Below are 144,179 nucleotides of genomic sequence, written 5' to 3'. Positions count from 1 at the left end.
TATTTGCCAAGACCAAGGATTATAAAAGAGGGGGTAGAGGTGTCTTCATGGCTAACGACTCTATTCTTTTTCTTCCTCTCTTTTCTTCCTAGGTGTGGCCGGCCCCTAGAGTTTCCCCTTCCCCTTCTCTCTTCTCCTTCTTGTGGCCGAGACTTCATCACCTCTTGGAGACATAGAAGTGGCCGGATCTAGCTTGGAGAAAAGAAGAGAAAGGAGGCTTGTTTCTTGCATCCATTGGAGCTTGGTTGGTGGAAAAAGTTCTTCCTCCTTTGGAAGTTTTTGCTTGGCCGAAACTTGAAGGAAGGAAGAAGAAGGTGCCTTGGTGGTTCTCATCTCGAAAGATCATTGCCCACACAATGACCGAGGTTAGAAGAGGAATACGGTAGAAGATCAAGAGGTCATTGAAAGTTCACAAGAAATGAATAACTAGTAATTATTTTCCGCATCATACTAGTTTTATTTCTTTGTAAAAATACCAAATACAAGAGGCATGTGATTCTAGATTTCGAATTAGTTTTCGATGTTGTTTTCTTTTCGAACTTGTGCTTCAATTATTCTTTTTGGTTAACCTAGAGTCATTTAAGGAAATTAAATATTAACTTTCCTTAAAAGGTTTTGTTCAGGAGGTGATGGTTGCTCCCATATCCAAGAAGGTCATGTGCCTCGCCATGCAGTCCTGGAAACCAAATTTGGAAATTAATATTTAATTAACTTTGTGACCTAGGTGATTTGGATTGAACGTGTTAAGTTCCGCAGGAGATCCAAATCTAAACCTAAAAGAATATATAAGTTAAACTTGGGATCAAACGTGTTAAGTTCCGCAGACGATCCAAGTTTAATTTAAAAGAACACATGGTAGCTAGGAAAATGTTCAGACCTTTGTACAAAATTTTGTACAGTGGAACCGTTAGATTTTTCGAGTAGCAACCAACAATTGGTATCAGAGCTAGGGTTTTGCCTCTGTGTATTTGGTATTAGTTTAATTATGCACATGTCATACATAATTTTGGCAGGATAATAGTAGGATGTGCTAACTTTGTGGATGTAGGATCCAACTATTATGACTTATAGATATTGTGTGTGTGATTGGACCCTTGGACATGTCAAGGGCATTTTATTGTGTGTGCATGATTGTATTATAAAATACAGCAGGAGTTGTATTTAGTTTTATTAGAATTTTATTTTTTGATCTAATTACATGTACATTCCTTTTATGGAATATAGGATCGATGGATGTAAATTTTATTTTATGTTCGATCTAATTAACATGTACATTCCTTCGAGGAATATAGGATCGAAAAATATAAAATTCTATTTATGTCGCAGATCGAATCTTGCAAGGCGTGGAACCTTTTGAGGATCAGAGGCGCAGCAGAACAAGGAGCAAGATGGATGCGACAACTAGACCCGGTGGCGGTGGCCAAAGATGGCAGCAGCTAGGGTTGGTGACACACGGAGGACAGTAATAGATAAAAGCCATAATAGTTGAAAATTAGTTTTTCTATTTATTACTTTTTATGTTGTGCTGTATATGCTTGTTAGTATGCATGTTAAGTAGGCTAGCATAGTCAAAATTCCTCACTTTAAATAACTAAGTGGGAGAGGGATTTATTTTTAATAAATTCCACGGTCTCCATTACTGGTTTATAAGTGATGCAACAAGCTTGCGCGTTGGCTCTGAGTGCCTTCCTCCATATCGGATGAGCTTGTTTGCGGATCACTAGATTAAACTTCCATTTTGGATGACTATAGGAAGTTAATTAAGAGCGTGTGATCTTCCCCATCGGAAGGGACACAATCTTATTAATGGACTTAGTGTCAAGTAATGGTATACACTTAGGCACGCCTAATAGTATCCTCCCCATCGGAGTCATTTCTATTATTTGTGTGACCGAAGAAAACCAACTATTAATTTGTCAAATAAATAGGTTGACAAGATAATAAAATTAAAAACTCCTCTTACAAATGTTTGATTTTGTATACGTCCACACTATCGTGGCATACAAAATTCACGGTGTTTGAGGTAATTTTATTTTGTCATAAAGATTTATTGACAAGATAATTAATGGGTAAAATCCTCCTCTTACAAATGTTTAAATTTTGTATATGTCCACACTATCGTGGCATGCAAAATTCACGGTGTTTGAGGTGTTGGTGAATTTAAATAATATTGTTTGAGGAATCAATATTATTTTAAATTCAAAAGTTTTGACCAAATATTTGATCAAAGACAGATCAACTATTAATTTTATTCGTCATAAAGTAAAGTTGACGAGATAATAAAATTAATGGATAAAATCTCCTCTTTGATTTTGTATACGTCCACACTATCGTGGCATACAAAATTCATGGGGATTTTAAGGAATTGATCTTGTCCAAATATTTTTGTGATTCTTAAGATTTAAAATGTTTATCAATTCCCTAGTTATTATACTATAGAAAAGACTTAGTAGTCTCAATTGTAATGATTGAAAATAGGACTTGGACATTAAGGTAGACTGTCTTCTTAGTACTAAGAACAATGTAGGTGTATTTAATTCATTAGTTGAAACATGTTTAGTGGTGTTATCTACTAGAACCTGGAGTGTAGATACAGATGCCATTAATCATGCCCGTAATTCATTGAAGGGTTCCAGGAAACCCGACAACTAAATGAAAATAAAAACACCATCCACGTGGGCACTGCTGTAAAAGTGGCAGCTGTTGCAGTGGGAGATGTTTATCCTTTGATAAGAATAAAATATGGATTTTAAGTAATTATCTTTACGTACCAAGTTTAGAAAGAATTAGTTTTTAGTTTCTAAACTATTCAAAGAACTTGATATTCTGCCTCTTTTAATAACAAAGTTGTTATTAAGAAAAAGAGGAAAGTTATCTGTTCTGGTACGTTGGTTGGCAATTTATAAATCCAATAACTCTCACGATGCAACAAATGGAAATTAGTAACACATCTTTTAACTTTAAGAGAAAGCAACCTTCGGAGATGAACCAATTATATCTTTGGCATCTAAGGCTAAGTTATATTAACTTGAGTAGGATTCATTGGTAGCTGATGAACTTTTAGGTTCATTAGTAGTGGAAATCTTTCCAACCTACGAGTCTTACTTGGAAGGAAAAATAACCAAGAAGCTTTTAAGTCTAAGGGGTATGGAGCCAAAGATATGTTGGAATTGGTTCATTCTGATCCTATGACTATCCAGACAAGAGGTAGTATCGAATATTTCGTCTATTTTATAGACAACTATTCAAGATACAAATACATTTACTTGATGTGCCGCAAGACTAAGTGTTTTAATTAGTTCAAAGAGTACAAAGCCGATGCGGAGAAACGTTAAAGTAAAAGTATCAAGTCACTATGGTAAGATTGTAGTGGCAAGTACCTCTTGGGATAATTTAGGAGTCACTTATCAAAAGTAGGGATTCAATCCCAAGTAACTGCACCTGGTACACCCCAACAGAATGGTGTAGTGGAAAGAAGGTATAAGGACTCTTATGGAAATAATTAGATGAGTTATTCAGAAAATTACCAAATTCGTTTAAGGATATACTCTGAAAATGGAAGTGAACATAGTACCTTCCAAAGTCAGAACTCTCTACTCATATAGAATTACTGAATAGGCGTAAGCCTATTTTGAAGCATATTCGGATTCGGGTAGTCCAGCACATATGCTGAAGAGAGACAATGATAAGTTGGAAAGGAATTCACTAGTTTGTGAGTTATCCTAGAGAAACGAAAGTGGGTTTATAGTCTTAAAAATCAGAAGGTCATTGTTAGCATCAATGACTGATTTTTAGAATATGACTATATAATGAACCACAAGCCCATAAGTAAATTTGTTCTTAATAAAAGACATGTTTAATCTAGTACCAACTGTACAAGATGAAATATCACAAGAAACTGCAACACGTATCACAATTGATACACAATTATAGACAGTGCCTAATCGTAGTGGGAGGGTTGTCAAACAACCTAAAAGATTCATGTTTTGGGAGAGTCTTTTGGACTTGATCCCAAATGAACATGAGCCTAATCCCGAACATATGATGAAGCACTCCAAGATAAAGATGCAACATCTTGGCAAAGAGTAATGAATAACAGAATTAGAATATATGCATTCTAATCTGAAAGCTTGTAGAACCACCAGATGGTGTAAAAGTCATTGGGTGTAAAAAGGTCTATAATAGGAAAAGAGGGATAGACAGGAAGGTAGAAACTTTCAAAGCAAGGCTTGTTGAAAAACAAAACCTTTTCACCGGTAGTCATGCTTAAGTCTATTTGGATTCTTTTATCTATTTGGAAAGTGGATGTCAAGACAGTATTCCTTAATGGAAGTCTTGAAGAAAGCATCCATATAAAGCAACCAGAAGGGTTCATTGCAAAGGGTAAAGAGCATCTTGTGTGCAAGGTCAATCAGTCTATGGACTGAGGCAAAGCTTCAAGGTCTTGGAACATCCGATTCATCAAAGTAATCCAGACCTATGGATTTATTTAGTAACCAAATAAGTCTTGTGTATACAAAAAGTGTGATGGAAACATGGTGGTACTTCTTGTACTTTACGTAGATAACATTTTTGGTAGTTGGAAACAATATCAAAGTGTTATCAGAAGTAAGGGTATGGTTGTCCAAACAATTCGATATGAAGGACTTGGGAGAATGTATATATTCTTGGGATCAAAGTAATAAGGGATCACAAGAAAAGAATATTTTACTTATCCCAAGCTTCACATATCGAAAAAAAAAATCCTTGCTCGTTTTAAGCATGCAAAACTCCAAGAAAGGTTTCTTACCTTTTTAGCATGGAGTAACTTTATCTTAAGAGATGTCTCCGTAGATATCAAAGGAGATAAAGTAAATGAAGGCAGTTCCTTATGCTTCGACTGTCGGAAGCCTAATGTATGCTATACACGATATCATAAATCTGTTTTGCCAAGGGCATAGTTAGCAGATATCAAAGCAACTCTAGACAAGGACATTGAACTGCAGTAAAGCATATATTGAAGTACCTTAGAGGCACTAGAGATTATATGCTAGCTTACAAGGCAGTTATTTTGGTCCCTGTTGGTTGCATGGATTTAGACTTCCAATTAGATAGGGACAATAGTAAGTCAACCTCGGGGTTTTGTGTTTACTTTAGGAGGTAAAGTCATAACTATGGAAGAGTGATAAGCATAGGTGTTTTTCTGGACTCCACCATAGAAGCTGAGTATATGGCAAGCTTCTGAGGTAATCATAAAAGCTGAATGACTCAATAACCTCAAGATAGACTTAGATATGATTTCTGATTTGTCCAAAGATTATTACAATTTATTGTAATAATAGTGGTGCAGTAGCAAACTCGAAGAAATCATGAGTCTATAAGGTAAGTAAATACAATAGAGCGCAAGTACCACCCAAATACGAGAAATCGTATAAACGAGGAGAAGTTGTTTCTACCTAGATTGCATCAGATGATGACCTATAGATCTTTTCACTATGGCCCTTAAGGCAAGAGCTTTTGATGTGCATATTGAAGAGTTGGCAATCAGATGTATGGCAGCAGATATAGCAGCTTAGTCTTTTAGTATAAATGGGAGATTGTTAGGATGTATACTAAAAGTCTAGCTTTTGGTATAAACATTTATCTAGAAATAAAAATCACATTGGTCAAATATCTACATTTATGATAAATGTAGTTGTTCAATTAATTTATATTGTAGATAACATGGTGTGTGGTGTCACACACAGAGGATCATGTTATCAGTACCTTATAAATTATAAACAGTAGCTCACGACCAAGATAGAAAGGAACAAACCATTGTAAGGTCGTAGTGTAATTAGGTATTAGTTTATCTTAATTATATAATTACACTAGTACACTTAGAGTGTATTGAGTAGGATCATTAGAGGTCGTTTCTTTTATACTGACTTTATAAAGGAACAAGGACCTCAGTTATTATGGAAGTGTGTGCTCTTAATCCTAATGTAATAATAAGCACATATATTTGATATTTATTTCTTTAATTTATCAATGGGTGAGATTCAGTTCGATAAATCAATAAGCCCGATAAGTTGGGAAATGATATCACTTATAGTGTGTGTTGTTGATTATAGAAGGAAACTGTGTCCTAGTGATCTAGGTTGAGAATGTCCCCAAGAGGAGCTCATAAGGATTGTCATGTTAAACCCTGCAGGTGGACTTAGTCCGACATGATAATAAGGTTGAGTGGTACTACTCTTGGACTAAAATATTAATTAAGTGAGTTGTCAGTAATTCATTTAATTAGTGGACATTCATTATCTTAAACACAGGGAGACTAATACACTCATAATAGGAAGGAGCCCAAAAATGTAATTTTGGATTGGTGCGGTAGTTCAATAATAGTTCTCTAGTGGAATGAATTATTATTGATAAAATTAAGTTGTGTGTTCGGGGCGAACACAGGATGCTTAATTTTATCGGGAGACCAAAACCAATTCCTCCTCTCGGTCCCTATCGTAGCCTCTTAATTATAGAGTACTATACCCACCTTCTTACCCATCCTATAGGGGCCGGCCAAGCTAGCTTGGAGACCAAGCTAGGGCCGGCCATGGCTTGGCTCATGGGTGAATTCATATGGCCGGCCCTAGCTTGAACTCAAGATTAGGTGGCTGACCCTATTAAAATAAAAAGGAATTTTAATTTTAAAATTTTTTCTTATGTGGATAACATGATTTAAAAGAGAGTTTAAAAATTTAAATCTTTCCTTTTATAAGATTCTACAAAAGATTAAGAGAAGAGCTAAATCTCTTTCCTTATTTGTAGATTAAAAGGTTGATTTTAATTTTAGTAAAAACTTTCCTTTTAATCATGTTCATGATTTAAAAGAAAGTTTAAAAATTAAAAATTCTCTTTTATTAGTTTGTACAAAAGATTAATAAAAAATTTAATATCTTTCCTTATTTGTAGATTGAAAGGAGATTTTACTTTTTAGAGATAACTTTCCTTTTTGGAAATTATCCACATGTTTAAAAGAAATATTTTAATTTATAAAATTTCCTTTTTATTAACCAATCATGAAGTAATAAAAATTATTGGAGAAATTTTTCTAAATTTTTGGAAACAAATTAGGAAGTTTTAATTCTTGTTTTGATTAAAACTTTCCTTGATTTGGGGATTGGAAGTGGCCGACCATTGATATTAAGAAAAGAAAATTATTTTTAATTAAATAATTTTTTCTTTTTCATGGCAAAGGAATTAAGGAAGTTTTTATTAAAATTTCCTTATTTGCCAAGACCAATGATTATAAAAGAGGGGGTAGAGGTGCCTTCATGGATAACGACTCTATTCTTTTTCTTCCTCTCTTTTCTTCCTAAGTGTGGTCGGCCCCTAGAGTTTCCCTTCCCCTTCTCTCTTCTCCTTCTTGTGGTCGAGACTTCATCACCTCTTGGAGACATAGAAGTGGCCTGATCTAGCTTGGAGAAAAGGAGATAAAGGAGGCTTGTTTCTTGCATCCCTTGGAGCTTGGTTGGTGGAAAAAGTTCTTCATCCTTTGGAAGTTTTTGCTTGGCCGAAACTTGAAGGAAGGAAGAAGAAGATGCTTTGGTGGTTCTCATCTCGGAAGATCATTGCCCACACAATGACCGAGGTTAGAAGAGGAATACGGTAGAAAATCAAGAGGTCATTGAAAGTTCATAAGAAAGGTATAACTAGTAATTATTTTCCGTATCATACTAGTTTTATTTCTTTATAAAAATACCAAATACAAGAGTCATGTGATTTTAGATTTTGAATTAGTTTTCGATGTTGTGTTCTTTTGTTTTCTTTTCGAACTTGTGCTTCGATTATTCTTTTTTGTTAACCTAGAGTCATTTAAGGAAATTAAATATTAACTTTCCTTAAAAGGCTTTGTCTAGGCGGTGGTGGTTGCTCCCATATCCAAGAAGGTCATGTGCCTCGCCATGCAGTCCTGGAAGCCAAATTTGGAAATTAATATTTAATCAACTTTGTGGCCTAGGTGATTTGGATTGAACGTGTTAAGTTCCGCAGGAGATCCGAATCTAAACCTAAAAGAATATATAAGTTAAACTTGGGATCAAACGTGTTAAGTTCCGCAGGCGATCCAAGTTTAATTTAAAAGAACACATGGTAGCTAGGAAATGGTTCAGACCTTTGTACAAAATTTTGTACAGTGGAACTGTTATGTTTTCCGAGTAGCAACCAACAGAAAGATGTTTTTTAGGCAACATATTATAATGTACAAAACCACAACAATTTAAAAAAATAGATAATTCAAATTATTTCACTAGTAAAGGAATAATAGCACCTGGAATATGATAGTTTTCAATATTAATGGAAATGTCCTAGGTCGTTAAGTTAAGCACCTCATCAGACAACACCTGTTAAAAGAAAATTAAATCATTATCAAATTAAAACTAATTAGTAAAATTATAGTACTTAAAGAAACAACAATACTAATTATAACAACACAAGTTCAAGCGCATAAGTTTAAGCAAAAACAACACCCTTTGTAAAACACATTAAAATAAATAATTCAGTTAAATAAAACTTGGCCACTTGAGAGTATCATTGTACCAACAAACTTAACATTTCATTTCCATTTGAAAGGAGAGTTATTTTGTAATCATTCTAACATCCTAAGATCAAGTCTCTTTGTATTTGTGCTAAATTTTTATATTAGGTTTTCAACTATAAGTCTAACTCTATCCATTGCACATTGTCATTTATAAATTACACCATGGATATCTGAGTTAACAAACAACAAATATGCAAAATGCAACCAGTTTTTCTATTTGATTTCTTTTTTTCACATATGAATAAATTCTCTCAAGACACAGTCTTATATTTCATTATTGATTAACAAGGGCATGCACATATGCATTAAAAGAAGCATGTGGCAACGTAAAGACAAGAAAAGAAAGTTACACACCAAAAAAAAAATAAAAAAGAGAGAAGAAAGATTGAATTCTGAGTTACATCACTACAAGAAAATAGATATTTTACGACGAATTTTATCGTCGCTAATAAATATTCGAGACGATAAAATTTTGTCGCTAGAGTCGTCGTTATAAGCTTGTCGTAAATATATATTAGCGACGAAATATGCTTAATTCGTCGCTATTGTTTTTACGACGTTAAACTATTGTCGCTAAAGTAAATTATTTCGCCGTAAACTATTTAGCGACGATTTAATGAATATCGTTGCTATAGTTATTGTTAACGACGAATTTATTTATTACGTCGCTAAAATATTCGCTACGATTTATATATATTCGTTGCTAAAAATTACGTCCCTAGTTTCGATATTTTCGGAACACAGTCAGGTTAGCGACGATTTTATGCAAATTTCGTCACTAATCTTTACCATTAGCGATGAAATAACATAAAATCGTCGCTAATATCTAGTTTAAAAAAACAAAACCTCATTTACATCCTCTGTACAGATTTATATACAGATTCACAAATTCACAACTATAACAACAAATTCACAAATACTCTAACATTTAACTCATACTTCAACACAAATATAATAACAATATTCACAATCCAAATTCAAAACATATTCACAACCAACAATCCAACCAAGTTCACAACCAAAAATCCAAACAAGTTCAAAACAATTCCAGAACATCATGTTTCTATACAAAAGTCTACAACATCAAAGCCTAAGATGGAGGAGGAGGTGGTGGAGCTGAAGATGAATCCTGGATCAAGGAATCTAATGCTCCAGGTGCCAATCTGTTAAGTATTTGTTCAAACATATTTTGTCTTGATTTAATTGATGTCAACTCATCTTGGGTGTTTGCTAGCTGAATTTTGGTGTTCGCTAACTCATCTTGGGTCGATTCAAGTCTTTCACGCAATGCAGCATTAGTTGATAGGATGTAGCATCTGAAGAAGTAGACTTAACTGGTTTCGGCCCACTTCCAAGTCCTCTGATGTATCCAGACCGAGTACCGAGAACCTAATACAAAATTTTGAAGATAATAAAACATATGATATGATATGATGATATATTGAGCATGTGGATAAGAGTTAAACTCAACAGTAAATAACAACCAAATCAGATATTTATCAATCAAAATTATATGCTAAGTGTAGAAGCAAAGAAGTTATAGAACACAAAATTGTAGATCGTTTCTACAACACAAAATTTTGTATAAACAAAACAATAGTTATAGAACAAATAGTTAAATTTTTATATAAATAAGACGTTTGTTATAGAATGAGTTACCTGAAATGCCTCAGATTCAAATAGAGTACACATATAGTCCCAATCATCTTGAGTATCACAGAACTCAATCGGAATATGCTGTTGGCGCTCAGCAGGAGGAAGGTGTGATAGCTTCTTATAATGGTTATGCAATATCCTGAAATGCCTGGATGTGTGAACTAAGGAATAATAATAATGTATAGGGAGTAATAATATTAACAATCACTCACTGCCAAAATAACATCCCAATTTGTAATACTATTGTTGATCTATTTTTAAAAATAGGCATACAAGAAAGATATAGAGGGCTTTCATGAATACTGTTTAAACTTCCTGAAGAAGTTTAATAATTTTTGTAAAATTTTAAAATTAATATATATGAAATGATTTAACTGCACAAAATTCTGGTTACAACTTTAGCACATAATATACGCCTAAATCTGCATCTAGTCATTTAAAGCTTATAGCTGAGTAAAGGGCAACCTACTCTTGGAGTCATGATCTCATCTTTCACAGGAAATACAACCTATGTGATTGCTAGTGTAGGATCTTTTACTTGTATCATAACGTGAAGGTAATATCTATGGCTTCTTTCTGTGCCTTTCTAGTCTTGCAGTTTCAATCGTGACTGGAAAAAAATAGAAGTATTTGTTGGCTCAAAGACAATTATCCAGGTAATTTAGATGACAATTTTGTGGGAGTAATGTAGTTGAATGTGTTGATCAATTATTAGATCTAAAAAAATGTATATGCTGCTAGTAAATTAATGTTAAGCTTGAAAATGTTACAATGCAGCATAGATAGCTTGAATACATTGTTGAGTGTGGATGTATTAAGTTCTATGTTGGGCCAAAAATGAGAACAAGAATCAGCCCTTTAAAAAAATTAACATTATCTTCTACGAAATTAATGCTCACTCCTACGAAATTAACATTATCTTCTATACTATGTACTCCATCTACTAAACCAAATGAACCAAGATGTTTCATGTCTATTATGTACTTTTGAATCAAATCAAAAACTAAAGCAACAAGAAGCAGAACAGTGCAGGTTTGAATGAAACACGTTGGTGGAAAGAATTGATATGAAGCACGTTCAAGAGGAAGGAGGGAAGAGTCACCTCGCCGGAAGGAAGGAAGAGACAAAGCGTTCGGTGCATCGTTGGGGGAGTCTCGCCGGAGGAGGGAGGGAGGGCGCAGGAATGAGGGAGGAAGAATCGCGGAATCGAGTGCGTCGGGAGGAAGAAAGGGTCGGTGGAGACTCGCCGGAGGAGGGAGGCCGCAGGAATGAGCGAGGAGGAGGAAAAATCGCGTGCGTCGGGAGAAAGAAGAGGGTCGGGCAGATTTAGGGTTTAAAACGGATATTAGCGGCGAAATTTAAAATTTCGTCGCAAACATTTATCATTTGCGGCGAAAAAACCAATTTTCGTCGCTAAGTTAATTTAAAATTTCGTCGCAAACATTTATCATTTGCGGTGAAAAAAACAATTTTCGTCGCTAAGTTTTTAGCTGCGATTTAAATCGCCTTTAGAATCGTCGTAAACCTTTTTTTAAAAAAAAAAAAAAAAATTGGCGACGAACGATACTTACTTTCGTTGCAAACATTTTAGCGGCAAATTAATTCGCCACTAGTTTCGTCGCAAAAATATATTTTTTTAAAAATGGAAAAAAGTTTGCGTCAATACTATATTTAGTCGCAAATATCATTATTTAGCTACGATATTATAGTTCGTCGCTAATACTTCGTCGCTATTTTCCTAAATTTTTGTAGTGCATACACATGCTACAGTAAATAATTAAATTTTCCATGGATTATCTTATAACTGCATACAATATATGTATGATCAATATGAGTTGACTAATTAAATCATTAGCTTAGCTGCATACAACCAAGAGCAATGCTTCAAGTGAGTAAAGAAAAACAATACCTTGAGAAGCTCACAAGAAAGTGGATACTGGAGATAAAACACACAATATAAATTAGCAGTTCAAAATTAGCTTGTTAAGTTATTAACTACATCAGACAACATCATAGTGAGACTTCTCTTTGGCCTTATTAACTAGTTCCTCATCCACCTTGGTTTATGAAAAAAATCACTTCCACCGCAACATCAATAGGCTTTCCTGACTATTTCGTCGAAGCATATTGATGATAGTAGTACATTCTTTCAAGTTCCAAGTTCAATAACACCAAATGATTCAATGAATACACTATAGCATGTTTATCTGAAATATTTTCACAGATACCCGTAGCAGTGTTCACAATCATTGCTCTACTATAAGATTTAAGGTAGTTGTATATAAAGAAATAGCTTATAATTTACTATACCAACTATAATTCACTATGTTCATACTACTACATATTTTAATGAATTATATGCTATTTCTACAACAAGTAATGCAACAATCATTAGAAGCATAAACAAAGTCTAGATGTAAAGTTGAAGAAAGACAATTAAATCATTAGCTTGACTAAAGAAAAACAACACCTTAAAAGCTCACAATTAAATCATTAGTTTGGCTGCATACAACATACAACCAAGAGCAAATGAGTAATTCTTCAATTTTTTCACAACGACAATAGACAACCAATTAACCAAAGCTCACAATTCAGTTCACAATGAAAATTTTAATTCAATGAGTTGTATTTATCATCTCTGTGTATACAAAAATAGCAGTAAAAAAAAATCTAGAGAAGTGATATAGATGTGAAAGAAGAAGAAGAAGAGATGCGACATTGCGACAGAAATAGTCGGTGAAGACGAGCTGTGAGCGAAAGAAGAAGAAGAGATGTGATAGGGATAGAGAATTTCAAATAGAAAAGGAGGAGAAGACATATCCTTGAGTCTTTCTCTTTCTCTTTCTCGTAGACGCAGGTCGGCAAGTGCAGGCAACAGCCAGCAGGCGGCGCCGCAGTGGGCGCCATAGCGAGTCTTTCATCACACATGTGCAGGCGGCGACAGAAGCAAAATCCCTAAATATGATTTTCATCCCTGTGCTACACCTATTAAACATAATATTAAAAAAAAAAATTTTGGGCCCCTTGAAAATCTACGCCCAGGGCCATCGCCCAGGATTGCCCTCCTCTAGGGTCGGACCTGTTTATAGTCTCACTATAGCATCTGTGCATGCATCCCAAAATATATATATATACGTTTTCCAAAGTGTCATAGGAAAAGACAAGCCGAAAATTATCTCTAACATTTTTCCTTAACAAGTACGTAAATCTATGATATGATATGCTAAAAGCTTCTAAAGTACTGTTTGGTTACCGGACATTCTTTGTTGTCGGCGATACAAACTTCCAAAAGAGTATGATAAAATATATTGGTGGGTCCCACTATATGCAAACTGGAGGTCGCTCGGTCGGAACGTCACCAGCTCGACGGTACTACATGGAACTATCAGCCTGTTCTTCACTCGGTCTGACTGTTGTCGGAGAGGCACATTATACCTGATCAGACCTAAGATCTGATCAGCCGAGGCAGTGGGCGGGGTAACTTAGCATTTGGTTTTGGACCTCGGCTGCAAGTTGTAGAGGACGGCTGCTTGGATGGTCCAATTGGCCTTTCATGTTCGACCAACTCTAAAGACCCGCTTGGCCACCCCAGTCCACGATTTCGTAGTCCACCCAACTCTACAATTTTGACCGTTTGACTTTGAGCCGATTTTCACTACTTTGACCCACTTTTAGGGGGTCACCTTTATTACCATATTATTATCCTAGGTAGTTACTCATTTATACTAGGTAGTTGCCATGTTTGATGACGTCTCATGCCCTAAGTAAATCCTTAGGGATGTGCATACATGTATTTGTATTTTCTTGAACATCACCTCTACTTCAAAACTCCGCTCCCTCAAACATGCTCGTATTGCTTGTTCGTCATACAATATGAATTATATATGACATGGCAAAATGACGAAACTTCACAAACTATTGATCGTCCTCCGATAGTGGAGCTGAAAGACTCTCAACATCTTCGTGTACATGATCATCTTATGTCGCTTATTCAGTTATATGCGTCTGTCTCCTCCTACGACTCCCACACCGTCTGTGCCCAAGACTGCGACGTTCTAGCTCCTCTGCATAAAATCACAATTCTATCAGGGAGAACTGCATCATTAGCGAGGATGGAGGGAGGAGTAGGTATTGGCGTTGCCAGTGAGGAGGAAGTGGGTGAGGGTTAGATGCCATCTCATACCTATCAGTCATCATGCACGAGTTGCCCATCACCAACAACACCCTTTTTTGCTGTTTCTCCACTTTCAATTTCATCTACAAATTAAATTAAATTGTACTTTTTAAAACTAAAATAGTTTGTCTAATACACTTTTGATAAAAAGAATATCTAAATGTTTTAAAATATTTTTTTTTAGATTCATAATGCTTTTTTAAAAATAAAAAAAAATTAAAAAATGATTTTAAATTTAGAAGCGCCATTTTCTTTTCTTTTTCTTTTCGGGTTTTTTTTAACCCTTTTTAACAATCGTGGGAAGCCAGCAAAAAAAGATCACGGCGGAAAAATCCAAAGCAGTGGAAAATCTTTACGACACCGTCGCTGTTCTCCCAACCGAAGCAAACAAGTTGAAGGAGCGACCGATTGAGGGCTTATCGTCTACATCGATCCCCCTCCAGATCGCGTCGCTACTAGGGGGGATCGAGCAAGATCGGACTTGGTTTTTGGTCGGATTCGGTCAGAGTTGGTGCTGGTAGATCGCCGCTCCGAGGATGGCCTCCGCCAAATCGTCTCGATCTAGGAATTCGGTGCCGTCCGGGCTTGCCGCTCCTCCCGGTGCGCTCCAGGCGAATGGCGGCGGCGGAGGGCAGGAGGCGGGAGTCCAGCTCGCCGACAAGTTGAAGATTTTCAAGACCGATAATTTCGACTCTGATGCCTACGTGCAGTCCAAATGCCAGACCATGAACGAAAGGGTTGGATCTTTTCTAATCTCGATGTGGAAATAGGTTCATGCTCGAGATGCCCCTCTTTTGGGGCGTATGAAGTTTCTTCTGGTTTCGTTAGTCTTCTTTGATTGTCAATATCAACTTCCGCTTTCTTTTAGGGTTATCGAGTTTGGGTAGCTTTAGGCAGTATGCTCTTCTTGACTGATGGTTGATTACTGTTATGTTGGAATTTTATTTTGCTTCATGTCTTTACCACCTTGATACTTCTCCGTCAAACAACGCATATATTGTTATTTAAGGTGTTAGTTTGCAGAAAATCTCGGTTTGTAGCTGCTCTTGTAATAAGTTTTTAGGGAACTTAAGGAAGAGTCTGCTGATTACTTTTTTTACCGTCACTATTGGAATATTTTTCCCCTACAACTTATGCTATAGCATTAAGCTGACATATTATCGACACTAACATATATCTTGGGCTATAACATTAATCTGACATAATATTGACACATTAAGCTGATATATTATTTGGGACACTCGGAGAGGGTAGAGTGCTACTTGATGAAGAGGGGAAGATGTGTATATGTGTTGGGGTGTGTCTTGTGGCAGTTGATTTTAGCTGGGGAGAACAGAGCGAAGATGAAGGGAATGAGCCATATGCTTTTGACTAGAGGAGAGGACACAGTTTGGAGGGAGCTCACATGGGGTAAGAGGTAACTTGCGGTCTTGTGTCTTGCAGGTGCCTATGTGAGGAATGGGAGGGGATTGGTGGGTGCTTGTGCAGGTAAAGATAGGGGTCACTAGGTGCCTGTGCAAGGGAGGGAGGGGGTAGTTAAGAACTCGGTATAAGATGGTTAGATGGAGAGACAACGTATCAATGGGAAGAAGTTGAGAGGGTTACTTGATGTTAATAATTGCTGCTGAAATTATATAGTATTATCAAATAGGATTACATGTTTGTATAAAAGTTAGGCACAAGACTAGATTATACCTATTTTATCCAACATTTTACATGTTTTGTACTAATTTGTCTATATTTTTGTTTGAAATTTCTAAGGAAATTTCATGTGGTAATTATAAAGCAAGCCCATATAAATTAGAACCTAGAATCCGCATTGCTCATCCTACTATGTTTACAGGAAATCAAACAGTTGTGCAATTATTTGCAAGATCTAAAGAAAGCATCGGCAGAAGAAATGCGCAAAAGTGTATATGCAAACTATGCATCATTCATCAGGTGAGTTAATAACTTTTGTGAATTTTGAATTAAAACCAAATGAAAAATGTAAAAAAAAAAGGAAAAAAGAAAGAAACAACAGTTTGGTTAGCTTCAGTTTCTAGTTTCAAAAGCCCAGCCATATCTTGTGGTGGTTATTATGTAAGCTTTATCTTTTCATCCCTAACTTCTTGAATCTTCTCTGAGGTATATGTAAATCAAGCTAACCTTCATTTGACTACTTAATATGGGACAATTCACATATGAATACAACAACAACCAAGCCTTATCCCACTAGGTGGGATCGGCTCAATACACATATGAATGAATTCAAGAAATCATAGGAGAAAGAAATCATACTTGTGTCCATCTCATGAGCTCATTTCTATACTGTAAACAAAAAGTTGTAATTCATTATTGCTAATTTGTTACTGCATTGTTCTTAAAATAAGTGAAATCAGATATGTAAATCGGCATTCTAAAGATCGTTAATGTTACTTGAAAATAAAAGACATACCATTGAAAATGGTAGTATAATATAAAATCATGAGATCAGATATGCAAATCGACAAACACTAGAAAAGATTTAAGTAATAGTAAACAGAAGTTTAAGTCTAGTTGGTATAATATGAAAGGATTATATGTTAGTCATACTAACAGAGTAAGGAGATTCTTACACTTAAAATTCAGAGATGTGAAAGTTCAAAAAATAGTTTCATAAATGGCATGGTAAATATTGGCAGAATTGTGAAAGATGGTTTTGACTGTTTTATACGTTACTGAGAGATCTACTGGTGAGGATAGATGACAGACCAAATGCCCATGGTACTTCTGATGGCTTGTTCTAAAATGTGTACATGGGCTGTTGAAATATTCAGTTCAATCTGAGCCTTATGGGCTAATGGAATACAATAATCAAGAATCATTATCAATTATAAACAAAAACATCTAGTTGATTCAACTTAGATTTTTTGCTACTATATGCTTATGCTCTTATATATCTATCTACTTAACTTATATATATATATATATATATATTTTATATAATAGATTCTTCCTTGAGGCCACACTATCACTAATGGTAACGAAGAAGGTTACGATTTGTTTCAAAGTAGAGATAGTAGTAATAGAGTTCGCATTTAAGGTCTTAGAAGGTGGTTATTGAATTTTCTTTGAAAAGTTAATATATGTACTTTTTAAATTGTCTCTGGGTAATACAAGCATTTATTTTGCATGTAGGACATTAAATATTATCATAGGAAGTTTAAATTAGGCATAGAGTTTCTTGAGCCCCTTGAAACATTATTCGAAGAGAAAAATAAGATGATTTAATGAGGTGACTAGTCTGTTACATATTTTTTGTTGTTTTTTCTTTCACTATATTATATGCTTTACTTGATAACAATATACTAAGTGTCTTACATGTATTTATGAGAACTTCATGTTAAAATGTAAAATACAGAACATCAAAGGAAATATCAGATCTTGAGAGCTCTTATCCATCAAAAATCTTCTAGGTGCACAAACTACTAATTGTTAGCTGAGGGAGTAAATATTGATTCCTTATCTGCTGCCTCTGATGGAGGCAAAGAAGATGACAAATCAAGAATTGAGGATCAAGAACCTTCAGATATGGAGAAATGGGTAGTGGAATTTCCTGATTTGCTGGAAGTTTTGCTAGCTGAAAGGAGAGTTGATGAGGCTTTGGATGCCCTGGATGAAGCAGAACGAGTAGTTACAGATGCAAAACAAAACCAGACTCTGGGAACTTTGGCTCTTGCATTGTTGCAGAATGCTGTGTCAGAATATCGTCAGAAGTTAGCCGATCAACTTGCTGAGGCCGCTTGCCAGTCTTCTACTCGCGGTGTTGAACTTCGTGGAGCTGCTTCAGCTCTCAAAAGGCTTGGTGATGGTCCTCGTGCACATACTTTGCTGTTGACTGCTCACCATCAGAGGCTCCAGTACAATATGCAAGTTATTCATCCTACTAGTACTTCTTATGGAGGAGCATACACAGCTGCAGTATCACAGCAAGTATTTTCTGCCATTGCTCAAGCTTTAAATGATTCTCAAGCTGTCTTTGGCGATGAATTTGCATCAGAGTTGGTTATCTGGTCCACAAAGCAGGCAGAGTCTTTCGCACATCTTGTGAGGAGGCATGCATTAGCTTCATCAGCTGCAGCTGGAGGCTTAAGAGCTGCTGTGGAATGTGTACAGATAGCTATTGAGCATTGTTCCTTGCTTGAAGCTCATTGGAAGTTGTCACTTTCTTCTGTTCTTCTGAGATTATTTAGGCCTTGTGTTGAACAAGCACTTGATGCTAATTTAAGAAGGATTGAGGAGAGTACCTCTGCCTTAGCAGCTGCAGATGATTGGGTACTTATATATCCATCTACAGGTTCACGTACATCCAGTAGATCATCTACTTCAGTTATGGGTATCCAACCCAAGCTTACTAGCAGTGCACATCGATTTAATTCCATGGTTCAGGTAGCAGCTTTTTTCCATTGAAATCAATCTAAGCTTCCTCTTTCTGGTTTTATTCCAACAATATCAATTTCAGCCACATGTTCTTTAAGTTCATTTGATATTGTTTCAACATGCTACACACATTAAGAATTTTGAAACTTATATACTCTAGCATATTTCTTTCAAGCTGTTTCTAATTTTTAGGAATGAAGTGCACATTGTCTTTGTTTCCTTTCTGTAGGCAATCTGTGAGAAACATAACAAGATGTTCTTGTGTCTAAAACATGTAACTTAATTATTAGAATGAAATAAAAAAAAGAATGCACTTCATAACTAAAAGTGTCATTGCTCATAGCCTCATATCAGTAAAGATACACTAAATATCGAAATCATATTTGTTTTAAATGTTGTTATAGTACACCATTTTGTTGATTATCGATTGTTTTTTCTCAAGTCAGCACAGATGAAAAAATAGTGCTACCTATCTGCCTAAAGAAATTGTGATACCAGGTATTCTCATTGAGGGATTACGTTTCAATCTTATTATTTTGAGATTTCAGATATCAAAATAAGAAAATGCTGGCAAGATTGTTAATTTCATAAACTTTCTAATGTGATTTCATGGGATAAAGGGGAATGTGTTAGTGTATAGAGCATCTATCACCATTTATTCATTTCTGTAATGATAATTGTTGTACCAATGCTATCTAGAAAATAAGTATCAAATCTGGAACCACTTAAAATTTTGAAGAATTACATGGAGTGAAGGATGCACTCATCTGTACGTTTATATCTTTGGTGCTTGAATTATACCGTCTTCTTAGTTGATCTGTTTGTTGAATAATGGGGTCATGCTCACCAATTGAATATTCTTGTCTAATGGCCTAATGAGTCATATGCATGGCATTAAAGGTTTCGATGTTAAAATGTTGGTACATGGAAGATTTTATTTTGCCGTTGGTGTGATGATATGATAAGTGAACAGGTTCCACTCGTCACTTTACATTGTTGCATTTGCAAACTTGTCAATGATGGACTATTTGTTTTGCATAGTTATCATGAAGTCGAAAGATGATAGATGGGATAATTCAAATGGAGATTGAAACTCATGACTAGCTGAATTGTCATCATACTAGAAGATCAGTAATCCAAATATATATATATATATATATATATATATATATATATATATATATATATACATAAATTCATCTTCACATGTAATGGAATTTCAAATGGTTTGGCAGGATTTTCTTGAGGATGTAGGGCCACTCTTAAGTATGCAATTAGGTGGTTCCACCATGGATGGTCTACTCAAAGTCTTCAACTCATATATTAATCTGCTCATAAATGCATTACCAAGTTCAATGGAGGATGAAACATATTTGGATGGTCCTGTGAATAAACTTGTTCAAATAGCAGAAACTGAAACTCAACAGTTGTCTTTATTGGCAAATGCATCTCTATTGGCAGAAGACTTGCTGCCACGGGCAGCTATGAAGCTTTCTCCACATTATCAGGCTGGTCGTATAGAAGATACTCGTCAACGGGGGTTAGACAAAAACATTCGTGTGCCTGAACAAAGAGAATGGAAAAGAAAGCTACAGCGCTCTGTGGATAAATTACGTGATAGCTTTTGTAGGCAACATGCCCTTGATCTTATATTCACAGAAGATGGTGATACTAACTTGAGTGCAGAAATGTACATAAACATGGATTATAATTCCGAGGAGCCAGATTGGGCTCCTTCTCCAATATTTCAGGTATTTTTGTCAAGATGTTAAAATCATGAATCTGGTAGTTCCTACAGCTTGCCATTTCACATTATGCAGTTTCTGCAATGTAAACGGGCTGTAGGAGGCAATTCTCCTTTCCGACTGAATTTCGACTAGAAAAGCTCTAGGTTTCTAGTTCATTGGCATAAGTACTGGGTCAAATAGTCGAATTGCACACGGAATTGATCCAACAAAATAAGTAGTTGGACCAGCCCTGATTAACCATCCCAATTGCATATTTTTTTACAATAATTCTATATTTTAATGATAAGAATCAGATATATTTATTTATCAATAGAAATATAACTAGTTTACTTGGATAATAATAAGAACTAATGAAAAAACTAATTTTTCCTAGTTAAGCAAGACAACTTTCTAACAAATCATACATAACTTAAGGCTGGAGGTGGTTCATGGCTGCAAAATTTTTTTTTGGTGTTATAGATTTATGTTAGGATGAAATTGTAAAAGACCTTTTTGCTATCTAATATTTGAGCAATTAATATATTTTGTAAATTTATGGGGAAATGACAAAACTGTTCTTGCTGGTTGGTTGTCCTAGTTTATTGAAAACCAGTGGATACAACTAGTTTTTACCCTGCTCAATTGCACATTTGGTCTATTTAGATGACTAGATTGGATCTGGACCCAAGACTGGTATGTTCCAGTCCAACCAGCCAATCCAATACTGTGTTTTTGTAACTACACTCTCATTTGTTTGACTAGATCCCAATAGCGTAGAAGGATACATATAGCTGACTCAGCCTAGTGGGATAAGGCTTGTTTAATTGTTGTTGTTGTACTCTCATTTGTTTGGCTCTTTGGTGATTTTACAATACAATTTGATTATTTCTGGAGACTCCTTATATTGCTAAATTCATGAAAAACTTTTATCCTACGTCAGTAGGCGCTGCTGAAACTACCTTCAGTCCTTGCTGCAGGGCAGAAAAGAGGCTGTTCACAATTCACTTGTCAAATTATTCATACTTTCAAGTAATTTTTTTAGCCCTTATTTGAACTGGAAAGTCCTAAGGGAAAAAAAGTCTCATCATATCCCATTTATGAACCCAATTACAGATGGGTCTTAACGCCTTCACCATTCAAAAAAAATTACATCATTTTTTTCTTTTGTGTTGTGTGTGTGATATGCGCGCGCACACACACACATATGTATATATATATAGTTTGGAATTTAATTTTACAATGTTTCATAGCAATGCGGTTAGTTAACAAATTCCACAGTGAGGAAGAGTTTGATATTCTTGACTAATATTAGCTCCCCCTCAAGAAGTTGCAGCAAGACATGAAACCCATCTTCTTAGACTATGATTCTTTAATCTGGTTCTTTTCACATTTATTTTCCAGTAATTGTTGGAGACAAGAGAAACTAAATAATGCCTTGAAGTGGACCTATAAGTTAGATGAAGAACCTTGAGTTACCCTAGGGACTTTTATGTATCATGCAAGAGCTTTGTAGAGCATGAATATGCAATCATGTGACTGACTGAATGTAATCACGATCTTAAGAGCAACTTCACAATTTCCTAAAAGTATTCTGTGTCAAGACACTTGCATTACCTTTAGGGAATTTAGAGCAAGATTAAAAGTTCTTGGTAGCGTACTGGCTTTGTTCTTGCGTCAGAATGATATGGCATTAGCACTGACTCATACACTGTATTCTTTGTAAGGAACCCTACTTTCCTTGTCCACATTTCATTTTGGTAATGATTATTTTTTGTCTAAAGCTTCTCATTTGGAAAAAGTATCGAATAATTTGATTTGATTGCTGTTTACAAAGTGGACTTGGTCAAATGGAAATATTCTGAACTTTGTATGATTCATGAAATTATAAAATCAATCATGTTTATGCATGTACATAATGCATTATCTTTCAGGTCGTAATATCTTCCAACAGTTTGGTATTTAGTTGCAACATAAGATTGAAGCACATCAGCTATCCTTGGATATTTAATTAAGCTTTAATTAGTACTCCTTTAGTCCTTTGAATGTTATTGGTATTAAATAACCTTTGTATGTTTTAATGAAACTTTGAGAATCTAGATCCTAAACCTGTATGAAAAAGGTGGATTGATTAGGTCATCCCAGCGATCTTTACTGTATTTGTTGCAAGACTTGGTCATGGTTATTAATAACTATATAGCCTACAGTTCAATTGTGAAGTATAGTCCTTGTAATTGATTTCAAATAATTGAAAGTTATTCATTATCAAGGATTTCCCTCCCTAAAAGTTAGAAACATACTGACCATTTTTTGTTATTAGGAGCTGTATGCAAAATTGAACAGCATAGCAACCATAGCCTCAGATATATTTGTTGGTAGGGAAAGATTCGCAACCTTGCTACTGATGAGACTGACAGAGACAGTCATATTATGGCTCTCAGAAGATCAGAGCTTTTGGGAGGAAATTGAAGAGGGACAAAGACCTTTAGGCCCCCTTGGCCTGCAGCAGGTACTTTAATCTCTTTGCAGTCATCGGCCAATTGGAAATCACTTTTTTTTTGGTAGTTATTGATTCTTTTCTTTTTCGCTTTTGTAGTTTTATCTGGATATGCAGTTTGTTATTCTTTTTGGACAAGGTCGATTCTTGTCTCGGCATGTGCATCAAGTTATTATTGACGTCATTGAAAGAGTTATGGCTGCATTTTCTGCTACTGGAATGAACCCAGACAGGTATTTTTTGGTGACTACTGCACAAATGCTATATGTTTAACTTGATTTATTTAACCTACCTTTATATTTCTATAACCTTTTTTAGAGCATAACATATTATTTATCTACCTATGGGTGTCTTTATCCCATTTTTTGTTGTTGAAAATAAATCTAATATGGTTTTTCGAATGTATTCCATCTTTTTGCCCCTTATTTGAATTTATTTTTTGAGTTGACTTTTGCATGATGTGTGTTCTAACATATGAAGCAGAAATTGATGAGATAAACACAGTTGCAAATATTACATTATGCTAAAATCTGCTTCTATTGAGAAATGTTGCTGTCCCTCACGCGATGATTGCAGCTTGCAGTAGAATTCAGTTGTGGCATAGGAGAGGCGCTGGAGTGAGAGACAAGGGAGAGGGAAGGAAGATCACACTGCTGGAAGGGAATGTGGAGAGGCCACTGCCTCTCATTGTGGCAGATTATGACAAGCAGCATTGGGATTAGTGGCTGGAGCAAGAAACATGAGATCAAAAGTGGGGTGTAGGGAAATTGGGTGGGCTATGGGGAAAAGGAATAAATTGGGATCTCATTCTAAAACTTCTCCAACTGAATCGGAAACAATGACTAAATCTGTCTGAACCAAAATAAGTTTGGTTTGAACTTAAAATGGTTGAATTGATGCCAAATTGAACTCGATATGAACCCACTCGACTCAAACGACAAATTTTACCTAAAATGCTCAACCACACCCTATATAAACTTCAACCAGGGTCCCTAAGGCCTAACAATCAGATTGGTTTAGCTTAAATTACTGATAAATTTAAACATTAAATAGCAATGAAAATTTAATCAGAAATGAAATATGATCTATAACATATCTAATACAAATGTAATAGTTTTTTAGCTCTATTTAATTAAATAGATATAAAATGCTGATTTAATTTTTGCTGTATTGCTTAGTTGTCTCCAACATCACTTTTGATTCCACACTTCCATCTCGACCTAGCTCTGCCAAGATCTCCATGTTCTACTCAGCCAATCATCTCATTGTCCAGCTTCTCCTCATGTATCCTTCTTTCCCAAGCTTGCATCAAGCATCTGCCTCTACGTAGACCGAAGTTGCAGCAAATCACCTCTGCTTCAAGTTCAACATCACTGAGCATCTTCTTCTATTTAGCCTCTGTGCGACCACATTATCAACTCCTTTGCCTTGCTAATAAATCTTCAGCACATTGATAGCACAGTGAACTCTTCTAGTTTATGTTCAGTGTGCCTTAATTTGTCTCCGTAACATGACCCTGGAACCCCTTTTCTCCTCTATTTGATGACTGTCGTACAACATGTTTACAGATGGCATAGTTCTGTTGGTAAAATATGGAGGAGTTGAATCTGTTGAGATTTTATAAGCACATAATTTTTATAAACATTGCTCGTTCCATCTGATTCTCTTACATCATACTATTCAGCTTATGACACGATGTTTTCACTCTTGGCAGTTTTTTTACCTGACACTACAAAAAAAAAATCTTTTTAATTTCATGATCAGCTGATGCTGATCTCATCCAACTGTACCAATTTGGATCAACTGTAAATACTTGATAATTTTGATCAGATTCTGAAGTTCGCTACATTTGCATTTTGTGACTCCCAGACTTTGATCTGCCGCCCCTCAATTTACAATTTATTCTTGCTTTGATCACATCATGTTTCTTGTCAATTTTTAGGCTGGAAATGCTACTTACTAGCAACATTTTTGTTGTTGGTTGGTGCGGTGCGATTTTGATCCAACCTGATTGAAAATCTGATTGAGGGCGAAGTGAAGGCATATTTCAAACATAGGATTAGGAAGTTAGTCTGACATTTTTTTCCTGAAATCTGAGGTGGGATTTAATTTGCAACTTAGCTGTTTACTATAAGATTGGAAGAACAAACTGATGCACACTATTTTAAAATCAGATGGAAATGGACATACTGAGAAATTGACTGAACACTGAAACTGCATTTAACATTTCAAAACAATGGAAATCATAATTAAAAGGATGGTTGCATGATGTCAGTAAGATACAGATGGAGTTTGAATTACAGGTATCCCCTTCTCTACCTAGCCACAACCTTACATGAACCTTTACAAAATCCTCGATAGGAAATTCATGTGAGGTCTTGGATAAAGGTCATATGGGAATTCATATTCCTTACCGCACATGATCTGAATCGAACACCGTCTTTTTGTTCTTTATACCCCACATGTAATTTAAAAACTTGATGTTGGTTTTATTTTTCCAAGTAGACTGGATAACCGAAACTATGTTTTGCGTGCAGTGTACTTCCAAGTAATGACTGGTTCTTTGAAATTGCTCAAGAAACCATATTTAGGATTAGTGGAAAAGCAAGATATGGAAATGGTGAGAGAGAACTTAACAGTCCAACTGCATCTGTCTCCGCACAATCCATCTCATCTGTCAGATCTCTTGGTAGCTCTTAGTGTGCAGCTTTCTTGTATGCCCTTGTATAATAAGCAGCAGTTTAGTTGTATCTTTTATTTTGCCTTGTATCTGTATCTGTGGTTTTTATCAGGTTGTAGTGGTTCATGCTTAGCCAATCATCAACTTTTGGAGTTTCTAGTCTGTATGTACTTCGTTGTTATACAGTCCGATCTCCAGCTTGTTCCATTCTTTTCACTTGCACTGAAGATTAATTTTTCGTTTGTCATCAACTATTTGTTGTATTTATTTTAACATATGTGCATCTATGTACTCTGTTCAATTCAACTGTTAATTTTATTTATTTATTTAAAAAAGAATTGTGTTTTGAAGAATGCACTTGGTTTAGGTTTACGTTTTCTAGTGAAAGAGATCCTGCCTCTATAAACAAATGAGCACTTCAAGTAAATAACTCAATGAAAAGTTCATTTCTTTGACATCTTTTACCTTTGTTCACTCCTCGCAAATAAACAAAAGCCTCTATGCGACGGTGGGGATGGAACCAAAAATACCATTTCAATCAGCCTCTAAAGTTGCTGTGTTCTTTCCATGTCTCTTCTGTAGATGACTAAAGTTTGTCTACACCAAAAATCAAAATCCAACTGGACTAAAACTCTGTTGTCTGTATTATTATTATTATTATTATTATTATTATTATTATTATTACTTTAAGCATTTGGAGTAGCTATAGTCCTAGGCATCAATGTACAAAGGTGATTAAGCTTCATTCAGGTGGTGTTCGTTATAATCAGTCTCATATTATATAAAAAAAATTAAATTATACGATGCTGTCAAATAAATAGGAGTAATAAAAAAATTTTCTCTAAAGTAATCTGTTCTTTAATTAACTGGGCATCCAAATCCATAGCATTTATTGATTCCACTTCAGGTCACTTGTCACTGAGAAATTCCTGCCAAAATCTTAGTCTTCCTGTGGTTTTGTCAGTCATAATTTGTCATAAAGTATGTAAATCTGACTTTATTTAATTGTGCTCCACTCAATCAACCAAATTAAAGGCAAACAAAGTATCTAATTTCTGGTGTTTGATCGATAGGACTTCAGTTTTGATCTAGGCTTTGCCCTTCAGTCCAAACAGAGACATCCATCCACAATTCACAGATATAAGCTCTCAGTGTTAATATTATTTTTTTTAATTATGAAATTTAGTAGTTGAAATTTGATCTTGTGCATTGTTTGGGTACACATCATTCAAATATTAATCTTTATCAGCTCAAATTCAAATTGAGAATCGATCAAGACTTCCAACTCGACTAAACTCTCTTTTTACCTACTATTACTCGATTGAACTAAACTTAGTTCGACCAAACTTCTAGCGACGCAGTGAAGGTAAACCAAACCCTTAACTCATCCAATTGGATCAAACTCTCGCTCTACTTCATTTCTCAATGGTGTTCTAAGCTCGAATCTTTTTAATTTTTAAGAGATTAGTCTCAACTTCAACCAATTAATAGATGGATACTATGAACGCTTCAGGATTTATACCTGATACGGCGATGAAAGGGAACCTCGCCAATGGATCGAAATAGAAGAAAAATAATAGACGTGGAGGTCAAAATCAGAGTAGTCAAAGGCCACAACCCGAAAAGCAAATTAATGAAGCCAAGCGGCACGTCGTCTGGCCGACCGAGTATGACCATCTGGTTGGCCAAACCGTGTCCGAACGTCCGCTCAGGAAAGTTCATGATTATGACCCATAACCAAGCAGCAACTCTACCGGACCGATACCCTCGAAAGGGAAGTGTGGCCGGTTGAATGAAGAGCAACCCTACGGCAACAACATAGCCGAGCGGAAAGCAGGACAATATCTCATGGCAGTACGTCCGGACAAGAACTATCCGGCCGAGCAAAGGCCGGTCAAGTCACATGTGAACTTACCAACTATCTTATCATATCCTTTTGGGAGTTTACGCTTTTACAGGGCATGTCCAACAGGTAAATTATACTTTAGAAACTTTCAAGCTATCACATCAAAGAATTACATGACTAATTAAGGAATGGTACGAGGGACATTTGTTAACGTATCTTTTCCTAAGATGCTTAAGGAAACATGTTTACGCTTTGAGATGCATACATAAATACTACAGTAACATCATAAAAGAGGATTTCATCTACCGACGAAAGTATACATAACTTTATTTTCTACACATTTTTACTATAATTCTTTATTTTTCTACTCATCGGAAACGAATATGGAAGGATGACCATAGAAAATCTCTTCATGACCCGACACTGATAACTTTGCATTATAGGTTTACCAAGAGTCTTTCCCTTCGTCCACTTTTTAACCACATTTTTAGTTTATCACTATCTCTATGTTTAAACAGGTCAATATTAATCGATATATGTTGGCTATAGTCTCGTTGTATGTTTTTTTTCCACAACACTTGTTTTTATATTCCGCAGTCAAAGGCTCAGCTCTCCTTCTTCCCTTCCCAAATCCGTCGGGTTTCTCCTTCCCGATCGCCATGTCCTCCTCCCTCCTTCTCCTCCTCCTCCTCCTTTCTCTCTTCTTCCCTTCCTCCCTCTCCGTGGCGGTGACTGCCCAATCGTCGGCCTCGCCGTCCAACAGCTCCACCGTCTACGACATCCTCCAGGAGTACAACCTCCCTCCCGGCATCCTCCCCGACACCGTCAAGTCTTTCTCCGTCGCTTCCGACGGCTACTTCGTCATCGATCTCTACGGCGAGTGCTACGTCGACTTCGAGTACGTCGTCTACTACGCCCCGCGCGTGTCTGGCTTCCTCGGCTACGGCTCCGTCTCCAACCTCGAGGGTGTCCAGATCCGGAGCTATCTCATCTGGTACGGCGTCAGCTACATCAAGGTCGACCTCCCCTACTCCGATTTCGTCTACATCCAGTTCGGCTGGGTCACTCGCAAGCTCGGCATCGACCAGTTCCAGCACATACACTCTTGCAGAGGGAATCTCTCTCTGTTTCAGCGCGCCAAGAAGGCTGTCCGTTCAGCGTTCGAGGTAATGCCACTGTGTAGTTTCTGCGTTTACAATCGATTTACTTTGGTCCATGAGTCAGAGAGACTTTCCAAGTAGCAAAGGTTGCAGGGAGAATTTAAAAGGGCTTATTTTATCCTTGCTTGATAGAGAAACTAAAAAGAATCCAGCTGGACTTCATTGATTCAATGTATTTGCGAACAAGTGGAACTATGTCTTTAGTAGTATGAGAATTACAGATTCCGTCGGTCTAACTTTGAGCTAAATCTTGCTAACAAAAAAAAAGAAGAAGAGAAATAGATAACCCTAGTAGTTTTTTCAATCTTCTTTTTGTCATTTAGTATAATTCAGGGAAATATTGAAGTATAGTCCTGAAATTGGTCAAAGAGAATCTCTTCCATAGATCTTGTTTCTTACGAAATGTTTTTCTTTTCATTAGTGTTATTATAGATCTATCAAAACTTTTATAGGGATTTTTCTTATCTTTCATAATGTTTTAAAAAATCAAATTTATCTCAACATATCCCATAACTGTTAAGTCGATGATGTAGAAAATGTAGATCAGCCTCTTTAACTGCATTGCTTGCCGACTGAGGATAAACTTGCAACGTTAAATTAGTGGAAAATGGAAAAACCTAACTTACCCCTGAATCCCTAACCCCAAGTCTAACCCCACAGCTGCTGAAACCCTCCCTCGACTTCGCTGGTGCCAGCCTCAACAACATCTAGCTTGACTCCTCCCTGCTAGCGTATTACCTCAATGGTGACTTTGCCTTCCTTGCCAACTTCACAAATCATTTATTAATTAACTCTTTTTAATGTTTTCATAGATATGGAATTCCATAGGTTGTAATAGATTTATTAATTAACCCTTTATTTTATGCAAGTATGTCTATGATGGGGAATTTTGTTATTGGTTATATATTGAACCATTTTTTTCCATTTCAGAATATTTTTGTTCCCCAACTTTGAGCAAGTCATGTGAAAGAAAGAACCATCTTGGCAAACAAAGGATTCCCCAAGGTAATTTTGTAAAAGATTTATTGTCCTTGTTTTTTACTTCTTTTTTTTTTCATATCTTGGATTATTGATTCTACGGAATTTCTTCATGATGAGAGTTCAAAAGTGATGGCATTCAATTCTTTGTGATATGTACCTTTTAATAGTTTTTAACTACCAAAATGGTATATGAACATTCTAACCAGTGGCAGATCCAAGACTCGAAGGGCAATGGGCACAAAATTAATTGACGTAAACACTCATGTGATACAAACTTCACTGGTTCCACATATGATGCCATTAATTAGATCTTTGAAATACATTGTATTTGCACAATGAAGTGAAAATGATTATGAAGAATAAATTATAAAGAAACCAAAAAAGTAAATAATTTATTTGTCAAAAAGATATGAGATGAATAGCAATATCTATCCTTAAATAAATGAGATCAGACCTTTAAATATTGAAGTTGAATGGATGCAATGAGATACATTAAAGAGCATCATAACATTATTGTGTGGATAATAACTATGCTATCAAGATAATCAGGGATAAAATATACACTATCTTTAATAATATTTGCCAAGTGGGTGCAATTGACCCCACTGGTCTCTTCCTAGATCTGCCTATGCTTTCAGATGTTATATGATGTTTTAAAATATTTATAATATTAACCAGAATCTCATTATTGTGGGGTTAACTATTAAATGACTGGTTTTGTTCATGATGTAGCATTACATGGTGTCAATTAATAGAGAAGATTCATATAACCAACTATAGATAGTTGTGACTTCCATCTTTTTTTTTTTTGTAGAAATTTTGTATTTGTGCCCTCCCTAAAATATGCATGAACCATATGTTCTATTATACCTTTAATACTTCCTTTATATATGTGGATCAATATTTTCACTTGATTGACCCAAAACTTGTGAATAGTTGCCAATTTTGTATTATCATTATCATGTTTTATATAGGTGGGATTTGAACCCTTGACCTCTAAAATTGATTGATTAATCACTTATCCTATAAACTAGAACCCTTATGAAGGGATGAGGGATCAATTATAAATTTATAGCCTTAATATGGACAAATTGAATTTTTCTTCCTCAAGCGACAAAGATCTAATCATTCATATGTGGAACTACTGAGTTGATTCCTAATCACTTTGTAAACTTTTGGTTTTCCCAATTTGTTAAATACGGTTTCAGCATCCACCCCACAATTCTCTCCTGCACTTATTTGTATTCTCATTGTTATGTAAATCTAGACTCATGCATATCAAATGTTTCCTAGGTAAATCCAAGTCAAATAAGTACATCGAAAACATTTGTGAAGAAGTCATCACAAGTGAAATCTGTCAGTTGAGCTCAGAATGTTTCATAGCCAATGATGGCACACGTGCCTCAGTTTGTGAAAAAAAAAATGCATATTACCCTTTCTCACTTGTACACCTAGATAGTAAACGAGTAGAAGTTTACCATAACTATATCGCAAATGTGCTAGAAATTTTTTTGTGTGTTCTTGTTTAATTGACATGATGATTTATTTTGTGAACTTTTGAAATATGCAGCTCATAGAACTCATCTGAGATTGGCTGGTAGCACGTCTGTCAAGGAGTTGTACTAGTTCATGAAATAATGGTATGTGGATGTTGATTTACTCTATCCATACCTGTACTTTTGTCGATTTATTCTCTGTACCTTCAGTTTGATCACTAGAAGTTACAGAATATATGTTTAGTTTTCGGGAACCCAGAAGAATGAGTCAGTATGTATGAGTTTTGTGATGCTAGTTAATTTTATTTTGAATTATTATTACTATCCCCTTACTGATTATTGCGAGCTTATTTATCTCTCCATAACAAACTGAGTAGAAGAAAATAGTAGGAATTCACAATTTGTTGTGCCTTTCAATGACAAATCTCCATGGTATAGAATAAATGCAAACATGCATCTATTTATTTCTTTTGTTTTCTCTACTTTTCTATACATGAATAGGTTGGTCGTGGCTCAAAATTATATAGAAGGATCGAAATATTTAAATTCTAAATAAATTCTTTAAATAAAATGCCTATTGGGTTGTCGGAGGACTAACGCAGGTGCAGAAAACGGCTGAGAAGCCTCGCTTTGCCGGTTTCTTCTTGGCTGGCACTGCCATGGCATCGGAGCCAAGCTCAGAGTCCAAAGCTGATGTGGATGCCGGCGCTGCATCTGTGGCCCTGGGCATGTCATCGTCGTTTCTGTTGCGCTTCATTTCACCCAAGGGATCTTGATTGTTCCATATGCTTCCCGATGATCCCTGTCGCCGGAATGATACCGTGGATCGTTGCAGCTTAGACATTCATAAACATGCCTCTTCTTCTCCTTGGTCTGAACTAATTGATTTTGCTTGGCTCTGGTATTACTTTTTTTATGTCTCTGGATGGCATTGATCGATAAGAAAGCATGATTCTAGCCATGAATATTATTGGCAACCAGAGCTGCGGTTCCCGCGTTTGCTGCCCTGTAGATAGATAATAACTAAATGTGTCGTTGGTCCTTCAATTTATTCTATCCCACTTGTTGCGCAATTATTTAATTGTAGGTTACTTGAATATATATTTAAAAAAAACATATATTATGACGATATGTTTCATTTGGGATTTTAAATCTTAATTCATAGTTTCCAAATCTAGGGTTGTAAACAGAGGCAAGTTTTATAATGTTTAAGTTTGTGTAATAATAATGAAGTCTAGTTGAGTAATTTTTTACATTTTAAAGTTGTTTGGTTGGTTACTGAATTTCATAATATAAATTTATTTGTTCATTTTATAATTTTCTTAGTTTATTTAGTACGTTGATAAGAGATTTATTGATGAATATAGCTCACATTATTATTTATTAATGTTGTTAACGAATATTATTTATGAATATTTTTCACAAATATTAACAAGAGGAATATATATGTATTTGAGTTTGTTTGTTTAGTTTAACGAATTATTTAAATTTATTCATTTAATGATCTTATGTGTATCGACGAATATAAATAAATTTTTATCAAATTAAACATTAAATTTATTCATGAACATTCAATTTATTTATATCCTTATTCAAATCCACCCTTAAACCGTGAGAAAAGTAGATTAAAAAAAAAAAAAAAAGGTGGTTTGAGGTTGATAGTCTGTGAAGAGCACATTGACACCGTTCTTCTTCCTTCCATGTTGCTAATGAAATTTGAATTCTGATCCTCCTAAGTATTTTATCATTACACCGTGCCGAGAGTAGGGCATTAATTTTATATTATAGTAGAAAGATATTTTGACAAAAATTGAATAATAAGGGCTATCATTTTGATGAAAATAATAACAAAGAGTGCCTTGATTTATTCTAATAATTTTATATAACTTGAGCTAAAATTATCTAGTATCTTTGATGGTAAAAATAAATTCTTAATAAAAACATTGTCATTGGTCTCATATTTGTAACCCTCACAGATTTACAATTTCTATATTGTTCTTACAAAATGGTATTTGTTGTAAGACCCTACCATTCATTTTTTTTTTTCTTCTCTCATCTTCATTTTTATATTGGTATCATATATCAACGCTACAAAATATAGCATGTAAATTATGGTGGTATTTTATCTTAGCACATCGGTTCTTTGTATAGGAGAGGTTAGACATTTAACGAGATATTTTATATCCACTGATAATTGATCTCAAAATTTATTGAAGCAAATGACCATATAAGTACCAAATGCACTAACTTCAAAAAAGAATATTGCACTATTATGAATTTGTTCAACATAACACATAATACTTGATGAATCTTCTGATTTTAGCGTCTATTATAAATACTATATTAGATGTTTGTCTTTGATAAATCTAATTTTTAACTTATGTTATCAAACAAAATGAAAATTAAGACTTTGATTCTCCACAAAATGTTCTTAAAAAAAACTATCACACATAAGTTTAATTTAAGAACCTTTTGCTTAATTAGAAATTAAAACATGTGAGCATTTGGTGCCAATTTTGTTTTTTTTTTAAAAAAAATGCAAACTTTTAACATATAATAATTATAAAAAAAAAACAAAGTATTATAACTTCATTACAAGATGTTGTAAGAGATGTCAATTTGTGGCAAAGGCTATATTTGTTCCAACAATGAAAATAATAGGGCATTTATTAATTTAAAAAAATACTTTATGTTTTACGTATAAAATATTGATCTAGATGTTTACTATTATTATTTGGACAAATTTCTGTTTTTATTTTATTAACGTGAGATTAAGTGGATAAAGAATCAATCCTCTTTAATGTGAGATACAAATAACAAATGCATGAAACATTTCATTCTGAGTTATAATTAATCTTTGAGGAATTAATAAACATAAAATAAAATAAGGTTGCAATTTTAAATGATTGAAAAAATTATTGTTGGCAACGTTACAAGATAAGTTAACACAATAAATGAAATAAATTGTAGATAAATTTGATACAATTGTATCAAGAGAGCATTACAAACTCGAGAATTACACAATCAAAAACAAATTTGATGAGAAACAAATTATTCAATTTCATAATATAGGCCGGCCTTTACGGCTATAATTAGTTAACTTGGTTCATTCCTCCGTTCCTAGAGCATATTGCATAAGAACTTCACCGCAATTAGAAAGTGGCTTGTCCTTCAAGAACCCCAAAGAATTGGCATATCGAACATTAGAAGCAATTCCGACATTATGAGTCACTACGATAGGAGCACTGTTCCTTCCATCATTGATCTCTGAACAATCACTTTGAGAACTCTCCACGAGTTGCATCGCACAAGTTTCTTCTTGATGATCATTAGCTACCGATACATGGTAAGTTCCGGTTGTATCGGTAGTTGCTTCGCTTGTGTAAGTAACTTCGCCGGTGGTAAAATTTTTACATTCTAACTTCACTTTTGCTCCTAGTAGAAAAATAACAATAACCATTATTAAAATTATAGTAGTTCATCTTAATTTAGTGAAAGTAAATGTCATGCCATATATTATAGAAAGTCATAATTTTACCTTCAACATATGTGGTCACAGTGGTTTCGAAACCGGCACGACAAGTATCGCAATACACACGCCCTTCTATGACAATATCGTGAGAAGAAACAACATTCTCAAAGAAGCTAATGAAGGTCAAGAAGAAGCAAAAGGTAAGGAATGCATAGGAACGATTTGCCATCTCGAATCAGATTGTAGAAAATAATGAGAGACAAAAGTGACCGATGAAATTGGGAAGCTTTTGTCCCCTTAAATACTAGTGACTTTTCCTTCTTATAACCGGTGGCGCTTACTTCTCGCAACAAATGAAGGGATGACTTTCTCTACCAACACATGAATAGGAGACTTAGAAGTTGGCTTGCCACACACATACAATTATTATTATTTTGAGAATGAAGATTTATTATTATTATTATTATTATTTTATAGCATCTTAATTTCATCTCATATATATATATATATATATATATATATATATATATATATATAAAGAAATACATTCTAATAAACAAAATTGTCATCCATCATTGCATAAATATACAATTTCTATATTTACTTATTGATACGGTAACAAAAGGGGTCCATCAAGGATGGATCAAAGATGGAAAGAGCGATCGATGTGAAGGTCAGAGTTAACATAGTCGGTCGAGCGAGTGGCAACAGACCGATCAGGCCTCAAAACGTCGAGCAGCTATGGTTGTCCACTCTATGAAAGAAGGTCTTATAATCAAATAGTTATCCAGTGGCTTGTCCGGCCAAACGAAGACAGTGCATCGATACTTCGACGATCAGAGAAAAGAAACCATGTTCACAACTACGACGATCATATAAAGGCAAGTTTGACCGGACTGCTTTTCTAGCCGGACGAAGGGCGATCTACTAAACCAGGTGACTATAAAGGCTAGTCCAACTGGATTTCTTGTCTGGTCGGACGGTGATGATCTACTGAGTCATACGACCAAGAGGAGAACTATTCTGAGCGAGCGAGCTGGGAGTCCCGACCCAACATCTCTCGTTCGGCTAATACTGGAACCCCTTGTATAGCTCATCGTATCTTTTTGGAAGTTTGTGTCACTGACAACAGAGCATGGTCAGTAGGCAAAGCGTACGATAGAAACTTCCCATTATCACATCAGGGATTTACACGCCCCGTTAAGAAATAGTGTCGAGGACACTTTTTTGACTTATCTTTTCATAGGAAAAATAGGGAAACATGCACACCCTTTGAGAAGTGTGCACATACGCTACAAGGGCACTATATAAAGAAGGATCCATACATTGGCGGAGATATGCGTTATTTGTGATTACGCTCTTGTTGCTACTACAGTTCTCTTTGTTCTTCACTATTGTCAGTGACTAACTTAGCATCGGAAGGTCAACACCGTTGACCCCTTCCTTGATCCAGCACTAACGTTTTTAATTTTACAGAGCGAAACAAAATCTTCACACATTCAATCACAGAGTCACATCTTCAATCAACTATCTTCATCCTTTTCAGACATGATGACTTATAAAAAAATATTTGTACTATTATGAAGTAGTCAACAAACACTTTGACCTATATCATCAACCATTAGCAATATTAGAATTTCTTCTTTGATAATTTTAACTAAATGAAATCTAAAGTAAAAGTAAAATAATATTTGATTCTATATTTTTTTAATGGAAATATTATATTTGGCTTTTCATCCATGGTAACCTTTCATAAGCTTCAAAGCTGCCCTAATTAAAATATATCAATCAATTCAATCCCTTCTAAAGTACTCAACCTTCATATAATTACTTGTCAACTACATGATTACCATAATATATTATAGATATTTATCATATTAATTAGTACATACCACTACTGCCAAAATAAATCATCCCATGAATCCCATTTATGATTGAATTAAGAGGCATAGATTTCATACGAAAATATAATATTTAAGGCCAACAAAAATTAAAAGGAGGATGATCTCACTCTCCCCCAATTCAATTTTTGCTTCTCGAATTATTTATTGCCATTCCACTTATTCTTCTTCCCCAAAATAAAGAATTTATTAAATTAAACAATATAATTCCTCTATTGCGAGGCCTGCTCGATCTGTATAAAAATTAATTAATTTTAAGCTTGTTTAATATTGGCGTTAATTTGCACGCGTAAGCCGGCAGAAAACATACATGGCAAGCCGTCACTTTTAAACATTTAATGGCTTTTTGTTTAATGCTCCTTAAAGTTTTAGTATTCTCGTTTCTAGTAAAGTAAATGATCACAATCCGTTTCTAAATTATATTATTTCTATTAAAATAAAACTGTCACTTTCTAATTAATTGGGCATTATGTAGGAACAAAGTTATAGTATTCTCAATTTGATGCCTAGCGTTTTAAATTTTGTAACATTTTTTTTGAACTAAGACTCAATCAAAATTATTAATAATTTTTAACCTAAAAATATGTTTTATATATAGAGTGAACTGGAATATCAACATTTTCATTTAAGTGGTTCGCCCTCTAATTTAAGATGATAATGGGAGTAACGATGAAGTTGTCATTTTAACGATTACACTCTCATAAAGTATGGGAGGGTATTTATCGAAAAATTTTAATCTACTTGTATAGACAGTGTCCTCACTTTTCACATTTAGATAGTTGGCTCCATTAACCCCGAGTGACTCCATCATCCCAAGATTAAATTAATTGTATTTATCTTAGTGTAATAGTCTTTTGCACGAAAAGATTAGATATTCAATAAGATATTTTATAGCCGCTTAAAATTAATTTGAAAGATCTATTTCGGATTGTATGTTTCTTTTGTTGACCTATCAGATATGAAACATTACTCAAGAATCATTAATTATCTAAACTAAATAATATTTTCGTTAATATATAATCTTAGATGAATAATTAAGATTATCAAAAATAATCTCCAACTAAACGTATCCTTAGAGTAACTATGGTACAATTGTATTAATCCGTGGTAGGGGTGATCGCGGATCGGGTTGGTTCGATTATTAAGATAAAAAAACTATCCGACCCTACTAGATCAGATAATACAATATCAGGACCTACATCTGGTCCTATGTCCGGTGGTTATTATGTATCAGATATCCGACAGGTTATCAGTTATTTGGATATCCGATTGTATATCCAATGAAATATAAAATATAAATATAAATCAACAAAAAAAATATATTTTAAAATGATAATAGACATTATTCATTACACGTTGTAGTAACTAATCACCAGCAGCTGTTACAACGGGTAATAATTTATCGACAGTAACTACTACAACGTGTAGCAACTTATCGACAGTAGTTGCTACAAATAGGGATGATCGCGGATCGGGTTAGTTCGATTATTAAGATAAAAAATTATCCAACTCTACTAGATTGAATAATATAATATCATGATCTTACATCCGGCCCTATATCAGATAATTTTTTTTTAATTCGATTCAGATCGATATAAATGGGTTGATCAATTTGACGAGTTGGCTGCTCACCCTAATCCGTGGGAGCAATTTAAGATGATAATTGAACCGTGGCCAGATGGAACCATTTGACTGGTAACTTGACGGGTTAGTCTCGACCGTGTTCACGAGGCACGTTGCGGTCGGTCAATTGGATATATGTGTGCATCTTGTTGTCCTGATGCGGTCTGAGACTTTTGTGTGTCATGGAGGCAACATCCAACTTTAATGGAGGAGGAGGAGGAGAGGTGAGGAGCGTCAACGTGGTCTACTTCCTCAGCCGCCACAGCGGCCGGATCGAGCACCCGCACCTTCTCCGGATTCATCGTCTCCGGCGAGATCGCGTTTACCTTCGTGGTATGATTCTCTGATCTTTTTTTTCTTCTTCTTCTTCTTCTACTTTTTTCTTGTGTTGTGTTGTGATAGCAGAGGTGGGATTGGGACAGATGTGAAGAGATGGCTGTCGGAATTCAGAGGGAAGGACTTGCCGGAGACCTTCACTTGGTCCTACAAGAGGTACTCGTGATCGCCGTCGCTAAAGGCAGCGGCGGAGGATTTAATTTTGTTTGACTCGTGTAGTATGATATCTCAGGCGGTACAGAGGGGGATACGTGTGGCAGGACGTGATGGACGGCGACCTGCTCACGCCCTGCTCCGACAACGAGTACGTCCTCAAGGGCTCCGAGATCGCGAATCACGCGAGCGATGAGAAGGCGGCGCCGCCGGTGGCGAAGGCGAAGATATCCGCAGAGGAGGCGGTCGGCGCTGAGACTCTGCAGATGGTGCCGCGGGGGGAGCAGCTGTCTCCTAAGGCACCGGCGGCGGAGGTGGACGGGGACACGTCGCTGGAGGAGGAGGCATCAAAATTTCAGATTGGAAACGGTAAGCCGAAGATTGCGAAGGAGGAGGATAAGAGATCGGAAGCACCAGCCATTGTCGAGCACGGCGACGGGAACAGAGATCAAGTGAACAAAGGACGCGGCCATAACAACTCCGGCAATAAGCCTGAGACGAGGGCAACGTCGCGAGTGCTGCGCAATATCCTGAGGTGCAAGTCTTCGGTGAAGACGAAGGACGAGGGACTACGGGCGGTTCGCCGGCGGGAGAAGGAGCAACACGCCGGCGGACGGCGACAGGGATGATCGCATCATTCGCATGTCGCCTATGTTGATCTTGCGACTGCTGCGCGTGTGTCAATTTAAACATTATGATTAATAATGAAGGACGAGAATTGTTTTCGCTAATTAGGCGAATGAAAGCTAGAAATTTTATTTGTGTTGGTACTGAATTATTTGGATCGGTTTGTGTTTCATAATTCCTCTATTTACTTTTTATGTAAAAGGTATTAATGCTTATAAAGGATAATACATGATATTGAATAGTTATTTTATTTTTATTTTATATATATATATATATATATATATATATATATATATATATATCACAACGAAAGAGACATGTCCAATGTCAAACTCTTCGCTTTTTTGCCCAGCTGAGAGTAGGACGGTCTCAATCGGATGGTAGTTGAATGTTTGAAATTTCAAAGGTTGCTATTGTCACTCAGATGGAAAATTTTTTTTAGTATTTTATGGAATGAACTCTTATCTTAATAAGCGTTAATAAGCGTTACCACTATGGTGATGGCTGTCTTTCTTTGTAAATTAGTTGAGCATTGTATGTCGATCTAAAAAAAAATATAGAACCGGTCCTCTAAAATTGATCCCACGAATATGAAAGGAAGTAAATACAGATACATAGCTGAAAACGTATAACCGAGACGCTAATCCCAGATAATGACACCCCGAGAATCAAATCCTAAACCTTTCGACCACGAAACCATGAACCCCAGCTGTGCTATGCCCTGGAGACATTGTATGTTGATCTACAAGACATGTCTATAAGTGGATAGATTGTATTAGTGCCTTGTCAACTAATTGACGTAGCAATTCGTTGATAATCCACATTGAGATCACTTTATTGTATCGCTCTTCTGATCTTAGTGGTATTTCAACACATTGAGAAAATAACATTGGAATAGTTGGAAATGCAGCATGCGTCTTCACCAAGCCCTTCCATTATGACCCAAAAAAAAAAAAACAAGAATCCAGCAAAATACAATGTTTCTCGACCCTTCACAATCTACACCTCTGGCAACAAATAAACATATAACGGTCATTTTGTACACCCACGCCACCAAAATTACAAATTTCTCTAGCAGACCAAAAGCAACCCGATCGAACAATGCCCCCACAATTTAATAAACTTGACAAGTGGACGTAAAGAATGCTATGCAATAGCGACAATGTTGCAAACTAGGAAACACATGCCCAGAAGAAGAAAAGAAGAAAGATACAAGCAATGGCTTACGATGATAATACAGATTGCAAAGCAAGCTGTTGCTGAGGCTGCAGGGTAGACCAGGTAGAGGCGAGGACAGCAGGTGGGAGTGTTTGTTGAATCTGTCTCAAGAGACTGATGATTCTACTAACAGTCTGTTCCGAAGCCAGATCCTTCCCTCCGCATAGAACCTAAGAGAAACAAAAGAAAACATGCAAGGATATTTGTAGTGTACGATCAAGTAGATGAGACTCAAGGTTTAATATAATTTTTGTAGTATCAACAAGAAATCCACATACCTCTGCAAACACCGCAACTAGTTTAGGAATTTGCTGATTGTTAGGACCCAAAAGATCCCTATCTGACCTGTTTAACAGAATCCATGGATCAATATTCAGTCTCATATACGAACAAACTAAAGAATCAAAAGACATGGACAAATACATATCTACAGTGAAGGTCATGATGTACCTTTCAACCATTGAACAGAGTTGTTCATGAACAATTTTGGCCTCAATTAAATCATTCTTTATTGGCAAGCAACCCAACCAAGCTGGAACAACCTGGCAGATATGCAGCAGATATACCATGTAGAAATTTTTATTCAGAATGCCCTTTTCAAAGAAAGAGAAGGGAACAAGTTGCAATGATTATAAGATAGCCGCCAACTCAGAAAATGGATGATGGAAAAGGTTGTGAAATCTACGGACAGGAACACAAAAAGGAATGGGAAAATGACTGATCCCTTGAACAAAAAACTATGCATATTCTGGACAATATAATGTTCAAGCAAACTACAAAATGCAATCAGATATCTACACAAGGATTATTGTTCTAAGGTCTAAGAAGTCCTGAAGTTAATATCAATTTGACATCTGAAAGTGATACGATCACACATACAAGTACATAATCAGTATTATGTGTGGGGTAAACAAATATCCAAGTGACTTCCAACTGTTACACAAAAGTAATAGTTCAGAAATCCCACTTTGGTCAAACAAAATCTGTAAGCATTCTGCAGTACAAGACTAATACAAGGCAACCGAACATTAATAGAAAAAACAACTCCATCTTAAAAAATGGCAAATCGAAAAACAGCACATCTTATAATAAATAATCTTTCAGAAAAATATGCTCAGAAGTTCAAACCCATTTTGTTGTGAACTGAACTCTATCTAAGATTGCGCTTGTTTGAAATTAGGAAATGTTAAAAGGTTTAGCAATACTCAGATAAACTGAATAAAACAAATGTCAAATATGTCATTGGTTAACCTAAATAATATCATACATTAGCTACCAAATAAATTCATAATGTGGATGCTTTAGCTGATTAATTTAGCTATAATGCCAAAACAAAAAAGGGGAACACAGTTATAAACAAAAGGAATGAGAAATATTTTGCCAAGTCTTGAAACAGCAAATTTACAATCACCAAAGCACAAAAAGCACAAACAAAATTGCAAAGATAACCAAGACAAACAATTCACCTTAGCTGCATCAATACCATCACGATGGAATTGACATATTTTACCAAGTGCTGAAACAGCATTGTCATATGCCATTACATTGTCCGATTGCAATGCATCAGGATGTCCAATCACATTATTCAAACTAGAGAGAGCCTCTGCATACCAAGAAAACATCGGACAAATTGTTATCAGCCACAACCCAGAGGATTTACCTTATATGTAATAGCATCTTATATGCATAGTTACCTCCAACCAAAGGCCGAAACACTGATCCACCAAATTCAGCACAAACACCAACACCATAAACAGCAGCCTGAAAATAATTACTTATATAAGTAACATCTATATTCCCATAAAATTGTGTGCATATTTGCTGAAAGCATAGCAGGAGCACAAGTATATATGGTAGGAAAGAGGAAGGATGTATCCTAACCTGCCTAACATCTGCATTATCATCATTGCATGCTTCTAATAGGAAAGGAAGGTAGGTATCGTAGTATCTGTCAAATTGAAAACCTGATATTCAATATTTGTGCTGTTCAGAAACAAGCATGAAGACAAAAGATTGAGTGAAAATCATGCCTAAGAGCTGCTTCCTGGCATTGTTCTGCAACATCAACAAAAATGCAAATAGCAATCCTTCTCTCCTCAGGTGTTTTATCCTTTCCCTGCACACAAGACAATGGATGAACATGCTAAACTAGAATTATGGAGTAAATGAATTAGTATGCTGAGCAGAGGAACCAGTTGACAGTGGTCCAAAAGCATCATAAGGCTCAGGTGTTTTATCCTTTCCCTGCACACAAGACAATGGATGAACATGCTAAACTAGAATTATGGAGTAAATGAATTAGTATGCTGAGCAGAGGAACCAGTTGACAGTGGTCCAAAAGCATCATAAGGCAAAGCAAGAAAAATCAGGTAATTGTGCTATGAGATCACAGACAAAATAAAAGAAACTAAACCTTCCAATGAGCAACAACAATATGTAAGTAGATGAATTAGCAAAAGAGAACTTGTTGTTGGCAATCCGAAAACATCATAAAACAAAAAAAGAAAGAGGTTAAATTATCTATCACTATGAAGTCATAGCAACATAAACATTCAAATGAGCAATTGATGTGCATAAAGGTGTATCTAAGGAATGTGTTGAAATAAATATGTTAAAATTTTACAGAGATTTAGCAAAACAAGGGAAAATACATTATCAGACAGCATAGAAGTACCATAGATTCAAAGGGAATTTACAACCATCAGTTTGCAAAATCTTCACCATTCATATGATAACATGCTATTAGTTCATGAATCAAAGATTAGGATAAGCTAAATTACTCCAATATTGTATCAAAATTACACAAGTCAAAAAACAAAAAAAAAAAATCTCACTCTTAACCATACTGTTCATGTTTTGGTGATTCCCAAAATATATATGCTTCATTCTACTTCAACCAGGTCATGAGGATTAACATGAAAATAAAACTGCTGCAGGATAAAAAAAACATATCGTCTGGAAAGAAAGATTACAATAATAAAAATTCAAAACCAACTGCCTTCAAAATCAAGAACATCATAGATATATATGAAATTATTGTCATCGGCACAGCTATTGGAGTAGTCGATAAGAGTGCCAAAATTAGACTATATCTTGAACAAGTTAACAAAACATACCAGCATTGGAGTAATATAAAGAGAGAGCTCGTCAAAGAACGGCAGGAAAGACGCCTTGAAGGTCTTAATCAGAGTTCCAAGGCAATCCCCAATCTGAATTGGAATAACCAGAGAAGATGATGATACACTAATTTCATAAAATTACTTAAAAATGTGTCGCTTTGAATCAAAAGAATCTTGCAACAAATCCACAAAGTGGCATTTTTTTGAACTGCATTAATAACCTGATCAAACACTTCTTCCTCCTGCTCATTTTCTTCCTTGAGGATTTCCTCTTCCTCGGCATCAAAATCCTCAGCTTTCGTCCTTTCGGCTCTTTCTTTTTTCCTAGATGCACTGGCAGTTATCACATGCTTTATTTGATCAACTATGCTTTTAACCTGGTCTTCACTGAGAAGTGACCCACTTAACTGCATACGAACAAAAAATCAAAAGGAACACTGATTTAGCATTGATTATTACACGTATAAACACATGGAAACCTAGCAACGTTTTAACCAACAAGCATAAGCAGTATTTGGGAAGGCCATTATAAAGACACATATGCAACAAATTACATAGAAATATATTTTACAATAATTATATTCAAGATAATTAAAATAAAAGGTCCATAATAATTTACTCTTACCGCGCATAATACTTGCCATAATACAAATACCTTTAATCAATAAAAACTAGATCCATGATCTTCTGGTCATCTATCTGATCTTAACTTAGATATTTTACATGGGTTGAGAACAAAAAGGAACTAGCTTGATATTGCTGGTATTCCAATAAAACAAGTTGGCATAAGACATACAGAGAGAGAGAGAGAGAGAGAGAGAGAGAATGAGGTGATAATTTTAAGAGCTTAATATAGTTAGTGTTAGATGGATTGGATTTTTCACTCTCCTCTAGTCTATCTCCATTTTTTAAAGCTGTGGAAGTTTCTAAAGGTATTTCCAAAATGAGGTTTTTATATTTTATATTACCAACCTTTCACAAAGGATTGCATCAGGACTTGAAAGTTGTAAGTGACGTGAAGAGACATGGCAATCCTACATCTTTTACTATGCTAGATAGCATTTTGACAATAAACCCAAATCCAAGTAACTAGAATCAACACATCTCTCTAATAAATCAGGAATTACAAAATAAATATATACAGTGGAAAACTGATTAGCAAACAAAAAGACATGTTTTTTCATCTGTGCTTACACTATAGACATTACCAAGTTGATCAAATGCAGATGCTGCTAGTTATAATACCACATAAATCTAGTAACATTGGTCTATTACACAAATTTTGAAATAAAAAAAAATGTAGGTATGGGATGAGTTGGAAAAAAGGCTACAGTTTGCGTCATGTGGAATGTTCATGGTTTTCAAATAACAATCCTTGTAAGGAAAAGGAAACACAGATTTTATTCAGCAGAAAATGTAGAGAAAATAGTAAGTTTTTCCTTTTGACTCATTCATACTATTGAACAAATGAAACATATGCAGCTATCTGCTAAAAGCAAGAGAGGGTTGGTTAAAGCAATTTTAGTATGCCTCTTCTACTGGAATTCATTGTGAAATATGGGTTTGCTACATTGAACTTTATGATTGTCCCCATTTGCTTGTATTCAAGCCTTTAGACACCTTTGTCTTCAATGTTCCTGAACGCCTTTGTAAAGTTATAATGTAAAGCCTGAAGTCATATTCCAAGGGGGCTACTGTTTCTCATTGAATAAATGATGATAATCTTCGTTGCTAGAACGTACCTGCATGCACTCATTCAGTGAATCCAGCATGCTTGCACAGATTTCTGTTTCTGGTTCCTGCAATAAGAGTATTATAGCAATAAATATCAATAACTAGACACATTAAAAGACAAAGACCATTTCCTTAGAATAACCTTCTGCAATGCTTCAACAAGAGCTGGGATTATGTAGTCTGATAATTGCTTAACATATGATTCATCACGGCCTTGAGCTTGCCCCTTTTCAACAGCTAGTTTTGCCGATCGGAGTAATTCCGGCATAGCTAAAGACAAGTAGAATGTACGTGTATAACCCTTGATAATTTTAACCTTGACAAAAAAAAGTCATGAAAAAGAGATACAAACAGGTACCTGCAACAGCAGCCTTCCTTACTTCTTCATGGAAATAGAATTTAAGTAAAGGTACCAGTGTAGGAGCGACCTACATTCAGTTTGGATTTTATAGAATTAGCTCTCGAGCATTGCGATTCCATAATCAACTTTTAATAAAAAATGATAAATGGGGATCAAAATTGACCTGATCAATCCACGGATAGAAGCCCTCTTTTAGCTCATCAGCATAGCAGCATAGCATGTTACAAGCAGTGGCTTTCTCCTCCAATACACTTGTCCGAATTCCTATCCTTTTATCTCCAAGAGTAATGGTTTCAACACTGCAAGTAAATATAGCAGTGAGAATAATCAAAGTATATGAAGGCGACAGACCATTCTAATGAAGGTCTGACTCATAAAATTCTCCTATCTACTTCAAAGAGTTAAGCTCTGTAAAGCTATGCAAAATTAGACATTGAAATGAAGGTTTGGCTCATAAAGTTATCCGCTTTGTATCAAAGAGTGAAGCTCCGTAAAATAGCAGAGACCATGTGCATTTCATCCTTCGTATACCCAAAACCACAGAAGTTTAGTGGATTGAGTGATCAATAAGCAAACATGAAAGCAAATGATAATATGCTTTGAGTGAAACAAACCTTTCATCATCTGAATCTTCTATGTCATCATCTGAACCTGCAGATGTGATAGTTACATCTGGTTTCAGCTGGGCAGATTGAAGCAATGGGGGCATAACAACATTCATGTATGGCAGAAAATCCTGTCCTAGGCATTTGCATAACCTGGCCCATGCCTATTTAAAAAATATATACAAAAAAATTTAAAATAAAAGTTAGCTATGGCCATATCATTTCCTGACATTGATCTATTGGACCTCAAGCACACCTGAAGCATATAGCTTGTAGTAGGATCATCCGTCTCCATTTGTGATCCTTGCAATGCCATCAAAACTTCCATTACCTAGCATAACAGAAATAAGCAAATATAATATATATATATATATATATATATATATATATATAGAGTAAGAAATTAAAAGACTATAAGAAAGTTTATTCAGAAAAACTGCAGATAAACAGATACCAGATAATAAAAAAGCATACAACAGTGGTATATGATTGAGTCACTGCAGAAATATAACCTGGAATGAATTAGTATATGCTCCATAATTTGACAAGAATAAGTACCACCACGTGTTAGAAAATATAAGTATACATTATTATATTAGAAAATCATATTAATCAAACTAATCAATCAATATAAATAAAACATACAATAATATACATATGCCTGTAAATAATTATGTTAGTCATCCAAAGCAACTCGTGATTCGATTAAAAAAATATTTTACATATGGATTTGAACAGCAAATATCACACGCACCATGTAACATTAAAAACCTGTCAGCCAGCTGATGCAATCTCAAAAGAAGAATTAGATGTACTCCTAGCGAGGAGGATCTCATTCTCCTTCCAATCAAACATAAATACAGGGAAAGCTTACCCTCTCTCCTCAAACACTAAAAAGAAAATAGATTTATGGATGAAATAATTTAAAACAATGGCAAATAGAATTTTAGCAAACTAGAGAATTGACAATTGATGGGAGCTCCATGTGTGTAGTTCCTACCAGGGCAAGTGCTGGGCCAAGTACAGAGAGAAGGGGGAAGTTAATCTCTCATTTTTGTTGTTTTCTTCAAGAGATAGAAATCATGGTTTCTATCAAGGGTCCCACCCCTACTTTCCCTACCCCTATTTCATTTTCTTCCTTCTTCCACATAAGTGATTCATATTAACATGTTCCTCTTCAGGTGAGTATTTTAAAAGTAATCCAGACAAATCACTTAATCATTTCAAGCGACTAAGATGGAAACATTAGGATTAAAAAATCAGAATACCCTCTTCCCACAACTTGCAGCCTCACAGAACAACAACGCGGGAAATTCACAGAACAGCACCAACCATCGACCCCCTCAAACTTGAAATCGCTGTTCTGATCATCTTTTCTACCTTTTCTTCTCCTTTGCAGGATATCTTCATGTATCTTCTTTTGTAAGCATCTCATATAATGGTAACTTAATGCTCTTTTAATCTCACTTCTTTTGGAGTTTTTTCCTCTCTTACTGTTTACAGAGTGCAGATTTTTCCTCCTTGCAAGGAGATATCATCTATCTTCTTCTCCATCAACTCCTCTTTGATAGTTACAGAGTACAGATTTCTTTCTCCATACATGGAAATATCCTCTATCTTCTTCTCCATCATCTCCTCTTCCCCATTTCTCTTCCTTTAATCACAGTGTATGGTCTTCTAATATGTGCAAAATTCTTCACTGATTTATCCTCTTCTAGCTGCAAAGTGCAAAATTTTACTTCCTCACAAAGAGGAATTCTCTATCTTCTTTGCTATCATATTTTAACTTGTCTCTTTAAACCCTTTAACTATTTATAGCTAGTTTGATTGTTATGTACTTGTATGTTTTGTTATGTAATGTATTTTCTAGCAGTGTGCAATGATGAATTCTGTGTTAAGTTTACTTTATCGTTTGTTATGTGAACATGCTTATACTTTGTTCAACCAATAGACTTTGTTGCATAGATGTCACTCATACTTGGTGTTCATATCAATTTAACAATTAATATTTTTGGATGACAAACACATGCCTACAAAAGCTGTGAGTTGTGAGCTCATCGCTTGCTGTCTGAAACTGCCTTTTAAAACCTTATATGTTACAATATCTACTTGCATATGTAAATAATGTATACATATATTCATAAAATCGAAACTAATTGCAGTAGAACTATGTTATCAACTTTACAGATTTAAATAGTTTCAATTTACAGAATTCAATGGAAGAGTTAATAAAAACTTTCATCAAGAGTTACTAACAACCTTTAATTACCGAGATTCAGGCTTTGATCTTATTCTCGAATAAAAATTTAGATAGTGATAGGTGAATTGATAGGATAAACTCAATTTCTCATATTAAAAGTAAAGGATAGAGTATATAATACTCTTTTTCATAAAACAATTTAACTTTAATGTTAGCTAAAATAAGAACATCCAAAATGGATGAATAATGTGATCATACCTGTTTAGCATCATCCCTGAACTTTTCCTTGCCCACTGCCATTCCTACCAAACTTATGCACTCCATTGATTTTGCACGAAGCATCCTGTTTGATTTATTAGTCGCATTCATCAATATCACTTTGAGGTAAGGCATAACGGCATCATAGTACTTCTGAAATTGTTCCTGCATTGTGATATAACATTTGATTTAGTATGGTCAAAACAATATGTTAAAAAGCTTCACAAAAATGTCTATGACAAATACTTGTGATGAATCTGCCACTGAAGCTAAAGCTGTTAAAGCTCCTTCTTGAACCATCTGGTTCCCATTCTGGAAAAAAAACAATGCATTACATTTATACATAAATTACCAACCAAAAGCTAAGCAGGTATACAAATTTAATGAGATTAATTCACAAATTGTCCATATACCTGTAGCAGAACTAGTAACTTCCCTACGATTCCATCTAGGTAAGGTGTCAAAATATCAGGAGTGCAATTTTCACAGAAATTCAAAACAGCTGAAGATGCATGAGCCTGTAAATCAATCAATAGAAATTGAGAAAGGACTGGAATATTTTGTTCTCAGAAAAATATAATAAGTGTATAATTCAAAAATAAATTGATAACTCAAGAATATTCAGCAGATGGCAAGCAACTTAATAATTAGTGAGAAACAGATGGCAAATTCCAACTAACAATAAAATATAAATTACTAATTCTGCCATCAAGCATAACTTGTACAGCATACAAGTTATTAGTATATAACAAAATACCAAGGTATCAGTATAACACACAGCTAAATATGATACCAAATCAAAATTAAGAAAATATTAAATATCAGTACTTAAATAATAATAAATTGACTTTCAACTTGTAATTGTATCTGGAATTACTATGTCCTTTTTATCCTTCTTATGTTTACCATTGCCAGTCATAGAAATTATTATCTTCAGTTCCAATCATAACAATCCAATCCCTTGATATTGATGATACTAATCTTTTGGGCCAGCTGATCCCAATATGAAGAATTCTACTGATCCATGGATGAAAAAAATGGTTGACCCTGATATAGACTAGTCAAATTGGATCCAAGCTGTATGACTATTTTGGTTTTTTCCAAAAGTCAAGCAACATCATCAGTATGTTGGTTTACCTTAAGAAACAAATTTAAGCCAATTAGAATTCATGCAAAAATAAATTGCAATTTGAGTGAGAATCAATACTTGTTTTAAAAATCAATTGAGATTTCACTTGACCAATTGATATTTTCTAAACAAATAAATTCTAATATTGATTAAACACATGCCCCATGCATTTCCCTAATCATCCTCACTTTTGCTTCTGCAAGGTTTCCAAGATTTAGATATGAAAGCAAATAAGCATATCAATAAGTAATTATGTGTTTCGCATATAGTATTTTTTTTAAAAAAAAATTGTGCTTAATTTCTATTAATTTTAGCTTGAAAATTATTTTCTGAAACAACTTTGATTATTGTTTAGAGAGCTAAATTCACCATAATCTACATTAACCAACCTGAATCACAATTATTGAACTTCTCAACTATTGTTGTAATAAATGACCTCTTAGGTGAGAAACAGATTCGTCTGGCAGGAAAAAGCAAACAAAAGTATCCAGAAATACAAAATACTGCCCCATGCATACCTGGGCATACTTACAATTCTAATCAGATTCATGTACAATGATTGGAAGCACATGAGAAAGCTTCCTATTTAAGCAAATAATTATTTATTCTTATGACATTAACATTAAGGTGTACTGTATCATTGCAATACAGCTCTAATGATAAGGGGCACCTCATGCGCCAGGCTTCTAGAGATGAGACCTTTTGGCGAAGCCAAATCAGTTTCAGGCCACCAACCCCTGCAAACTGGTGAGAAGGACCTATGGAGTAAAGGGAAGCATGTACATTGTCACACTCCCTGCCTTCCAAAGATGCCTAGAGAACAGGCCACAAACAGCAGAGTGACAACCTAGGAATCAAGGACATTAAGTTTTAGTAGAACTCCTTCTGCAGACATTAAAACACATTCTAGTGGTGGGCATGCCCCTTCCATCACCATCCAGACACATTCTAGTAAATGTTTTCTTAGTAGGGAAGCACTTCAGTGAGATAAGTGTAACCATGGGTAGACATGTCCTATATTAATGCATAGCTAAACTATTTGCAGAGATCAACATAGGGAGGATAATAGAGGGAAAAGATTTTCCGCCAATGTAATTATTGTTAAACGAGAACATAAGAGGAATCTATCATTGCACACCACAAGGAAACCCATATACAGACAATTTCTGTATCTACTTTAACTATGCTTGCATAAAGAAAAGATGAGCTTAAAAAATTAATAAGTTTAACAGTATCCAAGATACTTGCCTGCACACGAGGATTCTGGAAATCATCCATCGCTGATGCCAATGCAGGAAGCACCCTCTGATGATATTGGAGTTGCAAATCTGGCCCCAAATCTGTGGACAACTGACCAATGGCATTAATTGCTGCCCAGCGAACACGAGGATGGGGATCTTGGAAAGAGCTTAGAACCATGGTCACTACTTGTTCCAGATTTTTTAACATCACCTGCACAAATAAAGAATAAATCACACTTAAACTTGTTTTGACTGTGTTTTGACAAGATATAATGCTTCAATTCGTGTTTTAACAAAATGCAGATGAATCAATTAAAGATCACAGTACAACCTTTGAACAACCTTCAGCTATCTGTGCAAGAGCGACAAGAGCTGCATGGTGTTTCTGCCACTCAGGGGCAGCCAGGTAAGCTGGTAAGAGCTCCGAGGCTACTGGAACGATTGTGTTTCCACCAACTGCAATTGCAAGACGGTCAAGGCATTCCTGTGCAACGCCATAGTTGCTAGTTTCTCCAGCATCCTCATCCTGAACCTCAGCAGTGTGCCAAGCAGGATCATCCTCTAAATCAAGGAGCATTTTCATGAGCACAGCAAATAGTCTGCTGAGAAACTGGGGGAGCTTCCGCATCATCCCAGGGGCTCGCTCCCTTGCTTCAGCAAGGGTGATAACGAACTCAATAGCTAAGTGGCGAGTACCCTCCTCAAGTCCATCTGCCTCGGCAATCTGCATCATGGCTCCAACAACATCGCCAATCTGACGGCGAAGGAACCTTGGTTCTGCGCCTGCGAGTTCAACAAGGAGTTCAAGAGCCTCCTGTGCGGCAGCTTCGTGGCCAGAATTGAGAGACTCAGTAAGTGTTCGCATCATGGCAGGGAGAAGCTCAGCTAGGCGGTTACGATCCGCAGTAGACTCCAGGGAAGTGACGAGGTTGACTGCAGCAGAGAGTGCAGCAACGCGAACATCGGGAGCGGAAGAGTGGGAGAGTGCGGCAAGGAGAAGGGAGTGGAGGGTGGTGAGGTGGGGGCCGATGAAGGAGGCATCGTCCGCGAGGACATAGGCAATCTGGGAAAATATGAGGAGAGCAGACTCCTGGAGACGAGGGGAAGCGTCGGAGGCGGAGACGGCGTGGAAGAGGAAGGGAAGAAGATCGGGCCAGGCCGACTCGGGGAGGAGGGAGACGGCGAGGGCGGAGATGGTGTCGGCGACCTTCTTGGCAGTGGAGCGGTCGGGCTCCTGGTGGAGGACGGCGAGGAGGAGAGACTTGAGAGAGGTCTGGGAGGATGGTGAGAGCCGGGGCCAGAAGGGTGCGTCGGAGTCACGGTGTGTGAGGAGCTTGCGGAGGAGGACGGCGGACATGGCGCGGAAGTCCAGCGCCGGGGAAGAGTGGAGGACGGAGGCGAGCTTAAGGGCTAGGGCGTCCGGGTGCAGGTCGCGGCAGAGATTGAAGAGGGACTCGGCGTGGGACCGCTGCTCGTTGGAGGCGGACATCAACTGGCCGATCAGAGACTCGAAGGGGCCTGATTCCGCCGAGCCGAGAATCACCGCAATCTGCTGCTGCTGATCCATTCTTCCGCTGCTGTCTTCTTCCGAAGGTGATGGTGCTGAAGCGGCGGCAGAAGAAGACGGCGACGAACGGCGGTCGAGGAGTTGATGCTCTCTCTTCTCGGAGAAATAGCGAGGTTGTCGACCCTTTTTATTGTTAGTGACTTAGGGTTTTCAAGAGGTAGAATTAGTGGGTTGGAAACAATCAGATTAACAGTTAATACGAGATTAATCGTGGGCTGAAACTTTAGCAAGTTTAAAAATTACTTCGATTAGATTTTTTTAAAAGCAGATATTGACAATAAATAATGGCCAAAATTACATAGGCGCTCATTTTCGTTAAATAAGCACCCATTTTTTTTTATTAAAGTTAAATCAGCGTTTCTTTGAGCCCCGTTCAAAATACTTTTATATTGTGATCATTATTATATCGCGCAGAAACTAACAACTAATTTTTACAAGTATAGAAAGTAGCATCTGACTTTTATCATGAAAGTTAGCAACTAGTTTTCTACCCTACATTGTCTTATCATTCAACTGTGTAAAAATTAGATTGGTAGTTTCTATACATGGTAAAAATTAGCATCTAGTTTTTATAATTATAGAAATTAATTACTAGTTTTTATAATATCGAATTAATATCCTATTAAATTTATAAATGATAATTTGATTAAAATAGCATTTCAACTAGCAAATTAAACAATGAAGACTCCATAACACTTGTTACATTTTAAATAAACATAATCAAATCATAATTGAGCATGCAGAAGCTATAGTGTAACTTTTACAACGTATAATAGTTGTTGGACCGTTGACTGGTTAGGAGTGAATAGTCCTAAAAAATGAGTCAGACAAATCTTTTACTTTTGAACTTAGCAAAAATACAATATTAATTAAAGTAAGTAATTAACATGAAAAACAATAACTTAAAGAAAGGTAAGAAGGCTAAGAGTTTTATTTTGTTACAACTTAGGTGGTTGTTAATCTAAGTCAGTTAAAAAGTTCCATTAAAAAATAACCCCTTCGTGAAAGTGGAGTTGTCTTTTATAGACTTTGAAAGCTCAAGAGTTACTAAAGAAATCAATACATTGATTGTTGTTTTACTTCCTAGATTTAGGGTGTTATTTATAACATTTTGGAAAAAGTTACCTTTTACTGACATGACATACGTCTTAGGTCCATCGGAAACGCCTCGGGTCCCAAAATTGACAGAAAGCGCTGTCAGTGCTCGAGGTGCCTCCGATCCACTTTGAAGTGCCTTGAGCACTGTTCATTTGATCATTTTTTTCCTCACGCTCGCTTGGGTGATGCTTCGGTCGTCCGGAGTTAAGCGCACCCGAATCCAACTTCAACCTTTCCCTTGAGCAGGCTTCCTCCTCTACTTATTGTCCCTCGGATGTGTCGTGCACGTCCTTCTCGTTCACTGGTATACTCTTCCGTAGCTCCTCGTCCCTCAGATGCATTGAGTCTGTTAACTCACTTTCCATGTCATCCTTCTTTCTCGCTATGCCTTTCCATTGACTTCTTATGTTTCTAAGTCCTTACACACTCAACACACAAAGATATCAAATACATAAAGTATAACTTAACTCGGTTGATCACATAACTATCTTGGGATACTTATAATCTCTTTTTTTTTAATATGCGTTGATCCGGTGACAAGGCCGGGGGGCCCTCATGAGGGCAAGGTCAACGACACGTGGAGGTCAACAGTCAAAGGGGGCTCGACGAGCGGGCGGGACATGCTGATCACTAGGCAAGGACCTTCATTCGAGAAAACAACCATCTTGCCGTGAGCCCAAATTTCCAATAAGGGAAAAAGATCATATGGCCGAGCGGGTGAGCCAGCTCGGCCGCATTGCAAATCAAGAATAAAGGCTGAGCGGTTTCCCGCTCGGCCAGGGTGTCCGGCTACAAGAGCCGAGCGGGCGACGACTCTGAACCATCCCGAGCGGACGACCACCGACGCCAGACCAAAGGCGAATAGTCTGGCCGAGCGGTTTGATGGTCGATCCGAGAAGAAGAAGTCACATAGTATGGGACAGCGGGTACGTCATCTTAGTAACCCCTATTGCTGACAACAGGCATGTTCGAAGACCAGGCCATACTCAGTATCGTACGACAAAAGGTTCTGCTGTCCCATCAAGGAGACGCTCAGACTGTAGCAGTATGGCGTCAGACATGCACGTGCACACCTCGGTTTATGTGCACCAAGCTCCCATAGCTCTATATAAGAGCCCTTGGACTTCACCGGAGGTAGGAGAATATCTGATCTAAAAAAGCCACTCTCTTGCTTTTCGTCTGCCTGACTTGAGCATCGGAGGGTCGTCGCCGGGAACCCCTTCCCGGCCCGACTTCTGTGCAGGTTCGCCGGAGCACCCTGCGATCAACCGGAGATCTACGTCAGCAGCTTGGAGAACGCCACGTGCCCAGCGTCCATTGATTCAACTTTCGAACAGGATCATGCGTCAATCCGAATTAAGATTAAGGCTAAGTAAACAGAAAAAAAATGTATGTTTAAAAACATAACATGAAATATTACAATTTAGTATAAGAAATACATTTACAATAAATAAAATAATGCAAACACGAATTTTACAATCTCCCCCTTAACTTAATTAACTCCCTATAATTTTTCCTCCTTTGATTATATAAAAAAATAAGGAAAAAATAAAAAATAACAGAAGAAAATATGATACAAATTTTTAAGATTTGTTTGCAAAGTATATAAATTTCTATATTTTTACTGAAATAATTTTTCATAGAGAATAATTTTAAAAAAAATAATTCTTTTTTCTAAAAAAATTTAAAAATTATTTTTAAGTTAAGAAAATTCTTGAATTTTTTTTCAATGTTACATAGAAATATTTAGATCAGAATAAAAATACTATTATTTTTATTATCAAAATAAATATTTTGAGATAGAAATATATATTTTCAAAATTTAATGATTAAAAATATATAAATATTTAAAAAATCTTACTAATTTTTGTGAGTATATAAAATAAAATGTTTATCTAAACAAATAATTTTAAAAAAAATAAATTTTCAAAAAAAAAAATTTAAACTTCTAATTTTTATTAATAAATTCATAAAAATAATATAATAATAATAAAAATATGTTAGCCGATAATATCTTTATTTTTAAAAAAACATAAAATTTGAGAAGAAGATTTATGAAATAATTAATTTTATCAAAAATGTTAACATTTGAAGTTGGTAAAAACTTTAATTTTAAGCCTGTAAAATTTTTTTCTAATAATTCTATTTATTATTTTAATGTTATATTTTCATCATTCCGTTGGTCAAATTCTTCTTTTAAGCGGACATAGTTATCCTTTGCAATTATATACTTTGTCTTATTTTTACATAGACTCCTAGATATCATTTTGATAGTATTATACATTTGGTCAGAACGAAAATTACGTACCTCATTTACTGTGTCAGACTCGTAGTTTGACGCTCCCCCTTCATCATTGCTCTTGATGCTCATCTCGAACGAGTTGTCCTCGTCTTCTTCTTCTTGTTGACTTGTCGTTAATGCAAGTCCGATGTACGCCTTGATCTCAGATTTTGATGACGACTTGTACCTCATAGCTTTTAGGTTTCTGTGCTTCGATCATCTTGGCCCTTTGTCCTTTTCTCTCTCCTTTCTTTTCAGTTTCAGACATATGTCCTTGATGTGTTCTTTTTCTTGATAGTTATAACATCTAACTTTCCTCTTTCTCATGAGAATCTTGTTTATTTGTTTCTTATCAAAATTGTCTAATTTAGAGATTTTTAAAAATTTTCTTATCATATATGCTTCTTCATTTTCATTGAACGATGATTCGAAATTCAGCTCGATTTTGTTGGCTTGTAGTGCTAAACCTTGATTCAACTCCTTTCTGTTGGGACACTCTGGAGCTAGGGGGTGAATAGCTTGTCTTGCTCACTCGCTTGCTTCGTCGATATTGATTTTGCAGCGCATAAACTCAAAGCAAACTCCTAATGCTAACAAGTAGGATTTACTTGGTATTTATCTCAAGATGAGGTGACTAATCTAAGCATCAACATCAAGCACAGTTTCCACTATGAAATACACTCATTCTTAGAATAATATAGAGGTGGAGAAACCTCTACAACTCAAGAACAAGAAAATATAACTCGAAACAAGGAAATAAATGTAAATACAAATAAAAAACGACTTGACACTTTGAATCTTGAATCCTTTAAGTCTTTCTTGCTTTGAATGTCTCTTGAAGATGGGAAATGCAGCAACACTTTGTCTCCCAAAACTTCCAAGAACTGGCTGGAGAGAAGCGTGTGAGAGTTGTCGCATTTGAACTAATCGTCGCCTTTATATCTGCACTTTTATGGCTCTCAATTGATTGGGCCTACCCTAATAGATTGCCACGTCATATCCTAGTAATCACAGCCGTTGAGAGCTCGCAATCTACGTAACAGTCATATCTCAATCAATTGACCAATAGATTAGGGAGGTTTCATTCGATCAACTGATCGATTCAGAGTGCCTTTGTACTTTTGTAGAAGATCCAGAATCGATTGACCAATCGATTCTGGCTACCTCGCAATCTCGCGAGAAAATCCAACAGTAATCGATTGGCATATCCCCAATTGCTCAACTGATCGATTGGTGTAGCCCCAATTGATCGATTGTGCCACCTTTGTTCGCAACACTCTCCCAATCTATCGACTAAGCAATTAGGCTCTAAGTCAATTGATCACCTGATCAATTAACCAATCCTAACTTGCTTAGCTCAAGTCTAGATTCCCATGCCTAACATCCGATCAATTGTGACCTATTGAGACTTCTCATTGCTTAGCATATGATCAACCTTAACCTACTAAGACTTTATTATTGGAGCAATCTGGGTACCCTAGGTTTTGATGTTTGGGCAAAGGTTTAAGTTAGGTTTATTATTGTATTTGATATGCATTGTGAGCGTGCAGAATACAGGTGCAACAAGGAAAGTCCAAAGATGATCTTGGCAAAGGAGGAAAGCCCAAGGATGAGTCTTGGCGGTGTAAGTCCAAGCATGTAGTCTTGGCAACGTAAGTCCAAGTGTGACTTGGCAATGGATGAAGTCCCGGAGGTGCGATCTCTTGGCAAAGTAAGACCCTACAATAATGACAAGGCTTATGGAAGCTCCAGAAGTAAGTCGTGAAGGATGGGGAGGCATCCGATGGACGCAAGGCTGATGGAGGAGACTAGAAGACTAAGTCTAGATTGGTCGGATGAGGACGAGTGCTAAGTGAATATACTCGGGGGTTAAATCATAAGATTAGGGTTTTATTGTAGCGTTACTGTAGCAGTATTGCAATATCACTGTAGTAGTATTATAACGTTACTGTAGCAGTCAACTAATGTTTTCATAAGTCGACTGATGTGGTCGATCGGACAGTCGGGTGGGAGCGAATAGAATGCTTCTGTTCATTCGGTTAGTGTGGAGCAGTCGATTGATGAAAGTATCAGTCGACTAGTATCGAGTCGTTGGGTTGTAACGGTCGAATCTCTATAGCGGGCAGTCGACTGATGGTTTTGGCAATCAACTGGTAGACGTGGTTTTTCAACTCGTGGCCTATATAATCAAGCAGTGGAAGCTTGGTTAAGGTTGACGAAATAGAGATGGTTAGCACCTATTAGTAGTCTTCCAAAGCCTCCAAGCTCTTCTTGTAATCTAAGAGTGTTTAGATCAAGATTGTGGTGAGGTTTCTCCACCGAGAAGGAGGTTTGATCTAGCCAGAGGTTTTCGGGGAGTCATCCACCGACGGATTGAGATCGTCCACCTTACGAACAACCGTGGAGTAGAAGCCCTAATCTCCGAACCATGTAAACACCTTGTGTTATGATTTGTTTTGGTTTATTGTCTATCCTTATTGTTTATAGGGTTTAGTTTTCTTCTTGTTAGTTTGTATTTTTGTATTTCCGCTGTGCGCACTAACAAGTGTAGGAAGTGACGATTTGGGTGAGACGTTATTCATCCCCCCTCTAGCGGACGTCAAGGTCCCAACAGTTATCACCAAGTGTCTGGTCAACTCTTTAACCCACATAGACTTTTCTCCTCGTGCCAAGTGTCTGTCTATTGGTGCAATTAGCACTAATGATATAACTCATGTTTTGATAAATGACAAGAGGATTAAAGTTAGAGTGTTTTGTGGTCTAATACCTTTACCAAGTGTGTAGGAGTTAACGGGGTCTGAAAGACCTGATACCAGACTAAAATCTTGCTAGGTCTGCGAGACTCGATAGCTGGTGGAAAGTCAAAATAGGTCCGTCGATCCCGATATCTGGCGGGAAGTTTGGTTGGGTTCGAGGGACCTGACAATCGATCGAACTCCAGTCGGGTCTGCACACCTGACAACTGGCGGGAAGACCTGATGGGTTAAAGGCAAGTCAAGCAACTGCAGTTGATAAGTGGAGGTAAGCAACTAGAGGAGAGATCTAGTGAGGGCGCGCTCCCGGTTGAGGGAACTATAGGTGTCGATCCATCTTAGGTTCATTTGGAAAACTTAAGCTAAGAACTTGACTAGATTCTGGTATTACGGAGACAGGATCTAACTACTTCTATTTTACTAAATTGGGTTAACTCTATTTTACAGGATATACTTATTTTTTTTGCCTAGAACTAACTCTTTTTTGCAAAGAAGAAGGCTAGAAAAAGAGGAGTCCTTGCGCTTGGGTGGGTGTAGCGGGCATCCGGGTAGTCTGGGAGCACGCAGTCAGTCTAGGCCCCCAGACCCAAAAATTCATCCAGAAGTTGAGGTGGAGTGTGTCGATTGGCAGAGCCATGTCAACTGGCATGGTCTAAGCGCCCAGAGGGGTTTCAAGTGCCTGGAATGGGCTTATATAAAGGCCTTCGACCAGGAGCTTCACAACATCAACTGCTACGACTTTCACTCTTGCGCAGTGATCCGAAAAAGCTCCTAAGACATTGTGAAGCTCCTTCAACAACCGATGATCTAGATCTTCTTATTTTCTTTGTTGTGGGTAATATTGTTTTTAGTTCTTGTACTTAACTTTTGTAATTATTTGAGCTATTAGTAGATTGCCCAACGAAAATACTCGATGAGTGTGGGTCTTGGAGTAGGAGCAGTCGAAGGCTCCGAACCAAATAAAACTACTTGTGTTAGCGTGTGATTGTCTTTCTTCTTCTACTGCATACTCAGATTTAATTCACTCTCGATTTTTGAAAAATACTATTCACACCCCCTCTAGCGTATTCATGGTCCTACGAGTGATATCAGAGCGGGTACCGCTTTAAATTGGTGCAACACCAATCGAGTCTTAATATCTTTATTTTCTCTCACATTGCTAATCCAAGACCTAGTCTTGGGACTTCTTTTCTTTGTCTCTTTTTGAGCAAGGCTCCTTAAATGTCCCAAAATGAGGGATATAACATTGTTCATCCACCCCTCTTCCACGGGGGCGACTTTTCATACTGGAAGAAGTGGATGGAGGTGCACTTGAAGACTGATATCGATCAATGATTCACCATCCGATGAAAAAATCGAGCGTTGGTGGACGAAGCAACAAAAGTACTAATTGATTCAGAAAGATGGACTTCGAAAGACAAGAAAAGGGCCTAGATCGACTCAAAGGTAATGAACACTATCTAATATGGACTTACTAAGGAAGAACTGAACCGCGTCGGGCCATTAGAGAATGTTAAGGAACTCTGGGATAAATTGATCAAACTACACGAAGACACAAGTGATGTAAAGGTAACAAAGCGTGATTTATTGTTAAATAACTTATTCAGTATTAAAATGTAGGATGGAGAAATGACTACTCAACTACACGCAAGAATCAAAGACATTCTGAACGTGCTCCACTTAATCAGACACCAACTAGAGAACATAGATGTAATCAGGTACAGGTATGCCTTAAATTCTTTTCCTCGAAATGCACTGTGGGTATCTATAGTAGATGCCTATAAATTTTTGAGGAACTTAAATAAATTAAAACAAGATGAGTTATTTTGTGAACTTGAACTCCATGAACAAACTAACTCAAAGCAAGTCGAGAAAGGTATTACACTTTTTGCAAGCCCCTCAAAAGAAGTCAAATACAAGAACAAACCAGAGCCAGAATCTGAATCTGACTCAGAAGATGAAGAAGAACAACTCGTGAACATGGTCAGAAAAATGTTCACGAGAAGGAAGAACAACTTCACGAAGGGCATACAAAAGGTGATCAAATCAAATGATGCAAAGGTCGCATGCTACGGGTGCAACAAAAAAGGACACTACAAGTACGAGTGTTTAAAAATCAAAGATGACAAACCCAAAAAAATCAGAAGAAAGAAGACACTCAAGGTGACGTGGGACGAATCGCCCTCAGAAGAATCTAACGTCGAAGACCAGAAGCATCACAATTACCTCACACTAATAGCATTCGGAGCGGAATTAGAAAGTGAAACAGAACAAGAGTCCGAGTCCGAATCAAGTCACAAGTCTGCACTCGTTTTCGAAGGTTCGAATAAGGTATCTTCTATCTTAACCTTTAAATTTTTTAGAATAATTGCATGCTTGAATAAAAAATTAATAAATTATAAAAAAAATAAACTAAAACACTTTTTGAGGAGAATCAACAACTCAAGAAAAAAAATTGAAAATAAAAATCTAAATCAAGAAATAAAACTTGAAGAGGAAAATACAAGCTTAAAATGTAAAATTAACAAACTAAAAAAATTGTTAGAAACCTTTACCATAAGATCAAAAAAATTGGACCAAATTCTTAAAATATAAAAAACTGTATATAATAAGTCCAGGCTTCGATATAAATCTAGTTCGACAAATAAAACATTTATCTCTCTAATAAGTCAGAACAAGAAACTAACCAAAGCCTGTATTCTAAAAGTGTGTCTAACCATGGAAGTATGACTCAATCAATTCTATATACCCAAAAATAAAATTCATTATCTAAAATCAAATTCACCTAACCTAAACCTCGTAAAAGCAAACCAAATTCAAATTAAAAGAATAAACTTAAATCAAATCATTACAAGGCTAATTTAAATTACCATCAAATTTATTATAATTACAAAACTAATCGACATAAACCTCAAACGTAAACTTAAAAGTTCAACAATTCAGGGGGAGGTTTCAAATTAGCTGGCAGCTCCAAAATAATAGTTTACCCGGTACAGTAATTAGGATTAGATTAAAAAGGAACAAACGTTTAACTTGAAAAATAGCTCTGGAGATGTTTTGGTTGATAGTAGATTAGGGAAACTATATCTATGCATGTCTAGGAAGATATGACTTCGACCTGATGCATTTGGCTTAGTGAAACTAGCTGAAGCTACCCTTTACCAATTCTAGTTGGTTAGACTAAAGTTTGGTTATTAAGTTCAGTGGATAAGACTATTTAAAAAATTTTGAAGTCGTGATTAATCTAATGATGTTCAGGTGACTCACCATAGCTTAGAAGTTTATCCAAAGAATGTTCATTTGTTGAACCCAAAGTTAAACTTGAATCTAACACAAGTTAAACCAAATCCTGAAATATAACGTAACTCATCTCATAAAATCATATGATCCATTTTGTCTGAAAATTTAGACCGGTGAGATGAATAAGGTTAAATTAAAATAAAATTATGATTAATTCTAATTAATCAATCCGAAATTCAATAATCATACTAATTTTTGAAAACTAAGATCTTAAATTAAGAAGGAGGATGTCTAATCAATTAATTTTCAAATTATAGGAAAAATTATTTACTTTTTCTAAAAACTTCCCTTTTTCTCTTAGTGTTGCAAAAATTATTTTGGTCTTAGCCTAGATCGAACCTATAGAAAGTATGTTCCTATAGATCTAAGAATCGAGCATCTCACGAACACATTAGATTCACCTTGATTGTATATTCAAAAACATAGAATGACGTGAGATGTATAGGCCTCTTGTCTGGACTTCAGATACTTATATCAGTGCATCAACATAAGTTTGAGCGAAAAATACAATAGCACATTAATCAAGTTAAGCAGTCGTTTTTTTAGTAAAATTCTAACTGGACATTAATACTTAACTTTACTAACCAAGTGAACATTGTTATCTTCTGATAGCCAGTTAGTAACTAAAGGTTAGACATTTAAGAACTAATTTTAGATTAGCACTTTTAAACTAAGTTTTTTATACGTTAAATTGTTCTTAATTAAATCTTATGTAGTCAAGACCATAAATTAATTCTTAATTTAAATTAATTTTTAATTAACTTAATTAAATTATTAAACAACTTAATTAGTCTTCACCATAAATTAATTCTTAATTTAAATTAATTTTTAATTAACTTAATTATAAAAATTTAATTAATTAAATTACTAAACAACTTAATTAATCTTTACCATAAATTAATTCTTAACTTAAGTTTAATTTAATTTTTTCTAAGTTAATCTCTTAACTAAAATTAAATTCTTAATTTGAAATTAAATTTTAATTTTCAACTTAAACTTAAATTAATTTTTAACAACTTAATAATTTGTCACTTTTAATATAAACTAAATTGTTCTTAAAAAAACTTCTTTAATTAACTTAAATTATTTTTTTTAACAACTTAGTTAAGTTGTAAATAAGCTAAGTTTCAACTTAAATTAATTTTCACCAATTTAATTAAATTACACTTAAAAAAACAAAAAAAATACAAACTAAGGGCCCAAAACCAGGCCGGGCACCCCTGGCATAAGACTCCAGGCGCCCGGACAGGCGTTGAGTCCGGGCGCCTAAACCGACCTATATAAGGGAGCCAACGGGCACCCCCTTTCTTTCCCACTCTGCATTTTCTCTTTTACAAAGGCTCCTTATCGGGCTTTACGACAAACGAAAAAAAAAATTCCCCATTTTCAAGCCATCATTGCGGATCAATCGAGGTCGTCAGTTCTATTATAAATATTCATGATGCATCGGTAATATTTTAATTCTAAATTTTATTTGGTTTGTTTTGTTTCCTTTAGCATTTCATTTTTAAGATGTTTTTGTTAATTAGGAAACGGTCTCATCTTGGTGCTGACCCCTCGACTGCTAGTACGAATCCTAGATTTCCCATCGATGAACTTAGGATTTGATTTTCCTCTACTATCTATGTGCCTTTACTGTCTAGATATCTAGATAGATATTTTTCACGCGTTCATGTATTCTCGCTGTCGAGGTTATTTATTATTATAGCTTGTAGCGATTAGTCTATTGTTCTAGTTTAGTCAACATAAGTCTGTGTACTGAACTGTATAACAGCTTAGTTAGAGTTGATGATCTTACCTACATCACTAGGGTTGTCGATACCGATGTTACGTTATCCCTTACTATTATCTGAGACTTTTTAGGATTATGACCATCCACATGCCACTTCCAGTGCTACCCCCCTCGTGATCCATCATTTTAGCGATCCCTACTAATATATCACGCTCGATACGATCTATTCATATTTTTGAGGGGTCAATGTGTACTGACTGTGATCCTATTTCGATCAGTCAACCTTAGAGTCTAGGACTATGCCCTTTATAGGATCTTAGTCACATGTATTTTGCCTTTAACCACTCGCGACATAGCGATGATGCGTTCTTTTCATTCATTTCTCCTTTATGCATTATATCATAGATTAGACATAGATATTATAGTTTGCACATATTTTATACCATCATCTACTCATCAGGTATTACCACTAGTCGGCATATTTACATGCATTATTGCCATATTTTGATCATCTACATAGCCTCATTGAGCATTGATGTCACCGCAGATGATGACAGAGCCCTAAATGAATTTGATATAGTAGATGCTAGGAACTTCACCTTAGTTGGTGTACATATAGATGATGAGGGTGTCATATCCTGGAGGAGAGAGGCTCAACTCCAACCTGACCCAACCTCCCAGCCTCCACCTGACCCCAACCCAGCCCTAGCCTCATCCTGCGGCCCAGGATCAGCCTGATCCAACTCCAGGAGAGGAGGCAGCGATAGATGAGTACATCGTTGATCTTCTTGGGTTGCTCGCACCTCCAGTCTCCCATACGTTAGATGACAGAGTTACCAAACTTGAGAGATCCATGATGAGTTTTCGACAGAAGGTCTCCGGCCTTCATCAGGACGTCTCCAGTCTTCGAGAGGAGTAGACTCGTCATACTGAGTTGATGGACCTGATATGATCCTTGGGCTCTAACCCCTCTTCCTCATCTTCTTAGTAGATCAACTTATAGTTTATCTAACTGATGTTATTTAGTATTCACTTTAGATATTTCTTTTATCATATTAAGTTGACTATTTCAGTAGTTTATGCTCACTGTGGTTACTAGATGTTTTAATTCTTTTATTTTATTATACTTACGATTTTGCTTACTTTCCTTTAATTGTTAAATAAAGATATAAGATTCAGAGGGAGGATCGAACTTCAAAACAATTGTCAAAAAATCTAAAAAGTTTACTTTAAATTTCTTTTCTTAATTATTTTTAAAAATATTCCTTAGAAAAATTTTCTTTAAAAATTAGTCCTTAGAAGATTTTTCTTTAAAATTTCCTTTGAAAATATTACTTAGAAACTTTTTAAAATATCTTTTGAAAATCTTACTTAGAGATTTTTTTAATCTTACTTAGAAACTTTTATGTACAAGTTTTTTTTTTAAATCTTACTTAGAAAAATTTCTCCTTAAAACTATTTTGAAAATCTTTACTAGAAAATCGTTGGAAAATATTTACTAAGAATATTAATCCTTTGCAAATATTTACTTAGAAACATTTTTCTTTAAAATTATTTTGCAAATATTTACTTAGAAATTGACTCAAAAATTTTTGAAAAAAAATTCTTAGAAAATTTTTAAAAAGTTTACTTAGAAAATTTTGAAAATGTTTACTTAAAAATTCTTGAAAAACTTTACTTTGAAATTTTTTAAGTTTTCTTGAAACTTTACTTACAATTTTTTGAAAAAGTCTATTCAAATATTTTCAATTTCCTTAGATTTTTTTTGAAAATATTGAGTTAGTAATTTTTGTTCAAATCTCTCCCTAAGTCTGAAATATATAAGGTATATGCTTTCAGTTATTTTCTGCATTACTATACTTATATTTCCTTTATCCTAATTTTTTTTAATGAATGCCAAAGGGGGAGGGTAAGAGTTAATGTAGAAAAATAACAAACAAATTTGATCACGTAAAATAAATGCAAAACAAACTAATATCGTTTGTTTGATTTTTTACATATTGTCTCAATATTGATTTTTTTAACTTTAACTCAGGTTGTCATTGCATAAAAAAGAGGAGATTGTTGGTGTAATTTACACTAATGATCTAACTCATGTTTTGATAAATGACAAGGGAATTAAAGTTAGAGTATTTTGTGGCTTATTGGCTTTACCAAGTGTACAGGAGTTGACGAATCTAAAGGACTTGACACCAGATTGAATTCTAGCTAGGTCCGCAAGACTCGATAGCTGGCGGAAAGTTCAGATAGGTCTGCGGGGCCCAATATCTGGAGAGAAGTCCAGTTAGGTTGGCGGAACCTGACAACCTGCCGAAATTTAGTTGGGTCTGTGGACCTAACAATTGGCGGGAAGACCTGGTAGGTCAAAGACAAGTCAAACGACTATAGTTGGTAGGTGGAGGTAAGCAACTGGAGGAGAGATCCAGTGAGGACGCGTTCCAGGTTGAGGGAATTGTAGGCGTCGGTCCATTTGAGAAACCTAAGTTGAGACCTTAGCTAGATCCTAATCTTGGGGGCATGATCTAATTACTATTATTTTACTAAATTGGGCTAACTCTATTTTGTAGGATATACTTTTTTGTTGCCCGGGACTAACTCTTTTTTGTAGGGAAGAAGGCTAGAAAAAGAGAAGTCTGGGTGCCCAAAGTTGGTCGGGGCGCCCATACCAACTCACCCGGGCGGGTGCCGCGGACACCCGGGCGGTTCGGGTGCCCAGAGTCGGTCCAGGCATCTAGACCCGAAAACACATCTAGAAACTGAGGTGGAGCGCGTTGACTGGCCGATCCACATTGACTGGCGTGGTCTAGTGCTCGGAGGGGTTCTAGGCGCTCAAAATGGTTCTATATAAAGGTATTCGACTAGGAGGTTCACAACATCAACTGCAATGACTTTCACTCTTGCGCAGTGCTCCGAAAAAGCTCCTACGACGCTTTGAAGCTCATTCGACCATCGATGATCAAGATCTTCTTATTTTTTCTATTGTTGGTAATATTATTTTTAGTTATTGTTCTTAACTTTTGTAATTATTTGAGCTATCAGTAGATTGCCTAACCAAAGCGCTCAATGAGTGCGGACATTGGAGTAGGAGTCATAGAAGGCTTTGAACCAAGTAAAACTACTTGTGTTAACGTGTGATTGTATTTTTTCTTCTAGCTTCTCTTTTTTATTCTTCCGCTGCACACTTCGATTTAATTCGCTCTCAATTTTCAAAAAAAAGCTATTCACCCCCGCTGGTGTATTCATGGTCCTACACGATCAACTTTGACCTATTTGGACTTACCGTCTTGTACCAAATGTCTAACCCTCCATGACCCACTTGGACTTCTAAATACCAGATGGGTCAATCTGGACTCACCTACACTTTCCTCTGTTTGGTTTCACTTACCAGGACTTCTCACCACCGAGATTTTCTCACTGCCTAACTTCACTCATTAGAGTTTTTCACATGGCTTCACTCACCAGGATTTTCACACTGCATAACTTCACTCATTAAGGTTTTTCACCTGGCTTCACTCGCTATGATTTTCATATGCTTAACTTTACACTGACTATGGCTTTCACCTGACTTCACTCACCAGAATTTTTCAACTGCCTAGCTTCACTTACTAGGGCTTTTCACACTGCCTAGCTTCACTCACCGAGACTTCTCAACTGTACAGCTTCACTCACTTGGACTTCCCAGCTGTCTGGCTTCGCTCACTAGGACTTTTCACATCAAATGTTTGGTCAACATTGACCAACTCAAACTTTTATCTTTTGCCAACTTTCCGTTGGACTTGTCATTGCCTAACTTCCAGTTAGGACTTTTCAGTAAAATATCTGATCAACTTTAGCTTTCTTAAATTCTAGTTAACCTTTGACCATCAATCTACATATGGATAATTACACTTGCAGTCTCTAAATATTGTCAAACATAAAAACTCAAACATCAAAATTTAAGATTGAGCCAACTCAAGCTAGTCAGCCTTGTTAACCTTGACCCAGGGAAAATTGCACCAACACTTTCTTTGTCATGCACATCGAGACTCAAGTAAGAGAATAAATTTTCTAAGCTACTTACCTTGAGGTCCTTGGAGATGTAATATGAGTATACTATAGACATCCATTCTGGTGTTCACGGAAACACATTTAACACATACCTTTGTAAATCCCGATTCGTTATCATTTCTCTAAGGTTCATGAGTCTGATGATCAACTTCTTTATCCTTGCATATAGATGAGTTACCGTTTCTTCCTTGTCCATCCTAAAATTACTGAGTTGGTTCTGAAGTAGGTCCCGTCTTGCGAGTTTAGCCTCTAAGGTCCTTTTGTGTAACTCCAAGAATTTCTCTCAAAGTTCTTTGGCAGATTTGTAGGCACCAATTCGGTTGATTTTTTTAGGTAGTAGTATGATTAGCAGATGAAATTTTACTTTGTCATTGGCTACGAAGTCATTCTGCTCCTTCTTGTTCCATAGATATTTTTCCTTTTCTTCTTCGTATTGATCTTTAGGTACTACAAAATCATACTTTATTGTTAAAAGAATTTCAAAGTCAATTTTAAAAAATATCTCTATTCTACACTTCTATAACACAAATTCCCTCTCAAACTTTGGCAGGTGAATGTTTAATCCAAGCATTATCTTCTTGCTTTAGCAGTCAATTAGTTCTTCTAAAATAGTCTGGCTCTAATACCAATTATTGGATCATTGATGACTAGTTAGAGGGGGGTGGGGGTGGGGTGAATAATCCTAAAAAATGAGTTAGCCAAATCTCTTGCTTTCGAACTCAGCAAGGGTATAATATTAATTAAAGCAAGTAATTAACATAAAAATAATAACTTAAAAAAGGTAAGAAGGCTAAGGATTTTACTTGGTTACAATGCAGGTGGTTGTTAATATAAGACAGTTAAAAAATCTCTACTAAAAAATGACTCCTTCGTGAAAGCGGAGTAGTCTTTTACATACTTTGAAAGCTTAAGAATCACTAAAGAAATCAATACAGTAATTGTTGTTTTACTTCCTAGCTCCAGGGTGTTATTTATAATATTTTGGAAAAGGTTATCGTTTGTTGACATGACATTGGAGGTGCCTCCAGCTAGATAAATTTTTATCCGTTGTGCAATGATCAATCAACGGTTCTACTTGAATGGATGCGCCTCAGTTGATCGAAGGCGCCACAACTACTGTTAATTTGAGACGCCTCAAGATAATTGAGGTGCTTCGGGCACTGTTCATCTAAGGTACCTTAAGTCCATTGGAACTTGGAAGCACCTCAGGTCCCGAAATTGGCAAAAGCACCGTCGTGCGCGCGAGGTGCTTCCAATATATTATGAGGCGTCTCGTGCATTGTTCATCCTAATGATCAATCACAGTATTGACCATTCTTTTCCTCACACTCGCTTAGGTGATGCTGCAGTCATCTGAAATTTAACTCACCCAAACTCAACTCTAACATTCTCCTCGAGCAGACTTCCTCTCTGGTTTCTCATATCTCAGATGCACTACGCATGTCCTTCGCGTCTATTGGTATACTTTTCCGCACCTCCTCGTCCTTCTGATGTATCGAGTCCATCAACTCATTTTTCATGTCAACCTTTTCACTCACTATATTTTTCGCTAGATTTCTTGTGTTCATAAATCCTTGCACGCTAAGATATAAAACATCAAATGTACATAGTCTAATTTAACTCGATTAATTATATTAAAACTATCTTTAGATACTTACAACAACTACCGACTAACTTCTATATGTTGTAGAATCTAGTCAGTTGCTTCAACAATAACCTTGAATCTAAAGGTATTTTCAAAATAAGGGGCGCTCATTTTTTTTAAGCACCAATTTAATGTTTGTGTTAATTTGGAGCAATTTTTTTCCATAAAAAAACTAATAATAAACAATGGTATTAAAAAGCTTAATTAAGGGTAAATTACAAGTGAGTACTTTTTATTATCAAAAAGATATCTATTATTGTGAAAAATATGAAAAGACTCTTTATCCCAAAGTTTCTTACGTTTTTCAGAACACAACAATGAATCATAGAGGATATCCTTTTTCTTATAATGAGACCAATGATACTTGGATGAGCGATATCATCTCGTCTCCATTAGTAAAATACTCAAAGACACAATTAAGAGAATAAAAATTTGAATTCTAATGATTAATATTTTAAAAGTCAAATTTTAAATTGTATTTCGGATTCATATGGATAAATAAAGATAAGAAAAAGTTACATTACATATACGACTTTTTACTTAAAAAAAACAAACATAAAAAAGGATCATCATGTTTTTTTTTATTTATCTAACAACAACTCTAATTTTAAAACTACTACATATAATATTAAAAATAATATTATTTTCTTCTTACCCCTTTCACCAACTTTCTAAATCCCCCTCCCTCTCTTTCACCATTTTTCAATGCATCCTTACTCTCTAAAATAAAAAGGATATGATATTTTCTCATATCAAATATACTTTGGGCATGATATGATTTAATATCAAGTCCAACGTGAGTATAATATTTTCTCACATAAGGCCAACATGGATTTGATATTTTCTCACATCAGATCCAATGTAAACCTATGGAAAAATATCAGACCCATCAGAGGATGTATTAGAAAACAAGGAGAGAGGAGATTTAGGAGGTTGATGGAAAGATTAGGAAAGGAATAATACTATTTTGATGTTCTTTGCCTTTTTAACCATAATAAAAACTGGAAAAAAAATACTTTTTAAAATTTTGGCACTCCTTCTATAGAAGGTCACGAGAAAGATCTATTATCTTATTATTAGTTTTTACTTACTCGAAGACCCAACGTGAGTCGATCTGAAAAAAATCAGTTTCAGCTTGGGCATTTTCGGGTTCAGATTGGAGGGTTAAAACTTTTCTGAGTTAGGTCGGATCGGATTCGGGTTGACTCGGGTTAACCTAAATATAGAGTTTAGTGGATTTTTTAATTAAATCAAATTTTATTTTAAAAATTAAGATATTTTTATGTATATTAATATCATGTTTATATGATAATAATGGAATATTGAGATAAAAGTGAAGAATTACAGGGAAAAATAGTAAAAAAAAATCATTTTGAATCATATTTTCAGATTATCCGGGTCATGTTTTTATGTATATTAATATCATGTTTGTATGATAATGATGAAATATTAAGAGAAAAGTGAAGAATTATAAGAAAAAATAATAAAAAAAATTATTTTGAATCAGATTTTCAAGTTATCCGGGTTGGATTCAGGTTGGTCGGATTCAGATTCAAATTTAGGGATTTTGAATTGAACTCGGATTCAAGTTCAGATTAAAAAAAACTCAACCCGACCCAAGTCAATCTGACTTGTCCAAATTGATACCCTTACACTTACCTTCCGATAAATCCAAATTATGATTAAATCTACACCACTATTTTACATATTAATCATCTATTTTACATATTAACCATCTCGATCACTTTGGCAAAGACCAATCTAGATTTGGCTCGAGTTAGGATTAAGATTTTTTTTTTTTTTTTTAAGTTGGATATCTAAGTTCGATTAATTCTAAGAGCATCAATCTATCCTAACTGATCTTATTTTTGGATCAGTTAAAAAACAAAAAATCTACTATAATGCGCGGTAACTGTGAACTGTCTCGAATTCCCAATGTTTGGTTGCCGCCTGAGGGCCTAACCACATCATCCCCGGACGGGAAGAATTTACATCAAGCATTCATTAACTTATCGAAATTAAAAGTGGTGAAAACCTAACTTCCGCCTAACTTGTAGATAGATAGACAGCTCAAAAGAAAGCATTTTCCATATAAATCCAGTCCTCCATACGAAATCCTACGGTCCAAATTGCACCTCCACACCTTGATTAATACTTGCAGGTGTCTGCGTGCGAGTACACAGAACACGAGGGAAGCCGAGCAAAGACCAACAGCTGCAGCCTTCCCTGCCTCCTTCCCCATCGACCTTCTTCGGAAGCCTTCTTCCCCTTCGATTCCGTTTTCCCTTGGCGATTTCCCGGTTCCTTCTGGTGTGCGAGCGTGAATCTGGTCAGAAGCGACCGTCTTTATCTTGCTTCGTCCTGTTTATCGAGAAAGATCGGATCTTTGTGTGAGAAAAGGGTTTTTTTTTTTCCTTTCTTTTGTTTTTTTTTTGTGCGAGTACCTTTGTGTGAGAAAAGGCTGATAGATTGGTTGCCTGTTCGGATGGAGAAGGAATCGAAGGAGCAGAGAGCTCCTCCGGAGCGCGATTTCCCCTTGCAGTGGGGAAGCTGTAAGCGCCTCCGCTGCGTCAAGGTCAGAGAGGGAGGCTCCCCGGCTAGATCCGATGGGCGGAGGAGGGCTACGTCCCGGATCAACCGACGCATCGTCGCCGGAGCCGACAAGGACTTCCCCACCCCGCGGTTTCGGCACCCTGCTCAACTCCTCTACAGGTTAAAAAAAAGGGCGACATTCGATATGAAAGAAATAATTTTTCTATGGTTTTGGCGAATAAGAGGAAGCAATATTGATGCCTGGATTCTGCGCAGGAGGTTCGAATCCGTGGGCAGCGAGAACCAGAAATCGAGATCGGTGACATCGTCGCCGGAGAAGGAGGATCGCTGCTACGCGACGAGGGGGTCGCTGATGCCGCACGGATGCGAAGGGGAAAACGGGGCGGGCGGCGGAGGTGTTGCGGATGAGAGAGGCGGCGCCGTGGCGCTGCCCAGGTTCTTTATATCCCTCTCCAACAAGGAGAAGGAAGAAGATTTCATGGCCATGAAAGGGTGCAAGCTGCCACAGAGACCCAAGAAGCGCTCCAAGTACATCCAAAAATGCATACTCGTATTCCTCCTCCCTCTTCACCATCTCCTCCACATGTTTTTTTTTTGAACTTTCATATCAGATGAAATTGAAGCTTCCTTTTTGTTGAATTGGCTGCAGTTAGTGAGTCCAGGAACATGGCTGCCGGATCTTTCTCAGGAGAGATACGAGGTGAGGGAGAAGAAAGGCTTACGAAAGGTACACATTCTCTTCTTCCAAATGCTTATTCATTCCTCTCCTTCCGAACTGGCTTTTGTTCTTGAAATGCCACCATTGAGCGAGAGCTCTTATCCTCTGCAGAGAAAAAGAGGATTGAAGGCTATGAGTTTAGAGAGTGATTCGGAATGAATCAAAAGAGGTCGAGATGTTCCTTTCTCATTTGTTGTTGTTGTTCTTCTTGTTGTTCTTCTTCTTCTTGGCTGATTTGGTAAATAAGAATTGCTCAGTTAAGTATTGAACATGTGCCCTTCATCCACTTGGTTTGTAATGGAAAGATTTGAGTTTTGGGCAAGCATGTACTTTGGCTTTAGTTTCTGGTTTGTAGATGGAGAATTTTTGTATCAGCAACTGTTTAAACAAGCACTTAAAGCTTTCACTGGTGGTTGAGGTAGTTTAGGTTGCTACTAGTCTTATCCTCATACACATGCTATCGTAATGTTAAGCAGCAGTGTGGATGAACTGATTAATTTGTTTTAAGGTAGTCTTTGTTTAGGCCATACAGTGGTTAGGAAAACTTTTATGCAATTATTTCATAGCAATAGAAAATTAACAGAAAAAGAAAATAAAAAGAGCAGAGTGTTGATAGGAATTACAGTAATACAAATTTGTTTAATTCTATTTAGAATTGGGTAAGTAAAAACAAGTTTTTCTGAAATTTAAATAAAAGAGGTGCCACCCCTATCATTCAAAAGTAGTCTGGAATCATAAATATGGCAGCGATTTGGTTAACTGTCAATGCCATTAATTGTCTGGATCTTGTAAATTCTTGACGATTAATTATAAATTAATTTCTATAATTTAAGAATGAACTGAGAAAAAAATTGATTAATCAAACTAAGTAACATCAAAATCTAAGATGATCGACCTGATCTTATCAAAATTTCTCATTAGAATAAATCGAGAAGAACTAATAATAGACAATCCAAGAGTCCAACATCTTTTAATTACGTGTCTCATTTGAAAATTTTTTTTTTACAAATTCGTCATAATTAAGACTCGAATCGTGGATGTTTGGGTAATAATGTGAATGTTCTGCCGTTGCACCATAACTCCAAAGGCATGAATTGAGAGAAATTAGAGTGAGTATAATTACCTTTTTACACCAAAGTTCTACGGGTTTGTTAAACAAAAAGCAATTTCAAAGGAGGTATTCGACAGAATTTTTTTTAACCAAGAATATCTTAGATTAAGACTAAAAACAAAACGTTGAATTTTCTTTACACCAATAGAGTACCAAATTGGTGAACACATGAAAATTGAAAAACAATCACGGACTCTGAAAACTTATCTGCAATTTATTCATAACTATTGTTTAAACATACACTCCTATCTCAAATCTAATCCCCCGCCCAAAGCATTCCTATTCTCTAGTTCTCTTTTCTAAACACACACACACACTACATCAAACTAAAAAAAAAACAAATGACTTCTACCATAAGGAAATATGTAGGCGACCTACGAAGCTGACTTAGCCAAGCCTAAACCTCAATCGTCTCGAGCCATGTTGGGGTGAGTCATGCTTAGTATCACACAACCTACGAAAGAGCACAACAATTCGAGTATGGGACCTATCTTGGCCACTGACCCAATGAGCATGCAACTTCATGAAAACATGTGGTTACATGTCATAGCCTCTCAAAAAGTTGTTTTAGCTAGTGTGAGGCTTCGACGTTCCCAGGCATTTTAGAGCTAGACACAACCTGAGAAGAAGCAAGTTGATCCGAGCTTGAGTTCCTAGACCATTGACACGACTGCAAAAAAATGTTTAACTGAGCACTTTATGAAAACATTGTACTGGTTAAATGCGGCATGAAATTTCCCATTGTGCTTTACAGACCATGTTTATCAAACATTCAGTTTGAAATCACATATAAATAGTACTACTAAGACAAAACTAAGTTGTAAATCAATATACTAATTAAAACTTAAAAGACCTTGATCCAGAATACAACTCTTTAACCCTATCATATACAGCAGAATCATCAGAAACATAAAGTTTAATATAACCTTGTATAGTTCAACTCTGTGCACTCTGCATTACTATATCCTTTAATAATTTAGATACGCAATTAAAAACCATCTCTGTGCTACAATTACTATCATCCTACAATAAAATTTTCTACTCCAAATATATCAGTTGGCAACCATAATATCGCCAATTACACATGACTTCTGCTAAAAGTTTATCTGGGACAAAAAAACAAAACAGAGAATTTTGATTTTGTGCCACCAAGTTTGCATAGTATACTTAAGCTGGAGTTAGTAATTGTGTTTCTTAAGATAGAAAAGAATCCAGGTTTGTGTTTTCAGAGAAAATGCTTATAATGGAATATAAGCAGTTGAAATTTACTAAACTAAAAGGACAGGTTGCAACTTTTAGGCAGAACTGACTCTAAGAATGATAGCTTCATAACTAAACGTGTATTCGTAGCTACACTACAACATAGATAATACATCATCTCTAAAGTCCCCACCGAAGAAAGACAACAGAAGAACACTCAATGGTTGATGAAAATTTTAAATAGCAGCATATCCATTAACACACCTCAATTAATGCATATTCATTGAAACAAAGTAATGCAAATACGGAACGAAGGCAAAATTTGAATTTCAAATTATGATGCAGATTAATTAATAGTATGACTTAAATTTCTAATTATAAGTTACAAGTTCGAGTTGTTCAAAATAATCATTATATTTTGGCTACTAACTCAACACACGACTCCCTCTAGGCACCCACGTCAAGAAAATTAAAACTCCACGAATAACATGCTACTTGAAGACAGACAAATTATGAGATCTAAAAACAATCAAATTATTTTCAAGAAAATAATCCAGAGACCTAGATAAAGATGACACCTTAGTTTTGATGGCGATTCAGATCCGCACATTTCAAGTTTGGGTAGTCACAATGAAGATTATTTTCATCAATATAACACAACTACAATTAATGAACATGATTTGTCAACAATAAACTCATAAGAGTCGCTATGAAATTTTAACAATATTCAAGGCTGCAATTATATGACAGGAATAGAACATCACACGTTGACCTAAGATGCATGATAAGAACATTACCACATCACACAATGACCTAAAGATGAAACAAAAATTGATAGAAAAGTAAATTCCAGCATATTTTAAAAGATGGCCGTTTTAAAAATTTGTAATTCCAAAACAATCTTTTGCAAAAAAACCAAATTTAAAGATGACAGCTAAGGAAGTTGAACATTAAAATTCTTGATGATAATTTAGAAACAAATCAATTAATACTCCCATTGGCTTGTATACTTTTCTAAATATTGACAATTTAAAAGCTCATCATCCTACAAAGTTGATTTCCTTGTCACTGTAATGATATTTCTGAGATGAGAAAAACACATGTTGCTACTCAGGACAAAGTTGTACAGAGTAATAATTATTATAAAATATATAAAGATATGGTAAATTCTCGTGTTGCATTCATGAATTCAATTTTTTTCATGACATCTACTCTATAAGCATCCATATCCAATTTTTTTTGGCTATATTATGACAAAATTAATTATAATACTTTGTTCATTTGACTTGCCAGCTTATTTAAAGATTAGTTTAATATTCATATTAGAGGATATACTAATATGTTGGAAGGAATTTGAGCTTGTATCTTTGTATGTCAATTTGAAGGGGAGGCTTGGTGCAACGGTAAAGTTGTTGCGGATTTGAGTCTCGAAAATAGCCTCTTGCAAAGTGACCCTTCCCCGGGACCCGCATTGGCGGGAGTTTCGTGCACCGGTTGCCCTTTTATCTTTGTATGCCAATTTTGTTATAGGTAATGCTTCGTTCTCAATATTGTCATTTTCATGCCCTGTGATTGCTATGAAGACATGGACATTTTTGCCCCACAATAAGCTAAAGTGTTTTTTTTATTCATTGGAAGGAGCAAAAGAATGTGACATTAAAATTCACAAGGAAGAATAAGGTAGAACAATTCCTTCCATATTGAAAGGGGCAACTAGAGGAGAAAAATATAGAACTTGTAGAGAAAAGTAGCTCACAAAATTATTCTCTATGCTCGGAAACAAGGATCGAAGAAAATATGTTGAAATTTTGCCTAGAGTCAAGTTATCCTCATTTGGGGAGAATGATGCTAACAACAAATTCATGAATAGGATAGTTCAGATTTGATCCTCAAAACGATGTTACAGTCCAACATGGTTGCACATGAACAATGTCCTACCCGAATGTTGTTGTCCAATATTTCAATTGAATTTACTCTTTTCTCTGGACCTTAAAGAAATTTTTTGAATATGGCAATTTAACAAATGCAGTTATTGTACAGCAGAATCATCAGTGAATAAAACAAATGCCAGCTAGTGATCAGACAAGTAGGCTAATGATATTTTGTTCAGGAATAGAAAAGAAAACAAAATGAATATATTCAATAAATACTATGAGAAATGGCAACAGGAATCATGCATTTAAAACAGAAATGCCAGTCAGCAATTTATCTATCCATACTGGTGAAAGGAATCAAGCAGGCAATACAGAGTGAACGGGGAAGTTCAAAAATCAGTTGCTAAGAAATCTTTGGTCTAACATCTACATTAATCAAAAATACTTTTAATGGTATAGAAGCCGACATTTTTGTCTTTTTTCTTTCTAACAACATTTGGTCCTTTTTCTCTTTCAATAGTAGATCAGATGCTGAAACTCTATGTTTTTCCTCCTTTTGACATTCTCTACCCTTTTCTCTTACCCAATCTCAAATGAAAAACCTTAAAAACTCTTCTACTTCTGCCAAATTTATATTCCTATAGTATCTTCAATTTGAGAAAAATGTTAAGATTACAAAACAGATTATCATTATAAATAACTGGCACTATTTCATTTGATAATGTATATGCTGTTCACTTTTCTAATCAACTCGAGTAGAATTTTGCTCTTATTAACTTAAATTAATAACTCAACAGAGACGAAAAGAAGACCAGCACATTTTTGCAAATGACTGAAATAAAAAAAAACTCACTAAGGAAGAGCAGAAGAAATAAATAACAGAGAAGAAAATAAGACCAACACCTTTTTGCAAATGACTGAAATAAAAAAAAAATCATTAAAGAAGAGCAGAAGGCCAACACTTCAACAGCTAAAGCAGTTACAAAAAACCACCTATAATCTTAAATAGGAGCATGAGGGTGTGATTAATGGGGCACTATACATAGGCATCAAAATATTTAGAGAAAAATATTCCTTTAATTCAAAAATTATGAGATAGTCAAGTGAGCTAGAAACTGTGACAGCATAAAACTTTGACCATTTCTGAAAAATCTAGCCATCTATTATTAATCACATTTCAGTACTGTGGGATTAAACAAATTGTAACTCTACATGACAATGTAACACTAAAGATTTATTAACAAAATACTCCAAATTCTAGGTTAACCACTAAAAAAATATACAATGTCTTTTCACATATTCTTAAGATGCATTTACACCTTATACAGATTATCTATCAACCTGCAAATGGTTAACCACAAAAGGAAAATTATAAACAAAGATAAAGAGACAAATGTTCTATTTTGAGGCAAGATGAACTTTCCAAGGTGGTTGTAGAGCGGATAACAAGAAGCAACCTTTTTTCCATTTTCAAGTAAACAACTTTATATAATTTAGGCATTAATGGAGTGCTTATTGATCAGTTCATTGCAACGTATAAATAGGCAAGTTAGAGAATAAAAAAATTACCTGGTAACAAAACACTGATAACTTTTCAATGTTGGTAACTGAAAACTAAACCAACATCTTCAAAACAAACCAAATAGTAGGTTTTGCTAGAATTAGGAGGTTAAAAAGCACAATGTATTTACCAGGGCATTAAGTTTGCTTCCTAAGTGCCCACGGAGTATATTAGCAAGGGTTTAACTAACTTCGAATGCAGATCGATCAATTTCTTCCCCTTACATCTCAACAACTATTAAATAGTTAGATCCAGGTATAAAGATGTTTTGATCTACAAGATCAAATACAGATTGCTTGGGTGCCCCATCAGTATTCGAGACACTATCTTGAAGATCAAGTTCAGCCATCTACCCAACTCATACTAAGAATTCTATTTTCCACCCCGGTACATAACTTCCGGTTTCCCAATAAAATGTGCGTTTCAATATTATCTTAGAAATGAACTGACTGCAGTATGCAAACTAAATATAATATAACGACGAGAATAGCTTGACAGAGTGATGAGCTAAGCAAAAATTTAATTGAACTACTACAATGTCCAGCATCTAACTGGGAAATTAACTCACCAACACAACAAGGCGACCCAATCATTATGACTGATAGACATAAACAATAATGCGAAACATTTTGAAGTAGCTACCCTCTAGCAATGCTGTCAATAGAGGGGATTAATTACTGTGCACAGGGAGAGAATCCCTCACTCGGAATGGGATTCGTAGCCACCGCCAGCTGAATCGTATTCGTCGGAGGAGGAGGAGGAGGAAGAGGAGGAGGAGGAGAGGGTATAGCGGAAGGCGAAGCGGCGGCGGCGGAGGTGGGGCCGAGGGTCGTCGGGAAAGAATGGGGGAAAGCATAGGAAGGAGAAGATGCAGATGGCGAGGCGACGGAGGTGGCGCAGCGGGAGGCAGAAGATGAGCTCGAGAGCCTCGTCGCTGCTCAGCCGCTCGGGGTTGCAGGCGACGTACTGGCAGGCCTCCGCCGACAGCCGCGCCACCGCCCCGACCCACCCCGCGTGGAACACCATCGCCCTAATCACCCGACGGAAGATGAGTACCGTAGAGAAGAAGGAAGACGACGAGTTTTTAAACGGCGACAAGTCAATCAGGCGGTGGGGTCCATGAGGGTGTCGACTCGGGTTATGACACGGCGAATTTCAATACATTGCCTCCAATGATTAGGGTCGAGATTGCATCCAACGGCGGAGATTTGAACGCGAATCTCGAGGAAACGCAATGGTTTATATTAATTGACCGATTGCAAGTGTCACATTTGCTGATTTGATAATTAATTAGTGGCGGAATTTTTGTTCTTCAATCAATCTAATTGTGGAATATTTTTAAAGAGGACAAAAATCTCTTTTGACACGTTTATCATTTTTCTTATAATAAATCAAGATAACAATGTTACGATAGGGAACGACAAGGTTTCCTGTCTACCAAATAATTCGAGGGAATTTGACTGGGTCGATTGTTATATGGCATAAGTTGACAAAAAGATAACTCTTTGTAGGACGTGACAGGCAGGGAGTCGTCGAATTCAAGATAGTCTTTGATCACTTTTGTCTTGGTTAAAAAAAGACAATGTAGATAGGAAATATCTACTTTCTCTTGAAAGTATTATTTGTTTTTCCTTTGTCCCTTTGTGAAATGAAGTGACCTTTATTGATTGGAATCAACAACGGTGGGCGGACAACTCCTGCTATAACTCAAAGGCACTCTGGGCATACTGTTCAGCATTACATTGAAGGCATGCCATAGGAATATTTACACAAGTAACCATATCCTACCATTTAGGCATCTCCAGTGGCAGAAAGAAGCAATCCCAGAACAGAACAGAAAACAGCATCTGCAGCTACATTGCAGTTATATCCTTCTCCCTCCAGAGCTGAAGAATCCTCTCTCTCACTGGAAAAATAATAAGAGGCCGAGAGCCAAAGCCAAAGGCCACAGGCAGTCAAGCACTGAAGACAGAGAACTTAGGGACCTGGCATTCATTGGATTCCATGTTTTATTTATATGGTCTCATGTTGGTAACGCTTGTCGATGGTTTCTTTAAACACGCAAACCTTCCGAATTACCTTTTGTCTCTATCATACGGCAAAAGAGAGTCCACAGTTGTTGCCACAAGCACATCCATTGGCGGTCATCAATCTGTTCTTTTGACGACATATAAAACGGTGAGTGTCAATTTGTGGTGGCATACTCGAATCCAGTTGATCTTTTGAGAAAAAGTTCCTTGCGGGATTTGTTTACGTGCCAGTGTTCCATCACATCTTTTGTATTGACATATAAGACAGGCAAGGCACCAAGCTGAGGCACGTACCGCTAGCGCCTCGAATTTGAGTGGCGAAGGCACGCACGGGATTCTTCCTCTGTTTGATTACGGTTGGCTGGTGGAAATCCATCGAGCATCATCGCTGCAGAGTTGTGGACTGAAGAGAGAAGACTAGACAACTTCCTCAGCTTTGGAGTGGGCAAGGTTTCTCTGTCAAAGCTGGCGACGGAGCTGCTTGAGAAAATGCCGCAACGGATGAAAAGAGCATGAACGAAAGGAAGAATAAAATGAGCCAGCAAGGAAATGATCATGTCAGCAATAGCACTGAAACATGGCTTATAAAGTTGGAACAATGTCATTACCATGGCCATTGATCCTGTCCGAAAGTTGATAAGGAAAAATTGAGAATGTGATGTTCTTATTGACCATCTATAGATTCTACTCCGTCCTATAATACAAATGATATCAGTGTTTAGTCAAGGAAGGAGTCCTCGGCGTTGTTCCTCCGACGTTCAACTCAGTCACCGATGATGATGTAGAAGGCGGAGCAACAACAAGAATGAACAATGCAACACGAATAGTATCTATTATGTATCTCCGTCTATACTTGGACTCCCCTTTATATAGAGCTCCTGAAGCGCACGTGCACGCTCCCTAAGGCGAGCACGCTTCTCAAAATTTTTTGAAAAAACTTATCAGTAAAATGTCTTTGACACAATATCTTAATAGGTCGAGCATATCTCTGATGTGACAGTAGAATTTTCCGTCGCAAGATCTTTTGGTCGGTCATGTCCGATGTCAACGACATTAACTCCCAAAAGGATGTCGAGGGATAACACAACGAGATAGTTGCTAGGCCAAGCGGGATAGCCGGTCGACCGGTACTTCGCTATTCTTGTGTGTCGCCCGTTCGGCCGGGACTTCGTTGCATGTGTCGCGCCCGCTCGGTTGTGCCAATATCGAGTTCTGCTGCTTGGCCGAGCGGGGTAACTGCTCGACCCGGCTTCTGCATATCGTCTCTTCCTCCTAGGGGTGTAAATGAACCAAGCCGCTCGCGAGCTATTCGAATCTCGATTCGATAAAAGCTCATTTGAGCTCGTTTAATGAGACTCGTTAAGATAAACAAACCAAGCTCAAGCTTCGCAATATTCAACTCGTTAGCTCGTGAACACGTTCGTTAAGATCATTAAGCAACTTTTAAATAAAAAATAATAATAGTTTTGATATTGAATTTATAGATTTTAACACTCTACTTATTAAAAATATAAACAAAGTTATTAAATTTATTTATTAGGATAAAATTATAAATTTTAATAATAATATTATAATTTTCTCTAAATATATAATTTAGTTTTTAATGAATATTTAAATTTATGATTTATATTTATTAAGCTCGTTTAGGCTCGATAAAAGCTCGAATAAGCTCGTGAGCCATGAATATATTCGTTAAATAAAGCTCGAGCTCGGCTCGATTATAAACGAGTCAAGCTCAATCATTCAAGAGTTCGGCTCGACTCGGCTCGATTACACCCCTACTTCCTCTGTCCGACGTTCAATACTCTATTGAGCGTCGACCATTTGACATCTCCTCGTGTCAAAGGTAGGATTAGACCGGAATCTTCTTCTCTCGATCGAGACATGATCGCTCGACCGACTAATAATATTTGAACATTGATCACCTTAATTTTTATCTCAATTATCCCGGTAAAATGGATCCCTCCTTATCACTGCATCAGCCACCGTTCTCATCAGGCATATGAACAGGCTTTGATCCTTATTCTCTAGTTCAATCGAAGTGAAAATGCACATGTCTAATCACCTTTTCTACAGGAGAGAATAAAGAATCATTGTTGAGACAGACTAGATAGTTTAACCACATGATGCGACGTCATTGAATAGGTACGTACTCCGAGGCACAAACCTACATCCTATTTGTCGAGCAGCCATAAACAAAAAAGTCTCGTCTCTGACAAAAGTTTGGATGCAAACTGATTTGCTAGTTAACTAAAATGACAGTACAATGGCAAGTTAAAGAGCACAAGCTAATTTACAAATCTGCTTACGATCATATTTTGATTGAATGTGAGTCTTTTCCCGGCAGCTCTCTCTGCCCGCACTTCTCAGCGGCCTAACAGAGAAGAAATTTCCTTCAACAGCCTCCGTCCATTTCTCCGCCGGACGTGCATCGACGGTCTCTAAATGAAAACAAGTACAAATTCGGTGTACCATTGGTGCAAACGTGGAGTCTCTATCCCAGCAGACGAGTACAAATTCAGCCCGTTTCTCTTCCCGACCATCCCCAATTCAGCCCCAAACCATAAGATTTTTATGGGAAGTGAACTGCTCTCCCATCTTCCGGAAAGTGAGACGGAGAAAGGGACTTTAGAGAAAGACATTAACAACACGCGGAGCTGAGGAAGTAGTTTAAGCGATTGCTTTGGCCATTCAAGGTAATTTTCCTGTTCATCTAATTTTGGCTTTGATTTGGTTAGCGTATTGACTACGCAATTTGATAGACTATTTTGCTACATTTATTATAATTGAGAGGACATTGTTTGTAGCTTCGAACTGATTTGTCTTGATTATTCAGTTTTCATAATTTGATTTATGAACATACCGAATTGTGGTAAGAGAAACTTAAATTTTTGTACCCTCTTGGTTGGAAAATGAATTATGTTTGGAGTTTAGGACTGTAATATATTGATGAAATGGTAGGTTGGAACCGGAGTGCAGATGAGCAATCTTGTGCCTATTAAGCTTGACTATTTTGTACTAACTGTTGTAATCTTGTTGGTATAATATTTTCTGGGTCAAGGTTGATTAAATTTAAATTGATTCAAGTCTAAGTCTTGATGTTTAGGTTTTGATGTTTGGTAATATGTGAAGATTGCAGGTGCAATCGTCCGATTAGGGAGATTGCTGGTACAATTCTCCTTTGGTCAGGGTTTGACCAGATTGGTCAGGCAGTTAAAAAATTCTGGTGAGTGAAACCAGATGAAAGTCCTGGTGAGTGAAGCCAAGCAGAGGAAAGTCCTGGTGAGTGAAGCCAAGTAGAGAAAAGTCCTGGTGAGTGAAGCTAGGCAGAGGAAAATCCTGGTGAGTGAAGCCAAGTGAAAATCTTAGTGAGTGAAGCTAGGTGAAAATTCTAGTGAGTGAAGCCAGGCATGTGAAAATCCAGGTGGGTCAATGTTGACCGGACACCTGGTGTTGGGAAGTCCAAGTAGGTCAAATGATTGATCGGATACTTGACATTAGGAAATCCAGATGGGTCAAGGGTGACCGGACATCTGGTGGAAGTCTAAGTGGGTCATGGAGGATCGGACACTTAACACAAGACGGTAAGTCCAAGTGGGTCAAGGTTGACCGGACACTTGACATGAGGAGAAAAGTCCAAGTGGATTAAAGGGATTGACCGGACACTTGGTAAAGGAGTCCTAATAGGTCAAGGTTGACCGGAGGCTAGTTATGAGGTTCCAACAGGTCACGATTGACCGAATGTTGGATTTAGGGACCCTAGACTTTGTTTAAGTAAGTCAAGGGGAGACTAATCGATCAATCGATCGATTGAACAGTGGTTCAATCGATCAGTCGATCAATTAGCATTGTGCTACGACAAGCAACGGCTCAATCGATCGGTCGATCGATTGGGAGCCTTTGTCACAGGCACAGAACGCTTCTCAATCGATCAACCGATCGATTGGGCACCTCCAATCGATCGACCGATTGATTGGGGGCTGATTTTTCTCGCGTGATCGCGAAAAAGCCTGAATCAATCAGTCAATCGATTCAGGCGTTTTCCAGAGAGCATAGAAGAAGACTGAATCGATCAGTTGATTGATTCAACCTCCCTAATCGATCAGCCGATCGATTGGGAGACGACTGTTGCGCTAGATAAAACCGTTGACGAGCGTCTTTCTCCGCAGTTCTTCCACTCCACTTCCAGCGATCATTCTGAGAGATTCACGCTAGTTCTTGAAGTCTTCTTGGAGCAAAGTGTTGCTGCACTTCCAACATCAAGAGGCGTTCCACATAAGAAGAAGAAGTTAGGGTTAGAGTTTCATGTTATAAATCTTGTAAGATTTTACTTGTATTTACTTCCTTTTTATTTCTTCTTGTATTGAGAGTTTGTACAAGGCTTCTCCGCCTTCGGTAGTTACCGAAAAGGAGTGCTTCGATTAATGAAGTGTATGTCGCGTGTGGATCCTTGGATTAGTTATCTTTTCTTGAAGTGGATACCAAGTAAATTATATTGTTAGCATTATGAGCTTGTTGTGAAGACTATTTGTTACAAATCATCATCACGAAGCAAGGAATCAAAGCGCAACGCTAACAAGTTTTGCATGCAATTTGCCATTTTGTAATTTATTTATTTTTGAATTAAGTAATGAAAATGTGATTTTTAGATTGCTACTTTATGGTATCATTAAGTAACAGTAGCATCAACAATATAAAATTTAAAATTTTAACATGTAGGGAATGCGAACGAAGAGCTTTCGTGTTAATCTCTACATCGACCAAGAATCTAAGAAGACTCTATTATGAATGTAGATATCATGATTGATTAAAGTGGATGATGATCGATACTATGTTGGATAAAGATAATAGTGATATATGTTTTAGGAGGCGGGCAATAATAGATAGAGTCATGGTTTCTAATGGACATAATTTAGGAAATTGTTGTGAACTTGATTCTTTTGGTTGTATACCAAATTGATTGATTATTTCATGAGTAATGTTGGTATTGTAATGTGATGGGATAAATGTTTGTAATTTTGAAAATAAAAATGGCTTAGTATTTCATCTAGTTAATTAGTATTGAGTACTATTGTGTTATAATGTGATGGATAAATGCCCATGAGAAGCTGTTAAGCATAATTGCTATGGCAGAAAGTCGATATGACCATTATGTTGTAATGAGATTTTTTTAAAAAATATTTTCAAACTTACTTAATTCGTTTAGTAATTTAATAATTTACTCAACCTTCATAATAGATACTTATAATTCACCATTCTTGTAATGAAAGATCTAGATGATACAAAGAGCTTCCACAAATCAGAAGAGTCACCATGCTTGAAAATAATAACACTTACTGAACTACACTATACTTTGAAGTTTGAATGAGGAAAAGAGAAGGCAACTGCAAATAAAATTAGTAACAAGCTATTACATCACTTAACCAAGTCCAATAACACTATAAAGATGGTCTACTATACATATGCTTACAACACAAATTCAAACACAAATATGGTCTTGTAAACTCCCTACGGTATAGGAGAAGCATTCTTTTGATATCTGGCAGAAGAAGGCATTCATTGTAGTATTCTAGTAAACTTTGGTTTCAATCTTTTGCTTGGCATCTCCTACCATGATCTGATAACAGACAGTTAGTTCACAAACCAGCATAACTATTATTCAATTGAACAACTTCAGAAAAAATAGAACATTGGAGATGCATTTATACAACCCACAACAACCACATAATCAAAATGCCACAATTTTGGCAAATTTTAGATCACTATAATAAGATACTTACAATTCCACAATTTGCTAGCACAGAACGACTCACCTGATCTGTGTTGAAGATGAAATTCTGTTGTTGAGTATTAAATTGGCATAGAATGACTCAACTGTACAACTGTACATACCTGAAACAAAGAAACCTATAAATAGTAAATAGAGATCTTTAGCTACAAATACAGTATAATAAGCTAATTGCTATCTCACGGGTACCTAACAATATTAAATAAACCTTCTTTCGGGCCTTTGCATATGATTTCTTCATAATTTTTTTTATCTTAGATTGTTTTCTTTTTGTGGGTGGACGACCTCAAGATCGTTCCTTTAATAGAGAGTGATCATTTTTGCACTAGATCCAGATACTTCCTTTAGTTTTTCACCATCTTGAGTTAATGGTGACAAACTGCAATCTTCTTCCGCCCTTGAATGATATCTTTGTGTCATCAGTCCATAATATAATTCATAGGAACCTCAATCATCTTCTTATTTATCAACATAGAGATCATATGCTTACATAAAATTCCCCGAAACTCAAATAAACGGCCTAAACACTTCACTTGACAATCTAATTCAGTGTAATGTACCTTAAAGGAAACTTCATGTAAATGTTCTCCATTTTTACCCAACATTCAAATATTAAAGTTGTCCCTCTTGCTTCACTAATGAGGTATTGCAGAATATCAATCCTCTTATTTTATCTCGGAACAACTTAAATAAGTTGTTAGTGTAGACACTTTAAAATTATCGTCTTTCAATGGGATAACCAGTTATTATTGGTATGATAGAATTAAAAAAAATTAAAATCCAAACTTTTTTCTTTCTCCAAGTTCTTTAAACAAAGCATTATCATACTTTTCAATAAATTGCTTTAAGAATGTTTTAGAATGAACGTGGTTATCAAAACATGCATTCATACTTTACTTCTTTGAGATATGGACATATTTGCCAAAAGTTATCTTTGACTTATATAGGTATCCATGTATTCTATTCTTCATGCAAAAATTTCAACTAATCATTGTTCTCCAAATTAAACTCCTTAATCATTTTCTTCCAATTCTCATCACATTCATCAACTGTAAGTAAGTTATAAATAATGTTTTTCAATTGTTTATTTATCATTTTATAATGAGCATTACCACCTAATTTGCTAGAAGTTTTTGCATGATATGCCTAAGACATAAACGACGATGAGAATTTAGAAATACCTATGCAATTGCAATTCTCATGATTCAACATTGGTATGTGATTATAGCCTTTGGAGCATGACCGAGCATACATGCCAACTAAGATTTGAATAACCATATGAATGTTTCTGAATCGTCTCTTGATAATTGTTGCGTAGGTAGAGCCATCAAGAGAGGAGTGAATTGCCTATCAACAAAAAAATAACACCCTTCCCGTTCTTTCAACTCTAATTAAAAGCAACAATAATAAAAAATTAAATTAACAACTAAAAAGACGAGGCAAAAGATTACTTGGTTACAACCTAGGTGATTGTTAATCCAAGGACAATAAAAAAGCTCTAAAAGATCTCCTTCGGTGAAGACGGAGAAGCCTTTTACACTTGTTCATTATTCAAACAGTTACTAGGAAATGAATACAGGAGTTGATGTCTATTTCCTTCTATTTCCTAGGTCCATCGGTCTTTTTATAGCCCTTGGAAAAACTTATCCATAGCTGGAAGAAGCCTTCAATACGGTGGAAGGTGCCTCCAACGAGGGAAAAAGGGATAAGATTTTATCTCTTTCCAACGGCAGAATTGCCCAGTCGAAGGCGCCTTCAAAGGGCTTGAAGGCGCCTTCCATGAAAGGTTGAAGGCGCCTTCTAGCAGAAGACTCCAACAGCTGTCGAGCTCTAAGCTTCTTTTCTTGCTCCTCTCTCTTGGGTGATTTAGGCCAATCGGAATAGGGCTCACCCGAACCCATTTTCCGGTCTTCTCCTCGAGCAGACTTCCTCTCTGACTTCTTGTCCCTCGGAACGTCGTGCACGTCCTTCTCGTCCACTGGTGTACTCTTCCGCAGTGTCTCGTCCTTCGGATGCACCTAGCCTATCGGCTCCCTTTCCGTGCCATCATTCTCGCTAGCTGCATCTTCCGCTCGACTTCTTGTGTTCCTAAGCTCCTGCACACTTAGACACAATGATCAAATACTAACAGGACCTAACCTGACTTGGGTTGATCATATCAAAACTACCACGGAGTTCCAACAATAATAATCTACATCTAAGTAAAATTGATTGGCCATGATGATTCACTTCAATAAATAGAGCAAATGACATGTCATATAACTATTAGTCAAATAGGTTGTATCAAAAGTAATGACCTCAGAAAAGTAATCATATGAAGCTCTACATCTTACATCTACCCAAAATACATTTTTTATTCTATATTATTCATCTAAATCAAGCACATAAAAAAAATTGAATTTTAACTTTGCATGCTGCAAAAATAATTACTTAAGACTTCAACATCTCCATCCCCTAACCCAACCTTCTAACTTCTGAAATATAATTTCTACACTCTCTCATCAAATGACAAGTTCTCATAGCCTCTAGCTTCTACTATAAATGATTGAAAACTTTTATTCAAAGTTATTCCAGCTTGATCATTTAATTCGAGTTTCCTCTTTGTCAATGAATCCAATACTTGATTACATCTAAAATGTCATGATTTTCTAGGGCTCAAGATATGATTATGTTCAAGGTAGGCACTAGTTATGACAAAGAATTGATCATTCTGAATAACAACATTAATCTTAGCTTTACAATTTATTGACTTGAGAATTAGTCTGATCACTTTTGGCACATCCAATAGAGAAATATTTTTTACTTTCCATCATCTCTATTTTTTCCACCTAATATGGAAATATCAAAATCAACATTTTGAGCATATGATTACTTTCCCTTCAAATGAAAAAGTCATTGCTATCTCAGGAATCTTGTCTCCAATAAAACTAGATGAAACTTTATTCACATACTCATTCTCATTATTGTCCTCATTTGAATCAGTTTTATCTTGTTTCATGACACTTTCTTCACCTAGATTTTAGTATTGTTATATATCATTTCTGTTCATCATATTTTAGATCAATTAAAAAAGAAAATTTAAATACATGATACTAAGTCACGGGATAAAGAAAACAGACCAAAAACGCGATACTAAATGCGAATCAATCGATGTCATTCATTGAAGAACCGTAACTCCCAAATAATATCAAAAAACAAAATCACAAAAACACATTGAATGTGATGCTATTTCAGCTTCTCATAAATTCATTCTTCTCATTCTTGTCATGGAAATTCATTCATGACTTTAGGACGAGAGAACAGAATATGAATCATTTTAACAACCCAAGAATGAATGAACTTCCTCAGCAAAATAATTACTAAGTAAAAACATAGCAAATTAAAAAATGAAACGCCCGACAAAGGAGAGGAGCGGCGGAAAAAATTCATTTATGACTACAAGAGACTCCACGTTTGTACCAATGGTATAATTTGTACTTGTTTTCGTTTCGAGACCGTCGATGTACGTCCGGCGGAGAAATGGACGGAGGCTGTTGAAGGAAATTTCTTCTCTGTTAGGTTGCTGAGAAGCTCAGGCAGAGAGAGCTGCCTGGAAATTTCGCCGCTTGTAGGCCGAGGAAGTTCGCGGACGAAGCTTCGCTGCTCCGTGGGAAAAATTCCAAACGAGAAACGAGCTGTGGAAAGAGCAAAGGCAAGGGAACAAAGAAGAAAAGGACCCACATTCTCACTAGTAAGCCCATATAGATTCAAAATCCATAACGAAAAAGATAGAATAGAATGAGAGAGCAAGAAGAGCCATAAGGACCCACATTCTATCACCAGCAAAGGAGCTACAAGCAAAGGGATGATATTGATTTAATTATCTCAGTTCTGTTAATGAGTTAAGATTAAACAAAAGAAACAGTTGATTCTAGTGGTTAGCATTTGACCACATCATACAAAATCATAATATCTTTTGTACAGTTATTGCCTTCCCTAAACTGTTGGGTTGCTTCCCTAACCCACTTGTCAAAATGCTGAAGGCTATGAATCAACTCCGGTTCAGCTTGCTTCTCCAATTTTTATCCCCTTGAAATTTTCTCTCCAGTGCATAGATTTGGATAGAAGGGAATGTTGATTCTTATTCTTATTGTTCCATTCCAGAAGCAGCAAGAAGCTCAGATGCAATCAATGTGCCCGAGCATCATCATTCATCCTTCCAACATACTTTGTTTTTGCACAGTATTACCTCTTCTCAGGTTGCCAGCAGCTATGCAAATTGTCAGTTGCTGTAGAAGAAATCATAATAAATAAGACACATATTCCTTGTTTCCAACTCATAATAAAATCCAATGAGACATTACATTTACCAGCTGTAGGCTTCTGCTCAGCTGTGGGCTTCACGGAAAATGGTGGCAGAGACATATATGAGAACGTAGCAGAAATTGGAGATAGAGGAGAGGCTGAGGCAGACTGAGCTGCTACAGCTAGCTGAGCAGCATTAAGAAAGCTATTTGGTGGCAAACCCTTCAAATTTTTAGCTGCAGCAAGAGAGTTCACTGCCATGGTGGCTTTTGTTGGATCCGATGCGGTCGGAACACCAGCCAATGTAAGTGCTGATGTGGCACAAAGGGAAAGCATACCGGAAGCAGATGGACCTGAGTTGTGTTGCTGCTGTTGTTGAGTTTGTCTTGATTGTTCATATGGCCTCTTCTGATAATATTGAGCTGCAGAAGCATTGGATTGAGCACATTGAACTTGCTGCAAATTAGGATTAGAAAAGAAGAGCTGAGCCTCAGAAGATTGTTGTTTTGGTTGCTGAGGCTGTTGCTGTTTAGTGGTCGAGCTGGGGGCAGGAAGTTTCTGAGCATGATGCCCTAGAATGGATACCATGTTTGGGTTACTCGTGTTTGACTTTGAGCTAGGGCTTGATGTTGATTGCTTTACATTTGTTTGTTGACTAAGCAAAATTGCAGAAGCTTGAGGACTAGGTTTTAAGTGTGCAGATGCTCTAGGGCTGCCACCAGCGCTCTTTGAGATTGAATTCGAGGGGGATCCAACAGCCACTGTGGCAGAAGATGACGATGGACTGCCACAAGCCCCAGAAAGGTGTTGACCTCCCTGCTTATTTCCATTAATGCCAAAGGATATCTGAGTTTGGTGGCCTTGGGAGGGAAGAGACTGTTGGGATGCTCTGCCTTGCAGTTGGAGGAAGTTGTTCTTAACCACGGGAGCAGGTGCTGCTCCACCAGGATCTACACCTCTTCCAGCAGACGACTTGCCCTGAGGCCAATGGATCGGATTGCCACCTTGTATAAGAGCTTGAGGAAACCCAGTTAGAGCATGTGGGTTCTTAGAAATTGTAGAACCTGCAGGCAGACTATCATGGTGGACCCCAACATTGTTGCCTGAGTTTGAGGGCTTCGAGCGAGAGGATGCAAGATGGTGCTGCATCTGCAGATGTTGCTGCTGGTGCTTTGGAAGATGAATTAGATGTTGCTGTTGATGGGAATTACCAGCAATGGTTGTAGCTGTGAGAGAAGTACTAGCTGGCATGATGCCTGCAGAATGGTCAGACAATCTACTTGCTGGAGGTTGAATGGGCTTATGTGGTTGGGAAGACACATCAACTGAAAGAGAGGATTGCTGAATACCCTTGCTAGCCACTACAGTCTTTCCATCCGCTTCATTTATATTTGTATTCCTCAACTCCATAGCTAGAGACTTCCCATCTTCAGATACATGGTTGATCTTCTTGTGCTCAGTAGCTTGAGCTGCAACAGCTGCTGCCATCTGGTAGTAACCATGCCTAAAAGTTTCAGGAAGGCTTTGCAAAATGGCATGATTTTCTGCCATGGAGAAGTCAAGATCTGGTGGTGCATTTACAACGCCACCCGATGCAAACGGTACTGTAAAAGCTTGAGGTAACAATTCTACCTTCATGTTCTGCTTCTGTTGTGCCTGCTGATAGATCGGCTGATTATTCCCATGACTCCCAGCATTGCCCATTTGAACAGAAGCTGCAGTAGAAATACAGGCAAAGTACTCAAAATGAATTAATATGGAAATTCTTCAACATAAGTCTCTTCTGAGATTGGGAAATTGTACCATCTGCAAGGTGGAGATTTGCATCCACACCCTTGATGCACTCTTTAGGACGAGCTTGCTGGGGCAGGAGATCTTGCATCTGAGTAGTAGCTGGGAACCCATTAGTGCTTTGCTGTGAATGCTTCTGTGTGGACACGCTCAAAGTGCTTGGATTCTGGTTGCTTTGTTGAACATGAGGCGATGATTCTGCTTGTTGCTGTTGATGTAGCCGTAGTTGTGAGTGAAGCAAGTGAGAAGGGTAAAAAAAGGGCATTGGTTGAGCATTATTATTTCCTCTAAATGGAGCCCCTGTATATTGGGAAGGAATAGGAAATGGATATCCATTGTTTTGCAGAAAAGCCACGTACTGAGCATCATTTGTAGGCATATTTGCAAAATTCAGGTTCATCGGAGTTGCTGATCCACCAGCTCCATTGCTACCCACAGACGAACTGATAGCAACAGATGTCCGCACCTCTGCACCAGAGCTAGTAGTTGATTTTGCTGACCCAGCTCTACCAGCACCAGCTGCCACAGCAGCAGGCTGTAGTAGCTGTGGTTGGTTTATGGGGAATATGAATGCAGGACCATGCTAAATAGATGGTAAAATCAATCAGCAACAGATTAATTATTTCTTTTATCAATTCAAACAAGGACAGGCAAAGAGAATCCTTACTGGAATATTACTTGCAGATCCAGACTGAGGCATTTGTTGGAGAATAAGCTGCTTTCTCTGGGCAGTTTCGGAGATTGTATTATTGGCTTGTAAGATCTTCTCCTGTGATGCATTTTTACGTGTGTATGATGAAACTACTACTGGTGCCCCTTTAGTGTCTTGCAATGTGCCTGCATTCGTGCTAAGGAAACCTCCCTGCATTTGATTTCCAGAAAGAGAACTGTCCAAAGATAGAACCACATTATGATTATAAGGCTTAGCCGCATAGAATGGTGTAGCTCCAGCTCCAGCAGTCCAGAAACAATTCATCCTTGCAAATTTCTGGTAGTTGGATATCATCTTTGCTATAAAGCAATGTGTAGCACAGCGGTTCGGACGAGGATGAGATTGTAGAAATGCAGGTGGCTGCAACACAAATTATGGGAAGCAGAGTGTGAGACTACTGCAGTGAATTATTTGGAAAGTGAATGTGCGAGCATAGAGAGAGAGAGAGAGAGGGGGGAACCTGCAGGGAACAGGATGAATCTGCAGTTCCATTTATCGGAGCCGCGATCTGCAAAGGTGGAACTTGACCCATGTATCTGAGGGTGACAAAGATGAATAATCAAAATTCAAAACCGATCCAAATAGTTCCAAATACAGGATTAATTGCTCACCCGTAAGGAGGAATCGCCCCTGGCCAAGGTCCAACTGTCAATGGCATATGGAGCAAGGATGCTGATCCTAAAAGGACAAAAACATAAACAAATGAAAATAAAAAAACTCAAGTGAGATAACCAAGTGACAAAAGATCAAAGAAGAATTATTTTTCACTGTTGGGGAAAAAAAATTCCACACCAGATTTCCCCGGTTTAGGCTCTGCTTTAGGATCTTTAGCTTTCTGCTTAGATCCAACATCCTCTTTCTTAGGCTTCTCCAGATCAAGTTGAAGCTCCGGGATTTGCCTGATGACTGCTTGCTTCTTCAAACTAGTATCTTTCTCGGCTGACTTCTCAATCTGATGCTCAACTTTCATCACTGCAACCACTGCAGGCTTTTCCTCTGCCTTATCCTTGCTCAATTCAGGTGCCTGATAATGGTAGCAGTGAGTTGGAACATGTCAAAATAATTTTTACCAGCTTGTGGTCATTTTTTTTTTGGCAAAACCTCCTACCATCTCAATATCCAGGCCCTGTAGCTTATGGTCCGAGTCAAGGACATTAAAGTCATTCCCCTCTGGAGATAGCTTTCCAGGAAGAACCTGCAATAAAAACACATCTTTTTCAAATAAATTGCCCATGACGAAATCTTGTAAAAACCTTCAAGGAAGCAACGCTGACTCACCATGAGATCGAACTTAAATTTTTCCTCCTTGATTCTCTGGGGCGGGCTGTAACATTGTCAATGGTTTGAGAATTAAGCATGATTTACTAGTAAACTTTAACAACCTCCAGAACTTACATCTTTTTAGCGGTAGTTTCACACAGGCTGACGTCCACGTCTACTCTTGGTGACAGAACGAGTTCTTCCCTATTTTCCACCCTATCTCCTTTAATGGACCCTCCTGTCGAGGGAAGCAGATCTTGAATCTTGCTCTTCTCAGCCTTTGCCGATTCCTGCTGTTGCCCGTCGAAGAGCCCATCCTGAGAGACCGAAATATCAACAGGCGCACCTCCAGTTTTCACAGTAGGAGTTGCACTGTTGCTTCCTGATCTTGGCGATAAACCTTCCGGATTCTCATATCCCACTTTGGGAGCAGGTGCAGATAAACTTGAGATATTATGTAAAACCACTGGACTCGTGGGGCTTTCTTCGCCAAACTTCACGGGTCTTGGTCTTTTTTGCTTTGGAGCTGAGAGGGAACAACAATTAGAGAAGAAAGTTTCGTGTTTTTTTGTTTTTGGAAAATCATGGGTGGAAGTAAATTTGGATGACAAAACCCACCAATCGTGGGCAACGAGGCTGAATTAAAACATGAAATGGACGAAGGAAGTGCAGATGCATATGCTGCCGGAGACGGAGACAGGGAACTAGGTGATGAAACTCTCGATTTAGCTTCAGTGCCTGATCCACCATCTATATCCCTAGAATCCATTTTGTGGCCATCTTGCTTTGCAAGAGTGTCGAATTGCCTTGTCATTCCAAACAAAACCTCCGCGATCTCAATCTCGATTTCATCTTGGCACAAAGATGCCGATTTGGAGAACTTTGGCCAGTGTTTCGCTTCGTTCGTCGGCTTCTGATGCCATGTTTACAACAACAAAACATAAGGGGGAAAAATGTAAATCATTTAAAGCTACCTAAGAACAGATGAAAGATAAATTATCAGAATTCCACCAACCATCTTTTTTCGAAGGGAACCGTTGGAAGAAGATGGAGAAAGTTGGGCGGTGGGAGCAGGACTTAGCCTCGAAGGCGATCCGGAAGCCTGGCGAGTGATATGCTCACCGCCGCCAGCGCCAGCGCCAGCTCCACCTCCTCCTGTAACTGGAGGTTCATGCGCCCTTTTCGTAGATGCTGGAAAACCAGGAGAAAAGAACGATGTGAAGGGGGAAAAGTGGAAAATATCAGGGATTTTTCCCAGAGACTTTCTAAATTTATCGCCACATGCAACTCTCAGTTCCTACCTGAACGAGCTTTTCTTGGTACCGGAACGCCAATCATCTCGTCTGCCTTCCACTTCACCGCCTTTGGCAGAAAGCTCTTCCGGGGCAGCTGTTGGTGCTGGTGGTTTTCTTGCGGCGAGGAAGCCGCCGCAGAAATTGGCATAGGAGGAGAAGACGGCGGCAACCGCGCGGGAACCGACACGTCTTCTTCATCTTCATTCTCGTCATCCTGATCCATACTCTCCTCAGAGCTCTCGTCGCCTTCATCTCTATTGCTTCCATGAAGCAACCTCTCCCCTCTTCTCCTCCTGCTCCGGCTGGATCTGTCCCGATCTCGATCTTTCTTGGTCCCTCGATCCCGCAGCCTCGTAGATGTCTCACTAATCTCCATCCTCCCATCCTCTTCTGCCCATCCAAAGGAAAAGTTAAAATCCGAGTAAAACAAAAGAAAAAATAAGGAGACAAAAAACAATATTGGAAACCGAACCCGGCGAGTCTCTGAAGCTGCTGCTGCTGCTGTTCCTCTGCCTCTTCCTTGACGACCCTCCGCCACTTCCGTTTGTCGCCGCCGCCGCCATGGTACCTTTCCTCGCTTCACGATGCCTCTCCATCCGTCGTTGTCATCCAATCAGGTCACCAGGTCATCCCCATCCTCCTGTGCTCCACCCGGCCAGTTATCTCCGCCCTCCGGCCGCTGTTCTTTCCCGCCCAAAAGGCTCCAGATCCAGGTCCCCTTCAGCTCCGATGTGACCGGAATCCTCACCCGAACTCAGAAAAAAAAAAGGAATATTCCGGGCAGATCTCCTTCCCTCCACCCTATCTCCTCCTTTCTCTTCCCTATTCTCGCCACTTCCTCTATCTTATGGTGGTCTGCTACCGTCGCCTCCTCCAGCTGCCCCCCATCCGCTGCGCCTCCTCTTTTGTCACTTGCCTCAGCGCTTTCCGACGGCCACGATCGCCTCACGCTCCCTCATCCCTCCGCGCTCATCCGTCCGGCCCCACCATCCCCATCCAACGGCCCCGGCTCGGCCGTGCCACCGTGGCGTTTCCGCACGCAGTCAGATCGATAAAATTCGCCATCGCGAAGGGCCACCCGACCGCCACGTGTCCTCCGCACGGCCAGTCGCATAGTTCCTTCCCTGCGACGCTACGCTCCGCTCATCGCCCCGTCCCCGTCGCCCACGAGACCCACGTGTCGCACAGTTTATGCAGTTGGATCCGGCTTCCGACGTGGCGATCGGGAGCGTGTGCTCCGGGACTTCCGAGGCAGACGAGTCACCTGCCTCGGACGCATCGTACGGTCGATATTGCTCTGGAGATGCTGGGGAACGAACAACTACCGGCTCGGCCCCACTTCTGTAGTCGTCGACGTGTCGACGTGTCTATTAGTGGGATCGCCTGGTCCCACGTCCCACCCAGGCCACACCGCAAAGCACTTCCCTTTATGATTATTATTAGGTCAATATTTTATTAAGCAATAAATTATATTTTTTTGATAGCAAAGAAAAACAATATTTTATGGAACCAAAAATTAAAAAATTGAATAGTTTATTATTTCAGTTGATATCAACCCTTCGAGATGAGGCAAACATTTAAAAATATCGCTGGTATGATTAATGCACTAAAAAAAACCGCATTTGATATTTAATAATCTTACTTAATTAAAAAAATAAATTAATTAAGTAAGACCCGTAACTCCATATATAAATACTCATACGTCGCTACTTAAAAAGGAAAAAAAGTTCCATTTCAAAGTGGGACCCATATGAATACATAACGCTGGGCTTAAAACTAAGTGTTTCCATTTTTTATCCATGATTCTTGAACGAAGGAAACTTGAGTTATTCATTTATTTTATTTGTTTATTAGGTAATTATTATAAAAATTTTCTTATTTATTTGTGATGATTAATACAATATTTTACTAATCTATTTTAATTTGAATAATGGATAAATAATGATAAAATAATTTGATTATCCATAATTAGTTATATAATCAGGGTGGAATTAAGATTAATCAGGTTCGTGCCTAGATAGGATTGACTCTTATGCAATTAAGAGTTTGAATCTCTTATAATTAGAGTAGTCCAATATAATTTATTTATATTTTTTAAATTTATCTTCATAATCGATAAATTTTTTTTATAAGATGAAATTAATCAATGATTAATAGCGTTGGATTTATAGATTAAAAAAAATTAATGATTAATCATGAGTAATTTATCTTCCTAATCATTGTGATTTAAATGTGAGTTAGTCAAAGCTTGTTGAGCTTGATCTAAGCTCGCAATGGATTGAAATTTACCAGTATATCACAACCACATGTAAAGATCGTACGTTACATATTTTAATTATAAAAATAAAACTCGAAATTCAATTTTTTTTTTTTAATTTAGAGATATACACATCGATCAACCTATTCTCGCAACCTACTTAATGTCACGTGTTACTTGACCCAACATATTCTCCTAACTTGATTGGCGTACCCAACAATTCGATGAACTAGTAAAATAAAATAAAATTTTAATACTAATGAATTCAATTCATTAATATTCATAAACCAACCTCAAAACAATCAATTCACAAATTTATCTAAAGTTTTAATAAAATCTATTATTTTTTAAATATATAAAAACTACTATATATTTCAAATTTAAACAATAGAAGACTTATATAAAACAATTACTTATTTTACTTATAATAAACATGACCATTTACCTTCAGCATGTTCAAATAAAAAAAATCTCTATACAATAGAAGTAAAATTAATTATTATATTAATATTTATTTAGAAGAAATACACTTAGATGTTTTTGATATATCCTCTATTTATTCTATCATCTCGTAGATTATATTGAGGAAATACCATCTTCATCTGACTATAACTTAATCAATTCTTTCATACATCCGTCTTATCCTCCTATATGTTGGTGCAGCGAAGCCGGTAAGAGGAGAGTGAATTACCTAAAAAAAAAAAACCCCTTCTCGTTATTTTGATTTGATTTGATTAGTAGCACAATAAAAATAATAATAATAAAAGAAATAACAACTTAAAAAGAGTAAGTAAAAGACTAGAATTTTACTTGGTTACAATTTAGATGGTTGTTAATCCAAGATATTGAAAAGACCTGAAGATCTCCTTCATTAAAGGTGGAGAGGTTTTTACACATGTTGATAGCTCAAGAATGACAAAGAAAGTTAATACAGAAGTTGTTGAATATTTTCTACCTTTAGGGGCCTTTTTATAGCATCTGGAAAATCCTATCCATAGGTTGAAGACATTTTCGAAAGGGTTCAAGGCGCCTTCAAGTGGATAAAGTTTTATCCACAACTCAACAGTAACAAACAACTACTTTGGGCTGGTATTATTCACTAAAGACACATTCGTACTATTCATGGAAGGTACCTTCCAAGCCTTTGTAGGCACATTCGTACTGTTTATCCGAAAATGGTTAACTTCCCTTGTTAATCATTTTTTGCTCCACTCATTTGGGTGATGCTCCGGCCATCCGAAATTGAGCTCACCCGATTCCACTTTTCCTCGAGTAGCCTTCTCCCCGGCTTCTCGTCTCTCGAACCGCCGCGCACGTCCTTCTCGTCCGTCGGTGTACTCTTCCGCAGCATCTCATCCTTCGGATGCACCAAGCCCGTCGACTCCCTCCTTGTGTCATCCTTCTTGATAGCTGCGTCTTTCGCTCGACTTCTTGTGTTCCTAAGCTCCCGCACACTTACACATAAAGATCAAATACAACATGACCTAACTAAACTTAGTTGACCACATCAAAACTACCCAGGGTGCTTGCACTATATATCCTGAAATGCCTGACAACAGAGAATATGCTCCATTAGATTATCTAGATGAATTATGGGAAGAACCCAAAACAAACAACAATTTGATGTGAAGAACCCAAAACAAACAATAATTTGATGTTTACACAACTTCAGAAATTGAAAATGTATGTCAGTATAACTGGATGTTAAAAATATCAACTGATAATCTTCCATATATTTTTTTTTAGTTATTAGCCCTCTATAAATAAAAGAGCTACATGTAAGATTTTTAGAAAACAAATCTATAATCTTTGTTTTCAACAATTATTCTCTATCACTATACCTATCACCCTTATACCTAAACGAAGTACTTGTAATATGTTACTAGAAACAAGAATCTTTTATTAGGAACCCATATAAATCTCTTAGAAACAAAAGTAACTCATCTTATTTCATTATCTCCTCTAGATAAAGGAAAAGAAATTTAATTATCCAATTCATCCGATAACACAGACTTAGTTTTTATTAAAACTTCTAGTATTTGTAATACAAGAAAAACTTTGAACATTAAAGTAAAATATCTAATTTAAATTCAGGGTCATGAATTTATGTTAAATGTATTTCATGACAATGGAATCACAAACTCCATTATTTATAAAGCTACTGTTCTTTCTATTATACCTACCTCCCTTAAAAAAACTACATCACAATCCTTAATGAGTACTCAATTTGATGGACAACATCTATCATGGACAAAATTTGTAACTAATAATCATCTAAGATTTTTTGATAATTGTAGAAAATACAGCAAACGACTACCACTTTCCAAATTATAGGTAAAATCTTTACTACACCTAAATATTCACTTAATTCTTGGCCTAAATCTTTTTTACTCACATCCGATAGAGCCTTTCTATTAATTAAAAACTATGGCATTTTTTTCCACACCTATTGTATCTCTTATAGTATTTGATTATCCATCTATTGTTCAACCTGTAAAAAACCATAACACTCCTCCAAGTACTGCATATACGAAGACCCAAGAAGATTGTCAATGTCCTCTCATCATGAATAGCTGTAAACTAGCACTTAAAACATGTGATCTTGCTTTTCAAGAATACCAAGAAAACTAGAAGAACTTGGTTGGTCAAGCCTTTTATTTGATCCACTTCATCCTGACTTTACTTAGTCAACACTTATCAACCAAAGTTAGATGCTCTTATTTCCATATTAGAAAAATTAAAAATTAGAGGAGAAAATCTCATAAAATATTGGGATCGTAATAAAATATACTGTCAATTATCTATTATAAATCCAGACCTACAATCAAAACTCAAGATTTAAAATATACCAATTGGAAAATTGAAGAATACAAAATACATATTCACCAACTACTTACTTTAGGAGTCATTCAAAATCAACCTACAGACATAAAAATCGCAGTTGATCCCCCGAACTTGAATTATTCATCCTAGAAAAAAAAAGACATACTCCTCAATTAACTCCAAACTCCAATTATAACTCAAGCTCATATGTGTCTTTTGTTGGAAAAGGCCTAGAATCTAGAAGAGTGGGTTCTAGTGTTAAAGAAAATCCCATTTTTTGAAAACATATTCGTTCATTCCTATTACTTATTTTTAAAATATTTTTAAGTGATTTTTTGTTCTATCTTCCCAACGAAGTCACTCTGAGGAATTCTATTTCGTTCCAATCATTCCTTTACTATACATGATTTTATAATCTACTTGATTTGAATTTGATTTGATGATCTTATTAGAAATCCTTTCTTCCGTGATGAACTGTTGGCATCAATCCTACATTTGTCTCTATGTGCCGAGGAGAAAGGGGAGTTAGCAGGAAGAGAGTCGTTGTACCATGAGAGAAGCAAAGAGGTCAACCTGCTTCAAATATACAACATAGATTTCGACAATGCAATGGAATTGGATCTTCGTGTCAATCCGAATAAATTAATCTTTCCACATAGATAAATCTTTGCATGCTAGGTAAGAGGATAGTAAGTTACAAATTCTATTTCGATAGGACATGTATTTCTATTATTATGAAATTAATATATTTATAACTATAAAATTAATAAATGAAAATGAAGAATTAATGGTGGGTTGTTTTTACCCTTTTTCTGGTATGTATTCCTAAGTAAGCAAAGGAGCTGAACAAAAATAAGGCCGATCTAGGATGATTTTTAATTATAAAAGACTTAATGACAATTGTCAAGAAAACGGATATAAAATACTGTTGGATCGAGAAGTGCTAGAGAGGGAGGGGGGGGGGGGGGGGAAAGAGTGAATAGCGCTCGTGACTTTCACTCATTTCGGATTCGTAAAACAATTGAGGAATCACAGTGGAATTAGAACATGCACAGAAAAGACCCAAGTGTTTTTACTTGGTTCGGAGCCTTGGACGACTCCTACTCCAAGGCCCTCGCTCGTTGAGCAATTACTTTGGGCAATTCACTATCAAATCACAAAGTACAGATATGAATTAAGTACAACAGAATTTTAAATAATACCGATAACAACAATTAAGGAGATCAGAGTGCCAGGTTGTCGGGAGCTTGTCGTAGCTTGTCCGAAACGTCTCGTTAGCAACTCGGTGCTTGAAGGTTACTTGCAAGATTGATATCTAAGCTACTGTTTCGGGTCTTCTTTTATAGCACACTGGAGGCGCCTCAAGCATGAGGCTTTATCCCGTTTTCGCCGTTGAGATGAGCTTCGAATCGCTGACTTTTATCCACCTTGAGGCACCTCAATCAACCATCTGAGGCACCTCAAAGCCTGCATCCAAGGCGCCTCAGCCTTACTTTGAGGCGCCTCAAAGCTTGCTTCGCAGCCAACTTATCCTTTGCACCCGAGGGGCCTCCAAGCTCTATGGAGGCGCCTCGGACACTGTTCATCCGAGGCTTAGCTTGTTCCTTTCGTACCTGCAAGACACGTTAGTCCCAAAATAACAACAGACCCTGTAAGACAAAGTTAGAACGGATATAAATATGATAAATCAAGTAATTGACAGACATCGGGCTGTCCGGGTCTGACTTCAGATCTCCGACCGGAAACCCTAGGTCGATCCGACGCCTATTATTCCCTCTACGGGGAACACGTCCTCACCTACTTCCCTCAGGAGATATTACGTGATGCCAGCCCGATCCTCCAAACCAACTGGACCTTTTGCCTAGCGTTACCACCCCCTAAGACCTAGTGTTATCGCCCCCTAGGGTTTTTTTCCACCTAGGGTTACCACCCCTAGGACCTAAGATTACCCCCCCCTTAGGATTTTCACCACCTAGGGTTGCCTCCCCCTAGGACCTAAGGTTAGTCTCTTAGGATTTTCCTTCACCTAGGGTTACCACCCCTAGGACCTAAGGTTACCGCCCCTTAGGGTTTTCACCTGCCTAACTGCAGTAAGGACTTTCCTGCAATCTCATTTAAGTACATTAGATAACAAGGAACCTTAATTTTGAATCCCTTTGCCATTATCAAAATTTAGGTTCGATCGTCGGATGATTCTCGCACCAACAATCTCCCCCTTTTTGATTATGACAACAAAGATTCAAAGTTAAGTAAAACAAGATGCACAATATCAAGATAAGCAACCTATAACCAGTGCACGTATGATTTAAGCTAAAAGCATCGTGTATAAGGCTCCCCCTTAATGAGAGCTCTGTTTTTCTTATCACTTAATTCAAATTAGTACACTTAATTTGAATTTGTCCTACACTTTGAATTTGTCCTATTCTCCCCCTTTGCCATATATAAAAAACTTTTATAGAAAGAAGAAGACAAGTTGAAAGTTCTAAGTTTTTAAAACCAATAAATTACGTTTTCAACCAAAAAGGGTTTACTTTAAAACAACATTACTTTAGTTTGACTTTATTACTTTAGTTTTGAAAATTTTTAAATTTTGAAAAATTGAAACAAACGATTTTCGAAAGGTAAGTTTTGAAAGATAATGCAAAGTTAGGTTACATTTTGAAAAATTGAAACAAACCATTTTCGAAAGGCAAGTTTTAAAAATAGAAGGCTAAGTTTTACAATTTAAAAAGGATTTTGAAAGGCTTTGTTGAAAAAATATTTCGTTAAATTCTTAAAGTCTTTTAAGAACTATTAATTTCGAACCGCCTTTTTAAGAGCTTCTAAAAAGTTGGGTTAACTTGAGACCTTAATTTTTATAATAAAATTCAAAAAGTCTTTTGATATGACTTAGTTAATTTTGAAAACAGCTATAGAAGTCAAAAAGATTTTTTTATTTTTGGAATTTGAAAATCCTTAAAGACAACGGAGGAGCAATAAGCTTAAAACCCTAATGTCCAAGCATGAGTTGAGTTAAACAGATTGTAAATTATCTAATTTCTTTTTGCAAGGTATCAGAGCCCTAAAGTGCAAGCTGAGTCAATTTGATATTTTAATATCCTTAACCAACTGTCTAACCTTTAGTTACTGGCTGAATGCTTAGAGGGTAACAGTTTTCACTTGATTAGTCAAGTTAAGTTAGTAATCCAATTAGATTTGACTAGTACTGGATCATTCAACTTGATTAATGTAAAGTTAGTATTTAACGCCTAGACTCACTATGATACACAGAAATAAGCATTCTGGAGTCCAGACTGTACCCTATGCATCTCATGTCATTCTAAATTTCTTTCAAACACAAACAAGTTATGCCTAGTGTATTTGTGAGATGCTCTGGCTGAAGCTAGGGGAGCATGATATCTAAGGGGAAGATTCTAGGCTAAGTCCAAATTTTTGAAAGACTAATAAGATTTGGATTTTGAAAACATTATTTTCCTGGAATTTTAAAAGATAATCTTAAGATTAGGTAATTTTTAAAAAGAATTTTAAAATTAGACGTAGGAAATTTGTTTGAAAATAAAGATCTATTTTACCCAACACATTCCTACTTGTCTTCTAAGTGTACTGAACTCGAGTTCAAGTAAGGGTTTTGTGAAAATGTCAACTAGGTTAGATTTGGACTTAACATGGTTAAGTACAATTTCACCTCTAGCTACATGATCCCTTACAAAATGATGTTTTACCTCTATATATTTAGTTCTAGAGTGGTGAATTGGATTTTTGGTTAGATTAATTGAACTCATATTATCAATAATTTTTTTTGTATTTTTATAATCTATTTGATAGTCTTTTAGTGTATGCATTATCCACAGAAGTTGAGAAGCGCATTCTCCTAGGGCCATGTATTCAGCTTCTGTAGTGGATAGGGCAACGCAGTGTTGCTTTATGCTTGACCAACTTACTAGGCACTGACCTAGAATTTGGCAGCTACTATTTGTACTTTTTCTATCTAGTTTGCATTCGGCATAGTCTGAATCAGAATAGCCAAAAAGGTCAAAGGTGCAGGTTCTAAGGGTACCAGAGTTCTACATTTAGGGTACCCTTAATGTATCTAAGTATTCTTTTAGCACATGCTAGATGTGACTCTTTTGCACATGATTGGTATCTTGCGCACATACCTACTTCAAATAGTATATCGGATCGACTTGCAGTTAGGTAGAGTAAGCTGCCCATTACGCTTCTATAGTGTTTTGGATCTACTGATTTTCCTTCTGGGTCAGCATCAGTGTTGATATTAGTTGCCATTGGTGTATTTATAATTTTTGAATTTTCCATACCAAATTTTTTAATTAATTCCTTGGCATATTTGGTTTGGTTTATGTAAATTCCATCCTTTGTTTGCTTAATTTGTAGACCTAGGAAAAAGTTAAGTTCTCCTACTAAACTTATTTCAAACTCACTTTCCATTAAGTTTGTAAATTCTTTTAAAAATTTTGAGTTTGTTGATCCAAATATTATATCATCTACATAAATTTGAGCTATGAAAATGTCTTTTTCTAAGGTTTTCACAAAAAGGGTTGGATCTACTTGTCCTTGGTGGAATATAATTAGACAGTCATTCATACCAGGCTCTAGGTGCTTGTTTTAGTCCATATAGGATCTTTTTTAGTCTAAGGACATGGTTTGGATGCTCTAAGTTTTCAAATCCAAGGGGTTGGCTAACATACACTTCTTCTTTAATAAATTCGTTTAGGAAAGCGGATTTTACATCCATTTGGTAGAGCTTGAATCCTTTATATGCTGCATAAGCTAGCAGCATTATAATAGATTCAAGTCTAGCCATAAGAGCGTAGGTCTCATCATAGTCTAACCCTTCTACTTGATTAAACCCTTTAGCCACTAATCTTGCTTTGTTTCTAACTATTTCACCTTGATCATTTAGTTTATTTCTGAAAACCCATTTAGTATCAATTATAATTTTATCAGTGGGTTTCGGTACTAAGTCCCAGACCTGGTTTCTTTCAAATTGGACTAATTCTTCTTGCATTGCTAGTGTCCAGTCTGGATCGGGTAGAGCTTCGTCTACAGTTTTGGGTTCAATTTCAGATATCAAGGCTATTTGGCTGTTGTTTCTATAGGATGACCTAGTTATAACTCCTAGAGATGGATCACCCAAGATTTGGTCAGATGGGTGATTTGTGTTTGTTCTTGTTGGTCTTAAGTTTGGGTTAGTGATTGGTTCTTCAGATTCATTGGGTTCAGATTGAATTTCGTCATCTTCTGTATTTAGTGGGTTAATATTTTCTATATTATTTTCATTTGTTATAGTGGTTACTTTATTATCTTCATCAAATATTACATTTATTGTTTCTTCAACTTTTAGGGTATGTTTATTATACACTCTATATGCCCTACTAGTTGTTGAATACCCTAAAAATATTCTAGTGGTTGTTTTTGATGAAAATTTTCCTAAATAGTCTTTAGTGTTTAAAATATATACTTTATATCCAAAAACTTTTAGATAATTTAAATTAGGGATTTTATTATAATATATTTCATAGGGTGTTTTGTTATGAGATTTGTTAATTAAAATTCTATTTTGTATATAACATGATGTATTTATTGCTTCAGCCCAGAATTGGTTGGATAGCTTGTATTCGTTTAACATAGTCCTAGTGACTTCTTATAGGGTTTGATTTTTATGCTCTACTAGGGCATTTTGTTGGGGGGTCCTAGGGCAAGAGTATTTGTCACGCCCCAGTTAGTCCCTGACAGAAGAAATTTCGACAACATCTCCCCTGTACGGGTGACAATATGAATCCAGAATACATATATCCATACATCGTGCCACACGGTCGGAACAATACTATACAAATAATAACCAAACCACGCAATTTATATCAACATTCCACACAGTTTAATATGAACAATCCACGCAGTTTAATATAATGAAAAGACGATATAGAAATCATCGCAGATATATGTGTAACGTCCTACTCCACTACAACGAAGAAAACGAAATCCACGAAGTAATGAAAATATCTGCAGCGGAAAACAAAAGTAGCAAACCCAAAGGTTCAACATAAAGTCCACAATACAAAACCCACATCACCAGTATATGCATAGAAACCATAACAGAAACCAACAATAAGGAATCCTCGCGACAAGGGGGGCTAGTGACTGGAATATCTCCCGACGGCATCAACTTGAAAGATAGTAATATAACGGTGTGAGCCCAAATAACTCACCAAGTAATCCAATAGATATATACAACAACATATAACTACCAGCAACAATCCTACGGTACAGTATCCTAATAGTATAATATATAGTACAGTCTCCTAACAGTATAACAGGTATGCATAACTGAATAAACTACAGTAACCAACAATAAGCATGTAATACAGTCTGCTGCAAGAATAATAAGAAATGCATAACTGAAATAAACTGTACTCACCTGCGAGACTTGTGCAATTGACTGTGAACATACACAGATAAAAATAGTCAGAGCAAAAGCATATAACCTGTATGCATGTCAATCATATCCAATCACCAAAATGCATCAATCACAAATAATGCAATCTGTGCATATGATGCAAATATGACATGATCACCCCTGACGCCAGTCAGCCATCTCACACGCGATGGTGAGACCGAGTGGGTAGGGCTATGACACTGTGCACTCTGCCGTCACTACCCATGAAGAGTGACCGAGTGGACGGGATGCTGTCGGAGTACACCTATCCTCCTACCTCAAACATAGTGAGGGAGCGCAATGCTCTCATCTCCCGGTACGCAATGACGGGGAGGGACCTCGGCGTGCTACCACGCTGTCATCGTACTACCCATGAGCACCCCAGCGGAGCACTACCAGGCAACCTACCATACACACCCTGAGTGCTGTGCCACTACCCATGCAGTGAACACGCTGTGTGCAGGCCCATGTAGCCGGCCGACGAGCTCAACAATAATGGAGTCGTCAATCGCCCAGCATGCAATCATGCAATATGGTGCATGCGGCTACAGTATGTCATACCTGAACATATCCTCCTCCATATGTGTAGGTGTCAAAAAAATAAACACATATATAACAACGATAATAAACAACATGAATCCAACATCACATATCCAACATATCTATCAACTAATCCAGTATAGAGGAAAACACAATAAATACCTCTATCTCTATGAACACAGATAAATATAGCCAGAAAGAAACGCATGCCAGACTAATGTATAGCAGCTAATAGTAGAAGCATATATCAGGTATCAACTAAACTAAACCCAGGGAAAGTACTAAACTACCAATCACTAGTAATTATATATAAACTATACATATTATAAGACAATATCGAAAAGGTAAATCAAAGGGTACTCGCCTCGAATAGAAGGTACTGTCAAGCAAATCCAAGATCGAGATGCCCGTCTCGAATCAAAGTTCTGCGTCCAACAATATATAAATATTTTATTTAGCTAAATCCATAAGAATAGCTAAATAAAATCCCTAAGACTAAATTAGGGCAAAAACCCTAATCACATCAATCTCAACCTACTTAATTAAATCTAACGGTCAATTAAGGTTAGTTACCTAATCCCTAATCACCAATTAGATTAGTTATCTAATACCTAAATTAAATCCAATAGTCAATTAGGGTTAATTGTCTTAACCATAATCATTCCATTAGATTAATCTAAGCAATTAGATCTAAACATAATCACTAACCATGTATCAACTAGTGATATACTAACCAGCTAGTAATCCATATGATCTCCAATTCAACACATACCTAATTCTCAACAATATAAATCAATTACCCTACTCATACCTCAATCCAGTTGCTGTTGATTGTTGGAACCAGAGAAGCTACTGGTTGAAATGTTGTCGGAACCAAGAACAACTCCACAGTAAGAACAGAACCTCACCTCACCTCACTGGATCTTCCCTTCTATTCGGTTCAAGATGAGATCACAGATTCAATCAAGTTTTCCAACAACCTAATTCAAGACAACAATCTACTCATCTTACCTTAATTCCTAGCTCTGATATGTTGATCCACACAAAGATGTGGTGCTGCCAAGAAGGGTAGCTGTTGATGGAGCCAGACAATCCACAGAACAGCACCTTGCTGGATCCACTCCACAATTCGGATCAAGAATTCAACACCATAGAATTGGAACCAGATGCTCGGCTTTGCTCTCAGTGAGCACTTGGTGATCTCGGCCAAGAACCTATAGCCGACGGCCAAGATCCCTCTCTGATGATGGTTCTAGAGCACAGATCCGAGAGAGCGAGGGTCAGAACAGGGAAGAACCCTAATCTAGCTAAGCACATAGATCCGGCGATGCCTTACCTCCAAGATCACTCCTCGGTGGCATCTCTCGATCCAAATCCGACCGTGAAGAGGTGGATCGCACTGTGAGGGGAGCAAGGAGAGGAAAAGAAAAGGTCGATTAATTGAGAGACGACATGAATCTTGCTCCTCACCGTGCCCTAGCCACCAAGGAATTGTCGTTCGGCCGCAAGCACCACCGGAGCAGACTCCTCGGCCGAAGACAACCCTGGACTCTGCTGGTTCTTGTTGGGGATCGATCGGACGACTTGAAGGGGGGTTGGATAGACGGCACCCCCAAATACTCGCTTCTTTCTACAACGTTAGTGCGCAAGAGGAAATGCAAACAAAGCAAGTAGAAAGCTAAATACTAAAGGAAAGAATGCAAACCAAGCTACACGATCATTTACGTGGTTCAGAGATAAGGCTCCTACTCCACGGCTGTCCGTAAGGTGGACGATCTCTATCCGTTGGTGGATTACTCCCCGGAAGACCTCCGGCTAGCTCAAACCTCCTTGTGGGTGGAGAAACCTCACCACAAACTTGTTGGTCCCTTTGGAGGCCGGCAAGAGGGGAGGGGTGAATTGCCCTACAAATTAAAACACGAACCTTTCTCGGATTTCAACTATATAATGAACACTTGTAATAAATAAATAAAAGAGACTAAGTAAAGAAAAACAGACACCAGAGTTTTACTTGGTTTGCAATCAGGGGATTGCTAATCCAAGGAATGTAAGCGCACTATCTGATTCTCCTCTGGGCGGAGTAGCCTCTTACAGCGTTGAACGTATAAGAAGAAAAGTAAAGCACACAGAAGTTGATTACAAGTTCGTCGTTCTGATTAATTGATTTGCTTCTGGACCAAGGCTATATTTATAGCCTTGGTCGGGGCGCCTGGAAGGGTTCCGGGGGATAAAACTTTATCCCCCAACGTTCAGATCGAGTTTGACTCGATCTGGTCAAAAACCTCATTCCGGGCGCCCCGGACCCCAAAAGTCAACTCTAGTTGACTTTTTCCGTCTGGTCGCTCCGCTTCGGTTCAGCTCGTCTCGGTCCGGGTCTTCTGTTCCGGCTCCACTAGCTTGGGTGATCTCGGCCATCCGGAATAGGGCTCACCCGAACCCATGTTCCGGCCTTCTCCTCGAGCAGCCTTCCTTCCCGGTTTCTCGTCCCTCGAACGCCGCGCACGTTCTTCTCGTCCACCGGTGTACTCTTCCGCGGACACCTCGTCCCTCGGACGCACCGAGCCCGTCGACTCTCTCCCGTGCAGTCCTTCTCGCTAGCCGCGTCTTCCGCTCGACTTCCTGTGTTCCTAAGTTCCTGCACACTTAGACACAAGGGTTAAACAACGCAGGACCTAACTTAACTTGTTTGATCACATCAAAACACCTCGGGGTTCCAACAATCTCCCCCTTTTTGATGTGAGCAAACCAAGTTAAGCTAGGGAAAAACAGATGCAATAAAAATAATTTATTTGTAATTAAGTCCAAAGATATTTCATAAAAAAAGTTTATATACCTCCCCCTAGACTTAACATTCTTCTCCCCCTTTGATCACATTAAAAATAGGGGTTCTTTAAACAAGTCTAAGGTAAAAAAAATTTAAGTGAATTTTCATAAAACTTTCTAAGGCAATTAATATTAATTTCTAAGGCAATGTTTCAAAAGAGAATATTTAGTAAAAAAAAATTCTAAGTCAATATTCAGAAAATTTTAACGTGAATTTTTATAAAAGATTTCTAAGGCAATTTTCAAAGGAAAATGTCTAAGACAGTATTCATAGAAAAATTCCTAAGTTAAAAAAAATATCTAAGTTAAAAAGATTTAAGTCAATTTCCAAAAAGAATTTCTAAGTCAATTTTCAGAAAATTTTCTAAGTCAATAATTTTCAGAAATTTTCTAAGTCAAAAAAAAATTTAGTTTCAAAAAAAATTATTATAAATTATATAAATTGAATAACTCTTTTAAAGCATTAGGTAAATTAAATTAATGCTTTTTCAGTTAGTCAATTAAACTTTTCATTTCGATACTTGGCTTCCAGGTCGTGGCGAGGCACTATGCCTTCTTGGTTATTGGAGCAACAACCACTTTCTTAGACAAAGCCTCATAATGAAATTAGTCGTTTAATTTCCTTGCTGAAAATGCTAAGTTAAATTAAACAGGTTTTTGGAACCCAGTAGAGGTTCCTACCTACAGGGTTAACCAAGTATTTCCTAGGTACATAGATTTTTGATATATTTCTAATTTGATTTTGATGAAATTTATAATACCAATTTAAACCTCTATAATTTCTAAAAGTAGAAATATTTGAACTTTTATATTTTTTCAATCTTTTTATTTCTTCTTTTAGTTTTTCATTGTGAATTTTCAATTTATCAAAATCCTCTATTAGACATGATTTTGCTAAAATTCCTTTTGTTTCCAAAATTTTATTTTTTAATTTGGCATTTTCTTTTTCTAATTTATACATGGATTTAGTCATTGCCTTAATGCCAGAGTAAAGTTGATCAGGGGGTAAGAGGCATACCTCACTTACCATGTCAGACTTAAAGCCTGAATCTCCCCCTGCTTCGCTGCCTTCATCCGAGGTCGCTCCCTCTTCATCGTTGCTCGATTCTGATATACTTTGTCCATCGTAGCTTGCCATCAGTGCTATCCCGGCGTATTCTTGAGCTTCTGATTCAGATGAAGAAGTGTCATCCCAAGTTGCTTTTAGGTTGTGTTTCTTGGGAGACTTCCTTTTGTCCTTTTTGAGTTCTAGGCAGTCTTCTCTTATGTGTCCCTCCTTCCGACACTGGTAGCATCGCACCTTTCTTCCTCCTTTTTGATTCTTTTTATTCTGCATTTTAAATTTATTAGACCTAAAGAATTTTTAAAATTTCTTACCATGTGCGCTTCTTGATTGTCTTGAGTCGACTCGAGTTCATCCTTCCGAGTTGTTTTCAGTGCCAGGTTGTGGTTGATCCTTTGTCATTCCTGCACATCTAGTTTCGTGTAATTCAAGAGTAGAAAAAATTCCTCTAATGTACTTACCTCCAGGTCCTTTGAGATGTAGTAGGCGTCGATGATTGGCGTCCACTCTGGAGTTACGGGAAAGGCGTTGAGTGCGTAGCGTAAGGCGTCCCGATTTGTTACCGTTTCACCGAGGTTCTCAAGACCGATAATTAGTTCTTTTACCTTTGCATGTAGAGCTACTTTCTCCCTTTCTAAGCGGATGTTCATTAGTTTGTTTGAGGATGTCCCTTCCGAGCTTCTCTTCGATGTGCCTTCGTGGAGTTCTAGAAACTTCTTCCAAAGTTCTTTGATGGAAGCATAGCGCCGATCCGATTAACTTCTTGAGTTGGTAATATGCTTAACAGATAGAATTTTTCCTTGCACTGCTGATTTCTTGGAGCTACAAATCGATATTTCATAATAATAAAATTTCAAAATTTATTTTAGAAATACCTCCATAATCTTTTTCATGAAGTCCCCTCAAATTTTGGTGGAGCGATGCTTGGTCCGACCATCTTTGCTTTGATGACGGTTAGTCCTCCTGAAGCGTCCTTGCTCGATACCACTTGTTGGTCCCTTGAGGCCAGGAGAGGGGTGAATTGCCCTACAAATTAAAACACGAACCTTTCTCGGATTTCAACTATATAATGAACACTTGTAATAAATAAATAAAAGAGACTAAGTAAAGAAAAACAGACACCAGAGTTTTACTTGGTTTGCAATCAGGGGATTGCTAATCCAAGGAATGTAAGCGCACTATCTGATTCTCCTCTGGGCGGAGTAGCCTCTTACAGCGTTGAACGTACAAGAAGAAAAGTAAAGCACACAGAAGTTGATTACAAGTTCGTCGTTCTGATTAATTGATTTGCTTCTGGACCAAGGCTATATTTATAGCCTTGGTCGGGGCGCCTGGAAGGGTTCCGGGCGCCCTGGGGGGATAAAACTTTATCCCCCAACGTTCAGATCGAGTTTGACTCGATCTGGTCAAAAACCTCATTCCGGGCGCCCCGGACCCCAAAAGTCAACTCTAGTTGACTTTTTCCGTCTGGTCGCTCCGCTTCGGTTCAGCTCGTCTTGGTCCGGGTCTTCTGTTCCGGCTCCACTAGCTTGGGTGATCTCGGCCATCCGGAATAGGGCTCACCCGAACCCATGTTCTGGCCTTCTCCTCGAGCAGCCTTCCTTCCCGGTTTCTCGTCCCTCGAACGCCGCACACGTTCTTCTCGTCCACCGGTGTACTCTTCCGCGGACACCTCGTCCCTCGGACGCACCGAACCCGTCGGCTCTCTCCCGTGCAGTCCTTCTCGCTAGCCGCGTCTTCCGCTCGACTTCCTGTGTTCCTAAGTTCCTGCACACTTAGACACAAGGGTTAAACAACGCAGGACCTAACTTAACTTGTTTGATCACATCAAAACACCTCGGGGTTCCAACAAAACTCACCAAGACCTCTTGGACACAAGGGAAACTCTTGAGAACTTGTAGACTACTAATTAGACCTTAACCAAGTCTAATTTCGTCGCATTGGCCGACCATACCAAGCTCCTTCTTATAGAGCTTGGAACAAATCAGAACCTGATTTGCCCGTTACCAGTCGACTGGTGCCAGCCCAACGGCTCTCTCAACGGCTCTTTGCTACAGTGCATCAGTCGACTGATCCATCACTAGTCGACTGCTACAGTGCGCTACAGTAACTACTACAGTACGCTAAAGTAACTGCTACAGTGCCGCTACAGTAAAACCCTAAAACTAGGATTTTACTCCGAGTACAATCTCTCATGCACTCGTACCCTCACGACTCACTTGACTCACTTGGTGCAATATCCCTCAGGTCAAGGTTGACCTGGGTAACCAAGCTGAGTCTTGGTTTGGGTTTAGATGTTTGACAATAAGATATTGATTGAAGAAGAGTCAAGTAGGTCAAGGTTGACTGGATAGAAGTCCTAACTGGGATGTTAGGCAAAATGAAAGTCCTGGTGAGTGAAGCCAGGCAGAAGAAAAGTCCTGGTGAGTGAAGCCAGGCAGAAGGAAGTCCTAGTGAGTGAAGCTAGGCAGATGGAAATCCTGGTGAGTGAAGCCAGGTGAAAGTCCTAGTGAGTGAAGCTAGGCAGATGGAAATCCTGGTGAGTGAAGCCAGGTGAAAGTCCTAGTGAGTGAAGCTAGGCAGATGGAAATCCTGGTGAGTGAAGCCAGGTGAAAGTCCTAGTGAGTGAAGCTAGGCAGATGGAAAACCCTAGTGAGTGAAGCTAGGTGAAAGTCCTGGTGAGTGAAGCCAGGCAAGGGAAAATCCAGATGGATCAAGGATGATCGGACATCTGGTGCTGGGAAGTCCAAGTAGGTCAAAGGATTGACTGGATACTTGGCATGAAAGAAAAGTCCAAGTAGGTCAAAGGATTGACGGATGCTTGGCACAGAGAAAAGTCCAAGTGGGTCAAAGGATTGACCTGACACTTGGTAAGGGAGTCCTAGCAGTCAAGGGAGTGACTAGATGCTAGGCATGACATACCAACAGGTCAAGGTTGACCGGATGTTGGTTTGGGATGTTTGGGACTTGGTTTTGGACAAAATCAGGTCGGATCGATCCGTGGATCGATCCAGCTCGATCGATCGGTGGATCGATCCGACGACCCCCGGGCAAAGCACCGGATCGATCCGTGGATCGATCAGAGGTCCCAATCGATCGCTGGATCGATTGGGACGCCTGTCGATAAGCGCCGGATCGATCCGTGGATCGATCCAGCGCTTCGACAGGCGCTCTGGATCGATCCGTGGATCGATCCAAAGCCTCCCCGATCGATTGGGAACATTCGAATCGATCGGGATCCGACCGTTGGCGTCGTTTATAGTTGCAGGCGTTCGATGGCTGCGGCAGATCTTCTCCGATTCACTCCAGAGCTCTCGCCAACTCCTCCACAACGCTCACAAAGCTCAGATCGCCAGTTCTTGAAGGATCTTGGAAGCTCTCCAAGTCAAGAGGCAGATCAAAGCCAAGAAGAGAAGCTAGGGTTAGGGTTTTGTACTCATTGTAAGCTTGTAAGCTTGTATTTCTTGTATCCTTTCCCTCTCTTCTTGTATTGAGTATTGTAGGGCTTCTCCGCCCTTGGTAGTTACCACAAAGGAGAGTTTTATTTAGTGGAGGGTGTGTGTGTTGGTGTGGATCCTTGGATTAGTCACCTCTTGTGAGGTGGATACCAAGTAAAACCAACCGTGTTAGCGTTGTGTGTTTGTTTCTGTATTTTCCGCTGCACATCTTTGAAGGAACAAGCAACGCCGAGCACCGAGCGAAGCGCGACGAGCTATTCACCCCCCTTCTAGCTACTTTTGGTCCTAACAAGTGGTATCAAAGCAAGGTTGCTCTTCACCGGAATCATCGCCGGAAGGGTCAAGAACAACAAGAAAAGCTAGAGGATGAAGAAGTTGAAGCAAATTCTTCAAGTTCAAGACTTTATCAAGCTCAACTTCAAGATGCAATTCCAAGATGGACTTGGATTTGACACAAGGGTGGCTCCACCATATTCATCTACAAGCTTCGATTCTTGGAAATCAAGAATCGAAAATTTTCTTATGATGGAGATGGAGCAATGGTTTGCTCTCATGGAAGGTTTTGAAGCTCCCACAAATTCCAAGGGCAAAGTACTCAAAAGGAGCAAGTGGAGCAAAGACCAAATCCAAAGATGTGAGGCCAATGACAAAGTGACCAAGCTTTTGGTCAATTTATTGCCAAGCAACATCTTGGAACAAATTGGAGAGTTTGAAGATGCCAAGGAGCTTTGGAGCAAATTGGCAAGAATTCATGAAGAGATCCCCTCCACTGTACATGATCATGAAGAATCCAAAGAGGGTGACTCTTTGGAGCAAGACCAAAAGGAGGATTCCGAGGTTGATAGATGCTCAACCTCCGAAGAAGAGGAAATACAAGAAGCTTCATCCTCAAGGGAATGCACCGAAGGGAACAAGGAGGGAGCATACTCCTTGTTTCACATTCAAAATGATGAAGCCTCCACCTCTAGGATTGAGGGGGAGCAATTCTTGGTGACGCCGGATCAAGAAGAAGGAGAAGCTTCTACATCCGGGTCAAGAGACGAAGAGGAGGAAGTAGATTCTACCTCCACAAGTCAAGAAAAATCAAATAGAGGAGAATCAAGGTCCGATCAAGAGGAAGCTTCTATCTCCGGATCCAAAGAAAAAGATGCCACTCCTACAAGCAAAGGTATAAATATTTCAATTAATAATAAAAATCATATAATATGTTTTGAGTGTAAGGAACATGGGCACTATAAGAACAAGTGTCCCAACTTGGCCAAGAAGAAGGGCCAAGTGGCACAAAAGGGCAAGGAGAAGCCCAAGGAGACCACCCCCGGGACAAAGAAGAGCAAGGAACACATTGTGTGCTTCTTGTGTCAACAAAAAGGGCATTACCGAAGTCAATGCCCCAAGGGGAAGAAGATGGTCAAGGCTCAAGGAGGCACTAGTCAAGGGGGAGCCTCCAAGGTAAAAAGGAAGGTAACTTTCATTGAGCCTATTCCTTTGCAAAATGGTAAAAAGCATGCTAGGTCAAATTTTTATCATTTTAATGCGATTTACCATAAGAATAGGAAGCATGAGGGCTTTAAGGAAAAGCATGTGGCCCTACATGCCAAAACTACTATCCCTAAGGCTAGGAATGTAGGTATAAACCTAGGCGATAACTCTAAGGATTTAAGATACAAGCCTAGAAACAAAAATGCTCATGGATCAAATACTAAGGACTTAGTGAGAGAAAATCAAGTCTTGAGGTCAAGACTTGATAAAATGGAGAAGACCCTAAAAATGATGGAAAATATCCTATTAGGGCAAAGTGAGCATAACTTAGGCTTAGGAAAATCAAAGTCATCCAATGACCATAAAGGTTTGGGATACGAACCAAAAGCTAAGAAGGATGTGCCTAGTTATCATAAGGTTCCATATAGTTATGGAACGAACCCTAAGTCTAGAGGTCAAGTCAAGGATACAAGGGAAGATATCCCTAGAAGTATCTTTGCAACCAAAGTGACTAAGACTTCTAAGAAGTCTAAGAAAGTCACGAACAAGGTCACAAGGGAGGTTATCCCTAGAGTTGACCTAGAAAATGTGACCAAGGCTTCTAAGAAGCCCAACAAGGTCACTAGGAAGGTATCTAGGGAAGTTATCCCTAGTGAGTACCTAGAGCATCCAAGGAGCACCAATAGGTGTTGGGTTCCTAGGAGCATCTTCTCTACCCCATAGATGGGTTAGAGAGTGTCAACTCCGATTAGAAGGGTAGTTAACCCAACTTTGAGGAAATTGACACTCAAGGAGCATTTTCAAGGTTTTTGTTAACCTTTGAAAATGAAATGGAATTATTGATTACTCCTTGAAAGAGTAAAATGTGCCTAATGGTGGAAGAATTGATTTTAATCTTAAATGGCACATATTGGAAAATTCATAAGAACTATCAAGTTGGGTTTTTGGTATGTTCTTAGGCAATTTAAGGTAATCCGGGCCTTAAATTTAAAAGTGCTACTCTTGAGGAAAAATGGAATATGCCAACATTTGAGGACATGTTTATTTTAATTGGCATAAATTAATCAAGGGAATAAGAAATGCAAACTTAGGCTTTGACATTTTCTTGAAGCACTTTAGGGCAATCTAGGTTTAAGGTGTAAGTTTAGCTAAGACTTTAAGGATACTTAGATAGTTAATCTAGGTATATTTTATTTATGCTAAATCTTGCCATGATTGTTTGCCCATCATATGCCATGACATCATGTCTATTTTTACATTCATGTTTTATTATGAAAAATCCAAAAAAAAAATACCATGTCATGACATTCATACATCATGTAGCAATAGGATATTTTCTTTTGAAAATTATTTTCTTTTGATGTATGCCATAACATAATCATGCATTAAGTTTAATTCCTTGTAATTAAGGACAAATGGCATCTAACGACACTTATTGACAAGTGACATCCTGGGTGGATGTCTAATATCTCTAAAATGCCTAGATAGATATGCATGATCCCTAGAATAGGGCAAAACCAAATTTTACATCTCACAAAGACCTCTAAGGTGACTTGTATGTGTTTTAGTGCATATTATATACAAGTGAGATGTTAGGATGATGAACAAAGCTCAAGATGTTGATTTAGTGCATTCCTTTGAGTTTTAAATTCATCAAAACACATAGTTATGTGTTTTCCCATCATTGGGAAAGCTAATGTACAAGTCATGTGCATTATGCCCAAGGAACATGATGGGATATTGGTTTTGAAAATGTTTTTAAAATGTTTTTGGAAAACCTTGGTGAAGGCTATCTTTTGATAGTAATCACCATTGAATAGTTAGACACAAACTTGAAGAAAAACACTAAAGTTTTTGCAAGTTTTCAAGTTTGTGTCAATCTTTGAAAATATGATGTATTTTCATAGAAAGCTATTTTTCCATGATTAAGTATGCCCTAAATAATGTCTACACGAAATTTCATAAATTTTGGATTTTTGTAGAATTTTCTAGGGGTTTCTGAAGACTGAAATAGAATTTCAGCAACTATCGAGTCTCGATCGATCCATGGATCGATTGAGTTCTGAATCGATCCATGGATCGATTCAAACGGCAATTCCCGCGAGCAGAAGCTCGTTGGATCGATCAGCCGATCGATCCAAGGAGTCTGAATCGATCCGTGGATCGATTCAGAAAGGTTCAATCGATTGGAACCCAACTCCAATCGATCCAAGTTGCTGATTTTGGCTGGGAAGGCCTGATTTCAGCATCTTTGAACCTCTTTGAGTCTAGGTAACCATTCCAAACCCCTTAAATACATTTGTATACATACAAAGGGTGTTTTCATGTTGAAAACAAGGATGGATTGGTTAACGAAGACTAAGTAGAAGTTTAGGTTGAGGTTGTTTCAAATTTTGAATATTTGAACCTCAAAACTTCTAAATTTGGGTTTCCTAATGTTTTAGGGATTCCAAGTCATTGTTGGTGACAGAAGTTACCACCATGTCTTTAGGGGGAGGGCCTCTTTAAAGACATGAAAATTATTTTTCATGAACCTTGGAAGGTGGTTAACCTTCTGTTGTGGACTTGCTCAAGGTTGAGCATTTAAACTTGAAATGGGAAAAATGGGGAGTGGATATCCTCATTATTTCAAGTGGACACTCAAGTGGTAGATAATGCTCAAGGTTGGGTAGTTGTCTACATTGAGGGAGAAGTTAAGGATAAATGAAGGGTATGAGACCTTCATTATCGTGTTGATCACAACGAGTGATGTTGTGAACAACGATGAGCAACTCTTCAGGGGGAGAGTCTTCAACAAATGGATTTGTTGAAGTGTGCCCAGAATTGGAGCATAGGTTGATGTGTGTCCAACGATGGGTTGATGTGTGCCAATAGGGGGAGAATGTATGGTTAAGCTTAGTCCTTCATTACCTATGGGAAGGTCATAGGGGGAGAATGAAAGGACTCATGAAAGGGAGTAAGTTAGGCTTTCATTACCTAGAGGGAGTTTGCCCTCTTGGGGAGAATGAAGAGCTTAATTTATGCTTTCATTACCTAGTGGCATGAAGAAGGAGGCTATGGGATTAGCCTAACTTACATATGGGATTGTAAGTGTTATTGTGGTATTGTCAAACATCAAGGGGAGATTGTTGGTGCAATATCCCTCAGGTCAAGGTTGACTGGGTAACCAAGTCGAGTCTTGGTTTGGGTTTAGATGTTTGACAATAAGATATTGATTGAAGAAGAGTCAAGTAGGTCAAGGTTGTTGGATACTTGATCGGAAGTCCTAACTGGGATGTTAGGCAAAATGAAAGTCCCGTGAGTGAAGCCGGAGAGGAAAGTCCGGTGAGTGAAGCAGATAGGAAGTCCTAGTGAGTGAAACTAGGCGGATGGAAATCCTGGTGAGTGAAGCCGGTGAAAGTCCTAGTGAGTGAAGCTAGGCGGATGGAACTGGTGAGTGAAGCGGTGAAAGTCCTAGTGGTGAAGCTAGGCGGATGGAATCCTGGTGAGTGAAGCCGGTGAAAGTCCTAGTGAGTGAAGCTAGGCGGATGGAAAACCCTAGTGAGTGAAGCTAGGTGAAAGTCCCGGTGAGTGAAGGCAGGGAAAATCCAGATGGATCAAGGATGATCGGACATCCGGTGCTGGGAAGTCCAAGTAGGTCAAAGGATTGATGGATACTTGGCATGAAAGAAAAGTCCAAGTAGGTCAAAGGATTGACCGGATACTTGGCAGAGAAAAGTCCAAGTGGGTCAAAGGGATTGACCGGACACTTGGTAAGGGAGTCCTAGCAGGTCAAGGGAGTGACTAGATGCTAGGCATGACATACCAACAGTCAAGGTTGACCGGATGTTGGTTTGGGATGTTTGGGACTTGGTTTTGGACAAAATCAAGGTCGGATCGATCCGTGGATCGATCCAGCTCTCGGATTCGACCGGACCTGTCCCAGCGAACAGAGAGCTTACGGATCGATCCGTGGATCGATCAGAGGTCCCAATCGATCGATGGATCGATTGGGACGCAGTCGCTTGGAATAGCCGGATCGATCCGTGGATCGATCCGTGGATCGATGCGCTCTGGATCGATCCGTGGATCGATCCAAAGCCTCCCCGATCGATTGGGAACATTCGAATCGATCGGGATCCGACCGTTGGCGTCGTTTATAGCTGCAGGCGTTCGATGGCTGCGGCAAGCACTTCTCCGATTCACTCCAGAGCTCTCGCCAACTCCTCCACAGCGCTCACAAAGCTCAGATCGCCAGTTCTTGAAGGATCTTGGAAGCTCTCCAAGTCAAGAGGCAGATCAAAGCCAAGAAGAGAAGCTAGGGTTAGGGTTTTGTACTCATTGTAAGCTTGTAAGCTTGTATTTCTTGTATCCTTTCCCTCTCTTCTTGTATTGAGTATTGTAGGGCTTCTCCGCCCTTGGTAGTTACCACAAAGGAGAGTTTTATTTAGTGGAGGATGTGTGTGTTGGTGTGGATCCTTGGATTAGTCACCTCTTGTGAGGTGGATACCAAGTAAAACCAACCGTGTTAGCGTTGTGTGTTTGTTTCTGTATTTTCCGCTGCACATCTTTGAAGGAACAAGCAACGCCGAGCACCGAGCGAAGCGCGACGAGCTATTCACCCCCCCCCCCTTAGCTACTTTTGGTCCTAACAGACTTCCTGTGTTCCTAAGTTCCTGCACACTTAGACACAAGGGTTAAACAACGCAGGACCTAACTTAACTTGTTTGATCACATCAAAACACCTCGGGGTTCCAACAAAACTCACCAAGACCTCTTGGACACAAGGGAAACTCTTGAGAACTTGTAGACTACTAATTAGACCTTAACCAAGTCTAATTTCGTCGCATTGGCCGACCATACCAAGCTCCTTCTTATAGAGCTTGGAACAAATCAGAACCTGATTTGCCCGTTACCAGTCGACTGGTGCCAGCCCAACGGCTCTCTCAACGGCTCTCTGCTACAGTGCATCAGTCGACTGATCCATCACTAGTCGACTGCTACAGTGCGCTACAGTAACTACTACAGTACGCTAAAGTAACTGCTATAGTGCCGCTACAGTAAAACCCTAAAACTAGGATTTTACTCCGAGTACAATCTCTCATGCACTCGTACCCTCACGACTCACTTGACTCTTCTTTTGCAGCCTTGACCTCTTGCCTTCAAGCTTACTTCCTTTGGCTCTCGTCCCTCGGATGCATCCAAGCCCGCGGCTCGTCCCCAATGCCATCCTTCACGTATGCCTCGAAGTTGCTTCCCTCGGCCCTTGTCCTCGTTGCCTTGTCCACGGTCCCTCAGATGCTCCATCCTTCACCGGACCCGAAGCCGTCAACCCGAGTCACATGTGTCACCTGCAGTCTTGCACAACTCAAGTACACATATCAAATAACAAGGGTAAACCTAACTTAAACCCTTTGCCCAAACACCAAAACACATGGTCCCACGAACCATTGGGATTGCTCCAACAATCTCCCCCTTTTTGGTGTTTGGCAATACGTTTAAGTTAGGGAAAACAAATAGCAAAACAATATGCTAAAACAAATGGACTTACGTTGCCAAGGCTACACACTTGGCAACCGCCGAATGGACTTACATTGCCAAGGCTACACATTTGGCAACCGCCGAATGGACTTACATTGCCAAGGCTACACACTTGGCAACCGCCGAAACAATGCACCAAGCATTGGAACCTATCACAAGGCTCCCCCTACACCTAAGCTCCCCATTGAGCTAGGATTTTCCCACAGGGATTTTTAAGAACCTATCCCAAGGCTCCCCCTACACCTAAGCTCCCTATTGAGCTATGATTTTATCACAAGGCTTTTTAAGAACCTATCCCAAGGCTCCCCCTACGCAAAGGAACTTAAGGTTTTCCCAATTAAACCTTACTTCTCCCCCTTTGCCTAACATCCAAAAAGTTCTCCAACAATATCCCAATTGTTGAAAACTTATTATCCAAACTGACCCTAAACTCATGTATTAATCCCCCTTGGATCCCATACATCTAAGCGAGTTGACATGGTCACAAACCAATGCTGAAAACAGTTTCAGACTGGTATCAGTCGACTGTCCTAAGTGCCAGTCGACTGCCCCCTTCGACAGAACCTTACAGAAACATTCTGTAGTCGAAATCTACTGTTACCAGTCGACTGGTATTGACACCAGTCGACTCGTATCGACAAAATGAGCTTACAGAGACATTCTGTGCTCAAAAACATTGTTACCAGTCGACTGGTATCTGTACCAGTCAACTGGTACCCTATTTCTGAAAAAATCAACCTTTTCAGGCCAACTTCAGAAATGCACCAGAAATTCCCTACACCTCCAAAAATTTCCAAATTTTGTGGAGAGGTCTATTGTACCCTTGTCTACTTGGGAAAAATATATATAAAAATATATCTATCACCAATCTCAAGATTGACACAAAACACAAAACTAGCTAAAAAGTTCAATTGAACTTTGACCTAAAGTCTTAGTTTTGGCTTCCTCTTGATGTATTTGCCCATACTAACCCACAATGCATCCCTAGCATTAGTTTATATGACATCTATACATCCAAAATCAATTATCATGCTATATGACCCCAATGTCATATTTTCAAGCATGAAACACAACCCATGTGTGCCAATTCCCTAGGTTTGAGACTCAAGTCCGTCTCCAAACCATTTGGCACACTCCATGGCTCCTCTAGACTCCCAAGTAGTACCCACCTAAGATCCATTTGCCATGGGTCCCAATTTGACTCTTTGAGCTCCCCCTAGAACTCTTAACCTTAGCCACCTCCTTAGGTGACTCATCTATTGTGGCTAAACCACAATGATGTCTCTTAGAAGATTTCCTTATCTTCTTGACCTTGGACACATCATCCTTGCTATAGTCATATGCAACCCTAGCATAAGACTTTCCCTTAGCCTTGGATGATCCTCCCTTGCCATGATCATTTGTCACCCTAGCATATGATCTCTCTTTGGCCTTTGAGGTGCTAGATCGGTATCCCAAACCCGATCTATCATTATTGGGTCTTTGACTACCCAACACCATATTTAATCCCTTAGATCCAATAGTGAATCTCTTAAGGAATTTCTCCAAATTATCAAGCTTTGACTTCAAAGCTTGATTTTCCCTTTCTAGGTTCCTAACCCTAGAGTCAACATGTCCACCTTGGACATTCCTAGACCTACCTTTTCTAGGCATGTGCCTCCCCTTCTTGAGATTAATGCTTGGTTCTCTATTACCTTCTTCTCCTTAGGTAATGAGAATTTAACTTGCCTAGGTCTATCATGCATATGTCTCCTAGGGGTTTGATCGACATTTACCCTATTCCTATCAAGATATCTAAAACCAAAATTTTTCATTGCTACATAATGATAATCATTATTTTTCCTATCATGCATGGGAACATAAGAATTTGAATTTGAATTACACTTCAAATTAGGATATACCTCCCTTACCCTTGAAGCTCCCCTTTGACTTAAGTTCCTCTTCTTCTTCTCCCACTTCTTTAGATGCTCCAACTTCTTGAACTCTCCCTTCCTTGAGCATTTGTTGTGGTAATGACCCCGCTCACCACACGTGAAGCACACTATGTGCTTTTTCTCCTTCTTCTTCCTACAACTCAAATTAGATTCAAAATAAATTAAATTGAGTTTAGGAGATGCCTTCTTCTTACCCATAGGACATCTACTTTTGTAGTGTCCCTTTTCATTGCACCCGAAGCATATTATATGGTCTTTTGACTTCACTTCGGTGGAGGTGCTTGCTAGGTTGATTTCCAAGACTTCTTCTTCTTCTTCACTTGTCTTGGATTGTTCTTCAACCTTTGAGGATGTCTCCTCATCCACACTAGTGGATGACATTTCTTCATCCTTCTCTTCTTTCTCCTCGGAAGTTGAGTGCTCTTCACCTTCCGGTTGCTCCTCCTCTACTTGAACTTCTTCATCCATTTCTTCGGATTTTTCTTCTTCTTGTGTAGGCATAGGTTCTTCCCATTGAGCCTTTTTTATCTTGCTCCACAAATCGTGAGCATTCTCGTATTTACCTACAAGACTCATTACGTCATTAGGCAAAATATCAATTAATATAGATATTACCTTGTCGTTTGCCTTTGACCGAGAGGTTTGCTCCTCCTTCCAATGTCGTGGTCGGAGCTTCTTCCCTTTCTTGTCCTTCGGGACTTCGAACGGCTCTTTGACCACCATCATGGTGTCCCAATCCGTGTTGAAGAAGATCTCCATCTTCATCATCCAATATGTGATGTCCCATAAGCCTCTACCTTCAAGATTTGGCGGTTCAATTAAGCCGACCATCTTTTGCCTCCTTGACGGTTAGTCCAATAGAGAGTGTCCTTGCTCTGATACCACTTGTTGGGAATCGATCGACCGACTTGAAGGGGGGTTGGATAGACGGCGCCCCCAAATACTCGCTTCTTTCTACAACGTTAGTGCGCAAGCGGAAATGCAAACAAAGCAAGTAGAAAGCTAAATACTAAAGGAAAGAATGCAAACCAAGCTACACGATCATTTATGTGGTTCAGAGATAAGGCTCCTACTCCACGGCTATCCGTAAGGTGGACGATCCCTATCCGTCGGTGGATTACTCCCCAGAAGACCTCCGGCTAGCTCAAACCTCCTTGTGGGTGGAGAAACCTCACCACAAACTCACCAAGACCTCTTGGACACAAGGGAAACTCTTGAGCACTTGTAAACTACTAATTAGACCTTAACCAAGTCTAATTTCGTCGCATTAGCCGACCATACCAAGCTCCTTCTTATAGAGCTTGGAACAAATCAGAACCTGATTTGCCCGTTACCAGTCGACTGGTGCATGCACCAGTCAACTGGTGCCAGCCCAACGACTCTCTGCTACAGTGCATCAGTTGACTGATCCATCACCAGTCGACTGCTATAGTGCACTACAGTACCTACTACAGTACGCTACAGTAACTGCTATAGTGCCGCTACAGTAAAACCCTAAAACTAGGATTTTACTCCGAGTACAATCTCTCATGCACTCGTACCCTCACGACTCACTTGACTCTTCTTTTGCAGCCTTGACCTCTTGCCTTCAAGCTTACTTCCTTTGGCTCTCGTCCCTCGGATGCATCCAAGCCCGCGGCTCGTCCCCAATGCCATCCTTCACGTATGCCTCGAAGTTGCTTCCCTCGGCCCTTGTCCTCGCTGCCTTGTCCACGGTCCCTCGGATGCTCCATCCTTCACCGGACCCAAAGCCGTCAACCTGAGTCACATGTGTCACCTGCAGTCCTGCACAACTCAAGTACACATATCAAATAACAAGGGTAAACCTAACTTAAACCCTTTGTCCAAACACCAAAACACATGGTCCCACGAACCATTGAGATTGCTCCAACAGTTCTGTCAACCTCCGGCGATGTGCTCCTCCGGTCTCGGCGCCGATTCGTCCGCGTGAGAGAGAGAGCGTGAGTAGAGGAGATCGAGGAGGAAGAGGGGAAGGGGAAGACTCGAGTGATCGACGTCGGGTTTGGGGGAAACAACGATTTGGGAAGGGAATAAAAAGAAAAGGGAAAAAGGATTTATATAAATAAACATTTCCTCACTTAAACGGGTATCCCAAACAGACTTTATCCGAACTCGAAATTGATCCCCTCAAAACCCATCTTACGAGCTCTGAAAAATTCCCAGAAAATTTCTAAAAATTTCGAAAAAATTTTATAAGGTTATTTCTTAAATAACTCTATTATTTAAATTTTCTGATATCTCACAGTATTCATGTTTATACCCATTCATTTCATAAAATTCAGTAAAGTTATGATTTTCAAATTCCCCCGTGGTTACTTCTAATTCCTTTTATTTTAGTGTCTTTTTCATTTTCTATTAGTTTGTAGAAGATTTTAAATACTTCAAAGGTTTCATCTTTAATTTTTATAAATTTTACCCAAGTAAATCTTGAGTAATCATCGATTATTACTAAACAATATTGATTTTTACTTAGTGACTTGGCTCTATGCGAATCAAACAAGTCTAGGGGATAGAGCTCAAGTATTGAGGTAGTTCTATCTAGGTTGGTTAACTTATGGTTTGACTTAGTTTGTTTACCTTGTTGACAAGCATTACAGGTTGAGTTTTCAATAATTTTAATTTGGGCAAACCTCTAACTAGACCATTTTGACTCATTTTCGAAATGAGTCTAGTGTGAGTGTAACCCAGTCTTCTGTGCCACAACTCAATTTCCTCTTGTTGTGTTAAAAAACACTTTATTGAGGATGTTGGTAGGTTAATGGTGTAGACGTTATGTTTCCTAGTGCCCTTAAGTATGATTTCAGGATTATCAGTACTTTTAATTATACACTCAGATTTGGTAAAGTTAACTGAATAACCACTGTCACATAATTGACTTATACTTAATAAATTAAAGTTAAAAATTTCAACTAATAATATTTTTCGAATAATAAAGTCGGAGTTGAGTTCGATGTTACCTCTTCCGATTACCTTAAGTTTGCCGTCATTGCTGAATGTAACAGATCCTAGATTCTTTAATTTGAGCTTTGTGAACTTCAATTTATCTCCAGTCATATGTCTGGAGCATCCACTATCCAACATCCATTGATCCAATTCTTTATGTTCCTACACATAAAGTTGTTGAATTGGAATCTATTAGATGAAAAGATAGTGAAGTTATTAATTTAGCTAATTTTGAAAAAGATATTAAGTTGATTGATTTTGAAAAAGTATTAATTAAATTTTGAAAAATATTAAGTTAATTAAATTTTAAAAAATATTAAATTAATTAAATTTTGAAAAATATTAAAGTTAATTAAATTTTAAAAAATATTAAACTTAATTAAATTTGAACAATATTAAGTTAATTAAATTTAAAAAATATTAATTAAGTTAATTAAATTTTGAAGAATATTAAGTTAATTAAATTTGAAAAGGATATTAAGGTAATTTAAATGTGAAAGATATTAAAGTTAATTAAATTTGAAAAGTATTAAGTTAATTAAATTTGAAAAATATTAAGTTAATTAAATTTTGAAAAAGTATTTTGTTAAGTAAATTTTTAAAAAATATTAATATTAATTAAAATTTTTAAAAAATATTAATATTAATTAATTATTTTTTTTAAGTTTTAAAAAATATTTAATTTAATTAAATTTGAAAAATTATTTAAATTTTAATTTACGTTAATTTAATTTTAATTTTAATTTTAATTTGATTTAATTTTAATTTTAACTTGATTTAATTTTAATTTTAACTTGACCTTAGTCATCTCACCCAATATGGATTTTTCAATCAGGGGACCCTATAATTTTGTGAGATAAATTAGTTTTATTATAGGGTTTGGTTTAACTTTATGTTAGATTCAGGTTTAGCTTTGGACTCAACAAATAGACATTCTTTGGATAAACTTCTGGGCTATGGTGAGTCACTTGGACATCGTTAAAGTAGCCATGCCTTCGAGGTTTTCCAAATAATCCTATCCACTGAACCTAGTACAAAACCTTGGTCTAACTAGTTAGGATCCATAAAGGGTAGCTTCGGTCAGTTCCACTTAGTCAAATGCACCAAGTCGAAGCCATATCTTCCTAGACATGCATAGACTAAGCTTCCCTAACGTGCTATCATCCAATACTTCACCAGTACCATGGGTCAAGTTAAACTTAGCTCTGTTTATTCTAGCCCTAATTACCCTGCCGGGTAGGTTGTGTTTGGTTACCCTGTCGGGTAGATTCCTTTTGAAGGTGTCAGCTATTCTGGAGCCTCCATTATTTATTTTCCTTTAATTTTATTTGTTAAGATAATTTTTTATTTATTAATTATTTATTAAGATAATTTTTATTTATTTATTTATTAGTTAAAATAATTTTTCTTTTTGCTCCCATGGATCATAGCCTCGATAAGGTTAATCAACGTAATATACTTGATCCTTGAGGACCCAATATTGACCAAGTCCAACTTGATTGACCAAGTTGGACTTGGGTACCCATGCTTGGACTAGTTTACTATTTGGTCTGTTGACTAAGGATAGATAGGATCTATATTTTTTTTTGGATTTAAAACCTAGTCCAGTTTTATTGTAAACGACTCTTTGAGTTCAAGAATTAGGTCAAGGTTCTTGAACCCCAAAGAAAACCGTTCTAGGGTCTTCTCCAAATCCTTGACCTGAGTTTTCAGACTAGAATTTTCTTCCTCAAGCTTTTGGACTTGAGTTGAATTTCCAGTCAGAACAGGGTCAGGCAGGTTATGGAGCTTGTCACTTCTTTAAGGAGTGTTACCTCCTTTAGAAGCGACTTGATTCGAACTTTCGACTTAGCTACTTTATGCATTAAATAATTGATTAAACTATATAAATGACATTTACTTACAAAGGGGTTTGGCCCTTCAGAAACGGATGCGGATCCGTGACTTCTCTCGGACTCGGCTTCCGATTCGTCCTCGCTTATGGTGTCGTCCCAGGCTGTCAATACGAGGAAGCTTGTCTGCTCGACTTCTTCGTCATCGGATTCCTCGGACGAAGATTCATCCCAAGTTGCCTTCAGAGCCTTCTTCCTTCTTGGTTTCTTTGAATCCTTTTGGTTTGGGTAGTTAGCCTTTGCGTTCGCCTCAACTTTCTTTATTAAAGAAACGTCATAGTTCTGGTATGGCACTAATTTACCTGAGCCGTCAAGTGGGAGTTCAAGGCTTGTCTTGGTGATCATCTAGACTTCGAACTGGGTTTGCAAGTATGCCTCCATCCTGCCCTTCCAGTACCCGAAATCGTCTTCAATGAAGAGCGGTGGTCGAGCGGTGCTATAACCTTCTTGAAGTGTCATTTTAAAAATCTGCACACGCACACAGAAAAATCTATTCCAAGACTGGGTCATGGATTAGTAGTGCGGGATGTATATAAAAAAACGAACTCGAGTGATGTTGCACCAACTTTGAGCAAAAAACGTTTCAAAATGAGGAAAACTTGATCAGAAAATAGCAATTATGCTAATTCCGATCGACTCCGAGAAAACTAAAAATATCACGAAAAATTGCTTGATTGGTGGTTGCACCAAATCGAAGCGACGCGGCTCTGATACCAATTGTTGGATCGAGAAGCGCTAGAGGGGGGGTGAATAGTGCTCGTGACTTTCACTCGTTTCGGATTCGTAAAACAATCGAGGAATCGCAGCAGAATTAGAACATGCACAGAAAAGACCCAAGTGTTTTTACTTGGTTCGGAGCCTTGGGCGACTCCTACTCCAAGGCCCTCGCTCGTTGAGCGATTACTTTGGGCAATTCACTATCAAATCGCAAAGTATAGATATGAATTAAGTACAACAGAATTTTAAGTAATACCGACAACAACAATTAAGGAGATCGGAGTACCATGTTGTCGGGAGCTTATTGTAGCTTGTCCGGAATGTCTCGTTAGCAGCTCGGTGCTTGAAGGTTACTTGCAAGATTGATATCTAAGCTACTGTTTCGAGTCTTCTTTTATAGCACACTGGAGGCGCCTCAAGGCCCCATTGAGGCCCCTCAAACATGAGGCTTTATCCCGTTTTCGCCGCTGAGATGAGCTTCGAATCGCTGACTTTTATCCACCTTGAGGCGCCTCAATCAACCATCTGAGGCGCCTCAAAGCCTGCATCCAAGGTGCCTCAGCCTTACTTTAAGGCGCCTCAAAGCTTGCTTCACAGCCAGCTTATCCTTTGCACCTGAGGCGCCTCCAAGCTCCATGGAGGCGCCTCAGACACTGTTCATCCGAGGTTTAGCTTGTTCCTTTCGTACTTGCAAGACACGTTAATCCCAAAACAACAACATACCCTGCAAGACAAAGTTAGAATGAATATAAATATGATAAATCAAGTAATTGACAGTCATCAGGCTGTCCGGGTCTGACTTCAGATCTCCGATCAGAAACCCTAGGTCGACCCGATGTCTACTGTTCCCTCTACGGGGAACGCGTCCTCACCTACTCCCCTCAGGAGAGATTACCTGATGTCAGCCCGGTCCTCTAAACCGACTGAACTTTTTGCTTAGGGTTACCACCCTCTAGGACCTAGGGTTACCACCCCCTATGATTTTTCTCCACCTAGGGTTACCACCCCTAGGACCTAAGGTTAACCCCCTTAGGATTTTCACCACCTAGGGTTACCTCCCCCTAGAACCTAAGGTTACCACCCCTTATGATTTTCCTTCACCTAGGGTTACTACCCCCTAGGACCTAAGGTTACCACCCCTTAGGGTTTTCACCTACCTAACCGCAGTTAGGACTTTCCTGCAATCTCATTTAAGCACATTAGATAATAAGGAACCTTAACTTTGAATCCCTTTGTCATTATCAAAACTTAGGTTCGATTGTCGGATGCTTCTCGCACCAACAAATACTAGATAAAGACCAATTACTAAATAAAATATAACACTCAAAATGGTACTCTATGAAGGATCGTTGAGGGTGAGAGAGAGAGAGGAGGGGGGGGGTTGAATTTAATCTTTTTTAAAGAAGACAAGAGATAAATCTATTTTACTTGGTTCGGAGCCTATGACGACTCTTACTCCAAGACCCACGATCTTTGATCGCTTTCGTTGGAAAATTCACTATATGAATGATAATACAAATACAAGTATAATGAAATTTAAATACAGTTATACCGACAATGAATGACATAACAAGAGGCGTAGGTTGTCAGTGAGCTTTCCAGCATCGTAGGAGCAGAGCTTGCACGTGTAGTGATGGAATAAAGAACAATAACAAATGATTTGATTAGAGAAATGATTCTTAGCTAGGATCTCGAGTCCTTTTATAACCCTTGCACAGTTGACGGATAAACCTTTCCATCAACTAATTCTTTTCGTCAACGGATCTCTGATATTTCCTTGTATGATGCGATCTAATCTATGTAATCTTGGAAATCAAGTTGTTCCATCGACTAATCCACCTGATCCGACGACGTAACCTCTGTCTTTCCTTATTTGCTTCGATCCAGTCCATCAAATCCCATAAATAAATCTATTCTATCGAATGAATCACCCAGTTCGTCGACTAAACCTTACTTTCCATGTATGTATTGGTGTGGGAAGCATCCGACGATCGAACCAGTGTTTTGATAATGACATTCAAAGTTAAGGTTATGTTGTGATCTAACAGTTTGAATGAGCTTGCAGGAAAGTCCTAAGGGTACTTAGGCACATTGAAGAAGTGAATAATGAGCTGGCAGATGCTCTATCAAGACTAGTGCATCATATCATGGAAGGACCACCTTTATCTAAAGATCAGGTTGCATTATTGAATCTAGTAGAGGGCTCGGTAGAAGAAACCAAAAACGCCAATGCCACGATTAAAGATATTCTTGGCAAAACCATCATGGCTCTACTCGCAAAAGCAACACCTTTTTAAGATTCTTGTAAAAAGAGGAACTGAGCCTCGGGGAGCCATTCCTTTTTATTAGCGGTATTGTAAAAACCAAGTGCAGCTAGTAGTTTTGGCCGACAAGGTTCAATAATTTGAGGGTGAAAGCAGAAAAAGAAAGGCAAAGAATAAGATGCGATGGGGCCCACAGTGTACCCGGTCTTATTCCCTACCCTTATCTATATGCTTATAAAAACCCCCTCGAAGTCACTTAGCAAGGCATGCGAAAAATATTCGAAGTCCTACTAAGCCTGTGTGTGCAAGTAAGAGTCCTAAGTGTGTAAGAGTGATTGTAATTCCTGAGTTCAAGTGTCTTTTGTGCCTAGACTCAGTTTGTAATCGATCCTTTATTAAGTGTGTTATTTTAAATTTGGTATCAGAGCCTGAGTTTGACAATCATGAGAGTCCTTGGCTAAACACTTTAAAGGTATTCTGGAGAAGCTGTTATTATGAGGTATGATTTCTAATTTTAATGGAAGGCAAAAAACCTTTATGACTAAATTTATGAAAAATAAATTCTTTTAGTGTCCAAACCTTATATGGAGCCATAAAATGCTTCAGTAAGATTGTGTAGGCAAAAGTGATCGTTAATGGATCTGAACCTAGATTTTATGGTAAGCTTGAAGGGTAAGGAACTGAATGTAATTTATTTCTCAATAAAATATGTTTGAAAGATTTGAGCAATCCATTTTAAATTGGTATCAAAACTCAAGAACTGCTGATCTAGAATACCTTAACCTAGAAACAAAGGACTCTTTGAAAGGAATTTCTAATAATATTGGCGTAATATATGATCGACTTTTGTTGCATTCAAAAGTATCCATATCTGAATATCGAACACTGTTTGAAGTAATTAAGAAGAATCATTTGGAGAATTTGCAGACTTTACAAGAAGTTCTAAAGGAGCAAAGAAGGATACAACAAGTTGTTCTGCAATTACAAAAGGAGGTGCTTTAGCACAAACCCTTAACTGTAAAGGATATTAAAGAACTGATAGTTGAAATTACTAAACAACCGAAGTTGAGTGAAGAAAAGACATTAGCTCTCGCAGAAGACTCAAGAAAGCAAATCAAGCAAATTGAGAAAATAATGCATGAGGTAAAAAGGCAAGTGTCATGAACCTCCCTCTTTCCTCAAAATCAAAGGATTATGATGAAGCTCTAAGTAATATTGAGGAAATTAGTTCACCTGCTGTTGGTTTTATTTTTGTAAAAGACGCCACCAACAAATATATCAATAGGCAAAACAATACAATAATTGATCTGCTTTTAAAAATTAACAGTAAGCTAGATCAATTACTTGCAAAACCAGCTTCAACTAGTACTGAGCAGGTACTAAGCCTTGCTAAGCAGCTGGAGAACCTTACCTTGGGAAAGGAAGGAAAAGAAAAAAAGGAACCCTTCTACGTGTATCAAGATCCCTTGAAGATATATAAGAAGGAAAAAGAGAAGCTAAATGACATCAAAGAGTAGACCGACAATTACTGAAAGAAGCACAACGTAAGTACTGGGACTTGTAACTTCCTCACAAGAAGATCAAATCAGAAGTTATAGAAGAATGACAAGACTCAGGTATGAAGCTCAAAGAAGATTGAGTAATTCAAGAGGTGGATCAAGGACTTTAGAGAGTCAGTTAAATCCAGAAGCTGAACTAGAACTTTCTCAAAGAAGGAGAGCCTCGCTAGTTCCAACAGAAACATTATATTCAACCAACTGATCAGAACCTCGGCACCGGATATATCAGCATTATTCAGAAACAAGAATTCTAGTAACAGGAGGACAACAAAATCTTCCTTTGATAAATCAGGAAAGTTATGCCAGACTGCGACAAGAAGGTATGCAACTAATCCATCTTGAGTTAGTAATGATTAGAGTACATGCTCTACATCGCAGGAATGCCGGCGTAAATGCTTTAATTATCCTTTGAGACACACGATGGAGGGATGATAGGTCTATTATTGGGACCATGGAAGTAGATCTCTCAGGAGGTACGCAATTGGTCTACATAGCTCCGAATATGCTAATTAGTGTAGAAGACTTTTTCCATCATATTGAGTTAGCAATTCAAACTCATGACTATGAGGACTGGAATACTGTTGAATCAAATTTATTAATTACAAGGGGACTAATTGGCAGATTAACTAATACAAGCTATGCTGGTTTTCGGTATAATGTACAAAATGTAGCAGACTACTTAGCCAGTACAGGAATTCATGCGGTTTCGGCGTCACCAAGAACAATTACTGAGTTGCAAGGAATGAGATGGATTCTACAACCACCGATTATGTCCCAAATCCGAAATCCTCAAGAGGTAAGAACTACAACCTTACTGGACGGTTCTATCTCATTATCCTTTCAAGGATATCAGGCGGCAAAAAATCCACAAACAAGAAGAGTAAGCAATTTTGATATTGAAGAAATTGGCAATGAAGGAGAAGAAAAGTTTGCTGGTGTTGTTACAAATGAATATGCCTTTCCATCATTTTATGATGAATATCGTTATCCAGACACTAATGACAGATGGGATACCCTGGGAGAACCCAATGGTAAATATAATTATTATGTTAATTATGCAGCATCGCCAATACAACCGTTTGTTCCTCCAACTAAGCCCTCATGGGGAGACGAAAGTGAGAACGAAGATGGAGATGATGATGACAAAGAAATAGTGCTTCCAAGCATATGGGAAGACACACCCTGGGAGGAAGATCCCTACTTTGAACCTGAAGATCTACCAGAAGGAGAAGAATATTACTCTGAAGAAGAAGACCGAGAGGCATATTTTTTGGGGCTTGAAGATTTAGATAATGACTATCCTACTATTTCACCAACTTCTGTATTGCAGGAAGAGGATACTCAGTAGCTACCCCCTTATTGGGACAATAGTGAGAATGAATCTGAAGAATACTGACAATAAGTGGTGGAGCAAGTAGAGCAAGTAGAAGAACAGTATGCTGCGACACAAAATATATCAGAAAGGGTGAACGATCTATCTATCCAAGAAGGAGAAACATCCTCAATGGAAGGAAAGGAACCTAATGATTAGTTACCTTACGCAAGAATAGACCCCAAGGAGGAGGCAACGCATATGAGGACAGATTCATTATTAAAACAACTTGAAACCCTGGATTATCCAATACTACGAAGTATGGTGACTCAAGCAATAAATGAAAATGCATTATCCAGCACCAGTGCAATATCCAGGTATAATCCTCCTCAAGAACCCTTAATGGGACAAGTAAATTATCCTCCTGCGCAGGTTAATACAAGAACAGAACCAGTAGAGGTACCTGTTATTAATGGGAGATTCAAACCACGAGGATATAATCATCAGCCATGGATATTACCATCAGCACAAACAAATGATGGGGTCATCTTAATCTTACCAAAGGATATTGGACAGTATTCGGAGGTCATTTCCAGATGGAAGTCAATTACTAACAACTTGGTAAATCAAAAACCTGGCTGGACAATTCTCAAAAGGTACAATTTATTGAAAACCTTTTAGGAGAAAATGAAAAGAAAATGTGGATACAATGGCGTATGGCATACGCTGCAGAATATGAGGCCCTTATCCAGATGGCCGGAGAAACGCAGAATATTTTGTCTGCAATCAGAAGATCTTTCTTATTGGAAGATCCGTACCAAGGTTCCACTATGGAACAAGATCAAGCTTACATTGATATTGAACGTCTAACATGCAATAGTATGAAGGATATTTTTAATTATCTAAATGATTATAAGATATTGGCAGCAAAATCAGGACGGATGTTCATTAGTTCAGAACTATCGGACAAATTGTTCAGAAAAATGCCCCCTATCATTGGAAATGAAATTGAAGCTGCATTTAAAGCCAAATATCCTGCTAACCAGGTTGGTATTATTCCTAGAATACATTTCACTTATCAATACTTGGCAGAAATTTGTAAAAAGGCAACTATATATAAAAGTGTTAAGGATCTGGCTTTCTGTAGCAAAATACCCATACCAGGATACTACAATAAGCAGAAAAAATTTGGCTTACGAAAAGCCAAGACATACAAAGGCAAGCCACATGATTCTCATGTACGGGTATTCAAGAAAAAGAAGGCAACTCAGCAAAAGAAATGCAAATGTTTTATATGTGACCTGATCATTTTGCAAGGGATTGCAAAAATCAAACAGGCAACATCGCTCGAGCAGCTGTATTAGATCAATTAGATCTACCATCTGATTATGACATACTTTCAGTAGATCTTAATGAAACTGATTTTGATGTTATCTGTTCTTTTTCAGAAGGAGAAGCAGGACCAAGCTATATTAATCTAGTATTGGATGAAACACCTTGGACGCAGGAAACGATTTTTATGCTAGGAGCTGAGAACTGTAGATGGAGGAGTCAAGTCTTTGTTGGTGAAAAAATGAAGAATTGTCCACATCAGTGGGAGGAGAATCAAGTTATCACTGACAACAAAAACGTATGCTGCACTTTATGTAAGTTAATTACAATTGATACCATGCATATACATTGCTTACTTTGCAAAATGACTGTATGCCCGGCCTATGGACCTTTCTATCTGAATAAGACATTAACACTAAAGATGAATGATGTGATTCCCCCATATGAGAAGGAAGAAAGAATGATACAAGAACTACTGGATTATACTAATTATTTACGTAGTATCTCTGAAAAACGAGTACCAGCAGTATCTCAAGATGAGGATCTTTATCTCAAAGTTAAAAGACTGACAGAAACGACAAAATTACCTATAAGGCGAACACCTGAAGCAGTCGGATATGATATATTTCTGGATGAAGAAGTACATGTTATGCCGCATCAACAATCTCTTGTCAAGACCGGTATTAGTCTTGAATGTTCAAATGGATATTATGCACGAATAGCGGCTCGATCTGGTGCAGCCTATAGGCTTAATTTCCTCATCAATGCGGGAGTCATTGATTTTGATTTCCGGGGAGAGGTATGTTTATTAATTTACAATTTTACTGATATAACCCTCTCTTGAACGTGGAAGTTGTATAGCACAATTAATTTTTGAAAAGATCATGAATCCACCTGTCATGGAAGTGCAAGATTTAAGAGCAACAATAAGAGGAATGAGATCCTTCGGGTCAACTATAAGAAATGAGCCTGAAACATCAAGAAGAAATGAGTTAATCTTTTCAGCAGCTAAAAAATCATTCATAAACCGTCTGTATAATATGGAGATTATTTTACAAATTCCTGGTATAAGTGATACAAAGGTTCAGGCAATACTGGACACAGGGGCCACTACCTATTGTATATGCAAGGATGCATTACTAGAAAATGCATTTGAGGAAATAAATTATAAGGTAATCTTTCCTGACATCAATTCTCAGCAGGAATCCACAAAGAAACTGAAGAATGAATATATGACTATTGAGATGCATAAATTCCGAATTCCTTTTACTTATCAACTGGAGATGAAATTGAAAGATGGAATTCAGATGCTGATTGGCTGCAATTTTATCAAATCAATGACTGGAGGACTAAGGATAGAAGGGACAAAGGTAACCTTCTATAAAGACATAACTACAATTAATACTTCCCTTGAAATTCATGTATCAGCTAAAGCAATTCCGGAGTTAAATATGAATGAAGACGAATTCTTGAATCTTCATGAAGATTTATTATCTGGACAAGCTCTAGTCGGAGTTGATTTTAAAATGAAATATGCCCCAATATTCCAGAGGCTGAAGGAAGCAGGATATATTGGAGACAATCCTCTTGAACACTGGTCAAAAAATTAAACCAGGTAACTTGTACATTGGATATTATTAATCCTGACATTACTATACAGGACAAGCCATTAAAGCACATAACACCGGCAATGGAGGCATCTTTTAAAGTTCACGTAAACTCTTTATTGAAATTAAAGGTGATTAGGCCAAGTATAAGCAGGCATCGAACCATGGCCTTCATAGTGCAATCTAGAACTACCGTGGATCCAGTCACAGGCCAAGAGAAAAAAGGAAAGGAAAGACTTGTATTCAATTAAAAGTCTTTAAATGATAATACACATAAAGACCAGTATTCATTACCAGGGATTAATCTGATCCTGAAGAAGATAGGAAATAGTCAGGTTTTCTCAAAATTTGATTTAAAGGCAGGTTTTCACCAGGTCATGATGAGTAAGGAATCAATCCCATGGACAACTTTCTTAGTACCACAGGGATTATACAAATGGTTAGTAATGCCCTTTGGGCTGAAGAATGCTCTTGCCATTTTTCAACGAAAGATGGATACTTGTTTTCAAGGATGTGAAGATTTTTTAGTTGTATATATTAATGATATTTTAATTTTCTCAGAAAATGAAGAACAACACTGTCGACACCTGGACCAAATGCTGAATATATGCCAAAAGGAAGGCCTGGTATTTTCTCCAACAAAGATGAAGCTAGCCCAGCTTGAAATAGAGTTCCTTGGTGTAGTCGTTGGAAATCGAAGAATTAAGCTCCAGCCTCATATAATTAAAAAGATTATTGATTTTGATGAGGAGATTCTCACTACACTAAAAGGATTACGGTCATCCTTGGGTATTCTGAATTATGCAAGATCTCATATCCCAAATTTAAGCAAACTACTGGGGCCATTATATTCCAAGACATCCCCACATGGAGATAGACGATTCAAGTCATTAGATTGGGCAATAATCAAGGAAGTACAAGCATTGGTACAAACTCTACCAGACTTAGAATTACCTCCTACAAATGCTTATTATTGTTGAAACTGATGGAAGCATGGAAGGATGGGGTGGCGTGTGTAAATGGAAACAAAGTTTGATTCCAGAAAAATGGAGAAAATTTGTGCCTATGCTAGTGGGAAGTTTCTAGTGATCAAATCCACTATTGACGTAGAGATTTATGCTTGCATGGAAGCTCTTACGGTAATGAAGATTCATTATTTGGACAAAAAGGAGATTACTCTTAGAACGGACTGTCATGCCATTATTAAGTTCTTCAATAAGATGGTAAGAAACAAACCATCTCCGGTCAGGTGATTACTTTTATTGATTATATTACAGGAACGGGAGTTGACATAAAGTTCGAGCACATTGAAGGAGTGAATAATGAGCTGACAGATGCTCTATCAAGACTAGTGCATCATATCATGGAAGGACCACCTTTATCTAAAGATCAGGTTGCATTATTGAATCAACTAGAGGACTCGGTAGAAGAAACCAAAAATGCCAATACCACGATTAAAGATATTCTTGGCAAAACTATCATGGCTCTACTTGCAAAAGCAACACCTTTTTAAGATTATCGTAAAAAGATGAACTGAGCCTCAGGGAGCCGCTCCTTTTTATTAGCGGTATTGTAAAAACCAAGTGCAGCTAGTAGTTTTGGCCGACAAGGTTCAATAATTTGAGGGTGAAAGCAGAAAAAGAAAGACAAAGAATAAGATGCGATTGGGCCCACAATGTACCCGGTCTTATTTCCTACCCTTATCTATATGCTTATAAAAACTAGATTTAAAATAACACACTTAATAAAGGATCGATTACAAACTGAGTCTAGGCACAAAAGGCACTTGAACTCAGGAATTACAATCACTCTTACACACTTAGGACTCTTACTTGCACACACTGGCTTAGTAGGACTTCGAATATTTTTCGCATGCCCTGCTAAGTGACTTCGAGGGGATTTTTAAAAGCATATAGATAAGGGTAGGGAATAAGACCGGGTACACTGTGAGCCCCATCACATCTTATTCTTTGCCTTTCTTTTTCTGCTTTCACCCTCAAATTATCGAACCTTGTCGGCCAAAACTACTAGCGACACTTGATTTTTACAATACCGCTAATAAAAAGGAACGACTCCCCGAGGCTCAGTTCCTCTTTTGCGAGTAGAGCCATGATGGTTTTGCCAAGAATATCTTTAATCGTGGCATTGAAGTTTTTGGTTTCTTCTACAGAGCCCTCTACTTGATTCAATAATGCAACCTGATCTTTAGATAAAGGTGGTCCTTCCATGATATGATGCACTAGTCTTGATAGAGCATCTGTCAGCTCATTATTCACTCCTTCAATGTGCTCGAACTTTATGTCAACTCCCGTTCCTGTAATATAATCAATAAAAGCAATCCACTTGACCCGAGATGGTTTGTTGCTTACCGTCTTATTGAAGAACTTAATAATGGCATGACAGTCCGTTCTGAGAGTAATCTCCTTTTTGTCCAAATAATGAATCTTCATTGCCGTAAAAGCTTCCATACAAGCACAAATCTCTGCGTCAATAGTGGATTTGATCACTGGAAACATCCCACTAGCGTAGACACAAATTTTCTCCATTTTTCTGGAATCAAACTTTAATTATTTCCATTTACACATGCCACCCCATCTTTCCATGATTCCATCAGTTTCAACAATAATATAAGCATTTGTAGGAGGTAATTCTAAGTCTGGTGAGTTTGTACCAATGCTTTTACTTCCTTGATTATTGCCCAATCAGATGACTTGAATCGTCTATCTCCATGTGGGGATGTCTTGGAATATAATACCCCTAGTAGTTTGCTTAAATTTGGGATATGAGATCTTGCATAATTCAGAATACCCAAGAATGACCGTAATCCTTTTAGTGTAGTGAGAATCTCCTCATCAAAATTAATAATCTTTTTAATTATATGAGGCTGGAGCTTAATTCTTCGATTTCCAATGACTACACCAAGGAACTCTATTTCAGGCTGGGCTATCTTCATCTTTGTTGGAGAAAGTACCAGACCTTCCTTTTGGCATATATTCAGCATTTGGTCCAGGTGCTGACAGTGTTGTTCTTCATTTTCTGAGAATATTAAAATATCATCAATATATACAACTAAAAAATCTTCACATCCTTGAAAACAAGTATCCATCTTTCGTTGAAAAACGCCAGGTGCATTCTTCAGCCCAAAGGGCATTACTAACCATTCGTATAATCCCTGTGGTACTAAGAAAGCTGTCCATGGGATTGATTCCTTACACATCATGACCTGGTGAAAACCTGCCTTTAAATCAAATTTTGAGAAAACCCGACTATTTCCTATCTTCTTCAGAATCAGATTAATCCCTGGTAATGAATACTGGTCTTTATGTGTATTATCATTTAAAGACTTATAATTGAATACAAGTCTTTCCTTTCCTTTTTTCTCTTGGCCTGTGACTGGATCCACGGTAATTCCAGATTGCACTATGAAGGCCATGGTTCGATGCCTGCTTATACTTGGCCTAATCACCTTTAATTTCAATAAAGAGTTTACGTGAACTTTAAAAGATGCCTCCATTGCCGGTGTTATGTGCTTTAATGGCTTATCCTGTATAGTAATGTCAGGATTAATAATATCCAATGTACAAGTTACCTGGTTTAATTTTTTGACCAGTGTTCACGAGGATTGTCTCCAATATATCCTGCTTCCTTCAACCTCTGGAATATTGGGGCATATTTCATTTTAAAATCAACTCCGACTAGAGCTTGTCCAGATAATAAATCTTCATGAAAATTCAAGTATTCGTCTTCATTCATTTTTAACTCCGAAATTGCTTTAGCTGATACATGAATTTCAGGGGAAGTGTTAATTGTAGTTATGTCTTTATAGAAGGTTACCTTTGTCCCTTCTATCCTTAGTCCTCCGGCCATTGATTTGATAAAATTGCAGCCAATCAACATCTGAATTCCATCTTTCAATTTCATCTCTAGTTGATAAGTAAAAGGAATTCAGAATTTATGCATCTCAATAGTCATATATCCATTCTTCAGTTTCTTTATGGATTCCTGCTGAGAATTGATGCCAGAAAAGATTACCTTATAATTTATTTCCTCAAATACATTTGCTGGTAATGCATCCTTGCATATACAACAGGTAGTGGCCCCTGTGTCCAGTATTGCCTGAATCTTTGTATTACTTATACTAGGAATTTGTAAAATAATCTCCATATTATACAGACGGGTTATCAATGATTTTTTAGCTGCTGAAAAGATTAACTCATTTCTTCTTGATGTTTCAGGCTTATTTCTTGTAGTTGACCCGAAGGATCCCATTCCTCTTATTGTTGCTCTTAAATCTTGCACTTCCATGACAGGTGGATTCATGATATTTTCAAAAATTAATTGTGCTATACAACTTCCACGTTCAAGAGAGAGGGTTATATTAGTAAAATTGTAAATTAATAAACATACCTCTCCCCGGAAATCAGAATCAATGACTCCCGCATTGATGAGGAAATTAAGCCTATAGGCTGCACCAGATCGGGCCGCTATTCATGCATAATATCCATTTGGAAATTCAAGACTAATACCGGTCTTGACAAGAGATTGTTGATACGACATAACATGTACTTCTTCATCCAGAAATATATCATATTCGACTGCTTCAGGTGTTCACCTTATAGGTAATTTTGTCATTTCTGTCAGTCTTTTGACTTTGAGATAAAGATCCTCATCTTGAGATACTGCTGGTACTCATTTTTCAGAGATACTACGTAAATAATTAGTATAATCCAGTAGTTCTTGTATCATTCTTTCATAAAGTGCAGCATACGTATTTGCTGTCAGTGATAACTTGATTTTCCTCCCACTGATGTGGACAGTTCTTCATTTTTTCGCCAACAAAGACTTGACTCCTCCATCCACAGTTCTCAGCTCCTAGCATAAAAATCGTTTCCTGCGTCCAAGGTGTTTCATCCAATATTAGATTAATATAGCTTGGTCCTGCTTCTCCTTCAGAAAAAGAACAAATAACATCAGAATCAGCTTCATTAAGATCTACTGAAAGTATGTCATAATCAGATGGTAGATCTAATTGATCTAATACAGCTGCTCAAGCGATGTTGCCTGTTTGTTTTTTGCAATCTCTTGCAAAATGACCAGGTTCCCCACATATAAAACATTTGCATTTCTTTTGCTGATCTACCTTCTTTTTCTTGAATACCCGTACATGAGAATCATGTGGCTTGCCTTTGTATGTCTTGGCTTTTCGTAAGTCGAATTTCTTCTGCTTATTGTAGTATCCTAGTATGAGTATTTTGCTACAGAAAGCCAAATCCTTAACACTTTTATGTATAGTTGCCTTTTTACAAATTTCTGCCAAGTATTGATAAGTGAAATGTATTCTAAGAATAATACCAACCTGGTTAGCAGGATATTTGGCTTTAAATGCAGCTTCAATTTCATTTCCAATGATAGGGGGCATTTTTCTGAACAATTTGTCCGATAGTTCTGGACTAATGAACATCCGTCCTGATTTTACTGCCAATATCTTATAATCATTTAGATAATTAAAAATATCGTTCGTACTATTGCATGCTAGACGTTCAATATCAATGTAAGCTTGATCTTGTTCCATAGTGGAACCTTGGTACGGATCTTCCAATAAGAAAGATCTTCTAATTGCAGACAAAATATTCTGCGTTTCTCCGGCCATCTGGATAAGAGTTTCATATTCTGCAGCGTATGCCATACGCCACAGTATCCACATTTTCTTTTCATTTTCTCCTAAAAGATTTTCAATAAATTGTACCTTTTGAGAATTGTCCAGCCAGGTTTTTTGATTTACCAAGTTGTTGGTAATTGACTCCCATTTGGAAATGACCTCCGAATACTGTCCAATATCCTCTGGTAAGATTAAGATGACCCCATCATTTGTTTGTGCTGATGGTAATGTCCATGGCTGGTGATTATATCCTCGTGGTTTGAATCTCCCATTAATCACAGGTACCTCTACTGGTTCTGTTCTTGTATTGACCTGCGCAGGAGGATAATTTACTTGCCCCATTAAGGGTTCTTAAGGAGGATTATACCTGGATATTGCCCTGGTGCTGGATAATGCATTTTCATTTGTTGCTTGAGTCACTATACTTCGTAGTATTGGATAATCCAGGGTTTCAAGTTGTTCTAATAATGAATCTGTCCCCATATGCGCTGCCTCCTCCTTGGGGTCTATTCTTGCGTAAGGTAACCAATCATTAGGTTCCTTTTCTTCCATTGAGGATGTTCCTCCTTCTTGGATAGATAGATCGTTCACCCTTTCTGTTATATTTTGTGTCGCAGCATACTATTCTTCTACTTGCTCCACCACTTGTTGCCAGTATTCTTCAGATTCATTCTCACTATTGTCCCAATAAGGAGATAGCTGCTGAGTATCCTCTTCATGCAATACAGAAGTTAGTGAAATAGTAGGATAGTTATTATCTAAATCTTCAAGCGCAA

The 144,179-nt window shown here is 37.5% G+C and overlaps 6 protein-coding genes and 1 pseudogene across 9 annotated transcripts; 4 read left to right on the top strand and 3 right to left on the bottom strand.

Annotated features, from left to right (window-relative positions):
- Positions 1-14,687: 14,687 nt before the first annotated feature.
- LOC122051057 lies at positions 14,688-25,992 on the top strand (annotated as a pseudogene).
- A 2,088-nt stretch (positions 25,993-28,080) lies between these two features.
- Positions 28,081-32,290, top strand: LOC122051056. 2 transcript variants are annotated; one of them, XM_042611985.1, is made up of 4 exons: positions 28,081-28,698; positions 29,623-29,697; positions 31,244-31,313; positions 31,772-32,290. In XM_042611985.1, exons 1-2 carry the CDS (start codon positions 28,192-28,194, stop codon positions 29,644-29,646), a joined length of 531 nt encoding a protein of 176 aa, XP_042467919.1. In that variant the 5' UTR covers positions 28,081-28,191; the 3' UTR covers positions 29,647-29,697; positions 31,244-31,313; positions 31,772-32,290. The 2 variants fall into 2 exon arrangements, with proteins under 2 accessions (XP_042467919.1, XP_042467918.1); XM_042611984.1 differs by lacking the exon at positions 31,772-32,290 and having other exon boundaries at positions 31,244-31,491.
- Positions 32,291-34,275: 1,985 nt separating this feature from the next.
- On the bottom strand, positions 34,276-34,870 carry LOC122053470 (major pollen allergen Lol p 11-like). The gene is made up of 2 exons (XM_042615524.1): positions 34,708-34,870; positions 34,276-34,604 (listed from the first exon to the last, which is right to left on the bottom strand). The coding sequence occupies exons 1-2, from the start codon at positions 34,868-34,870 to the stop codon at positions 34,276-34,278; spliced, it is 492 nt and encodes a 163-aa protein (XP_042471458.1).
- Positions 34,871-38,332: 3,462 nt separating this feature from the next.
- Positions 38,333-39,439, top strand: LOC122053515 (protein SOSEKI 1-like). Its single transcript, XM_042615570.1, has 3 exons — positions 38,333-38,498; positions 38,588-38,657; positions 38,734-39,439. Exons 1-3 carry the CDS (start codon positions 38,348-38,350, stop codon positions 39,281-39,283), a joined length of 771 nt encoding a protein of 256 aa, XP_042471504.1. The 5' UTR covers positions 38,333-38,347; the 3' UTR covers positions 39,284-39,439.
- Positions 39,440-40,176: 737 nt separating this feature from the next.
- Positions 40,177-52,848, bottom strand: LOC122051055 (importin-5-like). Its single transcript, XM_042611983.1, has 20 exons — positions 51,478-52,848; positions 51,154-51,357; positions 49,190-49,294; positions 49,023-49,088; positions 48,777-48,941; positions 46,575-46,649; positions 46,328-46,482; positions 45,877-46,012; positions 45,711-45,780; positions 45,495-45,622; positions 45,361-45,417; positions 43,840-44,025; positions 43,616-43,708; positions 42,530-42,615; positions 42,381-42,447; positions 42,194-42,260; positions 41,966-42,102; positions 40,950-41,041; positions 40,778-40,844; positions 40,177-40,669 (listed from the first exon to the last, which is right to left on the bottom strand). Exons 1-20 carry the CDS (start codon positions 52,711-52,713, stop codon positions 40,505-40,507), a joined length of 3,357 nt encoding a protein of 1,118 aa, XP_042467917.1. The 5' UTR covers positions 52,714-52,848; the 3' UTR covers positions 40,177-40,504.
- A 7,400-nt stretch (positions 52,849-60,248) lies between these two features.
- LOC122053469 lies at positions 60,249-73,230 on the top strand. The gene is made up of 8 exons (XM_042615523.1): positions 60,249-60,291; positions 60,466-60,569; positions 60,709-61,176; positions 71,722-71,970; positions 72,064-72,281; positions 72,378-72,672; positions 72,772-72,849; positions 72,952-73,230. The coding sequence occupies exons 1-8, from the start codon at positions 60,249-60,251 to the stop codon at positions 72,997-72,999; spliced, it is 1,503 nt and encodes a 500-aa protein (XP_042471457.1). The 3' UTR covers positions 73,000-73,230.
- Positions 73,231-90,235: 17,005 nt separating this feature from the next.
- LOC122051053 (protein TIME FOR COFFEE-like) lies at positions 90,236-96,634 on the bottom strand. 3 transcript variants are annotated; one of them, XM_042611982.1, is made up of 15 exons: positions 96,219-96,634; positions 95,753-96,136; positions 95,467-95,642; positions 95,070-95,364; positions 94,587-94,977; positions 94,470-94,515; positions 94,300-94,386; positions 93,984-94,215; positions 93,803-93,869; positions 93,652-93,727; positions 93,147-93,551; positions 92,492-93,062; positions 92,321-92,403; positions 90,748-92,176; positions 90,236-90,672 (listed from the first exon to the last, which is right to left on the bottom strand). In XM_042611982.1, exons 1-15 carry the CDS (start codon positions 96,340-96,342, stop codon positions 90,629-90,631), a joined length of 4,410 nt encoding a protein of 1,469 aa, XP_042467916.1. In that variant the 5' UTR covers positions 96,343-96,634; the 3' UTR covers positions 90,236-90,628. The 3 variants fall into 3 exon arrangements, with proteins under 3 accessions (XP_042467916.1, XP_042467914.1, XP_042467915.1); XM_042611980.1 differs by having other exon boundaries at positions 90,748-92,403; XM_042611981.1 differs by having other exon boundaries at positions 90,754-92,403.
- Between the last annotated feature and the right edge of the window lie 47,545 nt (positions 96,635-144,179).

This window comes from Zingiber officinale, chromosome 3A, assembly GCF_018446385.1.
Source record: "Zingiber officinale cultivar Zhangliang chromosome 3A, Zo_v1.1, whole genome shotgun sequence".
Classification (NCBI taxonomy): domain Eukaryota; kingdom Viridiplantae; phylum Streptophyta; class Magnoliopsida; order Zingiberales; family Zingiberaceae; genus Zingiber; species Zingiber officinale.
The sequence above is the reverse complement of the archived record's forward strand: the minus strand, read 5'-3'. Positions and strand labels throughout refer to the sequence as shown.

Excerpts from the sequence above, each read along its gene's own strand:
- LOC122053469 (XM_042615523.1), top strand. The coding sequence starts at position 60,249 with ATGGACTTCGAAAGACAAGAAAAGGGCCTAGATCGACTCAAAG. Across the intron at positions 60,570-60,708 it reads ATAGATGTAATCAGGTACAG|CAAGTCGAGAAAGGTATTAC; the intron begins GTATGCCTTAAA and ends ACTAACTCAAAG. Across the intron at positions 72,282-72,377 it reads CCTGCTCAACTCCTCTACAG|GAGGTTCGAATCCGTGGGCA; the intron begins GTTAAAAAAAAG and ends GATTCTGCGCAG.
- LOC122051056 (XM_042611985.1), top strand. The coding sequence starts at position 28,192 with ATGTCCTCCTCCCTCCTTCTCCTCCTCCTCCTCCTTTCTCTCTTCTTC. Across the intron at positions 28,699-29,622 it reads CTGTCCGTTCAGCGTTCGAG|AATATTTTTGTTCCCCAACT; the intron begins GTAATGCCACTG and ends TTTCCATTTCAG.
- LOC122051053 (XM_042611980.1), bottom strand. The coding sequence starts at position 96,342 with ATGGAGAGGCATCGTGAAGCGAGGAAAGGTACCATGGCGGCGGCGGCG. Across the intron at positions 94,216-94,299 it reads AGGGCCTGGATATTGAGATG|GCACCTGAATTGAGCAAGGA; the intron begins GTAGGAGGTTTT and ends TACCATTATCAG. Across the intron at positions 93,552-93,651 it reads ATTCATCCTGTTCCCTGCAG|CCACCTGCATTTCTACAATC; the intron begins GTTCCCCCCTCT and ends TTTGTGTTGCAG.
- LOC122053515 (XM_042615570.1), top strand. The coding sequence starts at position 38,348 with ATGGAGGCAACATCCAACTTTAATGGAGGAGGAGGAGGAGAGGTGAGG. Across the intron at positions 38,499-38,587 it reads AGATCGCGTTTACCTTCGTG|ATGTGAAGAGATGGCTGTCG; the intron begins GTATGATTCTCT and ends GGATTGGGACAG. Across the intron at positions 38,658-38,733 it reads TTCACTTGGTCCTACAAGAG|GCGGTACAGAGGGGGATACG; the intron begins GTACTCGTGATC and ends ATGATATCTCAG.
- LOC122053470 (XM_042615524.1), bottom strand. The coding sequence starts at position 34,870 with ATGGCAAATCGTTCCTATGCATTCCTTACCTTTTGCTTCTTCTTGACC. Across the intron at positions 34,605-34,707 it reads TGTGACCACATATGTTGAAG|GAGCAAAAGTGAAGTTAGAA; the intron begins GTAAAATTATGA and ends TTTTTCTACTAG.
- LOC122051055 (XM_042611983.1), bottom strand. The coding sequence starts at position 52,713 with ATGGATCAGCAGCAGCAGATTGCGGTGATTCTCGGCTCGGCGGAATCA. Across the intron at positions 49,089-49,189 it reads AGTTACTAGTTCTGCTACAG|AATGGGAACCAGATGGTTCA; the intron begins GTATATGGACAA and ends TTTTTTTTCCAG. Across the intron at positions 40,670-40,777 it reads TAGTTGCGGTGTTTGCAGAG|GTTCTATGCGGAGGGAAGGA; the intron begins GTATGTGGATTT and ends TGTTTCTCTTAG.